The sequence below is a fragment of the Tachypleus tridentatus genome, chromosome 4 (assembly GCF_004210375.1).
Source record: "Tachypleus tridentatus isolate NWPU-2018 chromosome 4, ASM421037v1, whole genome shotgun sequence".
Classification (NCBI taxonomy): Eukaryota; Metazoa; Arthropoda; class Merostomata; order Xiphosura; family Limulidae; genus Tachypleus; species Tachypleus tridentatus.
In genome coordinates this window covers 56,600,281-56,744,459 of record NC_134828.1, presented here as the reverse complement: position 1 = coordinate 56,744,459, position 144,179 = coordinate 56,600,281, and the positions used below count along the sequence as shown (strand labels likewise).

Below are 144,179 nucleotides of genomic sequence, written 5' to 3'. Positions count from 1 at the left end.
TCTCAGAGGAGAAAGTAAAGGGCAATAGGTATTAGAGAGAAAATGTCTTTATTCTTGGTTAACACTGAAGCGGCGTTTCTAAAAGAGATGCAACTTTTGAAACAATCCTAAGTCGTGCCTCTTTTGATTCCGTGAAATAATTTGCTTTTAACCTGCAACAACTGCTGTTTTCTTTTCCCTGTTCTATAACTTACATATGAAAATGTACTACGTCTGGTGGTTAAGGAAAGGTCAGTTGTTAAAGTTCTAAGCAAGTGATATATAATAAATATACGTAGCAGATTTTATTTTATTCGGCAAGAACACTAGTATTTTTTGTTGAATTCGGAATGTGTTACAAATGGAAAGAGATGGCCACGTGATTAAACAAGAGTTGTATATACGTCTTTTATGTTTTTTGTTCATTATTTTGTTTATTTATAATGAATTCGTTGTCAGAAATAATAATTAAAAAAATATGAATTTCTTTGAGATCGGACTGTTGGAACGAACGCTTGAAAATCGTCGTCTTCTTAAACTATATGTACTACAATTCTTATGATGAAGAAAACTGCTGTCTTTCAAAATTTTACGTCAGTTTGTGAATAATTATTACTTTTTATAACTGCTTTTAGTACTAGTTAGAAGAGTTAATAAATAACCTTATTAGTCATTTGTTTATATACAAGTACTTTATTCAATTATTATGTTTATCATTTTAATAATGTTAAATTGAAAACGCAGCCTATAAATAGCTTGTTTATTTTGGAGACGAAATTAACTTGCCTAGATATAAGCCATGCGCTGAGGCGAAGTAGCGATACAATTTCTTTTGCTTAAAACACAGTTTAATTTCTAAACTCTTAATCTGAAGTAAATAAATTGGTTTCAGTTGTTTTCTTTAGTGCTAACCGTATAATTCCAAACAAACCAACATTACCAACCGTACAGAACTGGCCGTGTAGTAAGCGTTTTTTGTTTTTGTTTTCTTATAGTAAAGCCATATCGGTCTATCTGCTGAGCGCGTTGAGTGGAATCGAACCCCTGATTTTAGCGTTCTAAATCTGGAGACTTACCGCTGTACTAGCGAGGGGCGGCCGTATAGTAATTATTGTTTGACTTTCTACATTGGTGCATGAAAAACATCATAAATATGATATTTAATGAATATCTAATCACGATAAACGACTATTTTAGGTAATTTCTTTTAATTCTTAACTTTCATTGATTAACGTTCTTTAATTGTAGCAGCAGACTGAAATTGTTTGATATCTGTATGACACAAGGTCTTATAACCTAAATCACAGATGGAAAACTTTTTTACCAGAATAACGAAATTGGACGGATGAACCTAACAGATCTCAGATTATCGCTGTATTTGGCGCGTGACTCTAATACTAATGATGTTATAACTATAAACCGTTTCCACCCTACGCTATAAAGCTGAGAAGTTATTAAGTGCATTCTTCCCAAACTGTAAAGCACCATCATCTAATCGATACTTGTTATCGCTAGCTACTGACTGCCATTTACAATTGATGTGACAATTGCTATTACAAAACATTCACAGACATTTCCAAGTGAGTTAAGTGTCAGGGTAGATCCTGTACCAATGTAGTTTTCTTATAATACCAATTATCAGCTTCTGTTCATATAGTTTACGAAAAGAAGACATAATTAAATATAGCAGTCTTCTTTGTAATGAATCTTTTGGTTGAAGATTTTAGTTGTTTTATTTTTCATTTTCATAACCAAATAACCAGATTTTTATACCAATAAAGGTTGAGGAAAATATTAAGGTTTTGAAGAGTTTACGTAAGAATAGGGATTGCATATTTTCAGAATTAGTGTCGATGCATGTGTTAACAGTGATTAGGTTCAATAATTTAGTCTATACTTAGTTTCAAGAACAAAAAAGTAATATATACATATATATACAAGTTTATAAGTTTCCTTGTTTACATTACTTGTTTTCTATTGACCACATTTTTTTGAAATATCTGTCTATGTAATCAAACATCACCTCGTAATCTTAGTGTAAATATTTGTATAGTTTAAGTTTCTCACCTTTTCCTTTTAATTTTTAAGTTTCAAGTTTCATCTAATTACGAATAATAACTAAATCTTAACAATGATATAATACAATTCAAACATTAATAAATGTAGAAATGAATCGTGGTAATATACAATTGCAACTATAAATACACTCAGGTGGCTAAAGATAATAATGATGACCCGGCATGGCCAGGTGGGTTAAGACGTTCGACTCGTAATCTGAGGGTCGCGGATTCGAATCCCGGTCACACTAAACATACTCGCTCTTTCAGCCGTGGGGTCAATCCTACTCTTCTTTGGTAAAAAGTAGCCCAGTAGTTGGCGGTGGGTGGCGATGACTAGCTGCCTTCCCTCTAGTCTTACATGCTAAATTAGGGACGGCTAGCGCAGATAGACCTTGAGTAACTTTGCGAGAAATAAAAAAAAGATCATAATGAATTAATGAAACTACCATTTTTTTTTAGTTTAATAATGAAAAACAAAACTTCTCTACAATATGGGGCCATAAGTACGTTGTAAGAGTGACGGACAAACCCCACCACCTAATTACAGGGGACCGGCATGGCCAGGTGGTTAAGGCACTCGACTCGTAACCCAAGAGTCGCGGGTTCGAATGCCTTTCGCATCAGGCATACTCGCCCTTTCAGCCGTGGACTCGTTATAATGTGACGGTCAATCTCATTACGTTGGTAAAAGAGTTGCCTAAGAGTTGGCGGTGGGTGTAATGACTAGCTGCTTTCCCTCTTGTCTTACACTGCAAAATTAGGGACGGCTAGCTCTCGTGTAGCTTTGCGCGAAATTCAAAAACAGGCAAACAAACAAACCTAATTACAGTGGCTTACGAGTTGGGGGTGAGTGGTGTTGACAAGTTTATTCTTGTCTAATTGCTTGAAATGTAGGGAAGGCTAGAGAAGATAATCCCTTATCATCATTGCACGAAACACAAAAATGAATAAAATTAAATGTAATGAACGTGTTTGAAAACCTTCTGGTATTGTAGTAAGGCAGAAGATAGCTAAGAACTTTAGATTTAAGTCATTTCAAGGAAATAATTCAGAACACATTCATGTTACTGTATGAAACAAACTTATTTCACGACACATAACAATTTTATTCAAACAGATGTTGGTCCAGTCGATTGTTTTATACATTTATTCGATATGACTGTCATTTTACTGATACTTATTGTTTATATTTATGAAAAGATACTAAAGCTATCTACTGACTTTATAAATAAGGGGCTCATTATTTTTATTATGATACAGCCACAGTTTAAAGTTTCCTTAATATTTTGTAATATCGCACAGATACAATCCCGGCTCACTTGTTCTGAAATCCAGAGCTAAACACCGAGGAATGTTTGGTTGCTTGTTTGTTTTTGTTATTTTGTGCAAAGCTACACTAGAGCTACCTGCTCTAGCCGTCCTTAATTTAGCAGTGTAATACTTAAAGGAAGACAGCTAGTCATCACCATTCGACCGCCCACTCTTGGGCTACTTATTTACCAACAAATAGTAGGAGTAACAGTAACAGTTAACTTCTAATCTCCCCACGACTGAAAGGGCAAGCATATTTGATGAAACGAGTATTTGAACCTGCGATCCTCATATTGTGAGTCAAGTGCTCTAATCGTCTGGCTATGCCGGGCCTATATAGAGGGGAAATCTTCGTCCTTTGCTTTTAGAAATTTAAAACAAAACAAACTGAAATACACGCAAAATGCACTGCATTTTTTATTTTTATCTTCTTCTTTAATTTAAAAATTTGATATAATTTTTCTAATATTAATTATAGACCCATTGTAAATGTTTAATACAACTGCCGAAATCACAATCGTAAGGTGACTTTAGCAAAAAAATGTGATTTGCAATGTTCATAGCAAAATTAAATTTTCATTTAATAATTCGTGAGTCAAAGATATATTGTTTTATCAGTTGGCAACACAAGTATTTATATTTTTATCACAATAATTACAGTGATATTATAAATATATGACTATGCGTTTTTACCACTACTTTTATTGCTTTGTATAGAGAAGAAATAAATGTTGGTGATAATAATCTTCGAAAACGTTTGGCTTTTGTTTTCAAAATACTGTTTAAACATTAAAATATCTAAAAGTAACTAAAATTGAAACGATTACTTTCATATAGAAACATTTTAGAGATCGAACTATAATGAGACGAAACACTTTGGTCCATACAGTTCTTACAGTCATTGTAACTGAAAGGAGCAGCCAATGAGTCATTTTCGAAGTTTCAGCAGAAACCTGAAATCAAACATTAGATTTCCAAATAACTTAATCAACACTATAAAATAACCTTAAACAAACGTGGATCACGAATTATAGAATCTGAAGCTTCCGAAAAGTTAAATAAATTACACTGTCTTAGGAACAATATTAAATTTTCTAAAAGGAAAGGTTGATCTAAAAGCTTTGGAACAGAATCAAACATTTTACTAAAGTTAAAATTGTCTCGACAAACAGACTTTTGCACCCTTCTTGCTAAATTAAGTGAATGTACTAAAACCAGAAGATAATCTAAAAGCTATTAAATTGTCGTAAAACTAGAAAAAAAAAGTGAATTTAGAAATTTGACAGAACAATAATATCGTTATTCTATATAATATACAATAATATCGCTCTTCTATATAATATACAATAATATCGCTCTTCTATATATTATACAATAATATCGTTATTCTATATAATTTTCAACAATATCGTTACACATTGGAGATATTTATCTACATCTACCAACTTTCCTCTTGAAAACTCTTGAAAGTCCATCTACTATCAGACATTTTCAGTTCATTACTTTGTTAGCTGCTTACGCAGTTACTACCTTGGGCGCCCCCCGCTAGTACAGCGGCATGTCTCCGGATTTACAACGCTAAAATCAGGGGTTCGATTCCCCTCGGTGGGCTGAGCAGATAGCCCTTTGTGGCTTTGCTATATGAAAAACACACACTACCTTGGGCAATAAAAATACTTACAAGACACAAAAAATAAACAAACAACAGAGTCTCGAGAAAGTTCCCATTAAAATAATGTGTGTTGCACTAACCATTCACATAGAATGTAGGCGCATAAATGCACTAATTAATTTTTAATCTAAATGGGCTTATGTCCTTTTCTATTAGAAAAAATTATTCATCAGAAATGTCTATGAAAAAAGCCATAAGACAATACAAACTGTTACGAGATTACAAGCAATTACTTTAACTAATAGCACAATATAAATTTTAGTATCATTACTAAACGTTTTCTGTTATTTGAAAGGTTTCATGAAATCAGTAAATCGTTGTAACTTAAAACTGGTTTCGCAAACCTAAAAAAAACTTTTGAATATGTTTAGGAAGATAGCACCAGGATCACATTCAAAAGTTGTAATGATTTTTAAACTAAACCAAAAACTCGAGCGTTTTTGAATAGTTCACTGTTCTTATTCGGGAGAATAAAGTATCATCATTGTTAAAAAGTTTAAAAAACAAACAGTGAATGAATGCATTTCTTAGACTCCACTGGAGTTTCAAGTATGAAACGAAATGTCAGTGTAATGCACATCGAGCGTTTCGCACCTGAATAAGGAATGTCTAAAAGTTGGGACTGCTAATTCTATGCATTTTTGAGGGTCATGCCTGAATTTAGAACCCTTATGAAAAGCAGTATTAATTTCATATTGTTTTATAATAGGAAGAAGCTTTATATAAAACTTGTTAATGTTAATCAATTCGATGTTTTGTTTGTTTCTCGTTAAGCATAAAGTTACACAACGGACTCACTGTGTTGTGTCTACCTCGGGTATCGAAATCTGGTTGTTAACATTATAAGCCTTTAGACATACTGTTAAGCTATTCGGAGGGTGATGTTTTGGAAATATGGGCTGAGTGTGGCTAACGGCTAATTTAACAGTCTGTGAATTCGAGAGTTTATAGTTTAAGTCTCACAGATGATTTTATCACGCCTCACACTTTAGGGCCATGAGTACGTAATAAAAATATCATTAATAGATTAGAGTAGTCGAATAATTGATAGTGGATGTTATTGATTATCTATCTTCCTTCTAGTCTACTGAGGTATACGTCCAAAACTAGAGCAGAAAGCCAATACATAGTTTCTCGCGAATGTTTGTAAGAAACAAACATAGACATTTTCGTAAATTAAAGAACACTCATTTAAGAACAAAAGATTACAGCTGTGTAGTCACAACCTCAATGTTTAAAAAAAGCGCTGTTGAAAAAAAATAAGGTAGGTAGTTAAATGATCGATTCTTCATAATTTTTAACTGTCGTACATAACTACTTGAGAGACAACCACCTCCATCTCTTTGGTTATTCTTTACTGGTGGGATTGATCCTCAAATTATAACGATCCCACAACTGAACGAGCAAGCATGTCCGGGGCTGGGAGTTTAGTGCTTTGAACACCTGGAAGAAAGTCATTGGTCCCATTGAGAATTCAACAAAGAATATTTAACCATTGAGTTTCATTGATACATGTGCGTTTTTGTACGAATTTATATTGAACAATAACATGAGTTTCTATATTGTTTTCGAACTTAATGTACATGTATGTAGAAAATATTTATATCACGTACTTCTCAGACGTTTGAAGGAGAATCCGTAAATACTTATGTTTTATGACATTTGTTGCAGGCCATTTTGGAAATGATAATCTGAGTAATAGGTATTTGACATACGTTAATTACCTCTAAGCTGATCCTGTTTTGGATCAAATCTCTTCAACACCGAAAGAGTAAATTACTAAATAACTAATAATATAAATTTGTAAATAATACTTAAAAAAGGAATGCAATACTAGATTTCAGCATTGTTTAACTGTAAAGTTAATATTAGTCACATAATGGAAACACTTGAGCATTCTATGCGTAAGACCCTCACTAATAAGAAGATATACAATTTTAAAATTTAAAGAATTACTCATTCACCGCTGCCAAACCCAAAAATTACAAATTTCTTAAAAATTATTTGAATGAAGTATTGCTATAGTATTTGTCATAATGAAAATCATTTCATCAAAGAAACTTTCTCAGCAAAACATGACACAAGCATTAATCATAGTCAAATTTTAGCTCAAGTTTATGTTTACAAGCTTCATGGTTTTTGTATTTTATTAAAATTATACGAAACTAGTTTTTTTAAGAGTACCTATGGTATTCGTCTTTAATTTTAAGAATTTCACTTAAAGTATATGGATTGGTTTAAATGTCGTAACGTGTATGTTAACCTATAATACATAGTACAATGAGCTAAAAAATAGATAAATGATGAATGACAATGAGTAACTTTATTTCGACGATGAAAGTAACTAACTTACAACGCACAATACTGATCATGTAATGATTTTCAGTATAATTTTATCATTATCATTGGATAAGCTCACATACAACTTATCCTATTCTTTAAAGTTGCAGAGTGGTTATATAAAATAGTTGTGAAACGAATCAACATATTTTTATATGTTAAATATTTGGTACGTTTTCGAAGAATTCTAAATCAAAATGGTAATGTTCTGATGGAGGAAAAGATTTAAACTAATCTATGTGTTGATTTAATAATGTAATTATTTATGTGTATATATTATATTAGTAGATCACATGAAAATTAAAATATAGCTGCAGGTCTTTTAAATTTATTATTCATTATATATATTATATATATACCACACATACACATACACATCAGTCGTAAATGTTCTTTACGAAATACTTATTTTGAAATTATCTTTTTAAGAATAGTATTACTTCACCAGCATCTGTTTAATATGCTTGCATTGCACAATGTACAAGTGATAGTAGAAAAGATAGCTTTCCTACTCCCATGCCTTGAAAGTATAATTGATGAATGTAAGCCTTTCTTATCTCTATCATAAGGTAATTCAACCATAGCATAAACTTGATGTTCAGGACACTGAGCAGATGCTATACACTAAACATTTCAAGCTATAACAATGTAGCTAAGTAATTTGTTTTTCAGATAGTTTGGTAATTATAAGTTAGACAGTAGAATGTGTTTCCCATCCTTCATATTCCGTAAGTGGTCATGTATTTGTGTTCTCTTACCTATTCGGCAAAACATTTCAAAAACATTATCAAAACTAGTGATAATTCAACATGCATAGAATTGAGATAGGTATACATGGTTGATTAAATTTTATTAAAACTATTTTAAAGGAACAAATAAACAAGTAACGTAACAGTCTCAGTCAATATAAGACTGAGTCGGAATGGTAGATACCAGAACTATATTTAGATATCATTTGGATTTATGTACATGTGACGCCATCGGAACTTGATAATTTGATTTGGATAATAAAGATATGCTCAGGGCGGAAATTTAAATTTTCCAAGTTGGTAACATCCCTTGTAAATAATGTCAATGGAAAACAAAATAATAAGGACAGACTTGAGGCACCAGAGTTATCAATAAAGAGACTTAGAACAAGTCATGCTAGAGCTATAACAGGCAATTGGTGACGTCCTATAACAGGACGTATTAACTGTATTCACGAACACATAGGTCAAAGTTTGCAGGATAACTATAATGGATATCCGTCTTGGAACGAGGCCAACAGAGGACGGGTTCACCATAATACTATTTATAGATATACCTTTCATTAAATTGTCACATACATAAAACAATAGGAGATTAAATCAGGTATTCATGCTATTCAATATAGAGACGTACCGAGCAAGTCTCCAGACAGCGCCTGTGGATTTCTATGAGACTGATCTTTTTAAAACGTGCACGGAATAAACGAATACTGTAAAATACATGGATTATAGAAAACCTACAGAAAGAGATGGTGCGATTTGGGCATGACAACATTAAGAGAAAATTTTTGTAATGAAAAGTACACCATAGGGCTATTGTCAAGATGCATGATCATCAGAGTTATCATGAATAAACCTTATGACATGATTCTAAACGACGTGCAGAAACTCCTAAATCGTCTTAATATAACCTTCTGCAGAGGTAATTATATTTTGATACGTCTTCGATAGTCGTTTATGTAATTTAATAGATGTAAATTGACCTTAAAATTTTAAAATCTAATATATGTTAAACACATGGACAAGATGGATAGGAGAAATGATATTATCAAGGTAGCGAAGTATTTCGAAAAAAAAAACACATGAATTTTTATCTAGAGAAAAGACTAAGCAAGAGTGCAATTACTTGAGCACTTAAAATAAATTTAAACTAAGGTATAAAGAGTAAAACCATTTGTTATTAGTTTTCGATATGTACATAATTCTATATATTAATATCGGTTTCATATATAATTATAGTACTGGTAAAATTATTCAAAAATCATGTAATTCTTAAGCATTTTATCAATTCTCTAAAATATATATTTCTAATTAGTTTAAAGCTTAGATAAAGTTTTGTAGGACAAAAAAGTTTGTGTAAAATTTAATATTATCTGAGAATTGTGATGCATGATGTACGGACACCATTTTACTGCAGTTAAATGAAAATATTAAGCAAAATTAATTAAATAACTTTGAGATCAAATAGTATAGTTTCCTAAAATCAAAAATAAGAAAATACATTGAAAGGTTACAAAGAGACTCTCATTAGCGAAAACAGTCTATAGTATTCAGAATAGAAAATTTTATTTTTTAATCATATTTTAATAAGAATTCTTTTTCGTGAACAAATAGCCCCCAGTAGCTCAAAGGTAAATATTTGGACCAAGTTATAATTCTGTATTATTAAATTAATGCTTTAAGATAGTTTGATAATAGAGAAGACATATTTAGTAACATTTAAGTCCAATTGTAGATTAGACTTAGCAAGTTAATTTTAGATTTACTATATTTTATTGATGTTTGGATAATACATCCGTTTTCAGGTTTAGGTCAAATTAAAATATTTGAATAATTTACAGGTTTTTATATTTTTCCCAATTGTGTTTATAATTTCTTTTTGTCATGTTTTGCAAGTAGGATTTAAACTGTTAGAAGTAAGGCAATTTTTAAAAATTAAGGTTATAATCGATCTATGATTCATAGTTTTATAATGAAGCAACGTTGTTTCTTTTGATAAAACGTATTGAGGAAGACAGATGAAAAAATTTCTATCAAATCTTTAAACACCTCTCACAGACGTAAGAAGGCCGTACAAATCTCAATGCAATATTGTATGGTGTTTAAATAAATTTGTTATTTATTATGATGGATTATGGTGTAAAAAACTCGAAACAACTGAAAAAATAAGTTTAAACAGTATCTTCATTTTTAGCTCAAACAAATAACTTATTTAAGCTGCATTTGTCTTCAAAACAATACAAGTAATATGTCTCTATTTTCTGAACTATTTTCTTCAACTTTTGAAGGACATTTTTTTTGCTCTCTAATTTAAAATAGAGCATAGAATTACTATCATTACTAAGTTGTGAATATATGGTACGGAATTTTTCGTTAAACTTAAATGGATTCACCACCCATAACCAAAGTTTAGTTTACTCTTTTACCAACGAATTTTAGGAGTCACCGTGACTTTAAAGTGCCCTTCCGGTTGAAAGGGTGAGTGTGTTTGATGTAACAGGGATTTGATTTCGCGACCCTCATATTGCGAGTCGAGCGCCAAATCACGTGGCTGTATTGGACCTGATCACTTTTGAATAAACTTACTATCCGTTATAGTGGAGAAAAAAGTAGCCATTGAAATTTAGCCTAATAATTGCAAACATACATAATTTAAAAGAAATTTATCATAAAAGGACGAAAATCTATTAAACTGTAGTGGATATTATACGTTTGCTTATTATTTTTTGAAACAGTGGCTTCATGATGTGTATAGCTTGTATTGAACGCCATTGCTAAAATTGTTACAAAGACACCAAACTTTCATTTCTTGAAATAAATTAGAAACATTAAAATATAAAATGTTACTGATTATTATTGATATATCAACCACTTTATGACATATTTAATAGTTCTGAATAGTAAATTCATATGATCTAACTTTCTTCCTTAATATTTTGTGATTAATTTCACTGCAACAAAGAATATTAATTAGTCTACTCTTCCAATTGAAATTATATTGTTTATGCTGTTAAACATTTCAAAATCAAATACAACACTGAGTTGAACACGTTATTATTTCTCAGAACAGCTGATATTGGTATTAACATTTTTATTTATAAGGAGAGAACAACGTTTCAACCATCCTAGGTCATCTTCAGGTTGTTTTCTCTTCTAATGCTTTTTATGTTGAAATATTACATTGTCACAAACTTTGCTGTAACAAAAATAAAATGTCGAGAAATATTATGAAAGAAAAGTTGTAAATGCGATACTCCCTAACAACTAATATAGCTTCAATAGAAATGAAGAACTATATATTCTATTCTCTGTGTAAAGAACATTAAATATATCAATATATCAGAAACGTTTTGATATAATGTATTTTATAGGCTATTTGAGAAAATGAACCTTCCAGAAGTTTTTCTTCTTTAATTTGTCACACGAGAAAAGTTAAAGGTGGAAACTTGTGCAGTTTTTAACAAAATGAACATATGACATACCACAGCAACTTTTCTAGCAAATAATCAGTGATGACGAGAAAACCACTTGTTGAGAAAAAATATATATGTAAAAATGTAGTTATCTTTTTCTTTCTTTGTGAACCTGACGATGACCGAAGAAGGTTGAAACGTTGTTGGTTCCTCTACATAAATTTTATCTCAACCTAAACCAGCCGTTTTTACATATATATTTTTACACGCATATATAATATAAAGGTTGACATAAACTCTGTATCACTGAAAGTCAATGAAATGCAATTTATTTTCTCTATCTAAAAAGAGATGATGTTTACAATTTTAACGTAACCCATTTATTGATCTGGATTTATTTTCTTTCGTACGACACCCTAAATGCATAGACACAAACTACTTTATGATTAATATGGTTCTTGTATTTTTGTAGTTTAAAAATGTTTCATTTTGCTATCCAGATAATCTTTAAAACATTAGTTTTGTTGACTTCTTCTGATAATTTATGATTGTATTTCTGTATTTACATTAGTTGATTTATTCAGCCATAAACAATATAACTTTTGTTTTTTTTAACACTTGTCAAATTTGTTACTTCGTAGTTCCTCTTACGGTATATATTTTTTTAAAGATGTATGTGTACTTTCTGCAAACCATTAAGCATACCTCTTACAGTCTATAGTAAGTAGGTACGTTGGAATGAAATTAATTACAAGGATCAGTTGAGTAACGTAGTTTCCCAGAAAATATATACATTAACACTATTTAGGATAACTTGGTACAGGCTACATTTTATCGTTTATCATGTCAAGTCGACATAGATTGATTTCTTCCCTTTACTGATTACGCACAGAACAATGTTTCTGTCAAGGATCTGGCTCGACATTGGCTACAAGAGCACGACCTCTTAGACCGCCAGAGAAATGAGACGGCTCTCCGTTTGTCGCCACTGGCGATTTAAACTCTCGCTATTTCATAAGAAATCTATTTACTGATGACACTTCATGATGAATTAGTGAAACTCCTCTTGTATCTCAAGTGGTCTTCGTAAAGTAAAAAAAAAATGTTTGATTATTATCTACCACACCAGTATTCTTAACTATTGTTATTTAGTGGCCGTAATTGTTATATCAATTATTACTGCGTCGTTAAACCTTAATATAAAAAAAATTATTCCATTATATTTGTGTTATAAATAAGGTAAAACACTTACTTATAATTTAACTAGAATATTATTTTTATTTACAATAACAGGTTTCAGTAAGACATAATCAGTAATTCCTTTAATTTAACTGATTCTTGACTTATAAAACGTGAAAACAGTTCGAATGTTTGTGTTCCAATTAATTTGTTTTTTTCTTGATCTAAGGCAAGTAGATATTGCATAAAATTATAGAAAAATAAAGACTAGTGAAAACATAAACAAACATATAATATGCAAGGAAGAACCTGGAAACATAGTTGTCCTTTATAATTCATATGATGACTAATTAAAATTTCAAAATATGTTACATTCTTTTTTATTGTAATTTGCACAGATACTCGAAATAATAACACCTGCTTATAATTGTAAACGTTATTTAAACGATTAAACACAATGATACAGTTCGAACTAAAGGGCTAAAGAAGGTTATCTTAACTTTAACCAAGAATAATGAAGTGTTTCTGACCGTATAGTCAAGTGTAACTTTTTTTTTTTTTGCTATCCTGAAACCAAAATAAGTCTATGGTAGCGATTCATAACGGTCTTGTATGTATGTGTAAAAAAGACCTTCCACGACTTTCTTATAGAGACTACTTTACTGGTATCATGGTATTATTCTTGTAATTTTAGACAGGGATACTGTAAAAATGAACTCTGATTTATCTCAGTGCTTTTATGGTTGTCTCATGCAACCTGTTCTTTGGTCGAATAACTCTGACCAGCAACATCAATTAAACTGTTATCCAATTATGAACAAATAGTATCAAAACTGAAACGATTACTGAAGACAAAATGGAGGTAACGTTTTTCCAAGGCTAGCAGCAAGTGTAAGGAAAGCCAAAACAACATGGAGTGTTAAATTTACATTTAATTAACGACGTAATTAATTTTAAATTTGCACTCACGTGTAATTTTTTACGTCATTTTAAACACATTTCAGTTTTATTTTTGATATGTTATTTCAAGATTGTTGTGATATTATTGATTTTGTGTGTGTGTACCTCACCTTTTAACAACAAAATATCTAATTATGTCAGTTCGTATCTTACTGATTAAGATTATATTTACAATAGTTAACATCACGGCATTACAACTATAAATGAATAGGTAGCAGCATAGTGTTTACAATGTATTTTGCAATTCATGATACATCGTTATTTTTTTAATAATGCTTTCAAACTTTTAGCTTATTAAATTCAATATTATTATAAGTGTTAGGTAAATTCAATTATAATAGTGCTACTGAACAGTACTATTTTTCTTATAAAATAATTATGTGAATCTTCGTAATTTTTTGGAAATTCTTTCACCAGAACAAAAATTTAGTTTATTGGAAAAAGCAGCTGAATGAAATAAATTTTAACATGTAATCATCACGTGAAGAGAACATGAATACTAATTATCGGAGGCATATCAATAAAAGAAAACACACGAGAATAGTAGAATAGGCATAACCTTAAATATAGATAATTCCAGTAAGCCTAGGGAAAATTAGAAAAATGATAACTCGAAAGTACATATCTGAAACAATAATAAGAAATCTGAAAAAAAAAGAATAACCAGAGTAAATAATTAATCAAACTGTATAAAAACTGGGGAAATATTACTTTCACTAATATTTTATTATTATGCTTGAGTCTTACAAACGAAAAATCATCATCAGTAAAATATATCACAGTTTATTATTAACTCCTTAATACGAAAGGTTAATCATGTATCCAAGTTTTTTGGTATCTTTGACACAACAGTGTATTTTCTTAGTCATCAAGCGTAAACAATCTGCTGATCATATGGTGATCAATAACACTACAACTTTCACTGTGATAAGTCTCTGAATAGGGTGACAACGTGAGGATTTTATCAAAAACAAACATCAAAAAATTATAAAGTAACCAGAATATTTTTCACCCGTACGTAATGAATAAGAACAACTAAGTTATGATAAACAAATAACATATATTATGTTATTATTATCATTCTAACTCCGAGTTTGTGATTTAACCAGACCAAAACACCTAATATTTTGTAATGAATATTTATATAATCAAGCCAAAAGTATATATTTTTTTACTTTTGATTTTTGTATCGCTTATACTTGGGCTTAAAAATATCAAAAAAAATATTAAGATAAGTTTGATATGACTTCCAATCTGCTTCTCAAATTAACTTATTTTGTTATTAAATAAAAAAATGACAGTATACTAATTGTTTCTGAATATATACATAGGCAGCTTATAATATTTCAGGTTTACTAATACCTACTGTAAAATATATAAGTTAAGAATACATATTCACAGCTGTTGGTTAGAGATTAAATATTGTAAATATTGCAACCATGTCAGACCTCTTTGGTCAAAACTGTATATTTAAAATAGCAAATTTAAGTTAACAAACTCAACACTTATTACAATTAGTCTGAATATTATGATTGTCTATTTTCGAATCATGTCAGCTGGAGTATACATAGTTTTGATAAAAATTCTCATAGAACTTATGTTATTTTGCTGAAGCACGTGCAAAGTCTATCTTTTTGAAAATGACACATGGGATTATACCGTCTCAATGAAAGGAATATATATTTTGGACGTTTTTGGTGAAGTGCTGATATAGAAGTTTTGTCTTAAATGAGAAAGTTGTGAATACGAGTTATACATCTCACAGTTTAATAACGTTTAAAGAGAGTGTGTGTTTTTTTTTTAAATAGAAAAGCCACATTGGATTAAAGATTATGTTCATCAAAGGGACTTGTACCCATGATTTCTTCCAAGGAGAAACAAGAAACTACGTTGAGCATTTGTTTTATTTGGATGCCATATTACAGGCTTTTATTGTATGGTAAATGTGCTAAACTAGAAATGGAAGCTAGCTATTTAACAATACGTTTTACGTTAGATAATTTTCAATAGTTTTAAAGACGGGTATTTGTAACTAACGTAAGACATAATGACCAATCATGCATATATTTAAGAAAAAGAACAGTTTACTCATTTATTTAATTTAAAAGAGTGTGGTATAAACATTTTCTTAGACTTATTATCAATACTTCATATTTTTCTAGAAATCAATTTTTATTTTTTATTTGACATATTTTGATCACGTTTTATATTAACCTGTTACATAAGTAATAACCACCATCGAAAGATGAAAGGATTACGGATTTTATATTAAACTGCCAACATTGACGGATTATTTCTTAGACAGTGTGACAAGTAAAAGGTTTTTTTGATTATTTTAAGTCTCTAATTTGAGATAAAAAACCTCAAAAAGGTAAAGAAATAATTGTATGACCAATATTGCTTAAGAAATAATCAAATACTTTTCAAATGCAAACACTTGGCAACATGTACAACATTAATATGATATGAGGTATCGTTAATACTTAAAATCAACTTATATTTTAATTCATTTATGAATTATATGGTATTCTAAAGTTTAAAACAATTTTTTTAAGAGTATGTACCAAATTCATCTGGAATGAGAATTAGTCAGAGTTGTATTTGTATGTTGTAAAAGCTTTCATTGATTAAAACAGAATCTTGATGTTGGAAATTTCGAAACATAATACTTAATATGCACGCATCTAAGAAATATGCCTTTTATTTACTAGAAACCTCTTCAGTTACTTTAGGTTTCAGCGAGTAGAATGACTCCAGCTTCCATTTCTGATAAATAAGAGCGATTTTCTCTAAGATTTTGTTTCAATGACGTTATAAACATGATTAATTATATGCAAGTTATGCAATTAAAGAGAAAAAGATCATGCAACTTGTTTATTTTGAAAAATTCGGTACAGTTTTTAAAGCTAAATAGTTTACAGACAGATCTAGTTCACTACACGTGGCAAAGAAGAGTGAATCAACGCTAATCCAAAGGGTTCGTGTACGCGGTATCAGAAAGTGCATTATGCCAGAGAAAGTAATAGATCTCCCTTGAGTGAACACTTGCCTGACCCTAGTTTACAGGGAGTGAAATGGCGTTAAAATAAATAGTATGACAACCCTAAATCAACGTTACACTGTCGAAAGAAAATAAAATATCATCTTCGAGAATTGCTTGTTACATTTAAATCAATTTCATGATTAACATTTACGAATTTTGTTTTAATCTAAGATAGCGTTTAATTTTAACTCACTTATTTTAAGGCTATAAAACAGACTTGTAGGTGCATGCAATTAAGCTTATGCAACTAAGTTAATTTGTCATACAATCATTGGTTCGTCTTAATAATATACACTTAAAATATCTGAAATGTAACTAATTAGAACAGTACGATATAAGTACTATAATGATAAATATGTATAGTATAAATTATCCCAGTGTAAGTAGCTAGGAGGTAACGTATTAATCAAAACGATTATAAGCAAATCTGATATTTTTGTGAATTTATTGAATATCCAGCAAACATTGCTAGTATCTTACAATCCTGTAAAATGAGTGTATTTCAGACTTAGTGTATTGGCAAGTGACAGTCTTGTAAAATGATTACATGTGTAACTAAGTTTACTATTTTTTTTTAATTTTGTGAAATGAGTGCATGACAAACGCAGCTTAGTGTTAAATGGTAATCCAGTAAACCAATTTCGTGTTCACCAAAGTTTACTAGTAAAAACCCATTAAACTTATAGCATGTCAAACAAAATATACTGATATCGTACATGAGTACCTGACAGAATAATTCTACAAGTAACTGAAAATTTTGTTAAAAAGCTCATTTTAAACTAATATTATTGTTAATTGACAATCCTTCTACTGAACATGATTAGTTACTGAAAATCATTTGAACTAAAATTATAAGTATCTAAATATTATGTAAAAATATTGGATATTCAAATAATTTAATGGTGTTTTTCTAGATTGATAAATTATTGCATGTACAACTAAGTTTAATAATAACTGATAATCACATAATATTATTGCTTGTTCATCTAAGCTTCTTAACAAAAGATAATCCAAAAATGTTTGTACATGTCAAATTGATATTTCTGGTAACATACGATACTTGTAAAATAAATGAATGTTCAACTAAGCTTGCTTGTAGTTGACACTTCTGAGAAATCAATTCGTATCACACTAACTTTAACAGTTTCTGAGAATCCTGTTATATTGTGGCAACTCAAGTAAAATTTAATACTGTATTTTAAAACCCTGTGAAATTACCATATGTGTATTTGTGCCTTCTATTATTTTACATTATGTGGTATGAGTTCACATCAATCATATTTTATTATCAATCGACGGTCCTATCAAATGATTTTATGTGAAAACAAATTTAATAATAACTGACATTTCAGAAAAATGAAAGTATGCTAAGCTAATTCTATTGATATCTCAAAACCCTGTAAAACAAAGAAAACTCCAAATAAGCATGTGAATCGATTGCATTTTCAAATGAATTTTACAGGACTAACAACCCTGTTAGTGGATTATATATTCAATTACTTATGCTAGTATTTTACAATCTTGAAAAATGCGCGTAGTCAGACTAGGCTGTTAACAATTCACAATGACATGAAATGAGTGCATTACAAACTAAGTTTAGTAGTATCAACTGAAAAGCCTGTGAAACAATTTCATGCCTTTTTAATTAACAATTCATTAAAATAACGATACCCTGAACTAGGTTTACTAGTAACCGACAATCTATTCACAATGTTGCATATCAAAATAGGTTTACTATAAACTGACAAGTATTTTAAATTTTTCTTTGTACAACTAAATTATCTAGTAACTGACAGCCCTGTAAGCTAATTACATGTTCAACTAAGTTTATTAAAGTAACCGACTATCTGATGAAATGATTGCTTTGGTAATTGTGAATGCAATGAAAAGTTGTATGCTCAAATAAATTCACTAGAATCTTAAAAGACTATGAAAATGAGAATTCTCTAAAATAATTACACGAACAACGAGGTGTACTAGATACTGACATTCTTATGAAATTATTGCATTTCAAACTAATTTTACTATTAACTGGCAAACATGTATGTCGAATAAATGTTCCTCTAATTTTATGTAGTAACTGACAATCTTGTGGAATGAATACACTACCAAATGCCAAGCCTATTCAATGATTACATACATGTACAACTAAGTTTACTAGACTTCTTACATCATGTGAAATGAATACATGTCAAAATACTTTTGCTACTAAATGTCAAGCGTGTGAAATGATTACATGTGCAACTAAGCTTACTTATCTTTTTAGATGATGTGAAATCAGTTCATGTTAAAAAAACAAGTAAGGAAAAACTTTTCAAAAAGGAAATAAAGGTGGGGATGGCTAGTATCAAACCTTCAAAAACAATACAAACAAGATAGTAGGGATTGCACGACACAATCTCTACATAATAGCTTAGTGTCGTAAAATGTTAAAAAACAAATAGATAAATTAAACTCATTTGTGATTGAACAGTTATATATATTGTTATATGATGCAAATTGCACCCCTGTTATCTTGTTTGCATTGTTCTGTAAGGATTGATATCAGCCATCTCTACATTTAGTTCCTATTTTGAAAAGTTTTTCTTTAGTTGATTATATGTTTTCAATGCATTGTTTCAATAAATATAGGAAGGATATATTTGCATACATGTTCCATACACATTGAGATTCCAAGTGTAATATTTATTGTTTTTCTATTTTTTGGCTGGTAATTTCTGTTTCACCCTGTAATTAAGATTTTTTAAAAAAGAAACATCGAATTTTGTAGACATTTAACTTCACGGATTAATGATGATATCGTTTATACTGAATTAGGATTCTTTAAAGTTACTAAGTTGTATTCATCTCGGCAAACTGATTTGCCCCTGTTGTTTTGGTTTTTGAGTTTTCATGGAACAAAAAAGAACAAGAAATTCAAATTTGTTTTGTTACAGTATTGACGGACGTTCCCAGGACTTGTGACTCAGTTATTACATAGATATTGTTATAAAAGGAAACATTATATAGTACTGCAAAGTTCTGATGATCTATTAAAAATACTTAAAGTACAATTTAGATGAATAATCCGAGACGTCCCTATACAGGCAGAGCTACCGCCTGTCTGGTAATCTCAGTTGTAACAGACGATCCTATAAAATAACTGGAATTCCAACTAATTTGAATAATAACTGATATTCCTAAGATTTTACAACATTAATTAGAATAGAACGGAATGTTAACACCGAAAATTATTCGATAGGAAAATGTATAGTAAAAGTGTTTGCCATTTTTAATCTAGATAATATTAAATTTTGTATTTTATTGGATATTATACTTATTTGAATTAACCTTCATAGGATCAGTCAAAAATGTGCAAAACAAGAAAAAAAGGAAAATCGAAAATAGTGCTCTTTCTATTTTTTGAGTTAAGGAAAAAATTGCCCACTTCGTTACTAATTTCCTTTATTCCATCTCTTTTAGCCTTTAGCCATTAAATCTGCAAGGAGTCAATTAGTTAGAGGGGAAATAATCAAATTTAGTGTAATTGCTAACAAGCGTTTCTATGTTTACAATACGCCATGGTGTTTGTAAATGCTACTAGTAATTTAATGTAGAAAAAGAAAGAAACTCAGACAATAGCCACTCTTTCGTAGTCCTATATTATACAATTTTGCTTTATTTATTATTTTGTTATTGATATTCAGAAATATTCATTAACCTAAAGGAACAATGGAAAGTATTATATATCGTATAAAAGTAAATTTTGTCTAACATAAACGTAATAACATGATGCAGTGTCTTAAACACTTGTGGCAACTCAGAATGAAATAATCGTCGTTGAATTTATCCATAAACATTGATCGTTTGGATCAATAAGGCTATTGTGATTTCGAAATGCTTTGATTTATACTGACAAAATAAATCTGAATTTCAGTTTTGTATTATCTTAAACAACTAAAGTATCAAATAAAGTGTACATTCTTTCATTTTTTTTAAATATGATAATAAGCCAGTCGATAAAAACAAAGCAGGTTCAGCTAAGCTTGGGAGTATGATTAATAGCATTTAACAATTTTTTATAGTTTGAAAATATGCATTTAAGCTGTTAAGTTTGTGTTTATTAGTTTGCGATCTTTAATCTCCAAAATGTAGATGTCTTAATTTAAAGAAATGATTAATTATAAAGAAACATTTAATTATTATACCTGGTTTTGTGTTATAAATATTAACCCATCAAAGATTTTCAATACACATTACAAGCTAGCAAGGAGTTTGTTTTTGCTTAGAAATTTCGAGCAAAGCTACGGAATAAATATTTGAGTATAATCGTACTATATTTTAAATTAAAGTACCAAATAGACAAGCATAGCCGAAGGAATACGTGAAGAGGAACACAGCAAACACACAAAAACTCAGCTGTTAAAGTACTCAGTATCTACAGATAGAGATTCGCCCCTCACTCTCTTGGTACAGTTTTATGTCTACGGATTTATACTGCTGGAAACCGGGTTTCGATACCGTGGTGGGCAAATCATAAAGAGCCTTTTTTGTGACCTTGTGCAAAATACAACAAACAAACCGTTTCATTGGACTGGTAGACTTCAGTCAGCATATGTAATTTGTGATAACGAGAAACCTATTTGAAGAAAAATGTTTTCTGAAGACGGTTGGTATGAGTATTAAAACTTTAATTAAAATCAAGTACAGAACAACCTTTTGATCTTCTGAGATCATTTTCATACTTTCTTTGTTCACCTGAAAATGATCTAAGAAGGTCGAAACGTTGTTCTGTGCTAAATTTTAATTAAAGTTTTAATACCCATACCAGCTGTCTTGAGAATACAGGATATGTAATGTTCAGGAGATACGTGTGCTAAATATGTTTGGGAGTCTATAGAAGGAAAGAAAGCAACTAGTTAACAATCCCCATCGTAAGCTCTTGTCTAATTGATATCACCACTTGTTTATTACTATTTCACCATATCCGTGGTTACAAAATGCGCAGCACGTTTTTTGAAGCATTGGGACGCGATGAACTAAGTGACAGATTTACACTGCAATCATGCTAGTCATTAAGACACAGTTACATATCATGTATGTTTCGAATTTATGGTATACGATTTATATGTGATGTAACTGAATATCTTTTTGGCGAATTGTAAATTTAAGTGTTGAAGTAAACATTACTTTCTACATTACAATTGGCGGTTTTCGTTATAATTGTGTTTCTCAGTTTGGAAGATGCATTTCTAATTAGACCATGCAACTTTTGTGCCTTTTTGTAATAAAATATGTTTATTTGGATTATTAAATATTAACGTGAAAGTAGTTCTGGTAGGAGATATAAAGCATTGTGGTGGAAAAACTTCTCACATTCATGACATAACTGTCCTCAACAGAATTAAACAATTCTAGTAAAAGGAAATAAACAACAACAGTAAAACTTGTGTAATGAACGTGCCATTCAGTTTTAAATTATTTGTTAAAAGAAAATAGCATTACTAATGTTTAGTGTTCATCAAGATTTAGACATAGAACTAACTTTGAGTACAGTTTTGAAAGAGTGTTGAAATTCTTTAAGCTGGCTAGCTTATGTATATGTTTTAGCTGTTGCTATGTACCCATGAGACAAATAAAAAATTATAATATCTTATGAGTTTTGTCAGGTTTAGCTAAATCCTCAAATGCAATAACTGAACTTTTCTTACTGCAGGTGATAAAGCTCTAACGTGAAGTACAGCAAGAGAACCTATCATTAATTCAGTTTTTCAAGATTAAATTACTTGCTGCTTTATGCAACATTGTGAACTTTAATACTTTAACCTGTCGAATACATGCACGCTTCTAAAAAATACTTAGTACATTACCTTGATAATTCGATATTTTTTATATTGTTCAGTTTACATAAATAAACTATACTACAGTTATTATAAAATCAGAATTTTATCGCAATTTACTATTACTGTTTTACTAAACTACCTAGATAATTTATTTCTGTTTATTTATTTAGTTATAAAGTCAAATTTATCTTGGTTATCTATTAAGAATATTTTGATTTAATGTTTAAGCATTGCATAGTTTAATAACTTCACACGTTATGTACACATGTCTGTTTGTTACCAAATAAATTTCAAGGAGTTATTCTGTATTTAATGTTGCTGTCTTTTACCATGTGCTATTTACCGCGGCCACGTGACTTTTGTGTGCGATGACGTGGGGAAGCAGAGAACTCCGGTGATGCCCACCAACACTTCAACGAATCTGCTAGTTCGCGTGCAAGTGAAGAGATGAAACGCGTCTTGTTCTGGCTTTTTCGACGGTTCATGATATGACCGATAACTTCACTGTAAGCCACTTGTCAACGTGTTCGAAATGTTTATGCAAACATTTTTTACACTATTCTCAAAATATTCTCTTAACCAATTTTTTTATGAAAGTTTTGTGGTTGTACATTTTGACTGATACACAACGTACAGGATGGTGGAAGCTCGAGAGTATTCACATCTGCAAACAAAGAAGCTTTCATTGTTGGCCATACGGCGACTTCTAAGACTTATACTTCGGATTGTTATATTCTCAACACTTCTTCTTCTGGGTATGTATCCAACTTTCCTTCTTACAAACACTGATGTTTGTTTGTTTTTCTTATCGCCAACTACTCTTTTTATTTTTTAAATAAAATTTTACCAACTCTGTTTTACAGGTAATGTATGCTTTTATAAATTGAGATGTTATTTCCATGGCCATGTTAAATTTCAGCATAAAAAGTATATTTAAAATAATACTCTAACCTAACAGTTACTCCTTGTTAATTTTAATTATAATAAAATTGCAACTCATTTTTAAGCTACATCATAAAATATTTACTTGTTAAAGATTTGTAATATTAATTTTCAGTTATATGCAAGATGTGTTAGTAATGACATCGTAATATGTGCAGACAAGATTCTATTTTTAGTAGAGCATCAAAATTCATTTGCTGGTCGTCGTCGTTTGCACCTAAGCATAAAGCTACACGATGGGCTATCTGTGCAGTGCCACCAAGGTTATTAAAACCCGATTTCTAGCGTCCTAATTCAGCAGACATATCGTTCTTCCACTGGAGGCTAATTTACTTATTATAAGAAGTAATGCTTTTATTACGTATTTCTATAGAAATAATTGGCTAATTATAATTTTTATTTGCTTTATATGAATCAGGTTTAACGCTATTGACTGGTATTTTTCCTACTTATTTACTTAAGGTGTAGTCCCAGTGTAAAGCATATATTTATATATTATAATCATAAATTTCAACCCAGTATAATTAAGTTATCCAATTAAAGTACTTTTTTGTAGCTGTGGTTGTGCATTAACGTATAAGAACTATGTATATTTATCAATTAAGTTTTAACAAGTAAGTTTTTAAGAAACCCTCTAAGAATACATTAGATAAAAGAACTACTGCACTTTCTGTCATTATCTTATGCTATATAGTCACATTCTTCAGTAAAAGAGATATCTGTCAGAATGTTGCTCATTTTAATTTGTAATTTCTCTCAACAAATGTGTGTTTGAGCTGGTGATAAAAGAAAATGTACATCATGAGCTGTCTGCGTTGTATTCACTTCAATAATCGTACAGCAGTTTGTAGTTTTAAAGTTTACCAATGAACCATCAGAGAAACTATCTTGACCATAACAGCACAGGACAAATAAAAATATTTATTTATTTATTTTCAAAATAATTTTTTAAGAATGAAATATTCAACTCACAAGTGATGTGAATAAATTTATAGTGCTTAAAATACAACTTAAAGCAAGTTAAATGTGATCGAAAGTAATTATTAAGCAGAAAACTTAATGTTTTCTTTAATACAATCTAAAGAAAATTAAATATCATCAAAATAAATTAAGAAACAGAGTACTTACGTTGCTTAAAGTATAAATCCAAGAGAGCTAAGTGTGATCAAAAGTAACTGCTAAGAAAAGAATTTAACATATTTAAAATACAAGGTATAGAATACGAATTATTGAAAATGCTTATAATGCTTGAATTACAATTTAAAACAAGTGGGATCAAAGATAAATAAGATACATAATTACATTGTAATTTGGAGTTATTATGCTAAACTGCCGACATAATGAGTGCTATTTTATTTAGAAACAGTGAATTAACAAACCACAGACATATGAATATATATATTTTACAAGTTACGTATATAATTCGTGAAGAAAATAGGTCTCTATTTATTTCCCTTTATACACGCATGTTGCAACATTATTGATGAAAGTAAACTTTGAAATTTTAAAACTACATTTTAAGTTTGTAAGCCAAAGTTTTATATTTTCTTTTAATGTAAGCTTTGTGACTGCCGCTTGAAAATCGTTTATAAAAAAGTGGACGTCATGCTGTCCTTGTTATCCTTTTAGCAAAATACAGGTCTTGAACTTCCCGTTAGATTTAACGATGTGTTTGGTCAACTTACCATAAATTTCTGTTTATGATGTAGCTTGATACATTCCTTTCCAGAATAAAGAGGTATTTCTAATGTATTTCTTTTAAAAGGCTTTCTTCTTTCAAGTGTAATTCCACATGAAAGTACGAAAGAGAAAGCTATGCATCTATCATATATAAATATTTACGGGTTGGTAGAAATTCATCTCTTTCCGAATTTGATGGCCTTTCTGTGAACAAGCTTAAGAAGCTAGTTACTCTCAAAGATCTTTTAATTGTCTATCATGTCCATCACAACTTCACATAAATCGATATTATAATGATCCCATGGATGTGGCTTTAGTCCTAGACCACGACTACAGACTTTTCATTCTGGTACAATCGATATCCATGTTCGCCTTTGTGTTTCCTCTTCTCATTATAAGAAGCTTTCTTTTGCAAATCACACATTACATTTAAATGAGGTTATTGTTATTATATTAAAGTAGATAAAAATACGTATTATATTCAGATAAAATACGCGACGAAGTAGAGTATAATTTTAGCAGGTTATCAGAAAGAGTCATACAGTTTAAGCAGGACAAACACAATAATAACCAGTATACTTGAATTTAATGTAGTAACTACTAATTTGAATGTTTTTCCCTGACAAAATATGTATGATAAGTCAAACGAGTTCGAACACTTTCTTAAAGTGGTTTGATAAACACGTCTATAACATGATATTTTGGTAGCTTTAATTAGCAACTGCTAATCTTAAGACACTGTTTTGTTTGAGTGTATCATAGGTATGAATAATCGAATAAAAACTCAGTTTTTCTTAACATAATCTATTTATGGTTTTCAACTATTAAACTGTCATGTTTCTTGTAGTTTTGATACTGCAAGTGAGACATAGCATTTACTTTTACGATAACTATACATACTTCTCTGAGTTAACTGTTTCGTATAGAGTGTGCTGTGCAACTTTTTTCATTCTTATATATACAGGTTGCTTTAAAACATGTATAAATACACAAAAAATAACCTAACTAAACCACCTTTAACAGCAATTTAGCGAGAAAGCATTATCATCAATAAACAATGTTTTAGATCTATTTATATACTCATTTAATATTAAGTAACTTGCATATGTTTGTTAACCTTTCAACAATGTCCACTTTTGAAACGACTGCAATTATTAGCTTTAATACTCATTAATTTTACTATTAATTGATAAAAGCGTTAAGCATTAAATAGGACTCTCTTTTTAAACATAATACTATTATTTAGCTAAGCAAATTGAAACATTCAGCTAAATTTTACCTTGTACCAAAAACAATCCGCAAGTGTTTTTTTATTGAACTGGTCGCAAATATGAAAATTTAAACCTTAGGTATGTATGTATTTCGAAAATTGAACAGTTTATGCTACTACACAAGTTATAGGCATTACAATATCGCTACAAAGGCCTATTTATAATTTCCTGTGGAATAAGTTCTTTGTTTAACTTAATGAAACATCCACTTAAACTGTCACATCAAGAATTACCCACAGAGTACGATGATGTTTCAAAGCGAGCAAAATATCAAATATATATATGTATATGTAAATGCAGTCATGTTTAATAAATAACACGTTATATGTTTTACTTAAACCAAATCTTCAGCATCATTATCTTTATAAATTATTCACGCGTCAAAGATAAACCTTTTTCTTTCATTGACTTAAATATCTAGTGACGTCGGACTAATATGATGCGATTAAATCGATCTATTATCGATTTATTCATTTAGCAAGTAATTATTAACTGCTGACAAAATAAAATTTTAGAAATCTACACCATATTTTGATGTTTTTTATTGTTTAAAATTCTGCCTGCATACATTCACTGTTTTGGACAATCATACATATATAAGTTTGTCGTAATAAATTACATGCTAGTTAAACAGCTTAGAATTATACTTTTCGTTTGCTGTAGTTGTTATTTTTTTCAAGCTTTTGTATTATACACATTTTTTTAAGATTTTGATTGAAGTATTTTGTGTTTGTTTCTCGATATTTGTATAACATATCAACAGATACATTCGTAAGCGAATCCATATATCGTTTGCAAAAACTGGAGAATTCAACAAATTATAAAAAGTAACTTCTTAATTGATCCGTATTTGAAGAAGATAAGGGTTTCAACAGTCATTTATTGTGCAGAATCTTTTAAGCTGGATTTATTAAAATTCATATTTTTATGTAATCTAATACATAATATTGGATATGTTTCAGGATGTTACATAATAAAAATAGTAAGCAATTAATTTAATTATTCAAAACAGTCTTAATGTGTCGATAAAGGAGATTGGTTTGGAAGTGATATTTAAGAAAGGTAGGAAGTAATTGTATTAGATAAGTTTATTGGTATACATTTCGTGAATTAGGTGTAGAAAACTTCAGTTTTGTTCAGCAATAGATGGTTAAAAAAGAAAGTGATATACTCCTATTGAAGTTTATAATGTTCACTTTTTATAGTTATGGAAAATTAAATGAATAATTTAAAAAAAATCATATATCAGCTAGTGTGTAGAGTAGAGAATAAAATAAACATACTCTGAAGTTCTAAGAATATTTCAGTCATTTTTAAATCTTTGTAATTATTACTGAAAAGAAATCGACTCTACAATAGTAGGGTTACTTTTATAATTATGTTATAGTTGTTGTTTTTGTTTGAATTTGAAATTATAGGAAATTTGACATCGTTTCAATATAGTTTGCAATATTATAAATCTTTATACGTGCGCCTTTGCCTAGATTGAGCTATATAAAAATAATATGACAGATCTATATTTCTCAATATTTTCTTTCGTATAGATGTACATGCATACGTCAGGTTTACAAAAAATAGATAAGATTATTAAAATAAGAATTACAAATTTTTAACCCGCAGTGATGCGTTCTTCAACATTTAGGCAGCATAGATCATAGCAAAATGATACAAACTGGAAGTATGAGAGTATAACCATATATGATATATTGGGTAGTTTCTGTCTATTTACATTATCTCAAGTGTTGACAAATCTTCGTAAGAGATGAGATTGAAAGAGTGGAGGATTTAATTTTCAAAATAGGATTCCTCGATATACAGTTCTCATACATTATCATCAATAAATGACTTGCCACGAAGACGCCAAAATAGAAAGCTTATTAAAAGGAGTTCATTCACTTGGAAAGTTGCTTAACCCAATGAAAGTGTATTTCTTATACGGTGCTTGGTTCTTTAGTCGCATACGCATCATACTTTTAAGCAACTCATTAGGTAATACGGAGTTATTTGCCTTGCATCAACCAATTCCAGTGCTACGGTAACAAAGTAGGTTACACCCAACTGTAACTGGACAGTACTAGATGTGATATCTCACCGTTTTGAAACTATGAATATAAATGTGAATATCATATATGTTTTAAAGATAGGGTGTACATTTAGAGGCATTGGTATAGATTCTAATTTAGTATGTTTACCTATATGTTAACGTTACTCCAACTTTCTCTGTAATTTGTATATTTACAGTTGGAGATTAGAAGATTTCATAACTGCTGTGTTTCATGTTACATTTCAAAGATTGGAGAATAAACATACACTATATTTCTACCAACAAAAATTAAACATATGATCTACCAATAAAAATTAAACATATGAGACATACAGGACATAAATCTTGTACTACGTTTTCTTATAATAATTCCGAAGAGAAACATAAAGCTAATACAAGGCAAAAATATATGCATACTCGTTTGAAAACAAAATAAGTTCAAAGCGGAACTCATTTAGTCTTTCGTGAAAAATCTCATTTGCAATGTTTCATGATTTTCCTCTTGCTATTGGTGTGGTTAATAATAAGAAATAGAGAAGCATATTGCTGCTACGTCAAATGAGAATATTATTAGGCGTGTGTGGTTTTTATAGTAAAGCCACGTAAAATTTTCTGGTGTGTCCACTAAGGAGAATCAAAACCCCGATGTTAACGTTGGACATCCAAGCACTTACCGTTTTCCAACCGAAGACTATGACTAGGCACTTGCAAATATAAAATACGATCCTAGTTTCTTTTATTAGACAGTTGTATAACGTGTAAAAATTGAAATGATAGGCTAATACATTTCGTTTTACACGTATTGCATATTTATATACAAAATGGACAGATAATCACAATTGTATTAACTGATTATTTTAACTTTTGTTTTATACTTATGTATTAATTTTAGCTTTTATACAAGTGATTAAATTTCAATATTCTGTCTTGAAGGGAATGAAAAAGAGATGAAATTTGGTCAATTTTAGTTTTCTAACTTCCCTTTACAAATCATGAATTATATTATTTCAGTTAATGTAATGTCCATTTGAAGAAGTAGATATAACTTGTCCAGTTTTAGTATTTACGACAAAACAAAGTAGTTATTTGGTAACAGTTGGTTTGGTTTTGTAATTTCGTGAACAGCAACTCAAAAGCTATGTGTATTAGCTTTCCCTAATTTAAAAGTGATAAATTTGTGGGAAGGCAGCCAATCAATACCACCAACCGCAACCTCTTGAGATATTCTTCTACCAACAAATGGGATTGATCGTAACATCGTAATGCTCCCCACGAATGAAGGAGCGATCACATTTAGTGACGATATTCGAATTCCCACCCAGAAATAACGATCAGAGCGCTCTCACCACCAGGCCAGACCAGATTAAGAGACAGTTATACATCTTTCATTTGTAAAAGTATATTTCTATTATCTTTTATCAAGAATCTCTTATGTAGCTATAAAGACTGAAATCAAGAGAAATGACAATTGTACACTATACGTCGCTTACTCTTGTCGAAATTGGATGAAGCGTATATGTTAAAGGTGAATGTATTGATGTTTATGAAAGAATGCATTTCCTGGGTGGAAATATAAAAACTGGTTAATTCAAACTAAACACACTTTCGTCAGTAAAATGTTATTTTGCAAAATATAATATAGAACGTATTTTTTTCGTATGTAATAGCATAATCTTCCTCTAAACAATATTAAAGGAACTTACTATAATCAATATATCTTAAAAATCATGAAAAAAATTTTCATGTTGGAACGGAAACGCATTTTGTATGTCCCTCTAACAGAATATGTAGCATCATAGGTGCATAGTCAATAGAATATTTTCCAACTTGATTAGAGTTATGTGGAAGTTGGTTTAGTCCTGCGTAAAACTTATTTACATTATAGGAACAAAAAAGGGAGGTCTAACCTTGATTGAAACTAATTTACATTATAGGAACAAGTACAGTTCTGTCTCAAAATGACACAAGTTATAAGGATTGGCCTGTTGGTTAAAGCGTGCGACTCAAATCTGATGATCGCAGGTTCGAATTCCCGTCAACGCATACACTCGCCCTCTCAGAACATGGAGTGTTTTAATGCGACTGTCATTTCCATTGTTCGCTGGTAAAAGAGTAGTCCAAAATTTAACAGTTGGTAGTGCTGATTAACTACCTTCCCTGAGGTCTACTGTTGTTAAATTAAAAACAGCTGGCGCAAAAAGTTCGGATGTATTGTCGTGCCAAATTCAAAACAAAGTAGATACACGTTACAATAATGTTAATAATAATAAATGGCTAATCCTGTTTCTGATTGACGTACGATACAGAAAACAAATGTTTAGTTCTCCCTTAAACTAATGCTCGTTATAGAAAGACAAAAGAAAAATTAGTCGTTCATAAGACTGTCGCACATTCTGAATAAAGGGTTCTGGTTCAGTTTCAAACTGACGCTGTTACACAAGAAAAAGTTCTACTTCAACCTGATGTGTTTGCAGGGGAAAATATCTCGTACTGTTTCAAGCTGAAGGAATTTATAGGAAAAATTATAGTTTTGTTTCAAACTACTGCGTATCATAAGAAAAAAGGTCTAGTACTTTGGAAATTTATAGGAACTAGTATTCAGTTTCTGTTTCATACGGATGCGCATTTTAGGAAAATAAATATTTAGTCTTTCTTCAGTTGACGTATATTAAAGGATGAAAATGTCTGGTTTAGTTTTAAAATGACTCAAGTTGCACTAATACAGGTGAAGTCCTGCTTTAAATTAACTGAAACTGAAAAGGTCTAGCATTGTTTATCTTTTCATTTTCTCCAATTACTTTATTAAAAATAATTTCAAAATACTTAAGAATAATAAAATAGAACGAAAAGAATAATTTATCGTTGTTATATTTTTGTGATCTCAGGTTACATTAAAAAGATAATTAATTCAAAGATTCATTGCATTATTAGACAACTCAGTACTTCACTAAGTTGAATTATAAAAAATATGGGCTTCCACTGATAATTAGTAGCCACTAGCTATACGAATAGTAGCTTAGTATAGGGAGTACGTTTGCTTATAGTATCAACAAAAGAACAGAAATAATGCACAATAACAGAGGTATCCTGTTTGAAATTTTCATCAATTAAGTAAAACTAGCACGTATATTCATACGTTGTACTGTAAAAGTTTTATGAAAGTGAACAAATAATTTATATGACACAATTACTGACTTTATAAAGAAGGGTCTCTGTTTCGTTTTATCTAAGGCTACGTCTTTACTAGGGTTATGGGTATGTGTGCAAAAACCTTCTTATGTTGGGGTGAAGGTGCTCTATTGCTATTTACACAGAGGAATTATACTTATTTACGATAATGAAATTTGAAAACAAAATGCAGCTGTAGAATTAATATTTACCAATTATGAATATAAATTGTTTATGTTTGTTCCCTTAACATGCCAATAATGATTCTAAGCACGTAAAATGTATATATATACCCCATGTAATAAAACAGAAAACGAAAAATCCCATCAGTACCCGTGGTGCTACCCCACTGATTGTTCTATATTTAGCTGTCACTGGAGCTATGAAATATGTGCATTTTGAAAGAAAATATCTGTCTCTTGATAATCCCAAGTCATTTCAAGTTTATTAAGTCCTATTTGACAGGTTTTAATGCGTAAGCGTAGAAAGCATTAAATAACAAACAAACTTCTCTCAAATGATAGTAAGATTTTGTGTTTCTTGTGAATTTGAGAAACTCGTTTACAAAACTTGAATGTGGAAGTTAAGAATAAGATTACTAAAAATTGGTGTATTATGAATAATGTAAAGTGGTACGTTATCAATAATGTAAAGTGAAATGTGAAAAACGCACGTATGAAGAGTAATGTTACGTTTTACGAATAATACAAAGTGACTCTTGTTACTTTCAATTAAATTTAGTAATTTTCAAATAGTACTTATTGGTCTAGTAGCTTTTATTTGGTCCGTAAATAATGGTTTTAGACAGACGACTTACTATCATTCGTAATTGTCGATAATAAATTTCAGTGAGACGTTGTACTATATAGTAATTCAATGTGAAATAAAATTGTTTTGAAAATATCATGTCCTCTACTTCATGTTAATTTTGATAAATACTGCGAAAGTGTTATCATTTCTGTGAAAAATTGCAAATTTTAAAACATAGTGAGAGATTCGTTTATCTAAAATTAAGCAGAAAAACATTTCGATAAAACAGTACTGGCATGCTAAACATTACAACGGAGGATTTCTGTTTTCGCCACTCTCACTGACAGCTAATTAATTAAAAACTTAGTACATTTACAATATGTAATAAGTATTCTTTATAAAAAAAAGAGTATAGTTTGTCTAGTTGATGCTTACATGTGTTTTTTATTAAGGGTTTGAACTCAAATAAAACGTAGAACGCCGTTTCTCTTGTTACCACAAAGAAAAAAAAATGAGCTGAGACTCCAACTGTTAAATGGCTGATGTGTGAATATACATTTGTAAATGAATTTCAAGGTATACTTTTATTAACATTGTACAATTCAAGCGCTGTTCCTACCATAATTTTTGTTTTTTCGGGAACGCATAAGATCCTAAGTTGCATGTGATTATTTTTGACATCTCTGAATATTTTAAGAACACGGTTTTCTGAGTTATTCAAAAATTCCTTTAAGGAACAATTTTTAATTTACTTTTTACTGCAATTTGAAGAATAACATCGAGGCAAAACATTTGCTAAAAGGGATAGCCGTCCCTAGTAAGGCCCGACATGGCCAGGTGGGTTAAGACGTTCGACTTGTGATCCGAGAGTCGTGTGTTCGAATCCCCGTCACACCAAATATGCTCGCCTTTTCAGCCGTGGGTGCGTTATAATGTGACGGTTTTGCCATTATTCGTTGATAAAAGAGTAGCCCAAGGGTTGGCGGTGGTTGGTGATGACTAACTGCCTTACCTCAAGTATTACACTGCTAAATTAGGGACAGGTAGCCCAGATAGCCCTTGAGTGGCTTTGCGCGAAATTCAAAACAAACCAAAACCAAACTGTCCCTAATTAAGCAGTGTAAATCTAGAGGAAAGGCAGCTAGTCATCATCACCTACCGCCAACTCTTGGGCTACTCTTTTACCAAAGAATAGTAGGATTGACCCTCACATTATAACGTCCACACGGCTGAAAGGAATAGAGGAAGGAAGCTAGTTATAATCACTCCCCGCCAGCCTCTGTAACACTTTTTCACTAATAAATAATGGGATTGACTGTAACTTTATAACGGCCTTAAGGCTGAAAGGATGAGCATGTCCGATGTGACAGTGAATCGGATCCGTGAACCTCAGATTACGAGTCGGCCGCCCTAATCACCTGGTAATTCCATGCCTTTGCAATTTGTATTCATACCAAAGTTATTGATATTATGACTACTTTACCAAATTTGAACTACTGAGAAAAATGAAGAAACTAGTCAACATACTTTTATCATCAACACCAAGCGATTGGCTGTTATTCCCATAACTCTCCCTATAAAAGTTGAAGATATTTTGTAGAATTGAACGGATTCGAATTCGTCTCATCATCTCCGAAATTCAAAGTTTTACCATAGCGCCAGTGCCCACCCCTGAGTAATTAAAATATAAACTTGGAAAGTTTAATAATAATATAAGTAATATGTACCTAAATATATAATTGAGATAACACTAGCCAAACTAAAGACGTTTTTGACTATAGTACCTCTAATAGATATTATCGCAATTTGATGTACATTTCTTCTTCTTCTTCTTCATGTGTCAAATTTGCGGCAGACATCGACGACCATGGCATGCCAGATTTCTCTGTTGTCAATCCTCCTTATCAACTCGATGTTGCTCATTGAGTTCTTGGTGACATAGTTATTGAGGCTGTCGATATATTTAGTTCTTTGACACCCTCTGCTTTTCCTCCCTTCTATTTTTCCACATAGCATCTGTTTTTCTATCTCATTCTTCCTACAGATGTGTCCTAGAAATTCCATTTGTCTCTTTCTTATAGTTTTCATGAGGGACCTTTTGTATCCTGCCAGTTCCATGACTTCCACATTTGTTTTTCTTTCAGTCCATGATATTTTTAGCATCCTTCTAAGGAACCACATTTCAGCAGCTTCTAATCTCTTCTCTGTATCTTTGTTCAGTGTCCAGCTCTCACAGCCATATAAGAGAACAGACCATACATATGAATCAGTGATGACCCCATACATATGATTTCAAGGTGTTAATTTTAGTGACATTTGTTATGTTCCTGTTTGTGAATATGGACTTCATTTTATTGAAAGTATCCTTGGACATTGCAATTCTTTTCTTTATTTCTGTGTCACTCTTTGCATTTGATGTTATAGTATATCCAAGATATTTGAAGCTTTCGACTTGTTTTATTCTCACGTCCTTGCTGGTTATGCTACATGTGGGTGTAATTGATTGTTTTGAGATAACCATGCACTCTGTTTTCTTTGCGATTAACTGCAAGCCTTTTTCTTCACTCTCGTCTACTGTTGTTGTGAGGAGAGTCTGTAGATTTCGTTCGGAGTCCGCAATAAGGACTGTGTCATCAGCGTAGCGCAAGTTGTTGATATTGCATTCGCCTACTTTGACTCCCTGATGTTCATTGACGTTTCGTAGGATTATGTCGCTGTATAAGTTAAAAAGATCTGGTGAAAATACACAACCCTGCCTCACCCCTCTTTCAATTGGTCTATATTCACTCAATTCATTTTCAATTTTGATAGCTGCCATTTGCTGCCAGTAAAGGTTTCTAAGGATTCTTAGATCTTTAGCATGGATGTTCAGGTCTGACAACATGTCGAATAGGTCACCATGTCTCACTTTGTCAATGACTTTAGAATAATCGATAAAACATAGATATAAATCCTTTTGTACTTCCAGTGATCTTTCCATGAGCATGTTTAGAGCAAAAAATTGCATTTATAGTGCCTTTATCGGCTATAAATCCAAACTGAGTATCAGAAATCTCTGGTCTTATCTTATTCCCCATTCTAGACATGAGCACTCTTAAAAGAACCTTGGTAAGATGACTCATTAGACTAATTATCCTGTGCTGTTCACAGTCAGTTGTTCCGGACTTTTTCGGCAATGCAATAAAGACTGATTTTTTAAAGTCTTCCGGTATTTCACCCGTGTCACAAATAGTGTTCAGTAGTTTTGTCACTTCCTGGATTCCCACTTCTTTTAGGGCTAATAAAAGTTCAATGGATATGTCGTCTGGACCAGCTGCTTTGCCTTTATGTATCTTCTTCATTGCATGTTCCACTTCATCAGGCATAATTGGAAGGCCTTCTGTGTCTATTTCTATGTGTGAAGTTGGGCTTCTGTTGTCGTTATATAGTTCTCCAATATATTCTGATCATCTGTTAAGTATATCTTTTTTATCCATCAAGATTTCTCCATTCCTAGATTTTAAAAGGTTGTTAATACATACATATTTTTGAAGACTTTTATCATGTGCTGCTAAATCATGTATTTCCTATAAAATTTATAAAAACCAAATATAGTGCTTTATATCAAAACATATTTCTTCAAACATTGTTATAAAGAGCCTCTGATACATTTGTTTTCCAATTACACCTATTAATAATGTCTTCTGTAGTTTCTACATTTTACTCTATGATTGCATTGAGTAGGAACGCTTGAAAACATTTACATATTTATACTTCAATGTTAGATTTTGACAGTTCTCTTTTCTTACGTCGATTTTCAAATATTTCAGAGAATAGAAACGAAATAATAACTATGTATAAAAACCATAAATACTGAAAATAAAATAAAGATAATTTAGTCTTTTTCTAAGATTGCTATAAACATGCAGTAGTTACACAGCACAATTCTTAATTAATATAGAATGGTTTGTAACATGAATAAATTTTGGTTTGTTTGTAATTAAACATAAAGTTATACAATGGGTTACCTGTGTTCTGCTCACCATGAGTAAGGAAATAAGGTTTCTAGCGGTGGGAGTCTGGAGACATGCCGCTGTGCAACTGGGGAGGAACAAATTATGTGTGTTTTTTTTCTTATAGCAAAGCCACATCAGGCTATCTGCTGTGTCTAACGAGGGGAATCGAATCCCTGATTTTAGCGATGTAAATCCGTAGGCTTACCGCTGTCCCAGTGGGGAACTAAACAAATTTAAACAAACTTCAAAAAGCAATATATATATTTAAACTGTGGTATATTATAAGACGGATTTAATAACACTTAGAAAGTTAAAATTGTTATTAACACTAAATTTTCGAAAACGATAAAAATTGAAAATAGTATATTTATTATAAATAAAGGAAGGGGCTTGAAGTTTAACATACGTCATTGTTTTTCTGTTAACATTATGACTATTATTACTTTCAAATTAATTGCAATAAATACACTCAACGAATTTATAGTTTCTAAATGTTCTACTGTTTATTTATTTATTTCATTTTAATGTCGAGATGGTTACTAACGAAGAGTAAAGAATCTAATCAAATTCTAAGAAGTAATTATTTCAAACAGTTTAAATTGTAATTAATATGGTTTATTAATTTATGACGAAAGAATGGCTGAAAACTTTATTTGGGATTAAATCAATCAGAAAACATATATTGACCCTTTTATTTCATTGTATCGTTTTATTGAGTATTGTGTTTCTGCATGTGGCAGTGAGTATCGAACGTTCGCATAAATCTTGCTGTAGGAAATCAATAAACAATTGAGAAAATAACATTTTTTGGTCATTGAATAGTTAGGTAAAGAAAAAAATAATGAAGTGTTTCTCTACTTCTAAAACATAGTGACTGAATGTTTTTAATTTAATAGTTCATACGTGCTATATAGTATAAAATAATTTTACATGATAATAAAATAGAAAGTAATCGTCATTAGTGTTTATGTTTTTCGTTAAACACGAATTTGATCTATTCGTGTGACTCTTTACCAGTTTTTTTCTCTAAAATAAAGTACATATAATATAACTAATTTGACGAAAAGTATTCACAGAACGTTTTTACATTACAATGGTGCTTTGCATGAAAGTTTTTGTTTGAGTAACAATCAACTTCAAAATGTAACAACAAGATGATCTGTTACATATTATGTTATTTTATGCTTAGGTTAACATAATTATATACAAAATATCTGGACTTTTTTTTATAGAACAGTACATGACTTTCATTTATTAGTCTTCTCGGATTCTACAAATGCAATAGGTACAACAATATCATCTTCACAATAGATCAAAATATACGTTTTTCCAATAACAGGCTGCAAGATGATGGAGCTTTTGAGTTCAATAACTCAATAGCTCGGAAGGAAACTTATAATAACCCAGTAATGAGCTACAGATAATTTTCCCTATTCCGATTAATAACACTTACATTATTGTAGATTTGCTTCATTCTCTTTGTTGAATACACATTAATCAATTATTTCAGTTTATTTCATATTATTTTATGGTAAATATTAGTGTAAGTATTATTTCTTTATTCTATTTTACCAGTTAATAATCCTGTCCAACTTCCTCAAAGGAAAATTAACATTTTAAATGTTGATAAACCTCAAATTTTAATAAAACCATGCAATTTGATTATATTGTATTTTCTGAAATAGATATTTTCAAATATTTCATGTATTGATTTTATTCCTTTATATTTAGAAAGAAGTGTATCCAATCCGAATTGTGTAACATATCTTTTTCTGAAACTTTTCTCTACATTACATAGGGTAGTTTATTTGGAACTAATGCTACTAGAAATAAAAATATTTCTTCAAATTGTATGATTCTTTCCATCAATATATTTTTGATTAGTATGCATTAGTTATTCCCTGAGCTGTAGGTTAAAAATAAATCACAAACAGTTCAAAATGTTTATAACGATATAATAAACACCTTTAAAACAGGAAAGATAGTTCTGAGATGTGTGTTTGTGTGTTTTTGTTGTTTTTACTAAAGTAAACGAGAAAACATGTCTTATGTGTTCTTTTCTCAAGTTTTTTTTTGTAATAATTTCTTGGATAGAGAGTCATCCACAGATTTAACACACAGTTGCCATCAAATGACGATATTGCGTGATCCACTTCAACATTACAATAGGAAATTATTTCATTATAACAATGCGCATGCGCATTATTCCAACATTATTTGTAATTGAAGTCTTTCATTTGTAGGGTAGAAAGAAATTCCGCCATTTGATTGACTGAAAACGTTAAATCTAGTTTTCATTTTGGACAGAAAACTAAACACTTTAAGATCGATGACAGACCATTTAATAAATTCATAGTTATTTTGTAATCGGAAAATTAGGCTCACAAAAAATATAATAGTTTTATAATAAATAGGTGTAGCCATACTTGTATGTTATATATAAAAGGGTTTGCCTTTTAAATAGTTGATCTTTTTATATCATATTTTTGTAGCTTACTCTTTAATTATAACTTGACTGCTTTTATACATGAAAAAATATTTTGATTAGACACCATTACTCTTACATTAGTGTAAAAATTGTTAAGAAACACAAGAATAGTGGAATTTGAAAAAACTGTGGCAATATCCTAGATGAGACAGAAATTTAAGTTCTCTGTCTAGGGTCACGGTAGTGTAAACTCTATCCTTCTCACTTGACTTGGATCTCTACTTTCATTCTAAGTCTAATCAAGAGGGTTCTAAGACAAAAAAAAATTTCAAAGTGATATTTTACACCTATATAACAAATACTTTGCACTTTTATTTGTTCTTATTTCTCCATCCGTAACTCTGAAATAACATGATTATTTATGATGGTAAACATGGGAATTCGATAACTACGAAGGAGGTAACTCCGATAAAGTGATATTGTACATCACTATAGAACACGCGAAGATAAAAACATTCGAGTTCAAATAACTTGTTGGAATAAATAAATTCTTGAATAACAACTATTTTGCACAATACAGTGATACTTAAATATATTGTTTATAATTTTTATCCTTTTAATTCGCAATAACTGTACTCAGTTCACTAGATATTACGAACATATAAGTATAAATGCTTTTAGACGCATCTCCCATGCCAACAGATGTTCTATACGTATTGACGTTTCTCTTTAAATTCAACATTACGTTTACATAGTTACAGTCATGTGAAAAAATTAGGACACCCTATGAAAGCCTGCGTATTTTTGTAACATTTTGGGATATATAGATATTTAATCTCAATTTTAACAATACTGAGAGATTATAGGAATATAACTAAACAATTAAAACTTAAGAAAAGGTTTTTCAAAATCTTTTGTAAATGTCATGCTACAAAAATGCATAGGTAGTGTTACCCCCTTTGGCTGAAATAACTGCAGTGAGACGCTTCTTGTGACCATCTACCACTCTCTGACATCGGGCTGAAGAAAGTTTGCCCCACTCCTTAATGCAGAATTCTGTCAGCTGTTAGATGTTTTACATGGTTTCTTGCATGTACAACCCGTTTCAAGTCATCCCACAGCATCTCAATGAGATTAAGATCTGGGCTTTGACTCGGCCATTCCAGGACTCTCCATTTCTTAGTTTTCAGCCAGTCCTTGGTGGATTTACTGGTATGTTTTGGGTCATTGTCGTGTTGCGAGCTCCAGTTCCGCTTCAGCTTTAATTTTCTTACAGATGGTCTCACATTATCCTCAAGCACTCTCTGATACACAGTAGAATTTATAGTGGATTCTATGATTGTGAGCTGTCCAGGTCCTGCTACAGCAAAGCAGCCCCAAACCGTGACACTTCCACTTCCATGCTTTTTAGTTGGTATAAGGTTCTTTTCCTGGAATGCTGTATTTGGTTTACGCCCAACATTTCCTCTGTTCTGGTGTCTAAATAATTCAATTTTGGACTCATCTGTCCAAAGAACATTATTCCAGAAGTTCTGGTCTTTGTCTACATTCTCTCTGGCAAACTTCAGTCTGGCCTTGATGTTTCTCTTAGAGAGCAAAGGTTTCCTCATTGCACACCTCCCAAGCAAGTTACACTTGTGCAGTCTCTTTCTGATTGTAGAGGCATGCACTTTCACATCAACAGTAGCCAGAGTCTGCTGTAGGTCCCGTGATGACATTTTAGAGATTTTGGAGACCTCTTTTAACATCTTGCGGTCTACTATCGGGATGAACTTGCTTGGACGACCAGACCTGGGCATGTTGGCAGTTACTTTGAAAGCCCTCCACTTATAGGTTATTTTTCGAACAGTGGAATGGCTTATTTCAAAATCTCTTGGGATCTTTTTAAATCCCTTACCATACTCATAAGCTGCTAAAATTTTCTTTTTGAAGGTCTCAGACAGCTCTTTTGCTCTCACCATGGTGCTCACTCTGACTTCAATAGTCAGGAGCACACCAAACTAAATGTCTGAGGTTCAAATAAAGCAAACCTCATTCACAATGCTGAGTAACGATCTTCTAATCATGTGCACCTGGTGTGATACTCTTGCACTTGTGTGTGAGTTGAGCCATTATATGTGGGTATAGATGTGGGGGTGTCCTAACTATTTACTCAGTTAGAATGTGCATTTTTGTTGAATTACATTTTACAGAAGATCTTGAAAAGTCTTTTCTTCAGGTTTATTTGTTTATTTATATTATTTTAATCTTTCAGTATTGTTGCAATTGAGAATACATATCCATTTATCCAAAATTGTTACATATAAACACAGGCTTTCATTGTGTGTTCTAATTTCTTCACATGAGTGTATATCCTTATTCTTATTTTATTTTGTACAATAATCGTGTTGAAAATTTGTAATGTGGTTGCCTATGCTTCCTCGCAGCTGATACATTATTTCAATGTGCTGTCTGAATAAATCTAAACTTATAATTCATTTTAACTCAAATACTTTTTTGAAATACTCAAAAGTTCCATAAGTACCTCTTGTTGTTTATGTGTATACTTAGCTCTGTAAGGTATATTGAAATTCTTCATGGCACGAAGTATAACTAGGAATCAATGGCTTATGACTCACCTCAATCATTCTCTAATGACTTAGAATACTGTATTCGCCTAATCATTAGAGTCTAGCTAACGTCTGATGTTTGTAAACACTTTCTATTTCAACCAACGCTCTTGACCTTTAACTTCATAACAGAAAATCAGCCTGTTTAATGATGAAACACATTTATTAAAATGTAAATTTCTGGTCTTTAAGATTAAGTTTTACATATCGATTCAACAGAATATTATTTGATTTCTCAGGTTTAAGAGAATTGTAGAGTTTAAGTCTTATCAGAGGTTTTAAAATGCTCCAAATTGGTTGTCATTTTGAAATGAATCATGAAGACAAAAGCGCTCCAAGTTGTTAACGAACAAATCAAATCATCGTAACTCCCTCTGAAGGAATTGCGTATCTTATCTGTATTTAGATATCATAATTATTGTTCAAATGTAGAGTTCAAACTCTTCAACAAAATCCACATTTGCAACTTTGAAGTCATAAACTTTCCATTTTCAAATACGAATGTTGTAAAAAAAATTGTTATAACACTAACTACAGTCTACTTACAGCGTATTATATATAATATAATTTGTTTAACACTAGAAGATTTTAGGGACAAATCTCATAAATCCACTCAAGTTTTTCACAAAGGAGATTTTTTTCCTATTGCATTTCTGACTCAATGGCTTACGTTTAAGGTTAATGTTTTGAGCATCTTGTGTGCATATCGTGTACACATACACACCTGCTACATTTCTTACACCTGAGGTATCTTGCTACTTTACATCTGTAGGTTAGCTTTGTATCCAGCCTCATTTGCAACTCGACAAGATCAGACACCCAAAAACCTTGGTTCTTTGCCACAGGAGTTTCTCACGTGTTTCATAAAAATTTCGGAAATGGTGAACATTTGTGACTTGAACTTTGTCTGAGTTACATTTTGAAAAAGAAATCACTCAATTCTACTGGCAGAAACTTGTTTGAATATTGTTGAGTTATATATCGGTGTACACCTATGAATTCCTCATAAGGTCCTGCATATTGCTTTAGGTTTTCATGTAAAAATATTAAATGCAGGATATGGTTCTTAAAAGTGTCCTACCATTTGTAACTATTCATGAATTAGAACATTTTTGTGAAGTTATGCTATTTATTGTACTTGGAATATTTACCTTAATTTAAGTACTTTTCCTAAATATAATCACTATTAATGAACTTTCTCGAACCTTATCGTGTTTACTTTTCAACTGATACGGAAGATTTAACTATTTTTTCCCCCTGTTTTCTGGTCCATATTTTTTGTTAAAAGACACATGTTAAAGTCCGTTTAATTGTATTTGCCACAACCCAAAAGTATGTTTAATATATTATTTTAATTTTATTACACCTAATATAATTTTATGTCAATTAGAGTAGCAAATTTTAACTGTTGTTTATTTTTTGAACAATTCAGACATTCGTTTAATTCATTCGCTTGTGTGCTAATAAACCTTGACTTTTGGCTGAGCTGTTGGTACTGTCCTGCTACTTGACTCTACATCTAAAGATTTATATGAATTGGAGAGTTTTATCCCTGATGTCAGACTTTTGTTTAGTAACATGGCTCTGGTGGCTTGTTATCTGAGGGTCGCTGGCTCGAATCTCTGTCACACCAAATACGTTCGCCCCTTTCAGCTGTAGGGGCGTTATAAAGTGATGATCAAGCCAACTATTCATTTGTAAAAGAGTAGCACTAAAGCTGGCGGTGGGTGGTGATGACTATCTGTCTTCCCACTAGTCTTACACTGCTAATTAGGGACGACTAGTGCAGATATCCAGGACTGGCATGGCCAAGCGCGTAAGGCGTGCGACTCGTAATCCGAGGGTCGCGGGTTCGCGCCCGCGTAGCGCCAAACATGCTCGCCCTCCCAGCCGTAAGGGCGTTATAATGTGACAGTCAATCCCATTATTTGTTGCTAAAAGAGTAGCCCAAGAGTTGGCGGTGGGTGGTGATGACTAGCTGCCTTCCCTCTAGTCTTACACTGCTAAATTAGGGACGGCTCGGTGCAGTGGGCTAACAACAACCTACTCACTTAAATACTTGTCGAAGAATCCGCAAGCGATTGCGGCCCTATGTTCCTCGATGGAATCTAATGGTGATAACTAACTAAGTGCAGATATCCCTCGTGTGGCTTTGTTCAAAATTCAAAACAAACAACCTCTAGTTACACTGTCAGAGTCGCATAACGGGTTTGTATTGGCTATGAAACGTTTTTAGGAACGATTATGGAAAGCTTTACTTAAATACGTTGTTCAACAAACACTAACGCTACGGCAATACTTACAGGGAACAACCAGTTACCTATGTTCTGTAAGGTACACTCAATTCTTCTTCAGTATTACTTTCATTTACAGGTGTGAATAAAATGTTTAATATATTGAATTTTCGTATTTTAATTTTGAATTGTTATACTTTTGTTATAGAGATTGTTTAGCATCGTTAAGTATTAGTACTTGTGACTAAGATAAATCTCCCAAGCTGGCCAAATCTCGTGAAATATTATCAGTTTTTCAGTGAAATGGTCACGCAATTAGACAATTCAAGAAAGAGACAAAATCACATAAGGTTTCAAAAATTCTTCAATTTAATCCGTGGATCTAGAAACAATACACACAGTACAGCGCTCATGTTTGCTTTGGTTTGAATATCGTGTAACTCTATACGTGAGTTATCTGCGCTAGCAATCCCTAATTTAGTAGTAATAAACTACAGAGAAGATAACTAGTCAACATCACCCACACCAAACTCTTGGGCTACTCTTGATTGACATATTATAACGCTCTCGCGGCCTAAGGAGCGAGAATAATTTAAACCCTCTACCCGGAGGTTTTGAGTCGAGCGTCCACAATAACCAGGCCATATAATGTATCATGCCGAAAGTATTTAAGACATCAACAGAGTTTTTTATTATAAATTAAGTCAATCCAGGGCAACAAGTTATAGCAAGATAAAGAGTATAGTTACAAAATAAAATCCTCTGACCTAAATCGAATGCGGAGGTACGTTCTAGTGATGTTTTCAAAGTTGATAAAATATCAAAGGCTTTCGACAACACCTCAAACAAAACACAGTTTTTCATAAGAAAAATGGTAGAACAAACTAAAATCACACTAATCAGTTTCAACTACTAACCTGATGCACTCACCTGGAGGTAAATTGAAAGTACTTTTTGTTTTGGAAGTCACAGACCTAAGATATTAGATGTACGTCCTCAGAGTCCCAGAAAGCAATGTGTTGCAAAATTAAATTAAATCAAAATTAAGAATAACAAATGTTTTTTATTGCTTTTGAGGCTCATATTTCATGTGTTGTCGCTTACAGAATGCATAATATTTCTCGTGACTCGTGACGTACGCACGTTTTACTGACAATGCAAACTGCAACGATATGTATTCCTTTTGCTAAGTAATTTTAGTGTCTACTGTATATTGGTGCAAGTTGTTAAAAAAAGGCGACCCCTTCAGCCCCCCATTCGCGGTAATTATTTTACTTATGAAAACTACACATGAGTATAATAATCCTGAAATCATCTTTGCAAGATCATTGTTAAAGAGCAGGAAAAACATTGAGTAAGATCTACAAGAAAACTGTTAAGAAGCACGGGAGCAAATAGAGCATAATTGTTGAAGGAAATACAGTTTGCATCACTACAACATCGACGTGAAAAAATATTATCATTTTCCAAGAAATGTTACAGTCATTATATAATATACTTAATATTGTTTGTGCTTTCCTAATTCTCACTACAGCTTTATCTAAAACTATTCTGTCACGGAATACACATAAATTCTTAATATATCCTTACACACCTACAGCAACTCGAGCAAATAGCAAACGTTCTTATAATTTATAATCATAGCATTTCGTCCTGATATAATTATTTTCATTAACATTCGTCAGAAAACCTACATAACAAACATTTTCTTGATTTTGTCTCGATATGATATCTGTGATATACAAGTGGATTTAAGAATACATATATATATACATATAGTTTGTTTGTTTTTGAATTTCGCACAAAGCTACTCGAGAGCTATCTGTGCTAGCCGTCCCTAATTTAGCAGTGTAAGACTAGAGGGAAGGCAACTAGTCATCACCACCAACCGCGAACTCTTGGGCTACTGTTTTACCAACGAATAGTGGGATTGACCGACACATTATAACGCCCTCACGACTGAAAGGGCGCGACGGGGATGCGAACCCGTGACCCTCAGATTACGAGTCGCACGCCTTAACACGCTTGGCCATGCCCAGCCCATATAGATTTAGCAAGTTGGTATTGGTTGAACAAAAGTTTGTTTTTGAACTTTTCGCAAATCTACAAAAGTGTTGTCTTTTCTTGCCTTCCCTAATTTAGCAGTGAAAACTAGAGGGAAGGCAGCTACTCTTTCATCAACGAATAATAGGATTGACTGTCACTTATAACGTCTCCACGGCTGAAAGGGAGAGTATGTTTGGTCGGAAAAGGATTTGAACACGCTACCTTCGGATTGCAAGTCAAGCGCCTTAACGATCTGGCCATGATGGGACAACTGAATTATAAAATGATACATTTCAAAATTTTAAAAATGCTAGATTTTTCCTTGAAATGGCCTCAATTATACCATTAAAATTAATTTATACATTAAAACTTAATTTAAAAGTATTATATAAACACTTGTAGGATATTAAAGGTCAAAGCAATTAGAAAATAATAAATTAGTTTGCTTGTTTGTAATTAAGCACAAAGCTATACAATGGGCTGTCAGTGATTTGATCATTACAAGTATTGAAAGTTTCTAACATTGTAAGTCTGTAGACATATCGCTCTGTCACTGCGGGGCCAAATAAATTAGCAAAAATGAATTTGATTTATTCATGTATTCTTAGGTGTTGCAGTGTTGAGTACTCTTGAAATAGTTTGGAATTTTTTTAATGGAAAAGCATTATTAAAATTTACTGTGTTAGAATAATGAACTCAATATATAAAAACTGTTTTTATTTTTTTGTAAGTATAAGCGAATAGACTTCATTTTTTCTTAAAACGTAAAAATGCGTTAATTTTACAGTAGGTCTTTGCACAACGTTTACACGTTCTATGTGTGTGCTTAAGCGGTTCTTCAATAAGGAAATAATTTATATTCTACGTTAGTGTAACGTTGTATTCCGTCAAATACCCTTATGTGCAAGTTATATTCACAATTTAAAAAAATTCCATTTTATTTTGTTTTGGTGAATAAAACTGTCAGCGGAAGAATGGTTATTAAAAAGCTGCCGAAAACGTAAAACAAGTAAGTATAATAGTTGGTTCTTAGACTTTAGAACTCGAAGAACTCGAAAAATTGCCTATATTTTTAGCTGAATATGCTGACAACTGGCGAGAGAGCTTTAGCGAGAGGTGAACAAAACAAATAAAATATAAGTGCGTGTGCGAGACGAATAGGACGACGATTACACAAGTAATATTTTGGTTAAACTTTGGAAAGTTATTAAGCCAAAGAGAAAAAACAACAACACTGTAAATGTATTTGTGACATCAACACTTTATTGGCTAGGGATGGAAGATATGACAATATTGGAGCGTGCAAAGAATACTTGGCTTTTATTGAAGTGGTCTCCTATGGTAGTGTTACAGGAACAGAGAGGTTTATTTGTAGTAACTTGAATAATACAAAAAATAGTAAATATTAAATCTTACGTTCATGAATTGTTTGTAAGCATTTATATGCACATAATAACATTGTTACCGATTACTACAGTCAATTACTTATAAAGATTTTCATGATTTTCATACTGAAAGGTTTAAAGAAGTATTATTGTTATGATACAATGTTTTACTATTTGTAAACAAATATTGTTATTTTAGGCAAATTAAGATTACAATAAAAAAATATATATAAAATGTTCATTGAATATTCTTTGTTAAAACGTACGTGCCAAAGCAATTCTGTTTTATATAATATTTATTTTATAAAGCTTTTGAATATCGAATATTGTTGTTAATATAGAGTTATCAGTTGATTTCTTTTGAAAAGGAAAATCTAATTTCAAATTTTTTTTTATAAAATATGGTCCACGGTATGTTAACGTTAAATAGTGATTTATAACATTATAGTGATTATGAAAAACGGCAGGGCATACATTTCATACAAGTTGAAATTTTACTTTTGAATTTCGTGAGCAGTTTTTATGCGTTATTTAATATTGACCAAAGAAACATATTGTTTCCGATAAATCATGAATATGAAATCAAATAAAACCTCAGAAATAACGATAGAAAACTTAATAGAACAAGAGGCGGGTGTGGTTTAACAAGTACAGTTTCCAATCATGAGATAATTTTTGATATTGTATAACGCTTTACATACTATCGCAATAATCATATTTACTTAATCAGGGTGCATGGTCTGATGGTTAGTGCACTCCACTCGCAATCTGCGAGCTCGGACCCTGTTACCGAACAAACACGTACATTTAGCCATAGGAACGTTATAATTTTCGGTTAATTTCACTATTCTTTGGTAAAAAGTAGTTCGAGGACTGACGACAGATGGTGTTGAGTAGTCGCCTTAACTCTAGTCAGTTAAGTTCGAAACTAGAAACAGCTAGAACACATATCCCTCGGGTATTTTGCGCAAAAATCCACAAAGAAACTCAAGAAACTCACAGACTTCGAATAGCGTACTTTGTTTTGGTTTTTTTACTGTAATTAGCGATAGAAAAAATTACTGATTTAGCTAATAGAAGATGCATATGTATATAGTTGTTTGCAGTAATGATATGTCATTTAAACGGACACATACATTTTAGTAATATATCAAAAATCACAAAGTAGAAACTATATACATTTTCTATATCTAAGAGGGCAAACTAAGAAAAGATTTAATGTACATTGCACTCAAATACAAGGTGTACATCTTGAGGGGTGACAATAAAGCATTTTTTTTAAATTACGTTGTAATATTAAGCGATCTGGTGAAGTTGGAGAACTGAGTAGGAAAAACTGCTTAATACTATAAGGAGATATATTAACCTTTGCATTAAGTGCGTGATTCGGTAACGTATCAGAATAAATGATGTTTATATTCTTTACTTTTTCTAATGATTGTATTCTAAACTTGATTAAAATTGATTAAAAAAGAAATGTCCTTTGGTGTTTTATCTATATATTTATTTCTCAAGTTTTGCTCAGTAATCTCATAAATGTTGTCATAAAATGTATGTTAAAAGATATGAAAAACAATAGTATTTTGCTCGACCAATTTGTATTATACACTGATGGTAGTGCAGTAATTTCTTATATAAAAAGAAGTTGTTTTTTTTTCCTAATTCAGACGTCTAATGAGTAATGGAAAATCGAACCTTGTTAGCTTACGAGCACCGTTTAAATACAAAGGAGTTAAAAATGAACTTTAATTCGTAAGTTAAGTTTCATCTTAGGCATCAAATTTTAGGAAAAGATTGAAGTTTTCTATCGAATTTTCAAGAAACGCTAAAAAATTCAATTTCATTTTCCATCTGTGTTAACATGATACTGTTGTTTGCGGAAGACATGTTTATCTACATTTTAAGTAGGCTTTGAAATGCGTGTACGTTAATATCTTGCTACGATTATACGTATAAATACATACATACATACACACATATAATCACGCTATATATATTTCTGTGCAGATTTCCATTATACTTGACGTAAAGGTTTTTGAATTGCCACCAGGGGAAATATAACTTGAAATTTGGCGGAGACTCTGCCTCCATTATCTTCAGACTGCCTCAGTTTGCATGCATAAAATGGTATAGACAAGTAACTTCCAAAGTTTAATTAGGTAAAGCTCGCTTTGTAGCTCTAGTATCGTTATAAAACACAATTGGCAGGAAAAATATCCTCTCCAAAAAACACAAAAAACTCATATCCTCTTGACGAACGTCAGTCCTCAACCTTTAAAATTTTTATTGTGTTAATGAAAATATTTATAATGTCATTTATAATACTCTGTCATGAGTATTAAGAGTGATTCATATTATTTGTATTCACCTAATTTTGGCCAAATGAGTGTTTCAAGTCAGCAAACCGCAACCGAGATATCACAAGTAAGTATTTTTTTACAACTTAATCTTGACCTCCCCTTAGCACATTGGTGCGTCTGCGGACTTATAACGCTAGAAATCTGGTTTCGATACCCGCGGTTGGCAGATCACAGGTAGCCCTTTGTGATTAAGTACGAACAAACCTGCATATTTATAGTAGCCTTGATTATAAAATAGTTAATATGAACGATTTCTTTAATATGAAAAATCATAGGCTTATCCAATAGCTAAAACCTTTTATATAACATACTTTAAGACTATTTCATAATAAATAAATGTGTCAATAAATTAACAATAACAGTGTTAGCAGACATAACTATGTTTGTTAATGAAATTGTGAGATAGCTTACAAGAAACCACAGTAATTACAAAAACAAACTCTTGGCTGGAATTTAGTTTTTCAAGGAAAGATACACTTTACTAAACTTGGGTATTCAGGTACATTGATACTCAAGAACAATTAGCGTTGATCAACTAAAACAACTATTAGTATTAAAAAAGGATGGAAAAGACACTACTACAATCAATTTAACACATAAATAACTGTTTCTTTTATCAGAAACTACTCAAACTTATAACAGTCAAATCATCAAATGAAAGGTTCCAAAAATGAAATGAAATGCTAGCTTTAGAGATACAATGGTAGCACAGAGCATTTTTTGGACTGTATTAAAGATTCATTTTTTTAATTTCGTGCATAGCTATACGAAAAGTATATGTTCTAGCCGTCTATAATTTTGCAGTTTGAGATTAGAGGGAAGCCAACTAGTTATCACCACCTATCGCCAACTTTTGAGCTACTCTTTTACTAACGAATAGAAGGATTACCAGCTGCGTTATAACGACCTCACGGCTGAAAAGGCGATCATGTTTGGTATGACGGGGATTCGAACTCAAGACCCTTAAATTACGAGACCCTTGAAGGTTCATGTTCTGTTTAATAACAAAACAAATACCTAAGTTTGGTTATATGTAAATAGTGAAAAATCTGTTGCAATACTTACAAGTTCCTTATATCATAATGATCTGGATAGCTTAGAATAAACATGCAACCCCATATATTTGTACTTTAACCAGCCCTAAATGATAAATATTTTTTCAAGTAGTTTAGTATGGAAAACGTATTGCTCCAATTATCACTTTGTTCATCAACTTGTTAGTTTACGTATTTCATCTTTCTTCTAATCCTAACATTAAAGCACGTATACAATGGATATCCAAAAGATGCTATCTAGATGTGGTTCATTCTGCGGATGAGATATTAAATCATAGTACATTACTGTCACTAAGTCTGCGAATTAACTTGACAATAGTTGCTAAGCAATAAATTCATTCAGACAGCATTAAGCCCATATCAAAAGGCTTATAAATTTGTGTTGATTATGATTTGATAAGATGTACTGAGCTTAACAATACCGGAACTGCTGTTTTGAAAGTAAAATATCAATTTTGATTTTAATATAACTGCTCAGTGAACAGTCATTTTGTTTAAGATATCAAAAACCAAGTTTTGGTATCTATGGTGGGTACATCAAGGATAACCCATTGTGTACCTTCGTTTTTAACTACAAACAAACAAATACTATATCAAAATTTACTACTAGAATTTTTTGTTTTTGTTTTAGCATTGTAAGCACAAATATTATCATAGAATTTTATTTGATATTCAAATAAAACGTTCTTTTTTAGCATTATTTGTCTTTTGAAGATTACTTGGAGAACGTTATTACGTAATGCTGTTGTGGTAAGGGTTATACATTAATTAAGCAATGGAACCAGTATGCTTAGTATTAATTATTAAAGTCAACATTCCTTTAAGATCTACTTATCAGAATAGCTGGATCATATGTAGCTGGTGTTGACAGGTCAATAACATTTGTCGTCACATGGGTAGTTAAGGTTTTATTTATCTATAAATGCTTTGTTTGTTAACTTTCAAGCATAAAACTGCACAATGGACCATGTGTGCTCTGTCCATAGCAGGTACTCATTGCTTATATTTTTACCGTACTCTGGTATTGGATATTGCAACACGTAGTGAATAACCATAACGTCTGCAACAGCAACATTCTCTTTTGTTTGTAAAGTATAATATAAGCGGAATCTAAGTACATATGGTAATTTTATCAGACGATGTAATCAGCAGGAAATCAGATTTGCAACGACAAAACGAACGCAAGATTTGACAAGGTGGTTATGGATGCTCAAAATATATAATTTTTTTCTGATATCTAGCAATTAATTGCCCACGTTATTGACTAAGGTATCTATACTGTTGATATAAAAGATAGTCTTTTCTAATTACTATTCAAATCACATATGCTCAGACAGCTATTCAGTTTATAAAGTCCTGCTTATATTTTAGTTAGTTAGACTGATAACTTTCCTATTAATAAGGATCAAATTTAGTAATCCACTTAAAGTTAAAATAAATGAGAATGTTTTAATTTAATTCAGTTGATGAACATGTGTGTCATGCTATTTTGTTGTGAATCTTGTATAACACATTTATGTTGTGTACATAATGTTCTATTGTTGATTGTGAATAGCCATCCACACATTTTATTCCACATGAAATTTGTTTGTCTTTATATTTCTTCTAACGTACTAGTTTATACCAAATATTCGAGCTCCATCAACCCATTCAACTACAATCTGCTTTTAAAATCCTTTCAAGGGTCTCTGATGTATTAACATTAATTGGGCATGTTCCTCATTTCGCCTTTCGGCTAAAGAACAAGCGATGTTTGTTCCTGTAGAAACTGATGGTGAGGGTTCTCCAAAAGCTTCTCATTTCAGTTCCTGCACCCGTTTACTCAAACTTGAAAGGAACTCTGGAATTAGATACATACATGTATATTTGTGCTTTGAACTCAGACATGAGGTTAATAAGGCGTCACAGAGAAAAAAACATATTTGTGACAAATGATGCTTTTGTTTCAGAGTAATAGAAGAATTAGTTCTTAGAGTATTATTTAATTGTGTTTGATCCATGTTTATAGAGAATCATGTTAGTCTTCATTTTGCGAATAAACCAACACTGAAGATAATTATATAGATTGTAAAGTGTGTTGCTTGAAATTTTATGCAAAATAAATAAAGATATATACAGAACTTGATTATAATTGTTATTTTATGCAAAATAAGTAAATATATATATACAGAACTTGATTATAATTGTTATTTTATGTAAAATAAATAAAAATGTATGCAGAACTTGTTATCAATATGCAACGAATTCGCAATAACATCACAAAAGTTATGATAAAATATAGTATTTAAGGTCAATAAAAGCAAATATAGTTTTTAGTGTGGACATGGAACTTTTTTTTTTTTGGCGTTTGTTTTCAGTGTACTTAATTTTGCAGCCGTTTTACAATGCAGTGTCACAAAATTTTGTTGCTATTGAAGTAAACAGCATTCATTTGATGATCTCAAATAACAAATTAAGGACGTCAGAGAAGTAAACTGCGTTCGCTAGATGATCTCAAATAATAATCGAAGAACGACCGGGAAATAAAAAATGTTCATTAGATGATCTCAAGTATTGCTTTAAGGAAGAAAGGGAAGTAAACAACGTTCATTGGATGATCTCATGTATCACTTTAAGGACGACAGGAAAGCGAATAACGTTCATTAGCTTAGATCTCAAGCCGAATATTAAAAATAAAATAACTGCTAACGTCCATTTTGCTGAACTAAATATTGTTTAAGTGAGCTCTTCCGTACGTCCAGGAGGTCATATAAAGATACTTATACAAATCTACTATTTTAAAGAATGATGGCTGTCAGATATTTTTTAAAATCTTTTCCTATCGTTTTTAGGGACAATTTTTAACCACCTGTAAGTTACACAGGTCTTTAAAAAATTGCTCAGCGAAAGTACAAATATCTATGGTTAAAATATTTATAGATCTTTAGAAGATGCAATAAATTTAACTATAATTGTCATTTATAGACTTATTTCATCAGAATCTTGGTTTGAATTTCAAGCTAAGCTACACGAGGGCTATTTGTGCTAACCGTTATTAATTTTGCTTGATAAACTCTTAGTCCATTTTTCTACCAATTAATAGTGGGAGTTACTATCACTTTATAACGCACCTAAGGTGGAAAGAACAAGTATGCTCGTGACAGGGTTTCGAACTCGCGATTTTCAGATTGAAAGTTCAGCGCCTTGACCACAAACCCTTAGCTGATTGGAAAAGGCTTGATATAGCATACATCATTCTCTGTTTAGTCACAACTGATTTCTTCTAAATATTTCGTATCTTAAAAAGCGTTTTGAACATTTCTGTAGCGTAATGATATTAACAATGATTAGAAGCTCCTATATCTGTATTTATCAATTTCACGGAATCATATTTTCCCTGCTGTTGACATATGTGCTTAATTCTTAGAATCGTATAAGCGGTGGCTGTAGATGCCTTTTAACTAGTTAATTATAAGTTTCTTAAGGTCGTAATAAATAATGTGCTTATTCAAAAAACAAATATTTATATAAATAAAATAATATAGGTATTAAAGAGAAAAGATTTACATATTTTGGTGTATTGTAATACACAATAACGCTATACACGCACACACACACACACACATATAAGCAAGTTTTTGATACCTACGAGAAACTTTTAAAACTCGTCATTAAACTAAAAAGTCAATAGTACACAATTGGCTTCCCGGTGGGCCAACGGTAAACTTACTGGCTTAGGACGTGGTGAATAGAGTGGAAGTAGCACACTGTGTATAGCTTTGCGATAAAGTAAAAATAATACAGGTATCCTGTCTTTGCAAGATGGTTTGAAAAAGCCTTAAAAGAGACAAATTGTTTGTGTTTTAGTTATCATGAAATGGTTGAGTACCGCACCTTTTTCTTTACGTTACTAAATGTTTTCTTATAGCAAAGCCACATCAGGCTATCTGCTGAGTTCACTGAAGGTAAACGAACCCCTGATTTTAGTGTTATAAATTCGTTGACATACCGTTTGTTCCAGCGGTGGCTAAACGTGTGGTCTCTAAGAACAAGACAACCATTTCCTTATTTTATCGCCTTAATAACAGACGCAGAATTATCAAAAGAGTTTTTATAATTCTCACACACAGTGTAAAATTCCAAATAATATATAGTTTTTTTTTTATAATATACATTCATACAATATCTCAATGGATTCAACATAACTGATGTTCATCTATTGCTTTGTAAACTAATCCTTGTTTGAACTTTTATATTTGTCTCACGGGTTCCCTGCTTCTTACTATAATATATATATCTCGATTACAAGTAGACGCAACGGCGAGCAGTTCAGATATAAAGCCCCTTTGATTCAAAACCTTAAATTTCTAATAATAAACTTTTGGCTAATTTCGGATCCAGAATATAGGGAAAATGATATCTTTACTGTAACAGAAACTGATTTTATATTGCAAGAGAGTTGATAGATAATATTTATCTTAATTATGAAAATTAAGCTGCAGGGTATGAATTTAACAGTTTATTAGAGTGAAGTGAATAATATTTCGTTTGTATCATTAGAACAGGTAATGGAATGCATTTAGGTGAAAGATAAAAGTTATTTGAAAAATATTTAAATCGTGGTTCGTTGTTAGGAACAAGTGAAAAATTCAAAACTCTTAATTAATTAAGATCCAGTTCCTTGGTGGGACAGCGATAACTCTTCGGATTTAAAATGATAAAGCAAGGGTTCGATTCTCTTCTGTGAAAACAACATCTGACTCAATGTGACACTGCTGTAAGAAAATACACACATATCTAGAGAGTGCCAAAAGAAAGAACATTGTTCACATAAACGTTTTCTTTCAAAGTTTCCTTCAGAAGATAGTCACCAAAGTAACTTACTTTGGTTTTAAACATAACAATATATACCTTTCTCGTTAATTTTCTGATCTGATTTTAGATAATAAAGTTTGGTTTTATCAACATATTTCAGTAATATTTTGTGAGAATTGCTTTAAAATGTTTTAAGTGATAAAATTTTGATATATTTTAATTCAATGAAATATCTACTGCTTTGTTTACTACTTTTTAAATATTATACCGATAAGAAACCAGTTATAGCGCAGAAATATCGAAACAAGTAGTATAGTATAAGAAAGTTTTCTGTGGTGAGAAGTTAATATTAACTATGTTTATAGCTGTATTATACTTATCACAGTGAATCTATTAATACATATGTAGTATTTAACAAATATTCTAAAATTGATGTTACAATTTATTTTTCTAAATTATTCCACCGACAAACTTTTCAAGATACTAATAATAAATAATGTTGAACAGGATTAATAATAATAATTTGGAGAGACAAGTGGATAATCGAACAATAGATTTGGTTTCATATCTATTTTTAATCCCTAAAAGCTTCGATGTACGCCGTCTTGTAAAAAAAAAACTGTTTGTTTTTAAATAAAAATGCAACATAAAAGACTAACTGTGATATTCCCATCATAGGCATCGAACCACTATTTTTATATTATAAATTCCTAAGTTTACCCCTGAGCCACAGGAGATTTCACCTTGTAAAATTAGAGTTCTTTTTTAAAAAGTATCAGAGCAAATTGAGATAAGTGCATCTAGCTCCAATGTCTACTTCTTCATCCGACTTTGTTGTACTTTGATTTATTATTCACTATTCGATCTTTATCTAAGTCTTATGTTATTTATATTTTAATACATTTTAGAAATTTTAAAGTCGTGTTTCATGCCAAAAGATGGGTGATTAAAAATAAGTCGAAATATCAGAGACTATGTTCACAGGCACCTCTCTTAAGGAAATTAATATAATCTAATATTAAAGTTTGACATTTGTAAATGTTAAATACATGATACCTTGTGAACTATTTCAAACATTCTATGCCAAAATGTTAAATTAATCATGAAAAATGAAATATAAATGAAAAAAATAAAATATTAGTATGCATCTAATTAATAATTTATCCTTTTCTTACTGTTTTTGTGTTTAAAACATTATATCGTGAAATGTTGAAATTAATCCTCTTCTTAAATGGAAAAATAAATGTTTATGTTTAAAATGATATTCTTGTTGTTATGTAACACAACCTTGTGCTTGAACTACTTTATGTTATCACAACACAGTAATAGTAGACTAACAACTATACAATCTGTGTGTTGTATTTTGTAAAGTCTTTATATACATAATAAATATGTGACACCAGATCACAAAAAAATATGTTTAGAAACATTTTTTAATTCAATGTGCAACTGTGTGGTTTAACTCGTTACAGCAGCCAATTGGATAACACTTCACCGAAGTTTATCTCATGTTGTTATAGAATAATAATGCTTGTGTTAATTTACAAGAAAACGTTTTTATAACGTGAATATGTATGAGGAAACTCAAAACGATTGAGGTACTACTATATTACACATATGTTTCTTGAGCAAATATATTTTATGTTTTGATTTTGTTATTGCGCTGTGGTAAAATATTCCAATCTTTCAACCAATAAAGAGGATAGAATTCTAATAAATATTCACTAAATTTTCACGAAGGTGTGTTGAACTCAAAGATACAAGCAAATTTGGCAGTTACACAGTTTGTACTTTGTAGTTATATAATATGTGTGGACTTTTTTGTGTTTTTTTTCTTTTTTTCCACAATTACGTATAAGAGAAGCAACTATTCATATCCTAAGATAACATCTCATTAGTCACGAATTTACATAACTTCAGTCTAGAGAAGAGTAAAATAATCATGTAATACTATCATTTTTTTAAATAAATAGGGTGACGAGTCATTTAGGTGAATAGAAATATACTCCACTTTTGAGTCTTACAAGTTCATTATTTAATTAATAAGCAAGTAAAAATAAATCTGTTCTCATCAGCCGCCATATGAGCAAGAGAGAAAAGTTACATTTTGAAATATTACAAATCTAAACCTTACTATAATTTCAATAAACTGCAATACATAGCTTGTACATCTAGATACTTGTAATAATTGTGATGCCTTTGAACATATTTGTCCCGTGTAATGAAACAGAGAAAATTTCTAAAATGTATATATATATGTGTATGTACATATTGCTTTCCCAGCGTGATAAGATAATAAGAATTATCCACTGTTGATAGAGTTTTGCTCATGCACATCATCACAAATACGCATTTACAAAGTTATCCGCGGCTGATGAAGTTCTATTTACGCATATCATCACAACTTTATGTATGTAATCAAACGATTAATGCAGGTAGTTTGAAAGTAGAACTTTTGTCGTTAATTCAAGTTCTTAGTTCGTTGCTCCGCACTAGAGACTTAGCATAATTAGTAAACAGTAAAGAACATATGTTTGTATTGTAGCATAATACCATTATTGTCTTTATTAAATAATTTAAACAACACAGGAAATTAGCATATATTACAGTCAGCTTACAAGCATTTATGTTATTAGTAATATTTCTACATGAATAACAGTGGTATTTTAGAGTTTGAAGTTTTCTGTTCACTAGACCAAAAAAAAAATGGAGATAAAAACTAGAGTTGTGAAAGACTACGTTAATTATTATGATTTGATGAGAAAAAATAAATTAACTCAACATACTTTCATTACACTTATTATAAATTAATTTAATATATAACGTTTCGGCCATAGGGTTACTTCAGGTGCACCTGAATGCTAAGAGAGACAATTACTGCTTGAACTAATAAAACATAAATTATAAAAACTTCACGTTATTAAAACAAACACTGGTAGTTAATATGAAATGCAGATGGAGAAAATATAAACGAAACTACTTAGCAGTATTGAGAAACAGTTTACATAAGCTGAAAAACTCAGTTTAATTGACTAAATGATAAAGTTATATATCCGTGCATAACTTATACAGGTCAAATTTACACACTCACAAACATCGATAAAATAATACAAATATACGCTACACACAAACACATATATATACACAAAACTTCACTAATAAAATTATTATGCTATTCAGACATCCAAGTTATTTTAACACATCAAAGGGTATGGTTTTTGTTTCCTCTTTAGAAGAGGTTTTTGGTTGTTGATGGGATTACCTTCTGCATTTAATCTATTTCTGGATTTTTTGACCGTGTAGATTGTTCCATAGATAAATGAGAGATTGCACATTATTTCTCCTCTATGTTTAATTCTTGCTTTCGGTCGTAAAGTCGTGTTAGAATCCATATTTTTACACTTTCTAAAATGTTTGCGAATTTTGTCACGAACACATTCGTAAAAGGTCATCAATAAAACTTCGCTGGCAGATCTTACAGTTTGTTTGGATACTACTTTATGTTGTGTAACAATTTTTAGACCACTAAAATAAGATTTACAGTTACTTGCGGTTCAGGACATGGCCGGCAGTAGTTCCAGACAAGATTTTTTTTCAGTCTAAATTTTCGAGAAATTTTACGTTTAGACCATTCTTTCCCATGAATGTTTGACGCCTGATATTAGCTGAGAGAAAAGACAAAACTGAATGTTGGTTTTTGCGACTTATTATTTTTATATGTTTGCTTTTTAAAATCTTTTTGAGGGTTTTTTGACAGGGCATTTTAGGACAGCCATTACACGAAAATAAAGAACTGATTTTATCAATACCTTGACATCTCATTTGTTGGTCTGGTGATAAGCTAAATGCTCTCAACTGCTGTAAAAAAGACTATTGATTCTTTTATCTGAAGTTAATGTCATGAATTAATACAAACAAAAAATACACTGCGCTTTTTTCATATGCATTTCACGAGATATTTTATCATTGGACTATTAATAAAAATGGACCTCTCAGGAATAAAAAAAAATTAAACGTTTCCAATGAATATGATTAAATAAAAATATTTTACCAATAATATATATGTCTAGAAATTTTGTTCGTATTGTCCACTTAAAAATGCATTGTTCGTTGGAAATGTTTCTTTATTGTTTTGGTGAACATTCTTGAAAAATAAGAACAAACAAGATAAAAAATCGCTTTCTACGTTACTTTGATATACGCCACAGTCAGTGATAAAGGTGTATTGCTACATAAACGAATCTACATAAATAATTTTGTTTGATTTCACATAATTTAATAAAGGGGTCTAGCATTTGTTGTTTTATGATGACAGTGGTTTAATTTCTCTTCGTTTATATGATAGGTCGAAAACGACATAGTTTCAGTTAACTCATTCTAATGGATTACAGTTCACAGTTTGTTTATTTTAATGCAAGACTGAGCAATAAATATCTGTTCTCTATTTATGAGAAACCTATAGTCCGGGATGTTAATGATGTAATTCCTAAAACTTATCGCTAATCCACTGGGAGTATAGCGATGGAACCTTCTTAGTTGAATAATTGTAGCAGTATTTTTGAATAGATAGTAGATACATCAAACACATTATATCCTTCACCTATTACTTTGATTGAGGCTTATATTCGATTAATATGGATGAGGCATGCATTGTCATGATTACTAGTCTATGTGTTCATCAAAGTCGAATTATTAATTACTTGCTCTTTTCTCATTAAATACTAAGTACTAATTAAACTAAATCCTAGTTTCAGCTGTTAATTTGTTGCTATCTTCAGTAAGCTGTAGTAAGAGCTGGATTTGATACTGAATCCTGTTGTTAGAAAGGCAGGTGTGCTGATGATACCCAATCTTCACAATCTTACTGTTAGTATGGTAATGAATGGAATGTCTTTGGTGAGATTAGTGAGACTGTGTATCACGTTGTATGAGATACAAAGAAAAAATAGTTCAATTATTTTTTACATTTTTACATTTACGCTAGAACTTTGCACCAGAAGAAATCACCAAGGTCCTATGTAATTTGAAAAGAAATTAAATTAAATATCGGATATTTGTTGCTAAAGTTATATTGTAACGACAAGGACGATAATTCCTATTCGTAAGTTTGTTGTGAATAAAACCTTAAATAAAAAATTACAAAAAATTCAAGAAAACTTCGAAGAATTTTCAGACTATGTGTTTAAAATACTATGTAGTTAGAACATTCGAATGTGTATTTTCAAAGTAATAATAATTTATTATAGGTTAGAATATCAGCAGAAATGAAACATGACTAAACCGACTTAAAGGATTAGTTCTAAATACAGCAATATAAAGAAAAATACAACATTAGCTAATGAAACTTATATTGTATGAATCTAAACGCTACAATTAACTTCGATGCTTGCAGTAAGAAGTTCGCTTGATTTCCATTTGCAAAGCCACATCGAACTGACTCCTTTGTCCACCGATGGGAATTGAACCCCCTATTTTAGCGTTGTAAATCTATAGACTTACCTGTGTCATAGCGAGGAACTTCAATAAGTCAAAATTACAACACAGTAATTTCATATCAGCTTTGTTTTAGATTAGAGAGAATGCAACTACTCATAGCCACTCACCGCCAAATCTTGGACTACTGTTTTACCGACGAATAGCGGGAATGACCGTCACGTTATAACGCTCCCACAGCTGAAAGGGTGAACATGTTTGGTGTAACGCGGATTCGAACCCTCGGATTACAAGTCGATGCCTTAACAACCTAGTCATTCAAGGCCTTCATAATTATAGAACTTTTAAGTTATAGAACTTTATTATCAATTTTGGCTTATTAAACTTCTACATCTATAATTCATTATCCAGGATATGGAACTGTAAATTCGGTGATCTTACCAGGTTCAATGTTTTAAATTGTTTTGAGTATCCATAAGAGTACGTCGGTTAGAAATGCAGAAAATACTTTGTTAACGATTTCAAAAAAACAACAATAATGTGTAATACTTATACCAGTAAGATGTACTGAGAGTTGATTTGAGCAATAAAGATACAGAATGTACAATTATATTTGAAATGACCGCTCTGATAATTGCATATAAAATGCATTTATAAACTTCGTACAATAGATACAGATAACCTCTTTGTCAGTTTAGGTGCAAAATTAGATTTACCTTCTAATCTGTAAGAAAGTACACGAGGATTTGTAGTAATTATTTTAGTAATAAAAAGAAGGCTTTCAAAAAGCGTAATGTAAAACAAACAACCATCGCATACTATGATGAATTTGTGGTATACTCAAATCTTAGTGATGTAATTATCTTCCACTGGAGGAGATTTGTGATAAAGGTTTGCGTTAAATTTATGAGATATCATAATCGTTTCACAGTTCACTCATTTTGGTAGAAAGTGTTTCATATTCAGTAAATTAACACTTTATACACTGAAATATTAGAATAGATTAAGTAGCATATGAAAATAATCAGTAAGTTAAACATTGAAAAGAGAATATATGTATATTATAAGCTTGCTATACACTATAGTTGACCCAATTTACTTAAATAGATTGAAACTGAATTTCACTTTTAAGAATTGTTATTATATATTTCAAACTTTGTTCACTTAATAATCGTTATGGTAGTGGCAAGTTTCGTTTATAGCTTTAAGTGAAAATCATGTTGATGCTGCGAATCAACTTTTAAAGAAGTAAATTAGAAAAAAATATCTGAAACTAGTATATATTGACGAATATAAAAGAGCAAATTATGATGATTATTGAAGAGTTAATTATATATTTATACCAGTCTACACATTAGAAATATAAAATTATGCTTTATCTACAAATGTTAGTATGTAAATCAAATGCAAATTAGAAGCACAAAAACGTTGCACAAGAAAGAACGATTTCAACAACAATTTCTAGGTCTAGCGAACTGCTAGACACTTTCAGATACAATATTTACGTTACATTAATTTTACGTATTTCGGATAATATCTGATACGTTTTTCAGTCACATTTTAAATGGACTAAAGGTATATCACCAGACGTTTTCAGTTTTGTTTCTAGGGTGTTTAGACACAATACTTTATACGTTAACTAAACAAACCAAACTTCACTTCACAACTTCAACACTAGTAAATAATTGAATATTCTTCCATAAAACATTGAATATTGTATGAATCAAAATTACTTCTCTACGTATATGCACACACACAAACATTATTTATTTTAGAATAATCTACGCTGTTGTTGTTTTTCGCTTAAAAATAATTCCATTATTTTCTTTAGTAAATGCAACTCTTGGCCCATTTTGGACTTTGTTTACATGTTTTTGATTGTTGAGACGTATGGAAGTAAGTCCATTTTGATGAAATGAAAAACCTCATACAATAAGAGACAGTAAAGATCTCTTCTACAATTTTTATGAAACTTTGAGAAATATCGCTTGTAAAAACTTGAGTAAGAGGATTAAGCCACAGGAATATGCAAATAATTTGAGGACTGTTTGCCAACTATGACATCTAATGTTTCTTTTGCAGAATTTGCATACCGAATATTTTTATGCTTACTATTACAACTGTAATTAACTTATAACTGCATATAATGTAGGCTATAATGTCCTCCAGTGGTACTGTTATTTGTTTGGGGACTCATCACTAGAATCCAGGTTTTGATACCTGTGGTGGACACAGCACACACAGTCCATTGTGTAGTTTTATGCTTAATTACAGTCAAACAGACTGTAGTGTAATATAATTTTATATATATAGTACTTACTAAAATAAATCGAAATTTCTGTTACAAATCAAATTTGTAACACCTAGATTACAATGCGCTAACTTCATGAGACTCCTTGCTTATAAAAATTCTCGAATGAATAATGTATGTCTTTCCAAAATGTGGAATCCAGTGTATTATTACATTTATAAATTTTCTTTTTAACTATTTCGATTTCAAAATATGCATTTTACTGACAATTTAGCGACAACGCATCATCTCATGATTATAATGATCGTTTGAAGTAATGATAATTTCTGCGAAAATGCTATCACCACTTAAACAGTCACAGCAATTAATCTTTTTAATGTTCATGCTCTTACACTTGTGAAACATCTCATTAAACTTAATTTTATGTCGTGTTTAAATGACATGATTACAAAACACTATTGTTTCTTATTATTTTAAATATGATTGTCATAAGAAACTTAATTCAATTAATTAATGGCGTGACAAAACTTCTAATGTGTTTTATCACATAATAATATTTTAAGAAATTTAATTTGTTCAAATTATTCAAATGAAATAATTTGCTGATTGGCGATAAATCTAATAAGTACAAAACTATATCTATTTAAGCAGATAGATAGAGGATATCTCAGAACGGCTGGTATGAGTATTAATACTTTTACTAATAAAGCAGAGAACAGCGTTTCGACCTTCCTAGGTCATTTTCAGGTTAAGAAAGACATGTGTTTGGCAACTATCAGTTGCAAACTCTCTCTTTGTTAACCTGAAGATGACTTAGGTAGATAGAAACGTTGTTTTCTGCTTTATTAGTAAAAGTATTAATGCTCATACCTGCCGTTCTGAGATACATTTTTCATCAAGAGATAGATAGACTGAGAGGTATGTAATACTTTAAAAACTTCAGATTTTTATGTAAATTTACATGGAGTTGAGTACATTTTAATAGGACCTGAAGACGAAAGCAAGAAGCCTTTTGAAACGTCATCCTCTACATTTGTGAATTTTTGACAGGTAGTTACTGCCTATTCCAGAGGACTTGTAATGAATAATTTATCTAAACAATTTGTTAAAGAATTAATTAATTTTTGTTGGAAAAAAGAGTGCACAGGTGAGTTTAATTCCGCAAAAACAATAGGTTAAGAATAATTAGGTTATGATATACAATGTTGTAAGAATAAAAAGATGCATAGGATATTTTATTAGAGTAAAATAGAAACTTCGTATCTTCTAACACAAAAAAAGCTATAAATGAAACGTAAGATAAAATATAATAAAATCAAGATAAAGTGCGAAATACTTAGACACAAAGAAATGTAGAAGTGAAGATATACCTTTGGGTTGTGCTAATTTGGAACTATTCGACTGCATCTAATTTCTAATATGTAATATATTTAGAAGGAGATGTCACATATTAACTGAGTCAATCGGAATAAAGCCAAGAATGTTTGTATTTATGGCAAAACTGCTGACGAGAAAAAAGACAGCCAGTCCGAAATACCTTGTCACCCAGTATCGCTTTATGAGATTAACTGTCATACTAATAATGCCTCCACAAGCTTAAATATGATGAATATTTTGGTATATCGTGCGGATTCTAATCCGGCTTGCCAAATACAAAATCTAGAGTTCTACTACGGGGTCGATCCGCGCCAACTGGTGAAAAGCAGCCGTAGTGTTGATTCCTTCACAAAGTTTGATTGTTGGTCACCAAGGTTTAACTGGTGAATGAATAACCAAAGGAGTCTAGATTGTTAACAATGCCTCATACAGGCTCTGCAGTGTGTCTGCAGGCTTAAAACACTAAACCCTGGCTTTGATACACGTAGTGTAAGCAACACAGATAGCTCATTGTGAAAATGTGTGCTTACAGACAAACAAAAATTAGAGAACTGGTATATTTGTGTTCATGTTTTCTGAAAGCCAGTATTGGATTTCATTTTCCAAATCTCAATGAGAAAAAAAATGGAAAAATTCTAGTTTTATAATACAGAGAGTAGTGTGTTTTTCTTAAAGCAAAGACACATCGGGCTATCTGCCGTTTCCACCGTGGGGAATCTAGTCCCTGATTTTAGAATTGTAGATTCGTAGAGTTAACACCGTCCCAGGAGGGGGACTTATAGTATAGAACATAAAGTGATTTACCAAAGTATTCAACCTCTACCAATAATGTCATATTTTGGGAAAATAAGAAAAACATAAACAATTTTTAATGAACTTGTTTTAATTCAAAACTGTAATGACCAGACTTAACACTGATATGTTTGAAGGAGGTTGAATATCAGTAAATCCTTCAAAGAAAATATGTAAATTGAAATTTGCTGATTGCATAACTATTCAGTAATCTAAGTCAGCACTTCGTAAAATTACCTTTGACAGAAATTACTTATATGTGTGCAACAGCTTTCCACAATTCTTTCTGGCAAAATTACTCCAGTTATGAAAAGTTCGTTGGAGATCATTGACGGCTGCAATATTCAATCCTCACCATTAATTTTTTTATTGAATTTAAGTCAAATCTTTCACTGAACCACTCCGGGACAGTCACTTTCTTCTTTTATGGCTTTGTGCTTTGGGTCATTGTCCTGATGAAATGTAAATTTTCGACCCAGTTTCAGATTGTTGGTGACTCAAGCAAGTTTTCCTCAAAGATTCATCTTTACTTTGCACCATCCATTTTATTCCTTAATCCATACAAGCTTTCCAGTCCCTGCTGATGTAAACATTTCCGTAATATGATACCGATTGTTGTGGTGGTGTTAACTGGATGATGTGCTGCGCTGGGCTTGCGCCAGGTCTACTTTGAATTTGGACCACAAAGCTTAACATCTGTTGTCTCGTCTGATTAAAAAGTCTTCTGCCACATGACTGCAATATCATTTATATGCTTTAACGCAAACTCCATACGAGATTTAAGATGATTCTTTTTTCAGTAATGGTTTCTTCATTGCCACTTGTCCATACTAACCAGCTTTGTGTATAGACCAAGATATAATTGACTCATTAGCATCAACTTCCATCCGACATATGGAACTTTACAGTGACATCCCTAACAAGTTTCCTGCATACCACGCTGCTTAGATTTAAATGACAGTCTGATCTGTGTAGTGGTTGGGTGGTATGAATTACATTGAGTTCTTAATGGTAAACTTCCTGTATTCAAAGAGATAGTTAGCGACTTTGTCATTTTATTGTAACCTTCTCCTCATGTCTGCTTCTATACCACTTCTAACTTGTTTCCAAAACTTTTTGGTCTTCATGGTTGGTTTATCATTCGCTACGTGAGTTGTGGCCTGAACAGATGTATTTGCGCTGAATTCAAGTTAACCCATTTTGATTAAACACAGACAGAGACTATTACACTAACTTCGTGACTTTTCAAATTAATATTTTGCAATTTAACTGACTGAGGGTTAGCAAAGAGTTTGAATACTTATACAATTTAAAATATTATTACTTTTTTTTGAAAATCTAGCCTACTTGCATAATATCAGCGTTTTTAGCTTTTTCAATTTGAAGTACATTCTAAAAATATAGTCCCATTTTAAAGTTTCGCGATTGCAAGTTCAGTTGGCAAGGCAAAAAAAAACGTAACTTTGTAATGGTTAAATACTTTTGCAAGGCGCTATATATTTTATGATATGAAAATGCCACACATGTCTAAAATTTAAGAAGATTTTTGTTCCTAGAATGGTTTAGTGTAGTGGTTAGGCTGCTGTTCGATAGGTCCAAGACCTGAGTCACAATATACTGCTGAAAACAATTCCCATTTTTGCTTGAAGGTTGCAACAGTAAGTCTAAGTCCTGGCCCTGCTATTCGACTGTGTCGTCTGCCGATAAGCCATTCTTTCTCTGGTTAGCAGTTCTAAATTAAGAGTAGTTCTATTTGAGCCTAGGAGTCTCTGTCATCGACACTCATTCAGTCCATGTGACACATAAGTTACTGTTCAGTATAACTTGTACTATTTATAAACATTTCTATTGTTTTAAAAACAATGCAAAAGCAAAGAGACTTTTGCCTGGAAATATGCAAATATAACCTCTAATAGTTTTAAAGTACATAAAAATTATCAAGGCGATTATGCAATCATTCGAATAAAATATCTCTATATGTTATGTAGAGTTTAGTATCGATTTACACAGAATTTTTATTTGCATGTAATCTTGAGGTAAAATTATTAATATGTTTGAAAGCTGTCATTATAGTTTTTAACGGCGTATAAAACGTCCTTTTTTATAATTTCAGTGAAATATAATTAATTTTTATTTTTGTATTGTGAATGATATTTTATTCAACGCAAACCGTATATTCATGCATGTTATTAGAATAAGTAATTATACCCTGTTGCAAATCTAATTCTTGTGTAGGTTCTTCACTAACATAGAAAGTTTGAATTTCCTGTCGTATTCTTTTAGTTACCAAAATTCCCTCACTGAATATAGTTAAAAACATCAATGTGTGTGTTTTTTTTTAATTGTGTGGAAAAAGCGCTCACTTCATCCCTCCAGAGAAATAGTGTTGCTTTTTGTTCAAGAATGAAATATTTCACGTGAAGCGGTATTGGGTAAACCAAATATTTTTTTCTTCTGTTTGAAGCAGTCTAAGTGCTCACTTTACTAAGTTTCTAGAGAAGAGTTTCAATTTTTATTGTATCTAGTTTTCAGCTCCGACTTCTGTGAATTACTAATAACGAAATAATATAATAAACAATAAAGAGGTTTGATGATTGTTTGTTTGTTTGTTTTGAATTTTCGCACAAAGCTACTCGAGGGCTATCTGTGCTAGCCGTCACTAATTTTGCAGTGTAAGACTAGAGGGAAGGCAGCTAGTCATCACCACCCACCACCAACTCTTGGTCTACTCTTTTACCAACGAAAAGTGGGATTGACCGTCACATTATAACGCTCCCACGGTTGGGAGGGCGAGCATGTTTAGCGCGACTCGGTTGCGAATCCGCGACCCTCAGATTACAAGCTCATGCCTTAACGCGCTCGGCCATGCCGGGCCAAGGTATGATGAACTTCAAAATGTGGAATATTTGCAATTGAGACGCTCGCTTCTCCTTCGTTTCAGAATGACAGTCCTGAGCGTCATTTTTGTGAACAAAGTGAAACACTCTTCAGTTTGAAAAGTTTGACATGTGACATGTAGCAATGAAGTATAGGAAAACCAACGTAACGTAAAGAACATTCCTAAACTCGGGTGAAGTAATTTGTCAAGAAACTGAGATCCTGTTTAAAAATAGTTATGGTAATAAATGTGTTTTTCAATTACACCGAATAATGTAGCATTTATAATTTATTAACACTTCAGAATTATTGTGAGTGTGTGTGTGTTTTCTTATAACAAAGCCACATCGGGCTATCTGCTGAGTCCACCGAGGAGAATAAAACCACTAATTTTAGCGACGTAAATCAGTAGACCGGTGTACCAGCGGTGGACATTATTGTGAGAAGCATCACGCCAAACAGGTTTTGACTCAGTTGAATTGGACAGTCAGTGTCCAATACTAAAATCTGTAGCTACAGTAATACTTACTGTATTAAACTCACGTCCTGTATACTTAATCGTGACAAAAATACTGCAGTGTTATGATTTAAATATATGTGATGAAGTATTGTTTCATAGGAACACATTTATTTTTCTAATTGGTTTATATATTTATTAAAAATGAGATTAATAATTTTACTGTTATTTCATGAAATATAACAAAACATAATTTTAAAGTATTATTTTCACTTGATCCCACAGCAGTGCAATGTTTCGGTTAATAAATACTCCAAATAAGTACAGATAAGCACAAACACGCTTGTAAAGTTCAAAGCACAGAACTAAACATTATTTTCTAAAAATATTTATGAGAGAACCAATGTGATATATTGGTATTATAGGAAATAAGGTCAGGGTGATATACTGCTGTTGTTAACAAGTGGAAATCTTTAATAGACCCAGCATTTGAAATCCTTTCAGGCGGGATTATAGTAAATTAATTATAAGACATGTTTTTCCCATTTTTATTAGATCTAATAGCGCACTGTCTATTAAAAATGATAAGACAAGTACTACTATCCCCACATGATAATATAGCCTAGCCTTACATTTCTTAGCTGACTTAAATAAATACAATTTACAAGATCAAGTTTGATCAACAAAGAGGTAGAAAAGTATGGTCGATGCAATCAAATGTTGATAAATTCCTTTGTGAGCAGATCAATATTAAAGTCATTCATAGAATATTGATAAAAAATCAGTTAGATTAACAACATCTAAAATATATAGAAAATCCAGTGCGTTTTGGTAACGCAACGATCCAACAACCAAAATCTCTACCACCTTACCCTCAAATTGAAAATCTTTTAGACAGGATTAGAGTAAATTAATCTATGAGATTTTGAGCATGGTCAAATACATCAGTCGAAAAGATTTGAGCTTTTGTGTTCCAAACTTTAATTAGATATTAAATCAGCCAATAGAATGACGAAGCTACGAGTTAAAAATTAGAGCCATTTTGGGAGCCAATATGTCACGGCTTAAAGTAAGATCAAAGTAATATACTGGAATTACAAGAAATGAGATGATGTTCATATTCTGGTTTTCTAATAAAAATATTATGTAATTATACTGGTATGAGGGAAACGTCATAGTAATATACTGGTATTATAAGAAATACGCCATGATATTAAACTGCGTTATGTATTACAATTTCAAATAGCCTGACACTGAGTTAAATTGCGATATAGATTTAAATGTTTTCACCTTCGTAATTTTAAATTTCTTTAAAAAATAAGAAAACATGCTTTATGGTTTATATTTCACATCTTGAAATTAGGAAGAAGACAAGCATCTTGCATTTTGAACATTTATATTTTGACTGATATTTTGTAGTTGAATAAAACAAGGTCTATAAAATGTAATGGAGTGCTGTTACCTAAAATAATTAAAACAGTTAAGTGAGTGTCTAGACGTTTGATGCTAAGGATGAAGTCTTAGAAACGATTTTGATGGCCGTATGTGGCATCTTAATGACTGTGAGGTTAAACCTAAGTTAATGAAACCCATTTCACAACACACGATACCCACAAAACATTTCTAGTACAGAATAACCTTCGAATTAAATGGTCGAATCAAAAATGGCAAACTAATCAACTTATCTAAAAAAAGGAAACACAAGATCTCGACACGCTCTCAAAACCTGGGTACAGGAATCAAATATTAAAGGTAAAAGTAGTCTAAGTGTTGTGACGGATCTATTATCATATACTTTAATACCGATGCTTGTTTGAGTAAAATTTATATTTAAAAAAAATATATAAAATTTATACTGTTAAATCTGTATTGCAAAATTTAACCTATTCTTTAAAGTTGTAGATGATTCTCGAGTGTAAAAATCAACAATATATGTGCGTACGTAAACAATAGTATATCGTTTACAATGTTCTACAGACTGCAATATGTAGAAACTCTCCTCACGCCCATAAATGTGACCAAAGCGAAAAGCCACGAGACAACAGTATATATTAGTGGTTTGCTATAGTTGGTGTACTAAAAAACATTGAAAGCTATAACTATAATTAATGCTTATTAATCGGAGGCTTCAGATATTTGAGAAGGAGTATTTATAAAGCTCAACCATTACAAACCATTTGACTGCAGTAGATTCACATCGGACATTAGTATTTTTACGAAAACATTTTGCTCACCGTTAACCTAATTGTACTTATATCGACTCAGAATTAATTCGCACATTGTGAACTCTTGATTAGGTTTTCAGTTCCAGACCAGATGGAAGAATCAATATTATTTATAAGTTTCTAAAACTTTTGTATATAGATAATTATTTGTAATAACCGTTATTATAAATTGTATTTTGTTTATATTAAAATATATTTGTACATCAAAGTTTTTGGCAAATATCATAAATTAGTTATACATTGACATTTACTTCACTTCTAAATATATATTACAATTTAACTCAGTTTCAACTTATTTGAAACTGTAATACGTAACAGTGCTCATATGCAAATTAAATTTACCTACAAAGCCTTAACATATAAACACTGTTGGCTGAAATTAGTCTCTGAGAGATGAAATATCCACTTCCAAAACAGTTGTATCTGTGCAATGCTAGTTATATATTCATCATTCTTGATGACATGATCAATAATTAGTTACTCCAAATTTCATTTTTGCATAGTGTAATGAAGTTTACAAAGATTCCCCCGAATATATGAATTAAACAATTCTATTTTAGGTAAAATTATGGAAAGATAGAAGTTAATGAAAGTATGCGCATAAGAGTTTTCATAGTTTTACATGTTAATTATTTAATTGTTTCTAATATTTGTTATGTGCAGTTAGATATGTAACAGTTAATAAAATGTTACTTATATTTGTAAAACTGTTCTAAGCATTTAGATCAAATTTCAATAAGTTACTAATCTCCATATATTCATAGGCACTGTATTCTTTGTGATCTAAAATAACGTCGACATTTTAATTAAGATTATTTCGTATATTTAGGTATTGCTACATTTGAAATGACACATTTTAATCATTTGAAATGATATTATAATATATATTACAGAAAGCGGTACACTAACATTCATGAACAAATTCTGTTAGGTAGATGAGAATGTATATTATTTATCGCACTTCTTTTTTAGTATGATTATCCTAATGCAGTAGTGTGTCGATGCACAGACAAAGCATTACTCAACGGGCGACACGTTTAGTTCCTTTATATGTGTGTACTGGAGATCGCACATCTTTCAAGTTATTCGATGTAGCTCTAATGGAATGCTTTCTATTATCAATTTGATGAAATGTGTTAAGACTGGCCTGACTGTCCTTTGGAAAATTTAGTCTTGCGCAATTGGGCAAGAATGCCTAACCGTATGTTGGTCAGAATGAATACGATTGTCAAGAAAAAAACTGGTTTACGAGTTATTCGAGAACTAAAACATCATTTTTATTAAAAACTTATATTCTCCAGTATTAGTAATTCTAAGAAAAAGTGAGTTTGTTTGATACTTTAATGCTTTATTCTGCAACACTCAGTAAAAGGGAATCACATTTGTGATTCATGTCTCAAACATGTATGAAACACTGCAACGAACATAATGAGATGTTATAGACAAAGCCATTTATAGCTAAATGTACGACTTAGTCTTCAAGTTAATAAGCCTTAGTAAATAATAAAAAAAATTGAGCTGATTGTCAACAGAATTGTTAAAATAAGCTACTATTTGCCTTAATGTATTAATGTATTTGATTTCTAAATGATCTATGTTATATAATTATGTATGTATATATAAAATTTATACATGTTGTGATTAAAATAACATAATAATACTGCAATTGAAACGCTATTGTATATTCACGGAAACGATTTCTAAAATAATTTTAATACACCCCACCATAATGAAAGTATTATTCAATAAAAAATGTTTGTAATACCAATTAGTTCAGACGAAAATCCTTAAACCCATTAAAGTTTTAAATGACAAAATTATTATTCTACATAATTATTTTCCTATATTTATTTCAAAATTATATCAATATAAGAACAATTTTATTCTCAAAATTAGTTGCTATAGTAAAAGTCAAATAAAATGATAAGTAAGAGAAATCTTAAAAATTTTGCTGGAAAAATATAGTAATATTTAAGTACCGTCTTAATTTTTAAAAAATCAAGCTTCGTTTGAATGATTAATATAGTTTCAACAGAAATGCTCTTTAATGAACCAAAACTAGCGTAGATTGCAGAGATTTATGCACAAGACATAGTTCAATGTTACGGTGATAAGTGGACAATATTTATACTATAAAATGATATTGGGAAACATAAATCTACTTTGTTCATTAAGTTTCCTTATCAACGACTGATTTATGAAACATTGCAGATTGTGCATTACTTGATAATTGTATTTAACAGTTTGTCATGGCAGTTGTTCCAGATTACATGTTTTCGTATGATTAATGATAAAAATACACCTATGATTTATTTTGATAAATAAGAAACTACTGAGTCGATAAACGATTGTAATGAAATCATTACTGGTATGTGCTTCAACATGACTAATGTTTCTTGAATGTATTTCTATATATATAGTGAAAAGGAGAAGTATGTTTGTTTTAAAGACTTCAAAACTTTAAAAACGCAAGTGACACTTATCAGTAATATGTTTGTGCGTAAAAATTTGAAAACTTTTGCTGATGATTGCTTAGACTCCATTTTTGTCATGATAGTTTTATTCCTAACTTTTTAATCAACAGCTCTATTCAATTTTAATCAAATTTGATATTCGATCGTATGATAACATTTTCTTATAACGCAGAATTTCTAAATATTCATTCCATCATCAACTTAATTAAAATTGCGTGAGAGCAAATTTCTAAATGATTATAACAGACAAGCAATTTATTCAATATTCACAAACAAAGCATATTATACAGTTTGACTTTTTCTAGTGAAAAAAGCGTTGGGTTAGAATAACGCTCTTAAAATTATATGCCAATCGAAAAGAGATTAAAAACTTTATAAATTAATATGTTTGTGAATGACTATTATATTTTTTATATACTGATCATTATTAAGAAATAATTGTTTCCTTAAAAATAATTGAATCTGGAAGAGCAGTGAATTGTTAATTTACTCAAAGATTCATATCCTTAAAGTTTTAGCTTTTTCTCAGATCTACTCTGTTCTTTTATTTCAGACGTTGTTTGTTTCTGTGTAATATAATTTTAAATTGTTGCTGGCCGAAGTTTCAAGAATTAAAACAAACTATCTCTTGGATTGCATTATGTATAATAAATAGAAGGTCTATTTTTCTCATATTAAGTACTTCAACATGTTTATTCGTAGTATGATTTCATCTTCAGGGAAAGTAAAGAAAAATCATATTTCCCAAGTTTCATCAATAGTTTGAGAACTCAACTTATGTTTCTCTTTTTTTATCCGTGAGGACATTTTATCAGTACTATATTGATTTACTTGAATATATGCAAAATTGTTAGCATAACATATTTGACCAAATCTTCTTACATAGTATAAAATAACTTTAAGGTTATAAAACCATTATATTTTTTTATTTTTACATAGCGTATGGCTTAGAAAACTAAAGCGAATTAAATAAAAAGTAATATTCTTAAGATTAAGTTACTTTACTTGGTAGGGTCCGTGCAGTTAGTAGATTTTGAGAAAAAGCAAAATCATTCTGGATATATAATTAGGTAATACATTTCAGGAAACAAGCCACATTGGGCTATCTGCTGAGCCCACCGAGGGGAATCGAACCCCTGATTTTAGCATTGTATATCCGTAGACATACCGCTGTACTAGCGGGGGGCAGAACATACATTCATTTAGTTGCTAATATATATATCAGTTAATCCCTATCTCTCTCAGAACTTGGTTATGCTTGGAAGAAGAAAACGAAGTAAATCATTTTAAGGAATTTTTAGCACGACTTTACATATCTTCTGATATAAAAATTATAAAATATAGTATTATATTCAAAGCTTTTACACGAAGGTCTATTTTATAATGAAATATATATGAAATGAAATAGGGTTCATCAAAAACTTGTTAGTATCAATCTAATTATGCTAATAATGCATAAAAAATAAACTAACTTTTAATTTGTAACGATTTGTTGAAGTGTTTCTGTATTGATCAATAGTGTTTTTAGAATGCTGTACTTAGAAAGTAGCTATTATTAAAATTAAATGTTTTTTTTCTCTGAAGTTTTTGTTATAATAAAATGGTGAAGTTTTATATTTTATATTCTGTGCATGTTTTTTCTAAGGAACTATATGTATGTCCTGAAAAATAAGTTGAAATTTAATCTTATTTTATCGCGTATCAGTATATAACGTTATGAATTATGGTGCTCTTTTAATGGTTCGGCATGGCCAAACCTGTTAAGGCGTGCGACTCGTAATCTGAGGGTCGCGAGTTCGCATCCACGTCGCGCCAAACTTGCTCGCCCTTTTAGCCGTGGGGGCGTTATAATGTGACGATCAATTCCAGTCTTCGGTGGTAGAAGAGTAGCCCATCTAGTCTTACACTGCTAAATTAGGGACGGCTAGCACAGATAGCCCTCGAGAAGCTTTGTGCGAAATTCAAAAAACAAACAGAGAAACTCTTTTAATAAATGAACTTTTTCTTACTTGCAACCAAATATATTAATTTACTTTCTAAGTACAAGATTAACAACTTAACATTTAGATAAAATGTACCATATCATTTAAAGTTGACGTATTGAAGTAATGTTGTGTACAGAAATCTCGCTTGTTTTCATAAATGGATAAACGCTACATTTGAGATACGTGCCTCAAGTAGCACTTTTTGACGCACTTACTTCCTCATAGTAAAGTTTGCCCAAGTCGTATATATTTTGAACTTCCTTTAGAAGACAAAGTGAGAATATTTTTATCGTTACTGTGAGCTAAACCATTTTAGTTTCGCCTAAAAGAAAGATTAAGATAAGACCTCAAAATGTCATTTATAGCATAAATGAAACTTTTCCCAACTCATTGACTTTATGAATTAGCTATTTGCTTGTGATGTCATAAATTCTACCTTGTCTTATGGAAGTAAACTTCATCTTCATTTTCATCGGTGGATAACTAAAACTTGGAAAACTTTATATTTGTCAACCATACAGAGAAAACAAATAATAATAAATGGTTCTTCATTAATCACCTTTTGATACTCTGTTTTAACGTTAGATTTCTTACATTGGTAAACAAGGAATCGTCTGTTGTTTTGCAAGTTAATGTAAAAGACAGTAAGGAGAAGAACCATAAAAGCAAACTGTAGCTTTTTGCCTTACTGTAAGCAATTGCAAAACATTTTTATCATAATCTTGCAGATAATTGATACTAACTTATGTATATTTAAGATTTTAAGGATGCGATACAAATAACTAACACCTACAATTAACACGTTTATTGATGTTTTAATTTTAAGAAATGGCATCAGTTTTAACCAATTTCAGACTTTCGAGTTTTGTTTTTCACAGTAGTGAAAATGGAAAATTACTTTGTAAGAAAAAATTCAAAATTAATAAATAGGAGCTCCATTTTGAAAAATTAAATGCAAGATAAATAGGTAGGTACGTCAACTCTTAATCCTTAGAATATTTATAATACAAATAACGAGTTTTGACAGAAACTACAGAGGTTGAAACGTCTACTGTTCTTGAAATTCTTTATGTATTATAGCAGTGGCCCGGCATGGTTAAGTGAGTTAAGGCGTTCGACTTGTAATCTGGGGGTCTCGAGTTCGAATCCCCGTCGCGCCAAACATTCTCGCCCTTTCAGCTGTGGGGGCGTTATAAAGTTACGGTGACTCCCACTATTCGTTGGTAAGAGAGTAGCCTAAGAGTTGGCGGTGGGTGGTGATGACTAGCTGCCTTCCCTCTAGTATTACATTGTTAAATTAGGGATGGCTAGCGCAGATAGCCCTCTTGTAGTTTTGCGCGAAATTTAAAAACAAAAACAAATATATTATAGCGTAACGAATGAGTTTACAAATATGATTGACTTTCCTATGTAACATATCATTAATGCTGCAAGAAAGTAAATGAAAACTCTGTGTTTGTTTCGGGTGGAACTTTTATTTTCATTAAACTATTTATTATGAAGCTCTTGAGAATGAGTTTCTTACTTTTTGACTTAATTTCTAACTAATTTTCTCAAAGTTATTATTCTGTTTTCCGTTTTTAACTACTATCACCCCTCTAAACAGCGGGATATCGTAAAATATTTTACATTTGTAAGTTTCGAAATTTTAATACCACGATTCTCCAAGATATACGTAATTCTCTGTTAATTTTTATATTTTTGTAATGCATTACTTTACTGTTTTCTGTCCAGCTTATTTATTCACTCACGTTTTCGTGTTTAATAAGCTATCCGTGCTCTGCCCTCAACAAGTGTTGAAACTGGGTTTCTGGCAGTATATGTCCTCAGACGTACCACTGTGCCAATTAATGGGAGGTTGCTGATAATAAACACTTAACAAATGTATGTTCCTCAGAACGGCTGGTATAGGAATTAATACTTTATTGATAAGCATAGATCAACGTTTCGACCTTCCTAGGTCATCTTCAAGTTAACATGTGACCTAGGAAGATTGAAACGTTGTTCTCTTCTTATAAATAAAAGTGTCCATACCCATATCAGCCGTTTTAAGATACATTTTTATTTCAAGTGGGTTTCTCATCATCAAGAAATGTATGTTCCGTATCTATGCATAACATGTTATTTTACGAGCAGTTGATATTTATTTAATGACAAGATTAGGCATATGCTATACATTTGTATTTTTAAAGACTTCGAGTAAACATCTTCTTTTTTTCTAGAGCGAGGGTTAATACTTTCTTAAAAAGTTTTTAATGGTGAAGAAGTAAATTATATAGTGAATATTGATCATTTATCGCCACTACTTGAATCATTTTCATTCACTGAATATTATAATCGTATTTCATATTATATTATCCATAAAAATGTATATGTTAATATTATTTATAGTACTACAATAGATGTTAATTAGTATATTCTTTGCTTAAAAAAGCAAATGCAATTTTCACAAAAGGATTAACATTATATTAAAATATCGTAATTATATTCCACAACATTTCTATATTTACAAGACAAATGTGTAGTTATAAAACGATATCTATAAATCTATTTATTTTTAGTGTGTGATATTATTTGAAATTTAAAGCTATATACTTAAATTTTAAATTCATACTCTTGATATACACCACTGAGTGTCAAATGTTTAAAATAATATTCTTATACAAACGTAGGAGATTGTACACTGTATATTTATTCGTTTAGTCATGACCTTAATTAAATAAAAATATCGTATTGTTTCTTAATGTTTTTGCTATTGGTCTTTATTTAATAAAATATCAATTAATAAGTTAGTAAATAATAATTATACCATGTGGTGTACAGAATATTTATAGTTTGAGAGATATGATGTGCGAAAGTTAAGTGTATAATAGTATATAAAGCAAACAAGTGTTTCTGTGATCCTTAGATAAGGTATACTTTATATTTGTGTAATTACTTTCAATAACAATATTCCATAGAAATTTTTGATATACCCACATTTTATTTGATAGTCTTTTATCTTCGTTATAAAGATTATTTTGTACTGTTATTTCAGTATGTGGATAAATCTAGTAAAACAAATTTCTTAAAATAGCTTAACCTTGTGAGATATTATGGGAATTACGTTCGAAAACATTATTGAAATCAAGAATACCTCGCTGTTGAAATACCTCATTCTACTCGACATAAATAAGAACGCAGTGACAGTAAATCTAATTAACTTTATTCTTTACTGAGTAGATTGTTAGTTAAGATCGGTGTAGGTAGTATAGATTAGATGTTAACATTGAAAGAAACAACGAAATATTTTTTCTTAATTTATAATAGAAATAGTGATCAAGATACAACGTTGAATAAGGCTTACTCGTATCACTGTCCTATTTGTTTGTAAGATATATGTTTGTGTTTCAACAGGCACCACAAGAACTCAGAACAACGACACTTTAACTAATACCTCAATGCCTGACAAACGATCTTTAAGAGAGGAAGACAATGACAGAGAATACTGGGTTGCAGAGCCATACAACTTTCCTTCTTTTGATAATAACACAGCTAAAAATGTGTCAACTCAACTTGGACAAACGGCTTTTCTTCACTGTATCGTTGAAAACTTGGGAGATAAAACAGTAAGCATGTTTCAGTTATCAAATATCAACCTGTATTTTTAAATATCATAGTTAGTGTACTGTTTTTTGCAATACAATATCTTTAAAACATTATGTAAAAAGAGTCTTAGGAATATATTGGGTTTTATTAATTTTCTCTACTAAGAAAAACACTTTTGTAGGGTTACTAGGCTTTATAGCGCACCTTTGAATATATCTCAAAATTAAAACTGAAGTTGGTATGGTGAGAGACAATTCACGATGACGAATGTGGTCTCATTCAATATAGTTTTTGCATGTCGTGAATTTAGGCATGGTATATAAATGTTGTTTCTGTTTATTATTAAGCTATCTGTGGTTTGCCTACCACGTGTATCAAAACTAGGTTTCTAGCTGTATAAGTCCACAGACATATCATTGTGCCACTAGGGGCCAGGGGCTAGTATATAGAAGTCATGTCCTTGATATTACATAGTAAACTTATATGTTGACTTATGAGAATAAATTAAACAGTATCATTTTTTTTTTTTACTGATTAAGTATTTTTTTCCTGTAAACGAATATCGTAACTCTCACTGACACAGAGACACGTCTGCGAACTTACAACGCTACAAACCTTCTTTCGATTCTCGTGGTGGGCAGAGCACAGATAGCTCGTTGTGTAGCTTTATGTTTAACTTCAAATAAACACATATCATAAATCTGAATTGACTGAAGAATGAAACCTTCTCCCAATATTTAGTAAATTAAAAGAAAGTAACACGAATATATTACCTATTCTTCTTTTGTTTACGTTTATTAAGTTCATATATTATACACTTCAAATATTCCATTAATACGTTGAATATTTTTGACATTACAAATCCACCCATGCATATAACTTACTGATGAATCTTCCAAGAGATAATAAAGTAACTTCTAATTATGGTATAAACAGTAATCTCACAGCCCCATGAATGCTTGTTTTATACAAAAGGTTTTAAAATAAAGTAATGTCATAAATAGATGAACCTTAAATATAAAATATGTAAGCAAATGTTTTTGTTTATTCAATTACTTAGATTATGTACATTTTTTACAAGCAAATAATGTTAAACATTGTTCTAAAATCTTTGATAAATTTATTCCAGGTGTCAATTTATGTTGTTTAAAATTAAGGTTGCAGTCATTGTGACTTTGATGAAAAGCAATCTCATTAGTCGTTGTGTATAAACTCTTCTCTGTTTTAAGAGGGGTTTAGAAAACATTAACAGTATTTACATAGATACTTCCAGATTGATACTTGGGCGTACTAACAACAAACAGGTTATATTGCTAGCCAACTTAATAATTGAATCATTATTACATTTCCTTTAAATAGGGCGTACTAACAGCAAGCAGGTTATATTGCTAGTCAACTTAATAATTGAATAATTATTACATTTCCTTTAAATAACACGTGAACTTTACTTTGGAAAAATGCACATGAAATAAATGTAGAGTATAAATATGAAATTTACGAAAGTTTCGTTCTTCGAAAATTCAAAGTTTATTTACTTGACATTTGGATAAAAATTACGACAACTAATTTATTTTAGTACTTCAGAGTACTACAGATGCTTGTTGTAGTATTAAAGGCCATTATACATCTTCCAAACTAAATGCTGGACACACAAGACAATGGGCATTAATTTGATCAAAGTCTGCAATATGTAGTTTGTCCAGGCTAAGAGAGGAAATCGGGTAAATAATACAGATCTAATGCAAATTAGGTACATTTCAAGTTTAAATTGAATAAGATATATGTTAGGCTAAGAATTATTTTTCTTTCGGTGATAATAAATGTATGAAAAAAGAAACACACTTAGAAATATTGCGAATATCTTTAGGTGACAATAATAGCTAGATAAAAGGAAAAGTTTTACTCATGGTGAAACATTCTTCATGTTTCGATAGAACATTGGTCATATCTCACTGATATCTTCCACCATCGCTAAAGCTTTTTTTATTGTGCTTTTTTTCTCAAGTATCATAATAAGAATGTTTGAAAAGATTAAAAACAACATGCAATAGTAGAATTGTTAAAAGCTTAATTGAAGTAAACATAAGAAACACACACAAACTGAAATTACTCAACACTTTTGAACTACTATTTTCAATCACTATATTTTTTATTGAAAAAATCATCAGATAATGGTGTTGTGAAATCACACGTGATTTATTGTATACATTCCTCTGATCGAATATGTTTGATTAAGAATGTGTTAATACTTATTATCAGATATAGTACACATGCACATACTGATAAACTGACATACTGACGTTCTACTATAAGACTCCATAATTAGAGTGAGGTAAACCTTTGCTTTGACAAGTACTCAGAATATCTTTAGCGTGTAACATTAATTACTACACATAAATCAAATGAAAGCATATATAAAATTAATTTAACTCAATTTAATAGTATTAAAATTGACCCTTGTTTGACGTAAAGAAGCACGACATCTGACATTATGGGCTAGAAAACGCCTTATAATCGTTGATCTGGAGAATGGTAATGTTTTAAGTAATTAAAGTAAGAAGTTGTGGATAAGAAGTCCTATTTTACCGTGAACACAAACTATAAGTTTGTCGATTAATAAACTGCATCCATCAAAGAAACCATTTGGAAAAATCTGAACTATAAAGCATTGTGTTCCCGAATTCCCAGCTTCTTTGAAATTGTAAGAAACAAATAGGTTATATTGCTTTTAACTTAATGGCTGTGAATCATTATCACATTTGCGTTTAATCAGGCCCCGGAAAACAACAAAACAGGTCATGAAGATGTTTAACACGACACGAGATTCAAACAAATTCAGTTAAATTTGCATAAACATATAAGAACAAGCATAAAAATGTACCTCAGTCACTCTTTTACCTTAAAATGTTTTATTATTATATAAGTGGATTTTGAACACGTAAATCACTGATTAATTACATTTTTATTTCATAGTAGTTGTTATTAATATAGACTGTAAAAAATCAGAATTATCGTTTTGCGTGAAGTTTCGTTTTCCTATTACATCATCCAAGTATACGTGAAAACCGTAAATATAGTATAGGTGCTACTTTTCATTCCTGTTCAATTACTAAGCTGATATTTTCTTCAGCAACTTTCAACCCAAACAAGTAAAAATAAATTATTATTGTCTTAAACATTTCGTGTGGTAGCACTCCGGTGTTTCTACTCTTAACTGTGGATTTCTTAACCATCAGAATATTATTATGGGTACATTACGTTCGTGTCTTCATTATAAGACATGTTATACTAACATAGGCACATCTTAGCTCAGAAAGCTATGATAAATAGATAAAAATACTCGTTAATAGCTTATTCTACTGGCATATTAGTTTAAAATATTGGAAATAATGAGGAAACTATGGCGTTTCATAAGATACAACTTATAATCCATTGTGTTTATCGTTTACCAGTCTCAAGTATATTACATTAAGTACAAAGTATTTACCAAAAAAGTCCTAACAGAAGACTAATTACTTTATTTGAAATCAGTGTTTTTCATTGATAACAAATTCCCGTACGTTAAGACAAGAAGACAACTGACTTAACAATGAACTCTATCCTTCATGCCCCCAGTGTCTCAGCGGTATGTCTGCAGACTTACAACGCTAAAAACCGGATTTTGATGCATGCCCGTGGTGGGCAGAGCATAGATAGCCCATTATGTAACTTTGTGCTTAATTCAACAAACAACTATCCTTCGTTAACAGAATAAATAAAATATGAATTATTAAAAAATAGACAAAGAATTATGAATTTATATTAAAAGTGTTTATTATCACTATAGTTTTGTAATTCTTGTATTATCATTTTAGGATTCCTTAGAACAAACCTAGAAAAATATTGTACAAAATTATGTACAATAATTGTTCGTTGTTCTGGGTCACTGGTTACAACTAGAATTTTATACATAGATTTGATCTCCCAGCGTTACATATACTCAGGAAATACTGTTTGATATTTCGAATTTAATATGTTGAAGTCTGTTAAAATCATCTTGAGATGTTATTCGATAAGTTAGTCAGGGTTTCTTAAAAATCGAAAGAATGTGAAGGTAACTTATGACATTAGAAAGTAAAAAATATTAATAGCCCAGAGTGTGTCATTCAAGTAAGATACTTTTTTTTTAGTGTACTCATAAAATATTTCAGAAGAGAATGCACCAAAATATAAATCATGGATAACACCAGAGTGGTAAATGACAAATTTCCTGTCAGACTAGTCCTTGACTTCCATGAGACAGTTTGAGAGATGCTCAGAATGTTGTAATTACGTTGTTGGAAACATAGATGGAAAACGTTTGTCAGTTAGAGGGGCTATAACATAATACCGAAAAAACGCGCATAGATAAGGAATTGGGTTGGATCCAGAATATATATTAGTGATTTTTTTTACTAGATGTGATTTCTACATGGTGTTATGTTTCGTGAATTCCTAATTGATATTATGGAAATAAAAAAAACAAACACACATTCGGCACAATTCACACTACTGAAACCTCATCTCTTTGTCTTGTTACTCTACTGACGAGGTAAATTTTTTGATGACGGGAAGTCCATTTGAAATAAAAATGTATCTCAGAATGGCAGGTATGGGTATTAACATTTTTACTAATAACAAATATTAACCTGAAGATGACCTAGAACGGTAGAAACGTTGTTCTCTGCTTTATTAGTAAAAGAGATAAATTTCTTACGTGTTAAACTAAAATTTCTGTGAGAATGTTTTTCTATAAACTGGTTGTAGACCAAAATTAACATAATTTTCTTACTACTAACAAAAACACTTGAACTTATATGTTTTTCAGGGTTCGAGCCCATATAATATTTTCTTTATTTCTACATATTCACATTGCATAACTACAAAAGAATAATCATACATTTCTGTAAATTAAACGAATTAGTTTAAATAAAAACACGGTAAATTTCGCAATTTTCTGGAGAGCGAAGTAATATTTTTGTTTGTTTCTGAAACTAAGCACAAAGATACACAACAGGCTATCTATGTTCTGCCCACCACGGGTATCGAAAATCGGTTTCTACTGCTGTCCGCAAACATACCGCTCAGCCACTGGAGGGCTCAAAATACTGCCCAGCATAATTTATACTAGTTATACATATACGATATTGAAGTGTGTGTATATATATATATATACACATATGAAGAGAGAGTGAGACTAATTTCCATTAATTTAATAATTATTAATAACACATGAATTTATTTGCATTTAAAATATTTTTAATTTAACACTAGAAATTGGAGTTGATCTTGTAACGTACCTTTCTACAATAATTTAGTATAAAAATGTTGAAAAAGACAAATTTGGTGCTCATCGCTTCAGCTGTTGTAGAAAAATCTCTATTTCAAAATTAATTCTTCCCACTTCCCTGCAGAAGATTTGGTTACTAAACGAATCAATATGTTCTGAAAAATGTCCGAAAGTCTTGTTTGCTCTAGTATAACTTGCATGTACATGATTATAAGATGTGATGTATCCTTGAGAGGCAAAGGTTCTGAAAGCAATCAGGATGTTGAAGTTAAAGCGATCAGATAGAGAAATCGCTTAGAAATGTTAGAATCTAATGAAAGGGAGCAAAACCTGTGAAGCAGTAGAAAAAACAAGAGTAACGTATTTGCTCTTCTCTTTGTAACCGCTTTGATTGTCTTCAGTAGTTCAGGGATTCACAGACATGGATATGATAGATTACACTTCAACTAATGATAGCCCTAAGACTAACTGAAGAACATTTATTGTTGTTACTACTAAGTATGCAGTGTGTCCTAGATGTCCCGGGCATGACGAAAACCATTCTTAAATTGTAAATCAAAAAGTCAAGATTGGATTGCAACTAAGCAAAATTATCCTTTGTTTGTGAAGTTTTTTTCAACGCAAAAGCATTTTTGGAAATTAAATGGTTGTTTACTTTTTCTGTAGGCTTACGGCGCTAAAAGTTGGGTTAAGATAGCAAGAGTGAACAAAACACAGCACATTGTGATTAACAACAATCTATTACATCAAAACAGTTTTTAGATATAATTAAGAATTATTATATATGTGTTTTATGCTTAACATTAGTGATAATCATTGCTAGAGATTATTTTGTACATAACTTGTAGATATATAAATTACTGACTCAGTTAGTTATGCACATATTATCCGCCTTCCGCAACAGCACAGATAGCCTATTTGATAAGCTTTGCAGATTCTCATAAACAATGATAATAAAGATGTGTAAATAATTCTAATACTTTAGAAGTGATCAAAGTTGTAATTGAATAAAAGTGACTATATAAATCATTAACTGCGTTAAATGTTTACATGGTTATGCTAATATAGTATCAATACATACTTTTATTTATGGTTAGTTGTAGTTGCGCACAAAGTTACATATGGATCATTTCTAATGTGCCCACCGTGGGTATCTAAACCCATTTTTTGCTTTTTAGTTTTATAATTCTTCAGACCTGCTCCTGGGACACTGGGGCGTTTTGTAAATAAAGTAAAAAAGAATTTAAAAGTATTTCTCTTTGTAAAGGCTTGGCATGGCCAGGTGGTTAAGGCACTCGACTCGTAATCTGAGAGTCGAGAGTTCGAATACCTGTCACACCAGACATGCTCGACCTTTCAGCTGTGGGGGCGTTATAATGTTACGCTCAATCTTTGGTAAAAAAGTAGCCCAAGAGTTGGCGGTGGGTGGTGATGACTACCTGCTTTCCCTCAAGTATTATACTGTTAATTAGGACGGCTAACGCAGATAGCCCTCATGTAGCTTTTCGCAAAATTCAAAACTAATCAACAAATCTATTTGTAAAACACTAATGACGTTAGTTTTCAATTGAAATTCATTAATTGTACTACACCAACACACACATATATATATAATTTTTTATTTATTTTATGAAAAACTATAAGTATTCGAATATCTGCATTAAGAAATACTTTAGAAGTTTTATTAACACATTCATAAATTATTTATAGTGTTTTCGGTCCGTTATACTTCACCATCATAAGAAACTTAATGATATTTCTTTGGTTTGCTGACTCAAGCTATGCTGATGAGTTATTTTTAAAGAGAAACTGCAGTCCACAACAAAGGATAGAGCCAATAAAAGAAATATTTAGGCCTATATGTCACAGATTCTCTTTTCACTTTCACTTCTAGTGAAAAGGAAAAAAATTAACATATTGAATAATATGTTGTTGTTTTTTTGAAAAAACTAGCAATGGCGATTGAATTAGTTTTCTAAATCATCGAAACTATTACTGTTGCACATTTTTCACAAACACATATTTACTTATAGCGTCATGCTGTGAAATAAATATAAGAAATAAGTATTTAATAAAGAAAGAAACCTGTAAAATTATTTTACAAAAACGATATATCATGACTTTATATTTGAAATAAGCGTGAGAAAATATCTCAGTCTTTGTGACCTGAACTTCAGGTTATAATATGTTAATAATACTTTCTATGAGTATAAAAATTTACTTTAACAATAAAAACGTATTTTTGTGAATGTTTTAAACCTGAGTTTTTGAAGTTCCACGTTTCAATAATACGGAAATAAATGAGAATATCTTAAAAACTACCTCTAATAACAAAATTCGAAAATTAACAGAAGAGACCAATCTGTAATATGATATATTGTAGAAAGAATGTTAAGACAGAAGACTAGTTCGTAATGTGATGTACATTAATAAGTGTGTTAAGAAGAAAGACATTTCGTAATATGATATACTGTTAGAAGGTTTTTAAAGAGAAGATACAATCCGAAAGACAACATTCTGTGATGATAATTATCAGATAAAAGACATATACGTTACAACGAGTATGTTTTATTTCTCACCATCGAAATATAAATACTTTTATCTTATACGAATTAAGAGTATTTTTAGATAACGTTGTTATAATTTTTTCTTGAACCACAGCCACAAGATATGTTTTATTTCATAGTTTATATTTGTTATATAAATTCTGTTATAAGCTGCTTAATTCTAAATAACACAATGCTTATATCATGAGCCATAAGAATGGTTTATAATAAAAATTGCACAAAAAATGTTCAGATCTGTAATAGAACACATAGGAAATACTACCTTACAAATGTAGAGGTGTAGTTTTAAGAATACCTCTTATGAAACAATAAGAAGAAGAATTGAGCAAATTTTAATATTGTTTAACAATCATGAAATAACTTATTTTACTCATTATCATTGCTCAACCAGCCTACAGAAAACTCGACTTTTATCAATGCTAACCTCAGAAATAGTGTAGGCACTGTTTCCAGCCCTGATTGTTTACTCTTTTTCAATCGTTGGTTGTACTATAAAAATGAAATCTATGCATTTTAATTTTTTAATTAAACTTTCTGTACTTTGAAATCAAGCGTAATGATATCATAAGAGGTTCTCTATGTTCTGCCTACCAAGTGTATGGAGACCCGGTTTCTAGCGTTAAGTCTGCAGGCGCACCACTGTGCCACTGAAGTGGCTACTAACCTTACATATATACATAATTTGGTATCGTTGGAAAGAGGCACACAATTTGTTATAATGTAACGTTTGCGATAGTTATTTCTAATTCATTTTGCGTTGTATGTTTTACCCTTCCTAACACTCACAGGTTCATTGATGATTTTACCTTTGAATTATCAAATTTTAGTCGTCGGAAAACTGTTCGAGCCTTTTTAACACTCTAAAAAATCTTACAAAGAATGAATGAAAAAATAACCAAATAGACATAACATTTGTAGCATTACTCTGTGGATTTAATGTAAAGTATTTCAAAATATCTATAAATTAAGAAAAAAACACTAGTGGTCGACTAGGTGTTAGGGTAGAATTCTTTATATCCTGAAAAAAAACAACACAAAAAAACATGCAACTTTACGAAACAGTAAACAAGGTTTATAGACTTTTTCTACTCATTGTATATATGCATCATTTATTATATATTTATTATATATTAATTATATATTATATATTTATTATATATATATATATTATATATATCGACTTTAGATTTTCAACGTTGATAGTCATATGTGAGTCCAAATATAAACAAGAAAAGACAATGCATATATATATTAGTGAAAATAATTACATTTTAATGAAGTTAACGAGTAAAATAAAAATCATAAGGAAGGACTACGTTAAAAACAACAAATCTAAACATATGACTAATTATAATCCCATATTGTAGCTTGTACACTGAGATATTTTCAGTTGATGCAGTATTTTTTGTTTTATTTTGGCTTGTTTTTGAGTTAAAATAACTAATAATATGTACATATATTACAATAACGTTTAATATTGTTTACTTTTTAAAACATGTTCAAGGATATAGATATACACAATAAATGAGAAACAAAGAATATATTTTTCCTAAATTTAAAATACAGGACAACAGTTTGAAAGTTCAATTACTACTAATAACTCACATGAGACAAAAACCATGAAGTGCTGGTCACGGAAAGCCCGAAAATTATACAGTTGATGAAAATACTGTCTTTTTTAAATTAGTAATTCCTCACTATTTTATGAAAAGGATCATAGATCCTTATCTGCAACTTATCAACAGCGCAAAAGAAATAATAAATTTAGTACCATAGCTAAGGTTTGAACTATTCACTTGTGTTACTGTGTCTTTTTCGAGATTTGGCCCTTCTTTGATTTTAGTGATATGTGAAAATAAAATAAATGACTATACAGATACTATATGTGATAAAATTCACAAAGCCCAGTCTGGTATGAATTCATATTGAAAGTAATCAAAATGAACTGTGCAATTCATTCTAATGTCATATGTGGTGTTGAGACAGCTTTGATATTTATTAGCCGAAGATATTTACTACTGTTCCCTCTTTTTAACAAGAATTTGAAATGTATTTATATTGCAGCATAAAATCATTTTTACTGATTTAAAACAAGCCTAAACATATTCATAATAAAGCCGACAATAGATAATCCTGTTATATTTACTGCCATTTAGATCATAATTTTTTTTTCAAAATTCTGGTAAAATTTTGGATTTTTTTATTGAGTTGCTTTAAGAAGAACAAGATCAGCTCAGGACCAGTGTATGAAGAATCGGTAATTTTATTTCGTAATTATATATGTGTGAGTTATTCACTGAAATTATGGGTTTTATATTAATTATTTAATAGAAAAACTACAAATTCAATATTTATAAATATAAAAATAATTCAGATGTACTCTAATGTTACATTATTTGTGTTATAATTGAATGACATCATTACTTTAAATTCATTATATCTGAGCTTTTATCTTAAAAGATTGATGAATAAGTATTGCAACTGAAAATTAATCACAACATACCATAATAATACTACTATTTACAAACATTCACTCGAAATACATTTGCTATTGTCAGATGAAAATTTCAAAATGTACACAAAAATAATTTGATTATAGTATATCTTTTTATTTTATGTGATTTGTCTCTATTGATTATTTATTAATAAAACCTTGATTTTTATATCATTCTGGTATATTTCTGTAACTTAATAAAATCCTAATGCTACTTTGCAATATGTTTAATTTAAATATTTATTTTTTCTCTTACTGTGATCTTCATAATATTGAGGCGAAAAAATCTTTTAGCTGTCTCTATTTATATTTGTATTTATGAACTAAAACCTGAAACAGAAACATACCGCTATTTTTTGTAAGGTGTAATGTGTTTCCAGTTTATACATTTGATATTTTGATGTTGAGTATATAGGGTAGTTATTTAGCCACTTTTCTTTAAGATCCACAACTTTAATATATAGATTTAAATTAATGAGACATGATAATTTTCCACGTATTTATTTTATGTGTTAAAAATTCTTATCAGTTGAATACACGTGGTGTTGTAAATTAAAACTATATATGTCAATTGATTCTGTTTCTAATCCATGAGCAACTCACGAACATTTCATTAAAATGTTACCTGACTGGTTCATTATGTCGTAAATAAACCTGCACAGAATGTGTGGATAAGGTGTTTTTAAATATATTCTATACTGTAAACATTATTCTCGAATATAATGTAATCTTAATAATTAAACAACTGAACACATGTTTATTTATACCAACACAATAATTATGGGGAAGAATAAATCAATACAGATGCAAGCTTGAATACGTATAAAGCTTATGCAAGTACAATTCTTTTAATAATTCTCATAAGTTGGTTAAGAGCAACAAATCAGGCACAAGAAGAAGAAGAAAAAACATTAAATAAACGTTTCTGTTTTTGTTTTCCTTCGTTTGTTAGTTGTATGATTAAACGCTAGATATTATTCTAAACTTTCTCGTTGTTTTCTGCACCTCAACCCTCAAGTGATTCATTTGTTAATAATTTACTTCTACACGAATTGAAATTTTAAGACTGATTTTCGAGTTTCAAAACATGTTTATAGGATATAAGATTCTCATGATTTGTATTTGAAGTGTGAATAGGTATTTCGTGAAACTTTTTATATGTATTTAAGGTGAAAATTAAAAAAGAAGAAACTAGAATTCCACCTTCAAAATACTATATATATAATAAATATTTTCTTCAAAAGATTTCCATATTATTGCAAGCTATAAGTTATAGAATCGACTGAGTATTTACAATATTTTAATTCTTCATTTCAGGATAGCGTAAAAAAATAAATACCAGTAGTAGGACGAATACATAGTCAGATACATTTTAACAACAAATTTTCACATACAACAAAATATTTTATTTACTTCTCTTGCAATACAATAGTTAGAATTTTTGTAAATTGGAACTGTCAAAAAGCATTAGACACGAGAAAAATATTTTATTTTTAGGGTTTTAAATCTGTTGACTACGGTAAAATTAGAATTACTAACGTAGAAAGGAAAACAGTTCCTGTTTTTTAAGTACTTCATATTTAAATTTACGAGTTTCAATCGCTTAATATTAAAAGTATTTTCTTTGGTTGGTAGCGTTCGACTCGTAATCCGAGGGTCGCTGGTTCTAATCCCCGTCGCACCAAACATGCTCGCCCTTTCAGCCCTGGGGGCATTATAATGTGACGGTCAATCCCACTATTCTTTGGTAAAAGAGTAGCCCAAGTGACTAGCTACCTTCCCTCTAGTCTTACACTGCTAAATTAGGGACGGCTAGCGCAGATAGCTCTTGAGAGGCTTTGCGCGAAATTCAAAAACAAAACAAAATTAAACGCAATAGAATGTTTTAACCAATACACAGCGTTTTTAATAAGATCAGACTAAATGATATCGCTCTCTGCTACAGGATCTACAGATTTACAACGCTAAAATCAGGGGTTCGATTCCCCTCAGTGGGGTCGGCAGATAGCCCAATATAGCTGAGCTATAAGAAAACACACATATGCTAAACGATATTATTTAAAAAAATATATTTCATTTTTCTCTTTTCCATTTATGCACTTTTAATCATTAAATCTTTTCTTATGTTTAATCCTAAGAAATGATACATGTATGTTGGATGATGAATCTGTGGTCCGATGAACTTTACTCCTCTGTGGTGAAACGCATTAACATTTCACGGAGTATTTCTTTAATGAAAAATGTAATTCTTATTTTAACAGGACGCGCCATAAGCTGAGTAACATAAGCTAAATATCATTATTATAATCTAGATTGTCATTATTGTAGGAACGGAAGAAATGCTCTTTTAGCTTATATAATTTTGTATAAGATTTTTGATATACAATTGAAGTTCGAAAAATTTTTGTTATTTCAAATGCTATTCATCATATAATGGCCAATAAATTTAATCAGATTTTTAAAAAGTCACACCATAACTCCAGATAAAAAATGAGTTTATCTTATTTAAATTTATATTTTGAAAACTAAGAAATATAAAATGAGTATATCAGCATAAATTAATTTTTATGCAAAACTGAAAGTAAATAATACACTATTAGATTGGAATAAAAGTCACTAAGAGTAAACATTGTCAAAATAATTGGAGAGCTGACGATAACAAGGAGAGGTATAAAAATGATTATTCCGTGAATATTGACATCTCAGTCAACGTTTAATACATTTTGGTGCAATAGAAAGTAAAACAAACTACCTATTAAATAAACATCACTACTATTTATAAAAAATATTTCTGCTGAAAAATAGTTTTGTTAAATTATTATTATTCTATTATATACAATCAAAGAAACACAACATTAAAATAACTGCACAATAAAGAACTTATTAAACACAGGGACCAACTCTTAAAAGTCTCTATATGTTTCGGTGTTCTTATGCTACCATCTTCAGTAAAAAAAGACCACCCAGACTTCTCATAACTCTTGGCTAATATGCGTTACCATCATATGAATTGTATAAATGAATGGAGCAGTTTCCGGAAACCCAACGGCGTATGTAGCACCTCCAAGACACAAATAGTGGATTTCCTTGTTCTTTGCCTTGCCATCCAAAATATATTTCTTCGAGTCTGGTTGAGGGAGAGATTCTGTGTTAAAATATTTATTGCTAAAGAGGTTATTTATTGGTGTTCGTTATATAGTTCCTAAATAAAAGTATTCTATAATGACTCTTGACATATTACTATGCAACAGAAAAAAATAAAATTAAAACTAATGGATAAATAATGAGCTAGTAGATAAATAAATAATTCGATTCTTTCTTTCTTCCATGGCTGACTAAGACAGTCTGTAACCGTTTTTAAACTTGAACATCCGACCAAAGGAGATGCGACTGACTAACAACCAAAATCGCCAACTATTAGTCCACTGAATTGTAAGATAGACGGTCAATTCTACTATTCGTTGTTAAAAGAGTAGCTCAAGAGTTCTCGGTTGGTTCTAGTCTTTCACTAATAAATTAGGGATGATTAGCGCAGATAGCTCTCGTGTAGCTTTGCGCGAAATCCAACCAACATTAATTTAAACAAAGTATTTTGTCCAAATACTCTAACTCATTTACTTTGTCTTTAAAAGTGGTTTACCCTTTTACTTTACATAACAATGTGAATGTTGGACCGCCCACTTTCTGTAAATGTAGACTGTTTAAACCATTGCTATACATGACATAATAAATTACCAAATTCCATTTCATGTTCCTATATGACGTTTATTGTATCGTTTAAATGTTGAAATAAATGTACCACAGCCCATTTTCTGTATATTCATAATGTTAAATCTTTTATTATACAGAATAAATAGTACCATAGCCCAATCTATGTATATATATATATACATAATATTTTTCGTATCGTTATAAATAAGATAACATAGTTAATTTTTTGTACTTATATGAAGTTTAATTTGCTGATACAAATAAAAAATTAATAAACTTTGACTAATTTCTTGCTTTTATATGATACTTATGTATTAAACGATAAGATTATTGTGTCGTAACTCGTGTTTTTGTATACAAGATGAACAAACCACAACATATTTATTGTATCTATATCTACTCCCCTTTTTAATCTTTTTTTCTCTTTATCAGAAGAATTCCCATCATATTCTATGTTTTGAACAGTTTTACAATCTCAAAATAGTCCTTGAAGGCTGCTATCTTCTGTTCATTCCAATCATTTAGAAAGTTGTCCATATATTTTGTTGCTTTCTATTGATACGTTCTCATGAGGCATATAATAAAAGTTTATGCTTGATTCGCTAGCTCTGAAAAGCCGCATTGTCACATCATTGGAAAAAAACACCCAAATATTGCAGTTTCGTAGGGTTGAAAACATTGGTTTCACAATGATTTTTCAAATGAAATAAAAACAGGCTTTAAAAGAAATTACTAATCCAGTATCATATTTTATTACTTAATAACTCCTATATCCTTACAGTAATGTGTAGAAGTTTATAAAATTCTGTTCCTGTATTCATTGAGAATGTTACTATTATAAATATAATATTGTTTATATCTTAAAAATATTTTCTCACCAGTATTACATATAAAATAGCTGAATTCAAAGAAAAGAAAAACAAATTGCATAGTTTTGGATACGTTGATAACAAAGTTTCTTATTAATATTAGGTTAAACTCATTTTTATCTTAGTTTTCACAAAATGAATATTAGTTCCTTTCATTCTTTTGGATATTCGCAGAAATTTTCTAAGGATCAATTTGCACTAAGTTTTTAAATGATATGGTAAAGGAAAAGCAGAAAGTAGTGGGATTTGAACGTCACACTTACAAGTATCAAGTGTGAAGCGTAATTTATTTTGTCGGTAAGGGAACACGAAAGATTAACCCGCAGATTCATAGTTCAGTACTTTAATCACTAGGCCATACGTGGCTCTTGAAAATCCATTTAAATACAGAATTAAAAGTTAAACCGGTTCAGTAACAAAGTAGTTATATTTTGTATAAAATGACTTCAAAAGTTATTTACTTTAAAGCAACTGTCGGTTTCATTTTTGTGCCTTATAACAATAAAAGAGGTTTAAAGTAAAAAATCAGCCACTAGCTGCGAGATCGAATATACATTATAAGCATATTAATTGAGCTTGGAAAAGAGAATTTATAAAAAGAAAACAGAAACAGCATTATATCAAGTACTTAATCACAATAAATATCGTATATGTATGAAGTGAAATAGTTTTTTATACACTGAAAACAAGTATCGTTTTTAGTTTTTTCCTAATATGCATTTTAAACTAATCTGATTTTAGTTACAATTTTACTCAAAAGTAAGGTTTCAAAGTTTCAGGCTAAATATGTTAATCAAAACGAATTTTAAATTATACTGTTTTTTCGGCACTTCAATAATATAGATAGGTGGACTGGGTAATAAAAATAATAGTTTTTATTGTACTGTAAGTTATTTTTAGCAGTAAATTAAAAATGTCTGAACATAAACCATTATCAAAATCGACTGAATGATTTATATCAGATGTTTAAAACAATAAGAATTAATTGAGAAATTTCATAGTTATAACTTATATATACGTGCGTGTACAAATAGAATAATTTACATGATGTGCATATAGTAAAATTTTAAAACCGGAAAGCTTTAGACCTACAGTTTAAACTACATTGCTTGAATGATAACAAATATAAAGTACCATGATAGAAAAATATTTCAAAACTTTTAAATGTTTATAGATAATATATACAAAATTAGCAATATGCGTGTTTTGTATCTGATTTGTCCATCGAGGGAATCGAATTCCTTCTTTTAGAGGTTAAAATCCGAAAACTTGCCTGTGCCCCAGCGGGAGACATATTAGAAATAACTTGGATAAATAATTAACATTACGGAAAATAAAATCAAGGTATCAATATCTCTAAGTCACAACCGTGAAATGTCCAGTAAAACAAACGAAATTATGAAGAATATAATCTGAAGATATATATATATATATATATATGGTTTATTGTTAGAAGTTGAAAAAAAACTTTCTCAAAACCGAAACACAAAATTGATAACTAGTCAACAGCTCTGATAAATCAATATAAACAAACTATTATCATTATTACATGCAATAATTTAGAATCATCAAAATGTAAAAAACTATGAAAGGAAAATAAATCCGATTTTATCTTTATCTCTATATACTTTTCTGAAAGAAAAAAGTTAGTCGATAATTTTTAAGAAAATAATACCGTAGCTCATAGCCTTGTTGTGACGATATTTTAATCTTATGCGTAAAGTTATTAAAAATACCCCTTCAATCATCATTAAACATAATAAAATGCTTGCTCTTTAAGCGTACTTTCCTTTTTCAATATTTAATATTTTGGATAAAAACATAGATACCATTTCTGGTATTCTAATAGCTATAATAAATGAATATATAGATTACATTAATAACACAACTGAGCTATCACTGAAGCATCTATTAATTTATATTTGTAGATTAATTTATAGTCAAATTCAGCCGATATGAATAACTGTCAAACATTTTCATAACTGTTGAGATAAGATGTAAACCTTCTATATTTCTTACTAATCCAGTATTAATTATTGTAAATCAATTTTTAAAAGAAGCATCATAGTTTGTTTTAATACCTTTTTGCAACTTAATCAAAGGTTTGTTTGTTTTGAATTTTGCACAAAGATACTCGAGAGCTATCTGTGCTAGCCGTCTCTAATCGAGCAGTGTAAGATTAGAAGGAAGGCAGCTAGTCATTACCACCCACCGCCAATTCTTGGGCTACTCCTTTACCAACGAATAGGAGGATTGATGGTTACAGCTGAAAAGTGCGACCGGGAGTAGAACGCCTTAACACATTTGGCCATACCGGGCCTAATTCAAAGAATATTAAGTAATAGTCATTTATTTACAACATTAATATGACCGTCATTAAAATTATAACTACAAGTTAAAAGTGCTATCAATATTAGCTGACAACGTTTTAAATCTGGGAAACAACTAATATCAGGCAATAAAAACTTCAAGTAGAAAGAAACGTTTCGAAATTTCAATACTTTTCAGGTGATAAAAATCATACATATTTATTTGCTTACTTAAATTTCCAGGTAAGTGTAATTATGCAAGAACAAGACATTTGACTACAATTGTGTAAAGTACGCAGTTTTCTTATAACCAGTATAACTTATATTATTGTTACATATACTATATTAAACAATGTGCTGGAGGCGCTCGAGAGAAAATATATTGAAATATATCGTCGAAAAAAGAAAAATAGATGAATATCTTATCACAGGTTCTGACATGTCTGAGACATGACCTGAGATGTTAGATATACACTGATAAAAAGTACTGTTTATCTTAAATAAAATGCAATATATTTACTCCCACTTTTCTTGAACGACAAAAAGTTATATAGAAAAAATCAATCTAGTTTTAATTATAATAAAAATAACTGTCAATCACTAATACATTTTAAAACAGTATGATAAAACAGCAATCTGAAGGTTACATTAGCAGAAACTTCATTTACTTATTTTATGCACTCACTTTTGTATACCATAAATACTGCAAATGTTTCTACTATCTTTTACATCATCAAATAAATTTAATTAAATAAAGAAGTTTCTAGTTAAGACTTATTAAATAAAATAAAAATTATTACCGGGAAAGAAACAAAACAGTTGAAAAGAAGCACGTAAGTGTATTAAAAGTCCAAGCGAATAAAAATTGGTCCTAGATGTTTTGGATTACTAAAGTGATAATTACATACTGTTTTTCTAAGAGGAAACACATAGAAACAGTTTTCATACATTTTGAGATTTTTGATCATTTTCTAACGTTGTTTTTATTTATATCTCATACCTTTTCAGAGGAAGTTTATAACATTTTGCGATTTTAAGATTTATATTTGTTTCAAAGAAACCATCTGCGTTTGAAGATGCATGAAATATATAAAAGAAATTTAACTTTGAGAATATCTTTATTCGTACACTTCATTTCTTTTGTTTCAGGTATCTTGGATCCGAAGGAAAGATTTTCATGTACTTACTGTAGGGACAGACAAATACATCAGTGATGACCGTTTCCAAACCGTCCGTACAGGGAACGATAATGATTGGGTTTTGCAGATAAAGTTCACTCAGTTAAAGGATCAAGGGATCTATGAATGCCAAGTGAGCACTGACCCAAAAATCAGTGTTTTCGTAAACTTGTCAGTCCTGGGTAAGTATATGATACCTTCTAAGATCTGTAGTAATATTGGATCGTAAATTCAGAGCATTATATCAGATGATACTGGTAAAATGTGAAGTAGATATAACCTTTATGGGCTACACATGGCTGATTGGTTATCACAACAGATCATGGATAGAAAGGTCCATGGTTTACGCCTAGATGCCTCAGAACACGCTCCACACTTTAAACTATAAAGGCATTATAAGAGTAGCAGGCAACCATTTGTTACAAAAGTACAGCTGTCATGGGTCCTTAACCCATTTATAGTTTAAAATAAATGTTGTAACAGTAAAACCTGAATTCTATATTTCTCTGTGTCGTTCATTTGGCTCATGCACCACACAAAAGCCTTTCATATTAGAAATACAATACTACAACCTTTATATCAGTGCATGACTGATTGTTGCTATGCAGAAAATAGAACACACGAGAATCGCGAACAGCATATGTTCTACATGTTAACAAAACTATGAACATTTTGTTTCAACTCATGATGTAGTTAGCCAATAAATGCATATCTTTTAAACAAATCAAATAAGCTTTTGTTGTATCTTCTCAGCACTATTATAGCTTTATGTTATACCAGACTCAAATAAATAGCGTAACTCTTATAATTCCAAACCATGAGTCTTATATACACTGCTAACCAAAATCTTAAGGCCAATGAACATAAAAAAATATGCATTTTGAGTTGTTAGACTCAACCACTTATTTGAGTAGAGCTTCGAAAGATAAAAATAAGAAAATGGAAAATAAAAATAAAAACCTGTTTAGCAATTAATAGGGAAAATGTGAACACTATGAAATTAGCCTAAATACTAGCTTGTCAAAAGTTGGCCCGGCATGGCCAAGCGCGTAAGGTGTGCGACTCGTAATCCGAGGGTCGCGGGTTCGCGCCCGCGTCGCGCTAAACACGCTCGCCCTCCCAGCCGTGGAGGCGTTATAATGTGACGGTCAATCCCACTATTCGTTGGTAAAAGAGTAGCCCAAGAGTTGGCGGTGGGTGGTGATGACTAGCTACCTTCACTCTAGTCTTACACTGCTAAATTAGGGACGGCTAGCACAGATAGCCCTCGCGTAGCTTTGTGCGAAATTCCAAAACAAACAAACAAATTGTCAAAAGTTTAAGACCATACTGATAACAAAGCGTTAATCTGTAAACACGTAAAGAAATTTAGTCATTTGTGTTCAAGCATAAGCATTGTCTACATCTCCCACTGGCAAAGCATGGCAAAGGCTTAAAGTTGACGTGGCAGAATTGTCGAGGTTCAAAAGTAAGGTCTTTCTCAACATGCCATCACTGGTGAGATTGAACGTAGTGAAACTGCTGTTGCAAATTTCTTAAAAGACCCTGAGGGATACGGAACGAGAATTTCACGTAGTTGGCCCAAGAAAATTTCGCCGACGTTGAGCAGAAGGATTCGATGGGTTGTCCAGCGAGACACCAGCCGATCGTCGAACCAGATTAAGGCCCTATGAACGTTGAATATAGCTCCAAAACAATAAGACGGCATCTACGAGAGGAAGGCTTTAAAAACCGTAAACGTTTTCAAAGGCTAGGCCTCCTTCCACACCATGATTTGTTTTTTTGTTGTTGTTTTTTAATTTCGCACAAAGCTACTCGAGGGCTATCTGTACTAGCCGTCCCTAATTTAATAGTGTAAGACAAGAGGGAAGGCAGCCAGTCAGCACCGCCAACTCTTGGGCTACTCTTTTGGCAACGAATAGTGGGATTGACCGTCACATTACAACACCTCCACGGCTGAAAGAGCGAGCATTTTTGGCGCGACGGGGATGCGAATCCACGACCCTCAGATTACGAGTTGCACGCCTTAACACGCTTGGCTATGCCGGGCCCTCCACACCATGAAACAGCTCGGTTAAACTTTGCTGAGAAGTACCAAACATGGAATGTAGAAAAACGGAAGAAAGTTTTGTTCTCTTATGAGAAACCATTTAACCTGGATGGTCCAGATGGCCACAACATTACTCGCACGAGAAGGATTTTCCACCGGAGACATTTTCTACACGCCACAGTAGAGGAAGTTCCATCATGATCTGGGGTGCTTTCTCCTTCCATAGAACAATGGAGCTTCAGGTTATAATGGGGCGTCAAACAGCAACTGGCTACAGTCGCATGTTGGAGAGAGCATCCTTATTGACTCAAGGTCCTCACTTGTGTAGAAATGACTGGATTTTTCAGCAGGACAACGCTGCAATTCACAATACCCGCAGGACAAAGGACTTTTTCACGGCACAATACGTGATTCTTTTGGACCATCCAGCATTTTCGCCCAAACTGAACCCCTTTGAAAATGTTTGGGGGTGGATGGAAAAGGAAGTCTATAGAAATGGACGTCAATTCCAAACAATACATGATTTTCGTGAAGCCATTTTCATCACTTGGAATAACATTCCAGCCAGCCTTCTGCAAACGCTTATATCAACTATGCCAAAGCGAATATTTGAAGTTATTCGCAATGACGGCCGTGCAACTCACTACTGAGAACTCTTGTTGGGCAATTTCTAGCCTGTTTAGGACTTTTTTTGACCAGTTAGTATTTAGGCTAATTTCATAGTGTTCACATTTTCCCTATTAAATGCCAGAAAGGTGTTTTTATTTTTATTTTCTTTTTTTCTTATTTTCATCTTTTAAAGCTCTACTTAAATAAGTGGTTGATTGTAACAATGCAAACTGCATATTTTTTCTTTATGTTCATTGGCTTTAAGGTTTTGTCCAGCAGTATATATCTTCCGTTCTAGTTTTCTTCATCCTACTGCTAACAGGTGCAAAACAATCTGTTCCTCGTTAGTACAGCGGTAAGTCTACGGATTTACAACGCTAAAATTAGAGGGTCGATTCCCCTCGGTGGGCTCAGCAGATAGCCCGCTGTGGCTTTGCTATAAGAAACCACACAAACACGCAAAACAATCTAAAATATGAAATATTCTTAGTACAGCACTAAAATTTTGTGTTGAATACAAACTTAATGCTGAATGATTGTATACTATACATATATATTTAATTATATTATATTCATGGAACTGAGGAAAATCAAGACAATTGTATGTTTCAGAAAAACATCATTTATTACGACTGTGGTTTCGCTAAAAAACACATGACACTTTCTCTCTTTGTTTGTGTTATTGAAATTCACTTGATTATTTCTTCACTGAGAATTTCCTGTGATGAATATTAAGTCACTAGTGTAGAGATCTAAAATTATCATAGCTCGTTAGCAAGACAACGAATAAAAGAATAATATCTCTGATTTTCATAGGGAATAATAGTGTATGTCTACCTAGCAAAATAACAAACCTTTAAAACGACTATTTCTTGATGACGAGAAACTCACTTGAAATAAAAATATATCTTAGAACGGCTGGTATGGGTATTAACACTTTTATTGATAAGCAGAGAACAACGTTTCGACCTTCCTAGGTCATCTTCATGTTAACAAAAAAAATGCTCTAGGAAGATCGAAACGTTGTTTTCTGCCTATTAATAAAATTGTTATAACCCATGCCAGCCGTGATGACCATTTCTCTCAGCAGCTTTTCAAATGCTTCTGTTATCAGAGAAGATCAGTAATAGAAGTAAAAGGATAATATTTTTACCTTTAAGAATAACTGAGTTCACAAGCTTATGTTGGTGGTTGATACATATAAAAAATGATATCCAACACTATCAGATTTAGTTAAAACACCACACATTGTATGTTTAAAAACAGTTGGTATGGATAGAGAAAGCACTAATAGAGGAGCGAATAACGGTGTTCTCTACCCATACCAGCCGTTTTTAAATATATAGTTTTTTCTACAAATGGGTTTTCTCGTCATCACGGAAATCACCACGCAGACTGGGATATATCAGCTCACAGGCAATCCTGAAAGGTTATATCTGAAACAAAAACGAGAAAACATAGTTTTATCTGCATTTAGAGATAGGTATGCGTAATAAATGAATAAAAGCAGGCCATGTGTTTTGAGTAGTTTAGCTTCACTCTTTTCTGTACTATGAATATAATTAAAATATAGAGACAATTACACAAGAAACATTACCTTTCTTCTGGTATTCCAACCGTATGAGGTGTAAAAGGTATCGTAATGGTCTATGTAATATTTTTGTGGTTGAGTTTGTATCCTAAAATGGACGAAAGGTTCCTTATCAATCTAATGTATACCACAGTGTCATATCTTCATAATGATAAATAAAGACTTTTGTAAGACGGACAATAATACAACAATTCATCGTGCTCCTAATGTCCACAATAGGACACCGCTTAGTAATTAGCATGTTGGTCTTCTAAAACCAAAACTTTTATGAAATATTAACTATAGAAGCCAATTTTAAATGAGGATCTTTTGTCCAGAATTGTTAAATATTTTGTTATATAAAACGCAATAATCTTGTACAACGAGAACGTTTTTTAAAGTTATACGCTTCATTGTACTTAGTCATGATACTTTGGTCATTACTCATCTATTTCAATATATACTTAAAAGTATTTTATGAATAATAAATGTATTTCATCTTCATTTGTTTCTGACTTAAACATAGGGGTATCAGGTTTTATATGCTGGACCAATTGTGTCTCTATATTTACGGATCTTTGTCGATTTGCATGAGTTCTCTTTACACCCTAGAGAACAGATGACATAATTTCGCTTACGTATCACGTACAAGAAAGTTATAGAAAAAGAGATCCATAACTTTTTATCGTTTTACACAAATTATTTTATTTCGGTTCTCTTTTTGAATTATGTTTAGCCTATATTTAATTCCTAGAAATAAGACAAAAGTAATTTTATATTCATTTCATAGTCATAACTATGATCACATAGTAAACGAAATAGTGAAAAATTTATAACAGATTAAATTGACGAAATTTAAAATTAGCTTTCATTTTTTAAATTCTATTTACTTTACTAAAAAATTTCAAATAATAGTTATTTACATTAGAATTTCAAGTTTATTTATATCTGTCACAATCTACTGCTCAAATAATGTTGTAGTTTGTAGTTTCACCACGATGAAGACAAACTTCATGTTCAACAACCACAACAATATACAAACAAATGGCCTAAGTATGAGCAACCCAGTATCACCAGTTCTAGCCAATATTTTTATGACACAAGTTGAAACACAAGCAATTCACACAGCATTACATCCACCACTATACTGATACAGATATGTAGATGATACGGTTGTGGGATTCAGATCTACAGAACACACACTTAATTTTTTTCAATCACATTAACTCTATATATCCCAACATTAGCTTCACATGTGAATAGGAAGAAAGCAATCAAATATCATTTCTTAACCTCAAAATTACGAGAACCGACACACAATTCAAAACAGAAATCCACCGAAAAATCACTTATACTGGACTATACATTCCTTGGGACTCAGCACATGAAACAAAACAAAAACTCAACATACTAAGAAACCAAATAAACACAGCCATAAAACTTTGCTCACCAGATAAAATTAACGATGAATTAGACAAAATAAAACAATACTTTATCAACATCAACAAGTTTCCTCCACAAACCGTAGAAAACATTATACACACACACCTATACAGAAAACAAAATCAACCAACAGAAGTAAATATATCTCACGAATCAAAAAATCACGAAACCATATACCGCTGCATATCATATATTCCCGACATCAGCAGAAAAATAGCCAACATTTGGCCAAAACTGGTAACAAAATATGACATTTCAGTTAATACCAAATGTATTCAAAAACCAGGCACAAAACTGAGGTATATACTATGTAAAAACTACACTGACAAACACCACACCAACATTATTTATAAAATACAATGTGATAACTGCCACATCTTCTATATTGGAGAAACAAGTAGAAAAATGGAAACCAGATTCAAAGAACATAAAATGTCACCTTCACACGTTTTCGAACACTGCAGGTCGAATAAACACAACATAATTATAGAAAACATAGATAAAGAAACAAACATAAACAAACGCAAAATTAAAGAAGCCTTACTTATACAACAACTTAAACCCAAAATAAACCAATAAAAAGGAACAACTTTATACCTATATTAAATATAATAAAATAAATAATATAAAATTATATATTCAAACATCTAACATCGCCCTCTACATTCCAACACTCAGTTACACAACCCCTTTCAAACATGTGGTCACCTTTTGGTCAGTTACCTCTTTCTTTGTGAACCTGACGATGACCGACGAAGGTCAAAACGTTGTTCGCTCCTCTACGTAAAATATTTTCTCAACCCAAACGAGCCGTTTTTACATATATATAATATTGTAGTTTAATGTGTAAACTCACTGTCTAAAGAAACCTATGAACATAGAAACAGGAAACTTATATTTCACTATAAATCTAAGAAATCAAATAAATGTTTAATTACATTTAAAAATCCTAAAACATTTATTTCTTATAACTTGAAATCAATTTAATTGGACGTGACTTGATTTTGCAGAGTAAAAAAAGCAACAGCAATTCGACAAAATCTAGTTGTAAGTAATTAACTTGTTTTCAAATTGAATTAAACTTTGAAACTAAGTTGCTTTCCTTAAACATTATATATGGTTCAGTTATCTAAGTACTGTTTCTGGGCTCTATAGAACTAACTTGTTCTTTTCAGTGCTTATAAGATTTTTTCAGTCGTACGGTGAAAGCATGATGACTACTCTCTACTGTCAACAACTTGAAAATACAGTTGTGAAACTCAGCACATAAGTAAGAAGCTGTATATATATATAAAGAAAAAAGAACTGCCTTATCTCCGATTTTTATTTGTTATCATTATATAAAGCTTATTCTTTTGGTGACATCCAGAGATCATCTATAAAAGTTTCTATCTTATCTAACCCGAAAGTATCTGGATTTCAATTGCTATTCGTTGAACATATTAAACTTGGACAATCCAATAGCACTGAAGAAGCGGTTAGAAGTTTTCGTTTTCTCACAAATATTAGTTTGAAAATACGTCTAGGGCATTTGCGCGAGTAATGAAAAGCTCTGAAAAATTATTATCCACTTCATACGAACAAAAACTACTCTTTAATTCAGGACAAATTGTATTTTTCTAAAAATACTCATACCTTCCGGTCACAATAAACAACGAACATAGAGAGAAATGAAAAACTAGCGTGGCCATCAGTATAATTAATCGAACTTCTTTTCTTACGTACCTGTTTAAAGAAGTCAAAATACGTTGTTTCTTCAGGTAGGTACCTCGCTGTTAACGATATTATTGGTCAAAACCCATATAACGTATTACAAGTTTAAGCTAGTTTCGGAAATTTAAGATAGTCCTGGATACAAATTTTAAGTTATCAATGTAAAATCAATCTTTGTAACAGAAGTTTATAATAAAAAAAACAATCAAAACTCTTTGATATTTATTATGCAGTAATTTACTTGTGTATATTTATAGAGCAAAACACACAAAATTTTCTCCTTGATGTGAAGTGTCAATTTCGGAAAGTTGTCTTGTGAATACAAACAACAATATGGGCCAAAAGTTCATCTCTCTAGCCACATGTAATGTGTGTGTGTTTCTTATAGCAAAGTCACGTCGAGCTATCTGCTGAGGCCACTGAGGGGGGTCGAATCCCTCATTTTAGCCTTGTAAATCAGTAGACTTACCGCTGCTCACCGCGTCTAATCAGTTGAAACTGGGATGTGTATAAATATTTATTTCAAAACTCAGCTGTTGTTTTACTGAAATAACGTATAAAAGAGCATTTAACGTCATCAGATACAAAACAATGCTTAAAATATGATATTATTCGAAATATTTAGTAAAATATCAGGCCATTCCTTAAGTAATGTCCGATTTTAGGTTCAGAAAAAGAGGAAGTATTTCAAACACGTTTAATATTATTTAGTCAATAATGTATGTTCCATTATTATTAACTACTTCTTGTCAACGATTCACAAGCTTCTGAATCCTACTTCTATAAAATATTTGGGGTTTGGAAGAAAACAATGTAGAGAGGGTAGTTTGACATCTTCAAGTGTTCCAAGCTCTTTTCCATCAAGATAGTTCTGCAAACTTCGGAATAGATGGTAATCAGACGGAGCAAGGTCTGGAGAATAAGGAGAATGTGGAAGTTTTCCCAGTCTAGCTCTTCAGTCTTTGCAGATGTGATCCTTGCTGTATGGGGCGGTGCATTATCCTGGTGTAACACAATACCTTTACGATTGATCAAAGCAGGGCTCTTTTCTTTCAGTGCAGCATTCAAGCGCCGTAATTGCTGACAGTAGAAGTCTTAAGTAATCGTTACGTTGAATGGCAGCAACTCAAGGTGGATCACACCAACATATCCCACCAAACGCTTAACAAGACTTTTCTAGGGTGGAAGTCCATTTTCGTCTGTGCTTTAGCCAGTTTACCTGCGCTGAGCCTTTTCCTGTTCCTTGGATATTTCATGTAGTTTCTGCTACACTATTGCCTTTTTTAAACTCATAAAGCAATCTATGCCTAGTGTGCTCTTCAGACACATCCATCTTTAAGGGTTTACTTGATTAATGATCTGAAAAGATAGAGTTGAGTTAGTTTCTTTGATTTGTCTGGACATTTTTATACACGTCCTACTACAAAGTTTAGTCATTAAAGCCTTCTACAACGACAGAAATGATGATGCACTTTCTGTATTAAATTTTCGGACATTACTTATGGGATGACCCGACAAATGTTTTTTTCAGGTACAAAAGTATATCATACAAATATTAGCAACATTAAAAGTGGTTATTTTTATAAAAAACTATGTTTGAATGATTTATTATAAGCCATTCTACGGTCGTGAAAGATAATGATTAGTTATTTTTAAAGCCCTAAGGATATTTTACAATTTCCATCATTTTTCAAACGAATGAATGTTTTTCAATTTTATATGCCAAATCGTATTTCTATATTACATTATGTTCAAAGTGTATTCATAATGCCTTATGTGAAATAATATTTTTTCAGTTGTTTATGACTTTAAAAGAAAAATGTGTGGATGGATACTATGATAAATAAAGTTGTGACACAATTTATTTACAACATAACATTTCATTATAGTTTTCATTATTAACTCATCAAATCATCAAATATTTTGTACAAGCTTTAATAACTCAATATGTATGTACTTAAAACACTGTATACGTTGTGTGATGGCCAGATTTACTTTGTAGCAGCTAAAGTAGTAGCGGTAAAGGTACTTTCTGTTACTTGATTTCAATACTCACCCCTTGATGTCCTATAATAGTGTTTCATGTGAATGAATTAATAGATTATCATTGACCGTAGAAGTACTTTAAGTAGAAAGGTCATGATTCAAAGTAGAAAGCTGGTATAATTCAAAAACACTTTTTTATATCAGCATTATGGATGCTGTTGGAGAAAAAACTTCATCTCCGTTCAAATAGAATTGAAAAATTGGGGGCCATTTTTCACTTGCATTCTCCAAAAAGCCTACTATCGGATTCTCTTAAATATATAAGACGATCGTGTGCCTTTTTCACACTGTGTGCATGTTGTTAACATAATATTTAATGTATTTTCTTGGTTTAAGAACTTAGCGTCATCTATAAATTTAGTTAACATAGCTTACATGAAAAATAAATAATGCTCAACAACAGATATAATGAGGATGGAGAGGACTGAACAATCATTAACAAGCCTCTTGTTCCAAGCTACCATCAAAAAATGTTTAGTCCACATTGTTCTAACGACCTAGTCGTAGTTAGAGAACGGATACACAAACAAACAAACACACCATACTTTTGTACTTCATATAAATATAGATGAAGGCTAGTGTTGTAAGTTATGTAGCTTTAGCTTGGTAATTTTTGGGGAGTAACAAGAATGATATTACCCTAATTTGAGATTGATAATAATTTCAATTACATTAATGTTTATTGGCCTGATATGATACATTATATTATGATTTTTTATGTCATGAGTATTCGTTATTTATCTTAATTAATTAGTATTAAACTCAAACTGATTTTTTATATATTTAAAAACGGCTGGTATGGGTAGAGAAAGCTCCTCTATTAGTGCTTTCTCTACCAATACCAGCCGTTTTTAAATATATAATTTTCTCTACAACTGGGTTTTCTCATAATCACAGAAATTGATCATTTAATCACATTTCCTTAGAATTATATTGCATTAGAAAGTTTGTACTTTAAAAACTCTCAGGGATGGTAAGTTGTAACTACAAAAATGTAAAACAAAAACAGATTACTTGTTTACTTATTTGTTGGCACATGATTACACAATAGGATCTTCGTGCTCTGTTCTTTGCGAATATCAAAATTCGAATTTATAAGTCCTCGGACTTGCCATTGAGTCACGGGTTGGTAAACAGATGTAAAACCTTCAGCTAAAACAATACAAATGTTAACTCTCTTAATTGGTATCGTAATTTTTACGTTGCTTAATAAATTACGTAAAATATTTAATCAAGATAACTTTAATATATAAGTTATAAATTATAATGACCTAAAATTTAAAATATTTCAAATGTAGACGATAATTTTGATATATTTAGCACAAAAAGTGTAAGATATATAAGCATTTAGTTTTATGTAAAAGCACTATAAAGCAGTCAAATTGACATAAATGATAGTTTTTGGCATAATCTGGATGTTATTTAGTGACGTCATTTTATAACAAATATTACAAATACATCATCTACTCTGTTTCTTTCAAGTTGATAAAATTACAACACATTTTAAGACATTTTAATGATGATTAAGAATGATTATTAGCTGATGTTTAAATAATGTAGCTAAACTACCATTAAATCACTATGAATATTTCTCCGAGGAGCTATTTCAGAACTAATTTTACTATATGTGAATCGTATTGTTTAAAAAACATCATAAAATTTTAAGCTGTAACGATTTTTTGAACCATACTTAATTTAAACAATATATTTTTCTCAAATGCAAAACATGTTAAACTTTACAAAAATTAGTTTCCTTGAAAATGTTAAAAAAAACTTTAAAAGTATTTATTTGAAGATAAAGAACATTAAAGGCACAAACATCTAATATGATTTGGAAAGAGTGTATGCCAATTCATTTCAAAAAATAAAAGTAGTAATAGTTATTTATTTAAGCGTTTCACTTGTTATTTTTGTAAAAATGATTGTCCATTTCGACTTCATGTATCCCGGTGAGATAGTAGTAAATCTGCAGATTTACAACGCTAAAATCAAGCCTTCAATTCCTTCTAATAAACAAATCAGGTAACCCGATTAGACTTTGCTATGCAACAACATACAATTTAAGTTTGTCTTATCATTATATGAGTTTCAAATTTATTATATTCGAGTTAACAAACGTTTCTGGTCAAATAGTTTACCAATTAGTAAGCATTTATTACAATTACAATTTTCTGATTTATAGTATACTAATTGCAGTATATCAAAAATATTAAATTGTCTCTCAGCGCCGATTCAAAACTTTAAGGAGAGGCTCTTGAAAGTTCAGTTGAAAATAATGTAAAACATATATTGTTGATTTATATATTCGTGAATCTTCTACATACTTAGAGAGCAGGCGGAACTTTTGCAATTCACATTTAAAAAAGATAAGAAAATGCATTGCTAAATATATATGTTACTAAAACAAACGTAGATATTAAAATAAATATATAGTATTAAATTCATTCACTCTTTACAGATTATGGTGTTTCGTGTCTGATAAATAGGGTACACAAAATTATAAGTACATTCGTCAGTTAACGGGAAATACTTCCTGTAAATATGCGGTTTTCTTCGTTTTCTCAAACTTAACTCTTATAAACCACCTAATCCAATAAATTACGAACTCTAACGACTATGGATTTTAAAGCACTCATCCTATCTAGATAATAACTGGAACTAAATTGTAGATCAAACTAATGCATTAACTAAATTGAATAAATTAAAACTACTCCTAAAATATTCTCAAATTTTAACTATATTATTCTTTGATAGATTGCTTAGGCAGAGTATTTACGAAGAAACTTTGTAGAATGGAAGGCAACTGCTTATTGTAGAGACACAAGTGTAGAGGACGACGTTTAGAAAATCTTCCACCTTTCATCTTTAGGTCAGTGTGTGTACGAATGAAACCTTGGCATGGGTTTAGCTTTGAGAGAGAGAAGTCTGAGGAATTCTCTACCCAACAAGGGTGTTCAGGAACGTTGTAGTTCCTCTTCGTCTCTGATCATGGAAGATTATTTATCAGTACGTGGGTGTTTTCCTATATTTGAATATGGCTATTCTGATGCAATGAAGTGATTCTAGTTTTCTCCCAGTTGGAGAAACGGGAAGAAAACTCGCATCAAGAATAAAAGAACATAAAGATAGTACAAGACTCATGAAAACACAAAATTCAACCATTGCAGAGTACGCCGCTTCCAAGTGGCTCAGCGGTATGTCTGCAAACTTACAACTCTGAAAACCTGGTTTCAATGCCCATAGTGGGCAGAGCACAGATAGCTCATTGTGTAGCTTTGTGCTTAATTCAAAACAACAACAGAGCACCCCACTTCAACTGGACACAGAATAAACTGAGGGAAAACTAGAATAATCGACACAGACAAATTCTGGAAGACAAGAAAAATCTAAGAATCATTTTATATTAACACTATTAAACCTTTACTAAACAGAGATTTTGGATTAGAGGTGAGTGAGTAACCTGTGGCTGCCATTGGCTGATTCTACAGGAAATCTAATCAGAAACAGTGATAATCTAACCAATCATAACACGCTCTCACAATCCACCAGGACACTATAAAAGACCGAAAACATCTAAACACACACTGATCTGAAGACGAAAAGCGAAAGACTTTCGAAACGTCGTTCTCTACACTTGTGTCTCCACAACAGGCAGTTGCCGTCCATTCTACAAAGTTTCATCTAACTCTATTAGTTTTCTAATTTAAATGAAAAACATTTTAACTTTTAAATCGCGTCACCTTACCATTCATGGTAATAACAGACCTGCAAATTTAAATTTCATAGAAGATGTTTTTGGTTTAAGTAACGGATTTTCCATAATTCATCTACACAGCTTTCGATACTAATATTCTTTTTTTATCACGTAAGGAGTTTTTACAGGAAGAAAAACTTATTGAGATCCAATTATTATTTTATTTTCCACAGTGAACAGTTTTTATTATTATGTTTGGATTCTAGAACTATCGATAAGACTCTCACGTCGCAATTGGTATACAAAAATCTATATCTAGTGGTTGTAAACATTTTAAGCATAACAAAATGTGATTCGATTTCAATGAAAATGGTTCACTTATTGAATATATATATATATATGTTGTTTTGTAAAAAAACTCTGTACGTGAAAAAAAAGAATAGATATCAGTTTTGGAATCAGTGTACAGGACTTCCCGAAAAACATGTAAAAATTCAAAGGCAATAAAGCCATTCCAGGCCTCTATAATTATTTACAGTTTATCAGAAGGCAGCAATTGTCGTACGTAAATGTAGCTACAATAATGAAAAAAAAAGAGATTTAAAGTATGAGTATTATTATTTTTATCGTTCGTTAAATGACATTCGATTGAATTAAATAAATTTTGAAAGAAAATTGTATGTTTTGGATTATTTTATTGATTGTTATTCACCACAATAACATTTTTGAGTATTGAAATATTCAGGTATTGGCGGAAGTTTAGAAAATGTTAGTAGGGATTTCTACAATTAATAAATTTATGATATACACATTTTAGTGTAATACATGTATATATCGATAGAATCAAAATGAAAGTTAGTAATTACATAAGGCACTTATGTGAAAATACTTACCACTTTGTTCATAAGAAACAATGAGAAAAATCGATACATTGCACCAGTTTTCACAAACACATCTTCATTGAATTCTAGAGGGAGTTGTCCGTTTGTATGCAACATATTGTAGTTATCACGGCTCATCTTTCAAAAAGAAAGAAAAGGCCACTTTTCTATGTGTATGGATCTGCAAGATTCTCACATGTCAACAAGGATTTTATAAGTATTTTGATCCATTCGTGTGTATATAAATATATAAATTTGTTATTACCTAAAACAAGCCGAAACAAAAATAAATTTAAAAAATAATAAAATAAGCTGAACTAATTAAACAGATCTCAGGGTACAAGTTATAATTTACGATATAAAAATGTATTCTAGGTTTTGGAGGTGACTGAAAGTAGGACGAACATTGCAGTGGGGATACACTATATATCAGTCTTAACCTCCGTTCGTAAATCTTTTTTTTTTTTCAAAACACTCTCCTTAGTGAAAGTGTAATAGAAGGTTCTTAAAAATATAAATTTTGATATATTTATTAATTTTTATTGTAGAGTACTAACTATTAGCACTGGAAAGGTCAAATTCAAATAGCGATGCTTAATTTCCTCTACCTGAGATATACTTCGTTTTACTTTTTACAGGAATAACGATTTCTTGTTTCTATTGAAGGTAGTTTTAGTATAATTATTATTAGTTTTACGATTGTAGAGTGAATATTGTTGAGTATGGAGTTATACCAGAAGAAACATTGTTCTAATTTTTTGTTGTGTACGTTTTATTTTTACTTCAGGAGTAACTAACTACAGTCCCACAGGTAATAGAATATAGGACTTTGTGGGTTCAAGCACCTCTACTTCTTCCCTTTATTATCAAATTCATGATTTATAAGTATCAATATTAAATTTTATTGCTCTTCCATATTAACAGTTCGAAGATTTTTTTTTACAAATTTGCAATTTTGTGATGTTTATTTTTGACACAATTACGGTTTGCTAACAATTAATTATATTAGTGTTTTAATGTTCATTTAAATGAACTAACTATAAATAAAAATATTTATAGTTATTGACTGTTACGAGGTGTACAAATTTTGACCTTATAGATATGTTGCATTACATTACTATTATTATTATTCACGTTATTCAGGTAATATTTTTAGTTATAAATTGGCTCCCCGCTAGTACAGCGGTAAGTCTACGGATTTACAACACTAAAAGCAACGGTTCAATTCCCCTCGGTGAGCACAGCAGATAGCCCGACGTGACTTTGCCATAAGAAAAACACAAACACACAGTTATAAATTGGAAGGAAAAAAACATGTAGACAGAATATTCTCTTAAATCTACTTTGTGCATATATACAGTTTGAATATGTTATAACAGTTAAGATTATTCGTATTAAGGTGGAATACAAGCACACTTAGTGATGCCAAATTGACATATATACATCACAGAAAACATCTACTTATTTACTTTTTTATAATGAGACAGATCCTGTGAACTTCTTAAACGATTTATAAGAACAGGAAATAGTTTTTCAGACGCCTGTAGAAAAAAATATTTATAACAGCGTTTTACCTATTAGAACGAAAATTTATCAGCACGTATAAAATGACAAAATATGATATAAAATTATTATAGATAGAGTCTTGAATCATATATCAAATCATGATTGTTTTTTTTTCCAATTTCGCACAAAGCTACTGGAGGGCTATCTGTGCTAGCCGTCCCTAATTTAGCAGTGTAAGACTAGAGGGAAGGCAGCTAGTCATCACCACCCACCGCCAACTCTTGAGCTACTTTTTTACTAACGAATAGGGGATTGAACGTCACATTATAACGTCCCCACGGTTGAAAGGGCGAGCATGTTTGGCGCGACAGGGATGCGAACCCGCAAGCCTCAGATTACGAGTCTCACGCCTTAACACGCTTGGCCATGCCGGGCCACAAATCATGATAAACACTTAGTACTTGGTTGATCCTCCTCGTACTCAAATAATCTCCGATGTTACTACTTATGTAATTTACTGTGATTTAGTCCAACATTGCTACTCGAAAACGCTGAAAATCAGCATCTGTAGATTGCTTAGGGTCGTAGTTAGCGGTTTTCTGCCTTAATTCTGCCAAACAGTTCTCAATGAGATTATAATCTGGATAGTTTTTTCGCTAGTAACATTCGTAACATCTTTTTGATTAAGATAATCTTGTACAATAGATGCATTTTGAACAATGGTGTTATCATCTTAGAACAAAAACCTGTTGCCAAACTTTTACTTAGCATATTAGATAAATATTATCTTTATGTAAAGATTGTAGGAGGCACAATTGACGTTTCTTTAGAGGTTATGAAGAGCAGTTTTCCACAGTGATGAATAGCTGCTCAAACACGTACTGGGCCACCTCCTGTATGTTCCCTGTGGAAAAGATAGTCTTCCATCATCTGATGCCCAGGCAAATGACGATTATGAATCATACCATTAACTTTAACAAACCGAAACAGGATTCATGTACTTTACATGCTGTCTTGCTAAAGTAACTTGGTGACAACAGTGAATTCTGTTTAATATCTGGTTATTAATAAATAGTCATTGTTGCAAATTAACCTTGTTTTGTTAGTTTCCAATCCAGTGTTTTTCTGAATATTATGGAATTAATGTGTTCATGCCATTTATGTTGTAACGTGTTGCAATATTTGATCTTAACGTGTTAACAAGAGCGGAATTTCTCGAGTACTCCAATTATCTCCAAAACCTAATTTCAAGGGTTTGGATTTGTATATCGCAGCCATGAAATTTGGATTTATAAATCCGTACCACACACTATTCAAATTGCTTATTCAAATACTTCTACTATTCTCGGCGTTTTCGATTCCTAGGACATATCTTGCCTTTACTTATCCAGCCTTCATCTGTTTGTCTTTCTCGGCCTTCTCCCTTGCCCAACTCAATAGTCACGTAGCATAACATGTATTAAAAGCAATAATCTAGTAATAATATAATAAATTTTATAATACAATAAAAACCGCTACGTTAAATACTGAATAGTAAAGGAGGATTAAACAGTCTTTGACCAATCCGAATGTTTAAAAGGTAAAGATGTTTTACAACTCAAAACACTTTTTCATTCAAGACTTGCTCAATTTGTTTGCTTTTGTTAATCTGATCAAAAATACAGTCATCTTGGGCAGCAGTATTTCAGCGTCTGCCAGTACTCTTTCTTGAAACAACGTTTCCTGTAATCTGATGTTGTTTTAGGATTTTGGATACAGTACACTGTACCTTACTGTTCTGACATTGTTCGTTTGGTTTATACTATTTCTATGCAGTCGAATAATTTTACGCTATAAAACTTCTGGCACGTAAGAAGGCATGACTCTACACTAATATAGAGATGTTGTGTGAACACTGTGTTCATCCATTTTGAAAAAGATTGTTCTAAAAACACACCATTTTCTACAAATAGGTGTTTAAGTATGCTTTGACGAACAAATGTCCAAAACAACATATACATACTAGAATAACTCGTTCATAATTATCCGATCATACACTACCTTTGCTCTACCATACGGGCTTTTACTCAGTAAATACTCCATGAATGTACATAATAAAAATCATATAGAACTGTGTGGAAATATACATATATAGTTTTTATTGTTATAAGCTAAAATGTACAACATGTATCATAGTTAGGTTTTCTTTAGAATAGATTTACTTATTTTTGTACTATTTATTAGTTATCAACTGTTAAATAGAATACACTTACAAAAGATATTTCTACGTGTCCTAATTCATTCATGTAGTCAATACTTTACATTTATTATATAATGGTAAACAGAATACAGTTGAAATTTGCATATAATATTCAAACCTTTAATATATAAAATACGCAAATAAAAGCAACACAAGTTCCAGAAACAAGAATCTGCTATAATAAAGTAATTACGTTAGTGATCCGTATATAGTTTTCTAAAAGAAAGTACCAATAAAGAAGTGAAAGCGATTCTTTAAACTTTCGAGATAAGCTTTGATCATGTGTTTAAATTTTTCAGTTAGTTTTTGTTCATTGGTTTCGGAATAAGTACATTCCACGCCATTGTGCATCTACAAAACTATTCACAGCCGACCTCGAATGATAAGTTGTAATACAGTAAATGTATTCTATATTCATAGTGTTGACGTTAAAAATAACAATGTAGACAATTATTATAAATACTAAAATACTAATAGACGTTTGTAAAAAGGAAATATTTCACGTGTTTAATAATTCTCACCAAACAACACTGATGGTTTATATTGCAGGATGTCTATAATCGGAGGTTAAAATAGAGTAGGAGATTTTATTATTTATTAATAGAAAAGTTTCTGACAATTACAAAAGCACTTTTATTGGATATGAATATAAATTATTGTTACCCATTTGTAATAATTAAACCCAATTTATTTGTTAAACTATATTTATGGAAGATTATATAATGAAAGAGTTTTACCTAAGAATAAAATTATAGAGAAGTATTACATAACAAAATCTGGAAAATCTAAGGTCAAGAATTTCTTGGTTTTCTAATTTAAAAGTTGTCGTAACTAACTCAAAATGTTGTCTTCTTTATTCTAATCGTATGTATCGTATCATTCATTATGTAGTTACAATTTATATTAGAAAAATGGTAGCATTAAAATGACAGTTACTTTAACTTCGACGAAGGAAAAGAATGACTGTCATTAAGAGCATAGAGCGGTCCATAATTTCAAAGAAGAAACAAAAATTCGGTGAAATTTTATTTCCCACGATCGTGAGTAATCTTCATGTTACCTAACAGAAACAGTAAAGAAATGTCATTTTGTGTACGCCTAACTGATGATAATATATTACAAATTTGTACTTTGTCATTAAAACAAATGAACACTATATAATTGGAACTTTCCCTTCCCTTGTGAAATACGAAATTGACATTTGCGGAAAGTGTTATGTATATGGTGATATTAGTTTGTAATAAACTGTAATTATTACTACACGGCATACTTAGTATCTCGAAAATTGGAAGGTATAAAACGTGTTGGTAAACGATGAGAAATGGTAGCGAATAGCCAACATTAATTGCATCTAGAAAAGAGCAAAGACTTGCGCAGAAATGTTTGTGATTTTGATATAAATTAAGGATCTAAAATAAATACCTGGGCAAAAAAGAATCTAGCATAGCAGTATGTTACGTTGCTACATCCATTGTGCCCATTGACTCACTTTCCTTTTTTCCCAAGGACAGCACTTAAGATCAATATCTTATAGCTCCATAATATAATATATAAAATAAAATGATGAGACACACAACGGACCTATTGGTCCATATCGGCTGTCTTATCTTCTAATCTAAACTAAAACTATGAAATAAATAAACACATTTAAAAAAATCTTAAAACCAGCCCATATGACTTATATACTAATCGAGCTCTTTCTTTAACTCACTTAAATTTACTGTCTCTACAAAATCCGAAGGGAAAATGTTCCACAGGACAGCCCCCCAGTGGCTCAGCGATATAACTGCGGACTTACAAAGCTAAAAACCGGGTTTCAATACTCATGGTGGGCAGAGCTCAGATAGCCCATTTTGTAGCTTTGTGCTTAATTAAAAACAACAACAACAGTCCACAGGACAACTATCACGTTAGGAAACCTAAAGATGACTTCCACCTTCCCAAAATTTATATTTGTGTACTATATTCCAATTATTCTCGCCATTAATTATGGAAAAAAAATATGTCTTAACACTGTCAGTTCTATTTATAATCTTAAACGTCTTAATCAGAGCTTCTCATATTCTTATTTTTTGAAGAGAAAACAATTTTATTTTCTTATCATATGACAACACCTCCATCCCAAGCACCATTCATATAATAATCTTCTGAACCATTTGCAACAACTAAATGTCTTTCCTAAGGTAAGGAGCCTAACGCTGACCATAAAACTTCAAATGTGACTTCTAAATTAAATTGTAATCTATTTAGACTCGTATTCAATATTTCTGTAAATACAACTTAAAATCCTATTTGCCTTAACGCTAGGAATAGCACATTGCTTGGATGGATTAATAGATTGATTAATCATTATACCAAGATCCCTGAATTATAAACATTATTTGGAAGTGTTATGAAAACCCCATACATTATCTTGCATTTATTATGATTAAAACTCATCTACCATTTATTTATCCAACTCATTAAATGATGTAATTTCTTTTGTAAAGCCATAGTTAATAACATTCAAGATCTTATATATGTAAAAACGGTTCGTTTGGGTTGAGAAAATATTTTACGTAGAGGAGCGAACAACGTTTCGACCTTCTTCGGTCGTCGTCAGGTCGAAACGTTGTTCGCTCCTCTACGTAAAATATTTTCTCAACCCAAACGAGCCATTTTCATATATATATTTCTCTACAAGTAAGTTTTCTCACTTGAATCACTGATTCAAGATCTTAATATCATAAACAAATTAAAGCACCTTAATGAAAAGTTCTTCATTTATTTCATTGATACTCTGAAAAAGAACAAAATTCCTAACTGTTTGACATTAATCTGATTTGACTAAACTCCATTAATAGTAGCTCTATGCTTTCTTCCATCCAGCCATTCTACTATTCAATTAGCTTACTTATCCTTTCACACATATATAGAGATAAATTGATCAACTTAAAATCATGTTTAAAAAAAGATCGAATGCATTACGTAAGTACGAAAATAACACATAATAACATAATATTTGACAAATGAACAACAGTGATTAAATTTTATCATATGTAGAGTACAAATGTTAATGTATCTTACTTTATATGTAAATATGTAAAATGGCATGGCCAGGTGGGATAAGGCGTTCGACTCGTAATCCGAGGGTCGCGAGTTCGCGCCCGCGTCGCGCTAAACATGCTCGCCCTCCCAGCCGTGGGGGCGTATAATGTGACGGTCAATCCCACTTTTCGTTGGTAAAAGAGTAGCCCAAGAGTTGGCGGTGGATGGTGATGACTAGCTGCCTTCCCTTTAGTCTTACACTGCTAAATTAGGGACGGCTAGCACAGATAGCCCTCGAGTAGATTTGTGCGAAATTCCAAACAAACAAACAAACTTGTCCAATGCTTCCTTAAAATCAAGATATCCATATTCTATATAAGCATTAACCTTTACAAAGAATGTTAAAAATATTTGTAAGGTAAGATTTTCTCTTGTTGAAACCATTTTGATTATCCTAATAAATTATAAACTTTTTAAAATGATTTTGGAAAGCATCTTTTATTAGACTTTCCAAAACTTTTACCACAACTGATGTACGACTAATAGGCCTATAATTACTGAGACAACTTTTATTAATTCCCCTAAAAACAGAAGTGACATTAACTAATTTTCGATATTTGTGATGAACACAATCTCACATGAAATAAAAGTGAATTCTCAAGACGGGTGGTATGGGAATTAAAACTTTAATTAAAATACTGTACAGAATAACGTTTCGACCATCTTAGATCATCTTCAGATCTTGAGAATACATTCTTTATAATTTTCAGTATTTTAATTGTCTACTACACAAGACGTACAAAAATAGCAACAAGTGATTCACATATCCCTTCCTTAACCTTCGTCAAAACACTTGGGAAAATATTATCTGACCCAAGAGTCTTACCATTCTTTAAACTCTCTATTGTTTGTAACAGTATCAAAATTAATACAAACATCCAGTTCGACCACTTTACATCCATAAACTATTCAAAATGACTACTGCTTATATCTTCATTAACAAAAACTAAAGAAAAAACAGAAGTTAATGACTCAGCCATCTCATAACTATCAGATATAAGCCTTTATTTATTATCTCTTAAGGGTCTTACACTATTCTAACATTTTGCTCACTCTTAATGTATTTAAAGAAATCCCTCTGGTAGTTAAACAATTATAAACATAAGACTATACTAAGAATCAAATTTCAATTGGTATCTAACATTTACCACAAATGGGTGAAACACCTTAACTCGGGTACCTCATATGTTTGATACATTTCAACTGTCATCTAGAAGAAGGAATAATGGTACGTTAGGTTAAAATCAATACATTTCATCCCAGGGAGTTTCTTAGGTGCATTTCTTCCACTTCTAACAACAAAATAGTAGCATTTACCTACGCGTACGTGATCTTATAGTGTGCTAAAGCCAAAGAAAGTTGATGCAAAACTTAGTCAAATCACATTTTTTAGCAATAGAAGATGTGAGGCACCAATAAAGTACTGCTGGATTTGTGTATGATTCGTTTAATGTTTATTTATCAGGTCCTTTACCTTATCTTATATATTTTCTCAATGTTACTTTTAATTATAACAGCGCAACAGAGTTTATTAATAAAGTTATCCTTGAATTACCCACGACACACCCATTTCAAATTATGGTTTTGGCCATTAAAAATTGTTTTTAAGGTTGACGTTAATATAAGTTGACCCTAACACTATTGATAGATCTGTTTAAATTGTATTCCTCATAAGTAAATGGCCTACCTTTAAACCACGTTACAAGAAACTTGCAATATTATTGTTGCAAGGTATGATCGTAGAAACTTCATTTGTTCAGACAACAGTTATATTGTTTGTTTCAAATAAACACAGTTAACAAAATCCCAAATCCCAACTGGCAATATTATCAAGTTTGAAAATGAGCTTGATACTCAATTAACTGATAACAGTTTGCGAAACTTTATTTTTATCTGTGAATACAATCCTTAAACAACACTTATCAACCCTACCAATTTTAACACTTCTATCTTCTACCGATTTTAGAAGATAATCAGATCATTATGTAAACTATTATTTGAAGATTATGTACATATCTATGTATTACAAATAATAGTGTAACATTCGTTGGAAGGGCCGCTTAAACCTTGTTTGAAGTAATTTTGTACCCTAGAATGCAGAAAATTACATTATTTTATCCTGGGTTGCTTTGAAAATCATGAACGCTTTTGTTGTTTAAATATTGAAGATTGCGATATCCAAAAGTATTGATTATTCTGACATTTTTCTAAATATTCACATATGCTAAGTTTGTTGGATGGATCATTCTTCTCATACAACTGTATGCAAATCAACTATAGACAAATGTATCCATACCTGTAAACAATATTAATGAGAAATTTTGTAACTTTAAGTTATTTTTCTTTAATATAGTATCATCTTTCTGGGTTCAATCCCATGCAATGAATATAGTAGATACCTCAATGTGGCTTTGCTCTAAAACAAATAAATAATATAGAAATCCATTTTATAAGATTGAAATGAGGGTATACAAGTTTTTGTTATAGAAGTAGCTATCACATTATACCATAAGTAGACAGAGATACTCTTCTGTCGTCTTATATATAGCTAAATTATAAAACTGTAATTATGTGTAAGGCAGGATATTGTTATGTGGGTAACTATTTTACAATACTCTAATAGCAACACTGATACAAATAATAAAAGGATGGTTGGGTACGTTACACTGAAACGTTTTTGAAATTTAAAATAAAAAAGTCACGATAAACACAGTCAATATACACTTGTGCTGAAATGGCGTTATAAGAACTACATTTTGACATTGCTTGGCGTTATCAGATAGAGTGTTGCCACTGAAAATCGTCTACAATTCAAAATATAATCTAATAGCTTTTCTGACCTCTCAGTGACACAACGGTATGTCTGCTAAAAACAAGGTTTCGATACCCGTGGTAGGTAGAACTCATATAGCTCATTGTTTATCTTTGTGCTTAATTGAAAAAAAAAGTGCTTTCTGACACAAGATATTCATATATTCAGATCATAAAGTTATATTGTGATCAGAGAGTTAGTATTTACCAGATGGTAATATTACTCGTAAATAATAGTATTGGAAAACAAAAGGAATATTGATCATTTTGGGACACCAGGACAGTCGGAAAAGAGACAGATAGCAAGTTATGTCCCAAAAATTGTAAGTAAAATGCGGCGTGATACAATGAAAATTAATGAATATAAAGGTCTGTGGTAAAAATAGTCCCCGTGATCCATGCAACGCTACAAATAAAATTAGCAACAATTTTCTCTGTAAAAGCACTGCAAGTGACCTATACACAACTTGCTTCCACGACACGTCAGTTTAACGGTTACAAACCTTAAATAGCTTGAAAATGAAAATGGTTCATTGTATCTCATAGTAAAATGCATAGGTTAAGTTAATGGATGTAGAAGTAATAATGTATGCGCGAGGAGACTGTTGAAATGAGTGCTGTGAAACTTTCGTCCTCGTACAGTAGATGCATTACGGAAAGATTTGAGGAAGAAGGGTGTGCTTTGAATATGACACCATAACTGAACGTAAACACAAGAGCTTTAACCACGTGATTATGCCTCACATTGATTTTAATATAATGTGCTTAATGTTTGTACCATTTTCTTTACATTGTTGATCACTCCTTACTCCTACTAGTTGGAACTCTTTGTTATTTTTTTTACCACTGGAATTTGTCCTTAAAATTTTAATGTTATTGTTTTAGTTGGCACTAATATTAGTACTTTATCTACAGCTTGAAACTTTTTCATTAGGTACCTTCTTAATGACGTAATGTTGTTTTGTTTTGATAAAAAAATGAGACAATTTGTCATTTATTAATATCAGTATACTTCATAATCTATGCTATGTCCAAGTAATTATAACAATAATTTGAACAATTTTGAATTTTCTAATTGAGTTTGCCTAAGTAAATTGGTTCTTTTGCATTTTTTCCAAAGAAAAACAACTCAAAAAGTGACTCTCGGGGAAAATTAAATGATATCCTAAAATGTACATAAAACACATGTTGATTGTTTATTCCACTCGTCTGAGTAGTCAATACTTCTTACGGCCACAAAAAAACCTTTAAGGTGCTTACTTTCTGCAAGCTTCTATAATTCGAGTATTAAGGAAAGTAAACATTGACTATTAAAAATCTGAACAAATTTATTTGAAAAAGAATTAATATGCATGAACATAACGATAACATTATTTGTTACAGTAATGTATTCAGCCGTGAGTCAGAAATAATATCTAGATATCATAAGTTTAGTAACATGTGATTAAAATATCCTATTATCATTTTATGATAGATATAAGTGGTATAAAAGGTCAACAACCACTGATTTTTAAAGATTCACCAACTAGGTGTTGAGAAACGCTCACTATATTTTTTCTCTTCTGCTAATTGTGACCTAAGACATATCTTGCAACGTCCGTCAAGAAGTTTTATCAAAAAAATATTTTTAGTAACACTTTCTATGTTTTTCATATTCCCAAACTATATCACAGTAGTTGCCTATGTGTTCAATGAATAAAGATTCTCAACACCCATCTGGAATAACTACTTGATTAATTCATTTTTATTAAAATATTTATCTTAGGCTTCATTCATGCTAAAGAATAACCTTTAAAAGTAGCGTTTCTCATTTTTCCTGAAACTCAAGACAACTAACTTATGATGTGAAAGTCTTTTTTTTCATGATTCGTATTTAATTATTAACAACCTCATTTCTCAGGTTAGTCACTTCGTACTGCACGCTTTAAGAACTCTTGGAATTTGTGTAGTCATAAGACTGGTTGTGACTTTACAAATAATGTGAACTTTATCTTTATTTCACCAACAACAGTGATCTAAAAGTATTTGGTTTCAAGATAAGCCTGTGATAGGGGATTTCAGGTTTTCTACAGTGAAATTCCAAAATAATTTCTTATTTTGGAATTTCACTGTACTCGCGTCTTTTCTAAACAAGGAATCACATGGCACAAGAGTAGGCTAATTAAAGTCACTGCACGTCCATTGTTATTTAATAATTTTACTTCACGTATGTGTGTATGTATTTTTCTTATAGCAAAACAACATCAGGCTATTTGTTATGTCCACCGAGGGGAACGAACATCTCATTTTAGCGTTGCAAATCCGTAAATTTATCGATGACTCAGCAGCGGATTTTACTTCTTGGAGCTAACATTAACTGAAAGTAATCTGATTCTTCTTATGTGTGTGTGTTTTCTTACAGGAAGGCTACATCGAGCTATCTCCTGGATCCATCGAAGGAAATCGAACCCCTGATTTTAGCTTTGTAAATCCGTAGAATTACTGCTGTTACGGAGGACTTTTTTGGCAAATTTCAATTTTGTTACTTATTGACGTGTGTGTATGTGGTTTTCTTATAGTAAAGCCATATCGGGCTGAATTTACCGAGGGGAATCGAACCCCTGATTTTAACGTTGTAACTCCGTAGACGTAACGCAATACCAGAGGGGAACGTTTCTTCTTATAATAAAACTTTGTGAAGTGACATAACGATATGCCAGTGGTACAGCGGTATGTCTGCCGACTTAGAGCGCTAGAAGCCGGGTTTTGCCCGTAGTAGGCAAAACACAGGTAACCTATTGTGTAGCTTTGTATTTAATTACAAAGAAGATCTGACTATAAAATATTTTATTGCACTAGTAGACTTAAGTCATAAGTTTCTATTAAAACTGTTACCGTTAGATTTTCTGTTTTTAAGTTTATTCTTTCCTTGTTTTTACTTAAGTTTTCATATGTCCCACCACTAAGTAATAGGTACCTAATTTAGCAGTTTTCTTAATACACTCAACAACGCTTTTAATTCATTACACACCAAACATAAATGGTTTGGTTTTGGAATTTCGCACAAAGATACTCGAGGGCTATCTGTGCTAGCCGTCCCTAATTTAGCAGTTTTCTTAATACACTCAACAACGCTTTTAATTCATTACACACCAAACATAAATGGTTTGGTTTTGGAATTTCGCACAAAGATACTCGAGGGCTATCTATGCTAGCCGTCCCTAATTTAGCAGTGTAAGACTAGAGGAAAAGCAGCTAGTCATCTCTACCAACCGCCAACTCTTGGGCTGCTCTTTTACCAACGAATAGTGGGATTGACCGTCACATTATACACCCCCACGGCTGGGAGGGCGAGCATGTTTAGCACGACGCGGGCGCGAACCCGCGACCCTCAGATTACGAGTCGCACACCTTACGCACTTGGCCATGCCGGGCCCCAAACATAAATGTTATTTTAGATATATTAGCTTTCTAATATTCTTTCGGAAGTATTCAGCTTTCTAGATCTTTTCAAAATTCTTATAAACATAACTGAGGTACATTACTTGCTGTTTATATTTCTTCCTTTGCCCTTTCTGCGTGATTCTGAACTTAACACTTTAATTATCTTATGTTTAGATTTTAGACATACAAAATACTAGATTTTATCTTATTGTAACATTATAAAATGTTGTCAATGCCCTTCATGATGAAAAGAGAGTCAAACCACTAAAATCAGCTTTAGATTGGTCATAAATCTGTCTTTTCTTCTTCAAACTTTAGAAAAAGGATCTAACACTTTATAGACCAGTAATAGCACATATGATTATCTGCTTTTCAACTACTTTGTGCTTTTGTATTTCTTCATTTCAAAAATTATTTGTTTCTATTTCTCAATGATGTACAGTTTTTAAGTTTACAAATTATTCCTTATCCTCATTTCTATCTTTCAGTTTCATCTACATATTTTCACGCCATCACAATTTTACTCTCTACTTTAAAAACTTACAAGGTTTTATTTCCTCTACCAATTCAATCTAGTGAATATTTCATCTCGTTTATACATACTTGTAGTATTTATGAATTATTCGTATACATACTTTGACTATATTCTAGTTGATCCAGTTAGCCTTACAGACCTTTTCGAAAGTTGACTTTCCTTTTTTACATAACCAGCTACGATTCCACACTATGATACTTTTTAAAATAACATTAATAATTCCAGTTCATATAACCAACCTTCAGTGACTGTTGTCTAACCCACCAATACAGTCTTTCACATTCCTTCTAATACTGATATGCATTCATTTAGCTTCCCTATACTTAACATGTTATTTAAAAGGTACGTAGAATGTTACACACTTACCTTCCGAAATGTCGTGGGAGAGTTTTTTGTTATATTTCAACATGGGTTTAACTTTGACTAAGAAGACATCTGAAGGTACATGTATCGTTTCAGACCATATACGAGTACTGTACTTCATTTTCTTCAGTCTGCAATTGGTTAGACGTTATGAAAGAGGTCAGAAGTCACGAATTTCGTATATGTTAACACTATCTCAAAAGGAGGAAAATTTCTATTAAAACTGATGTAACATGCGTAGAACAGTTGAAAAATAATGTTATAGGCAGGAGTATGACTTCTAATATTTCATATTTCTATTGAAAAATTCGATGACAGTTCCATAAATGGCAATTTAACACAGCGGTTATGATATTTCTCTAAGTGATCTTCATGTTTTACTACCACAAAAAGTGTCCTCTCTAAAACGTCTGTACTATATAAGTTTAAGTTTAACAAAGAAATAATTTTAGTCAATGCGTTTAAATGAAAAAAAAACACACAAAAAAACATTGACGAATACAGAGAATAACGAGAACGAATAGCTACAAATTTGAATACCTAATTTTTAACAATGGTCCAAATGTAAAGCATATTTTTCATAAGCTATTAAGGACGGGTACAGGATAATCTAATTTTGTGTTAAACGTAACTTATATTATTAAACTGATGGCAAAGCTTTGGGATCCACTGAGTTCTCATATTAACTGACGTTTTATTTTATGAAAGCCATTGGCTAGAATCATGTCCTATTGAATTTAAACCTACATATTGCATAAGTTATATGGATGACAGTTTTAGAGTTGTAATATACTTTTATACAGAAACGAAATCGTTCAGTAAAAGACTGAAGAATAAGCCTCTAATATTAAACCAACAAATAACAAACTACATCTAGCTTTTCTCTTCTCTGTCATTCTTAAAATTATATTTTTAAGTAGATACACTAGGTGTTTTTAATTAAAACCTTCACATGTATGCTCATTAGGCGTTAAAATAACAGAATGAAAATTTAACAATTTATGATGGTCACACTAATTAGAAAAAATAACTTACAAAAGCAATAAATGAAGAAGTAAAACACTTATTAAGACAAATAAATTATTTAATTAAACTGGCAATATTTTTTTAGAATTGTATTTCTATTTCATACTAATATAATACATGACATTTCTAATGCCAAACAAAGAAAAGATACTCTTAGCTTTCAAAGCCATTACAAACAGCCCAGACGTTCTGCCAAGTACTTTAGTTAATATTTAATTAAGTAAAAATGAGGCTTTACATATTTAAAAATCAGTAGCTTACTTGATTATAGAATCTATCCTGATAGTATTGTCATTCTTTGAAACAACGGCTACTTCTTCAGATAAATTCTAGTTTCAAAAGATGGCATACCCCACCACAAACACACAGCTCTATATCTTATTAGAAGCAACATCACTAAAAACATGTATCTCAGGTTAGTATGATTTATGTGCTTTATGAATACTTTAAAATACTCAAAATATTGTCTAAAATAAACAAATAAAATTACTTTTGCTCTATACAAATTCCTAAGGCTTATAACCTTTAATATCATGTCATTTAAGTATGATTTTCTAATGCAGTTACATATACTAATTAATTATATTTCCAGTGGCAGAAGCTACTATCAGTGGTGGTCCGAAAATCATAGTTGAAAAGGGCAGCTCAATCGAGCTAACTTGTGTAATCAGCAATAGCTCAGCACCCCCAATATTCGTCTTCTGGTACCACAATAATCGGATGATCAATTACGACTCTACAAGAGGAGATATTTCTGTTGAAAAGGCAGCATCTAAGACAGTCATTAGTAAGCTGTATATCAAAGATATTGGAGAAGAGGAAAGCGGAAATTATACTTGTGGTCCCTCAAATGCTGGACCCACAAGTGTCTCCGTTGTCATATCAAATGGTGAGTGTAATGTCTATTAAAACAACCCATTTAGATTTCAACTACAAATACTAATAAACATATATTAGGTCGCTCAAAAGTGTATCATGTTTTTTGTAGATACTTGCCTAGTTATAGTAATCGTGCTTGTTATGGCAAGACTACATTTATATACAGATAGACGAGAAAAATTTAAGCAGTTGATTTTCTTGACCTCGTTAGAACTATATTTAAGTTAAACATGTACGATACTCTGATGTATATAAGCAGAAAGTGAACTGAACATGCTAACATATTTGATTATATTATAAGTCTTAAAATACAGATATAATAACCGCTATATTTTGGCGTTTCGATAATACCAATGGAACTTTCATAGTTGCATGCCTATAAACGTAAAATACGTCTTTTGTCAACAAATCATTTTACAATAGGCTGTTGCAACCCATTCCAGTTTGCTCACCATGAATACTCTACCTGAAGAATCTATCAAAGAAAAACGTATTCCATTAAATTTTCCAAAACAAGTATTTTAGTCATTATTTACCGTGTTCTCCAGATCTGCTTTACATATTCATTAGTTGTAATTTCACAAGGGTATGCTAAAGAAATCCAAAATAGACTCGTAAAATGACTATTGAAATATTTTTATAAGCAACAGATTTGTCCACAAAGTCATACTATTTATACTAAAACAATAAATATGACATTTTCTCTCTGTTTTTGCCAGTAAAGGTTGAGCTTTTCTAAATATTGTCGACAAGTAATGCCATTTTTCTTGTCTACTTTAAATATAATGAATGTTACACAAATACGTTGCAAATAGTAATATACTAAAAGAAAGGTTGTTTAGTAGCAACGTCAAAGCTTCTTCCGAATATAAACAATATAACAATAATCACTACAGATCTTTAACACCTATGTGTGTTCTGCTCCGATAATTTCAATCTCTTTCTTGATCAAACGTTATAAAATAAAGCACTTTCTTCTCTTTTTCTATGCGTTTAATTTTCTGAATAAGATGAGGCTAGATAAATAAATATAGGTTTGTTTCTCTGAATTTGTTTAAAACTATGTATATACAACAAAGTTCTATACACGTAAAAGAGGTGAAACAATCACAATTTGTAACGTAAAACACCTATTCAAATATCCTGAAACGACTAATTTATTATCAACCGCTCTTAGTAAGGTGAATCATAGAAGTTCTCTTGCAATAGTTTAGGTATTTCACACCGCCTTCAATTTACAACTTTTCATTTTTCATTGTAAAAAATACGTTAATGGTAATACACCCAGTGTGTGCGCAAAGTTCATTAGTTACAAAGAAAAACAATGTAGCATTTCAATATTCTATTTTTCTATTTATTAAAGGCCCTAAAAAGCAAGTTCTAGTTCGGGAACACTAAATAACGTGCTTGTCTTGAGACGTTTTGGAACTTTAAACAAGGTAAAAACTGGTTTTCGGTTTTTGAAATGTCTTTGTTTTTCTTTTCTTGATTTTTCACATTTTTTCTTGTGTTTCACTTTTAGGAGAAAACCCAGCAGCAATGCAACATGATGGGAATAGTGCACCGTTAAATGGAGTCCAGACAAGAACATCCTGGTTGTGGAATTTACTTTTATATCTTTCACTAATCAACTACGTGACCAGATGATCGACGAGAAACTTCAGAATTCTGAATGTTATCATATGCTGCTCAACCAGCCCGATCATTGAAATGTGTGTTTACTTCATACCAACCTAAATTCAACTGCTTTGTGTGTTTGGCAGATTTATAATTTTCGAGACATTCTAATCAGAACGTAGATGTGCCAAGCACTTTTGTCTTTTTATACTTCATCCGAAAAAATGTCTACACTAATTATATTATAAATAAAACACAAGCATGCCTTCAATCAAATAGACAATTTTTTCTTTTTTACTTTATAGAATTAAAAACAATTCATTTTCACAGTTTTAAAGATTGCAAAATATGATTTTTTGTCACAGAACCCTGTTGGTAAAAAAACAGCAACAACTGTATATACAATTGTATTTGCGTACATAACTCCTTATATAGTTATTTGTGCTTGCATATAACATGTTTAAGTATCATATATTGACATGTTGGTGGGTTATTCGAAAAATATGTTTTTTTTTTTTAAATTCACTTAGGAAATGTAATTAAATATTATATTATCGCTTTCTTAAGTGTTTAAGATGTATCCGCAAACAGCTACAAACTATCCAAAATTATATCAAATACCTGGCTGGTTTTGAAATTTCAGTTGTTTCTTCTGTAGTTGCATTACATTACATTAAATTATAAAAAAGTGTATTCATAAATCTATATACATTTCTATATAATAAACAGACTCACTGAAAGAAAACGATGGCATTATATAAAATACTACACATAAAATATGGTATTTGAACCCGGTAAAATAGTATGAAATAGACATACGTTTTACTGTAGAACTCCTACTTTTTGTGTTATCCTAAGTGTTGCTTAAAAAAATTCGTCGAAAATTACTGGTTTAGATATTTTATAAAGTATATGTATATTAATCCAATCTTTACCTCACTGAAATCCAATTTTGGTGTTGTGTCTGTTCCAGAAATATATTTGGGCATCATATTTAAATTTTCTTCTCAGTCAAACAATTTAGGGAAAACAATTGATGAAAAGATATTTTAATATAAATTCGAAGTGAATACAATACGTACAGAACTAAGGCAAAAATGAAGAGAATATGTGTAACCGAGTAGTATATACTAAAAAGATATAAAAGTTAGGATCCTAGAGAATTTCAAACTCTATTCAATAAACAACCTTTTTGATTTGAATGGAAATTAATTAACATACATTCCTCTTCTAACGTTTTACTAACATGTAAAACTGTTTCTTCTAACATCTATTTATATTTGTCTGTTCCACATATGAAAAAAAATCGATTTTAATTAATAAATACCTTTTCAGAAAACATACAAATAACCCAATTTTATTAAGTTTTGAAGGCTTTAGAAAAATGGTTATGAAATTTTATAAAGTTTTAATTTTTTTAGAACTATTAAATAGAAGACGGAAATTTTCAAACGTTTCGAAGTAAAGATATAAAATTAGGGCTTTTCGAACAAGAAAATATCTCCCAAATTGTGAATTACCAGAAGATAGCTCTTTCACAAACATTCAAGAACATTCTATGATTTTACTCTGGTTTACTTCTGCTGGTTTAAAATTATTACATCCAAAGAGAAGCTTTTCTATAAAAAAGAAACAGCTATTTATAACGTATCTTAGTCAATTTAAATTTATAAAAATAATATTGTGAATCAATGTAAAACACTTGAGAGATTTCAAATACTCATTATAATTCATTGTTGTAATTGTAAAGGCAGAGAGCATGAGTTGAAGAAATTAACAAGATATCATTTAGAACATTAATCTCAAACCGTTTATCTCTCAACTAATATTGAATGTTGTTTAAATATATACATCTTATTATTTATAAGCAATAAAGCAATATGTTAATAGAGGATGTAATTAAAAATGTCCTAATTACACTGAGTTCCACAATTTTAAGTTGGTTTTGTTAATTGGTTCTTCAAAGATAGATCATGTAAAATACTTGGTAAAGTGAAAGTAGGTAAATAAATATATTAAAAATTTTGTAAATGGAGCTCAATGCCTTTTTCCAAAGTCAACCAATCTTCAGACTAATAAGTGAAATATTCTAAAGTTCTTACATTAATTATGTGACATATATATATATTAAACCTTAACTGCTTAAAGCAACAATTACTGTAGTAAATGTATTCATCTTTTGAAATCAAGGTAGATAATTCATTAACAAATAACACAAAACAATTAAAGACCAATACAGCTTATGTAAAATGAACATTATCTTAGTGAAAACACAAGTTTGCTAATAATCACGAAATGGGTATTCATAAAACTTAGTTGTATGTCATTAATTTAGTAATCAGAAAATGTCTTTAAATCAGATGAAGTAAACTCCAGTAGAGTTCTAGAGTGACAATTTGTAGCGAAGTTCTTTCTGTATTTTACAAATGATTTTTAAGATTAATATTTAATTACTTGTTCCCTTTTCTATTGGTATATTTTAGACTTCTTTGTATATATATATATATTTTTAACTGAACTACTATAACTTAGCTAGGCTTTGCAATTCTTTTACTGTTACTATAAACACACCTCTTCTCCCCTCTCCTACTGATTCAACCGTACGTTTCAAGGCTTATGATAAAAATATCCGATCCACGGAGGTATCAGCATAGCTAGCCTATTTTGTAGATTTGCTTAATCTAGCTGGTGTTTAATCAGTGATGACGAGAAAACCCATTTGTAGAGAAAAAAATATATGAGGAAATGTTTTATGTAATGGAGCGAACAACGTTTTGAACTTCTTCGGTCATCGTCAGGTTAACAAAAAAAGAAGAGGTAACTGACAGATAGCTGACCACATGTTTGAAGGGTGTTGTGTTACTGAGTGTAGGAATGTAGAGGGCGTGCTTAGATGTTTGATTATATTTATTAATATAGATATAAAGGTGTTCCTTCATATTGGTTTATTTTGGGCTTTGGTTGTATGAGTAAGGCTTTTTTAATTTTGCGTTTGTTTATGTTTGTTTCATTATTTAGTATTTGAGTGTTTTCTATGGTTTTGATGTGTTTATTTGATTTGCAGTGTTCTTTGAATCTGATTTCCATTTTTCTACTTGTTTCTTCATTATAGAAGTCGTGGCAATTATCACATTGTATTTTATAAATAATGTTGGTGTGGTGTTTGTCAGTGTAGTTTTTACACAGAATAGACCTTAGTTTTGTACCTGGTTTTCGAATAAATTTGATATTAACTGGAATATCATATTTTGTTACTAGTTCTTGCCAAATGTTGGTTATTTTTCTGTTGTTGTTGGGAATATATGGTATGCTGCAGTATATGGTTTCGTGATTTTTTACTTCGTGGGATATATTTACTTTTGTTTGTTGATTTTGCTTTTTCTTCAGGTGTGTGCGTATAATTTTTTCTACGGTTTGTGGAGAAAGTATTGTTTTACTTTGTCTAATTCGTCGTTAATTGTATCTGGTGAGCATAGTTTTATGACTGTGTTAATTTGGTTTCTTAGTATGTTGAGTTTTTGTTTTGTTTCATGTGCTGAGCCCCAAGGAATGTATACTTCAGTATGGATGATTTTTCGGTGGATTTCTGTTTTAAATTGTGTAACGGTTCTTGTATTTTTTGAGATTAAAAATGATATTTGATTGGTTTCTTCATATTCACATCCCAACATTAACTTCACATAGAAAACACCCAAATACTAAATAAAGAAACAACATAAACAAACGCAAAATTACAGAAGCCTTACTTATACAACAACTCAAGCCCAACTTAAATCAATACAAAGGAACACCTTTAATTCTATATTTAAAAAATGTATTCAAACATCTTAGCACGCCCTCTACATTTCTACACTCAGTTACACAACACCCTTCAAACCTCTTTCTTTCTTTGTGAACCTGACGATGACCAAACAAGGTCGAAACGTTGTTCGCTCCTCGACATAAAAAATTTTCTCAACCCAAACCAGCCGTTTTTACATATATATTCTGGCTGGTATTTGTCTGTTACCACAGTTTTAACGTTCTAAGAGGATTAATATCCTTTAAGCTTTTCTTTAAGTTCAATGTGAACATGATCGTAATTAAGACAATTAAGTCTTAGATTAAATGCTGTTTATATTTATTATTCAGAAGATAAATTATTATGAATATGTGCTTATCATTATAATTAACATTTTAGACTAGATTGACGAAGAATACTGTGTTAAGCCTCGAAGAACGTGTTGGAAAATCGTAAATAAAATAAATTGCAAAATAAACTTCAGAGTAAGTTCTTTTACACTGGGTATTTTTTACTTCAGTCTGGGCATTTTCTACAATCTAAATTCAGGTGTGAAACTCAGATGTATAACTATTATGAATAACAGACTTAACAATTAGCCATTATTTATTACATGTTGTTTTTTTCGGAAGTGTAAGTACAAAAAATAAATGTAAGAAATAAAAAGGAATATTATGACTCAAAAGCATTATGTTTATTTGTAGTAATTATTATCCTCTGCATTTTATCATTATTAACTCCTGAAGTAACAATTTCGTGTAGTGTATTTTATTTATGCAGTATCATTAAAATCTGCATAGTAGTTCACGACATCTTTATTAAGATTATTTCGAATTTTATACTTTTAGGTTTCTAAGCATATTCTTACCATAGAGATAGATGGGTCCAAAGTCATAACACTATACTTATAACTACACGTATATACTTCCATACTTCTAGCTCAAGCTTTCCTGTACGATAGTTACTTTAACAAATAAATCTATTTAAAATGCATATATGTTTGATATATAATACTTATATTATTATTTAATATAATATTACTAAAACATTCGCCTGGCATGGCCTAGCGCGTAAGGCGTGCGACTCGTAATCCGACGGTCGCTGGTTCGTGCCCGCGTCGCGCCAAACATAATCGCCCTTCCAGCCGTGGGGGCGTTATAATGTTACGGTCAATCCCAGTATTCGTTGGTAAAAGAGTAGCCCAAGAGTTGGCGGTGGGTTGTGATGACTAGCTGCCTTCCCTCTAGTCTTACACTGCTAAATTAGGGACGGCTCGGTGCAGTGAGCTAACAACCTACTCACTTAAATATTTGTTGAAGAATCCGGAAGCGATTGCGGCCCTATGTTCCTAGATGGAATCTAATGGTGATAACTAACCAACTAAAACATTTATGAATAGCATATAATATATCGAGCCTCATTAAATCTACAATACATAGTGTTTAATGTACAACGCAACACGTTGTATAGAAAAGGCAAGAAATTTCGCGCAGCAAATTTCTCTTGTTCGAAACGTGAAAAGAACAGATGCTACTTCCATCAGGGAAAAGTAGACATTAATACCACAAGAACTTTGAAGACGCTGTTGGATGGTAAAGGTCTGAGCCAAGGCTACGTGCAAAACTTAGTAGTAGAATTAATAATATTAAGATTATCTTATATAAATTGGGCACGTTATATTAAAAAGATACAGTGATATATAATAATAGTAAAGTATAAAATAATAATAATTCACGTAAGCTGGTTGCTACTCTGTGGTCGGCAGTTTGGTATTACGAAAGGCACTATGCTACATGGACTATCCATTGACTAACGTACTGATGTGATTTATAAATGATAGGCTATTCAGCCTTAATTTGTAAATGAAAACTTAATGGTGGTGTCTTTATATCTTTTTCGTTCGAAACATTTCATTTTTAATATGTCATAAGGTTATCTTCAGTAGTCAGAACAGCCTAGCACAGATGTTGCATGCTTAAGAACAGAGTGTTGTTAAGGTACCTGTGACCAATTCTCTAAACTAACAGACTCATTGTTGAGGAGTGGAATTCTCCGAAAGTAATATAACCTAATGGACTTCCCTTGAATTTAGATTCGATATTAAACAATTTTCGAAACACTAAGTTTGTTTATGAGAATTCCAAAGAAGTTGGTTATCTTCTATGTATTTTGGAAGACTATGATGCGCTCGCAATAATATGTGGAAGTGGTATCACATGGTAAGACGTAAAAATCGATAAACTAACCAATATTTATTCCTCTTTGCATAACACTTCCACCACAACAACATGTATCACATTACTTTACGAAACTGTGGTTGGAACAGGTTTGAGAATATATATATACATTTACTGCCCGTCTATTATATAGGTGCAGGAAGAAATATGTCATCCATTTATAAACATATTATTGCATCAAGTATTGTTGATACACTGTTACAAACGTTAAAGTGATATCAAATCGATAGATAGTAAGCGACTTATAATGTTATGGCTAATTATTTGGCTTGTCCAGATATTAGAGTAACTGTATCATTGGTTTGAAGCAATTTCACACTCTGATAGCAACATTTTGAGATAGTTGTAAGCAGTTCTTAAGAGTTCAATAAAAGTATTAATAGCCATATCACCCGTTCTAAGATACATTTTTTATTTTAAGTAGGTTTCTCGTTCTCAAGAGCTCTTAAAAGCCTTTTGTAGTTGAACTTTTAAACCTCTTTTTAAGATTTCACTTTGAAACATTTGGAGTCTTTCAAACACCCACACACACTTTATTCATTTTAAAGTGACAAATAGGGCATCATTTGTAAGACCATTTTGTATAACGTAGGATAATCACAAATCACTCTGCGGTGGGTCAGTGGTACGTCTATAGACATACAACACCAAAAGTCAAGTTTCGATAACCGTGTTGGAAAAGTATAGATAGTGTACTGCGTAGAATTTTGCTTACCAACTGCCAAACCAATCACAAGTCGTTTAATTTCAGATTACATGACTGGTCCTCAAATATCTGATTAACATAACAATGAACTATGTGATTAAATTAATTTTAGCAGTTCTATATTTATTACCTCTTTTATCATATATACTTGTACCAATATTGAGAATTGGAATTGTAGTATAATGTAAACATTTTCTTTCAGTCTATAAATTTTCAAACTGATTCATTATTTGAAATTGTGAGATTAAAAATATATTAGGAAACATATCTATCGTAAACAATTCCTTCTGATCAGAGAGTGCAGGTGAAACAGTAATCTCAGGACATAGAATTCCCCTAAAACGTTCAAAATCTATTGAATCTTTGGATTTTGTATAATGTAAGTGTATGTTTAAATAGGATTTAATCTAATAAGTATTCCTAAACCTAACTATTTTGTCTAATTTTGCTAACTTTTGCAAGATAGTGTTTTCCTTATATGTTTCAAAACATATTTCTTCTGTTGTATTATGTTGATCTAGATTTTCATCGCCATAAGTAAAGAGGATCTATGCTTAACTCACCCTGCTCTGAATTCGGGTAGGTTTAATGTTATATCTAAAGGAGTGTCATGGAAATATCTTCTGTCACAATTATGTAACATGGACGCCTGTTATAACCTTGTCTCTAGGGGCGTTTAACTCTCAACAAGCAGGTAATGGATTTAAACCTCATTTCCAAATGTGCTCGTTCTTTCAACCGTGGTGGGCATTATTATTTTAAGATCAATCACAATATTCAATTAGAGTAACCCAAAAGTTGTCAGTGAGAGATGTTGACCACTACCTTCCTCTTAGCCTATCGCTAGGAACGGTAAGAGTGAATAATCTTCAGGTAACTTTATGCAAAATTCAACAAATAGATTGTAAAACAATAAATAGCTGAACTTCAGATAACTTTTAAGTACCCTTAGCATTTATAAGATTACAAATATCATTTAAAGTATCATTGAAAGTTTAAAAGAAAACCTAGTAAACGCTACACAATGGTTCAACAGTAAGTTTGTAATATTATAAAGCTAAATTACATGGATTGATCACTTGATAAACACAGTGTAGCTATTTTGTTAACAGTAAATTGTATCAAGTATACTGTTTCAATATTGTATTTTTCAAGGTATCTACTTCAAGGAGAACAACACCTAGAAACATTAACAAAACACATGACATCACCAGTACGAAAATTTGAACTACTTTATTTTAAGTAATTAAAACAGCAGTTATTATACTGATCAATATTTAAGCACTTCACGAACAACTGTGTCTTTAATCGATTTTCTTCTCATCTTTCAATAATTTTACAACTCTTAAGAGATCCAATAAATAATTCGTTACGTGATTTTGATAATTTGCCCCAAGAAAGTTTTAAGTGTGAATAACAAATAACATTAACAGTTTGAAAAGTGTAAAATTATTACTTTGTCAATAAAATATAATTTTTATTTTTCACCCATTTTAATCCATTTTGTACTAAAATTGATAATTCTGAAACTTTGATGCTTGGGTTCGTTTAATAATGGATTAATTTCACGTATTTCAGGTCTGCTAAATACATCATTAATGTTATCTATTTTCATATGATATTAACAGTTCTTGACATGAATACAATAATGATTTTTAGTGAGAAGCATATAAACAAATTGACTCGACACGTGAAGTGTTGGAATATTTTAATTAAGATGGAAACAAATCAACAAAGAGAAAACAACGTTAGAAAACGTTTAAAATTCCTTTCCATTCAGTTCTCATGAATATAAGTCAGTAAATCAAAAGTTTCCTCAATATCTTCTCCAAATATTTATATATATCATCATAACTTTTAATCTAACCAAAATTAGAAAATAAAGTTAAACTAACACTAAACAACTGAAAAAGGTGTTTCTGCAACGTTAATGCAAAACAAAGTGTTTTAAATTCACTTTTCCTTAAGTAACTATAATTATTTTCCAGTAACCTATCATTAAAACATTAATTTATTTTGAATGGTTACCTACTTATTGCTATATATCCTAATACAATATTTGACATGTTAATTGCTAATATAACATAATCTCAAAACAAATAAAGAATAAATATGTGAAAAAACTAATTGTAAAAGCGTTATGTCGAACTGAAATACAGATACAGTTACAGTTACAGGCTGGAAACATGTTATTGTTAAAAGAAAATGAATAAAAGGGTTCTGAATACATATTATACATTCCTTTCCAAATTTCTTCTTTTTATAATGCACTTGACAGCTAAAAATATTGGTAGAATAACGTGACACTTAAACATTGATTAACATTGAATTTACTAATTTCCTGTCTAATTATGAATATGTATAGATAGATCTCAGACATAGATTAACATTCAATGTCCAAATTATATTGTAGACAACATGTATAATAGAAGAAAGCAACAACTTTATTCCTTCTGTTACGTAATTTATTGATCAAGAAATACCCTGCAAATAGACCACTTATAATCTGCATCATCTTTATTGAATCTAAATAAATTTACCCTTTTTTGTTGTTGTTTAACGATACGTAAAGTATACTTGACTTGAGAGCTATATGATATAAGAATGGATGCATTATTTTTATTTTACGCAGTAATATTATTTTTTCTTCGCGTAATTCTCGCACATCAGTAATGCACAACTGTAACATTTACTCTTACAGTTTATAATGTTAAAAAAATAAGTGCATTTTTTATTCTTTTGTATTAGATTATCTCCTACGTAACGTGAATTTGAACCCACTTATCAGTTCAAGCATTTCTATCATCAATCTATAAAAAAAAATCTAATAGCCAAAATATGTAAAAAATTAGTCACAAAATTGCCTAAATTTTTCTACTGTATTACTATTTGACAGTGTGCTCTAGGTTTTTATATACTACTAAAATAGCAATTTAGAAAATTTATCTTATGACATAATTCCCTAGTGTACTATGATAATTCTTTATTATGGTTGTTCTATATCACATTTCCTATGAAGCTAATCTGTAGTAAATAACATCATAACCTAATCATGAAACATCAACAGAAAGCAGGACCTCCATTTTGTTTGTCTTGTTCATACACCATAAGAGCGGAAACATTTAATTTTTTTTACGTTATATATTTGCACATAGCTTCTTGACAATCAGTAGTATAATAATAGAAAACTAAAAATGCTCATAGTTTTGACTGCACGTCTATCGTTAATTAACTTCTTTCACTTGTTTTTAAAGGTTCTTCTGGCATTACCTTAACATTGCCTTGACTATTGTGCCCTCAAAGGTTGTCGTAAATAAACCCACATTTCTATGGATATAAACACAGGTGGTTTCTCATGTAAAGAAAATAAACCATGTACGGTGCTCAAATGTCATGTGATAATGAAGCTAAATTATGACACAGTTTTACGTTAAAAGTTGTGTATACGAAGTATTAACGTAAGGTAAATGAACTGCATATTTGATACGTGCCAGTTTTATAAGAAAATATTATTTGGAAATTAATCATCATTACACAAAAAGCAAAGTTAAATTTGAAGCTAGTTGACAAACAAAAAACAGTCGTTTTATAAGTTAGTCCAGATTCTGGACACAATGTTTTATATCTTGTGCAGATATTAATATGTACGACAAAGTGAAACTTGTCTTTCTTTTTGTACAATAACACATAAAATTGTTTTCATTGTAAAATTATATGATAACTCCTAAATAATTGAGTTGTAAGTGTTTGTGATTACTTATAGTGTTGTTTCGATTATGTTTAATTAGGAAGAAATTTTTTTTCTTGAATACAATTTCTTTATTGTCTTTTCCGTAACATAAATTTTGGAACTCTAAGAAATATATAAGTAAAAAAAATGTGTTTATTCATTTATAAAGTTAGCAAAACAGGAATAGAATTTTGAGAAACCTTGTTTTTCATTTCAAAAGGAAAAAATAACAGTTCACAAGAGAGGATTTTTTTTAAAACTGGATATCAATGCTGATGCGGTTTCGTGAAATATATTATATATATACCTTTTCTTATATTTCAGATAATACTCCAATCCTTTGTTACATAATTTCATCTAGATGTCTTATATTACGGCATTACTTTTACTTCGTTGATGTTGAGCAGTTTGTCACTTTCCAATGTCAGATTTCGAAATTTCTAAAGAAAAAGATCGTTATCTTTGAATTACCCCGTCTCGACTGATATTTCACTTTTCTACAGACATTGAACAGACAAAATCTGGACGTTCCGGTTCTTAATCAAAATACTTTCTATCGTCTTTAGTTTGGTAAAACTCCTAAGAAGCTTTACTATTTCCACGCTAAGGAATTGTTCAACTTTTATAATCAAAGTGGACTATGAACTCTTTATCTTCATTTTTTTAGATTTCAATTGAAATAGATAAACTGTCTTTAACGTAAAGGATCATTGTTAATGAACTTACAATATTAAGACAAAATTCCAGTTATTTTTCACATCCTTTTTTTTTGTTATTTACTAAAATACTACGTAAATGCTGACAACAATTTCAAGATTTTTAACATCTTGTTTAAAAGTTTTTCAGCAAAATCATATTCAGCGTCTCTTAGCTTGTCAGTAAACGCAGTTCAATCAATATTACCTTGAATAAAAATATCTGTATATCCCGTATACACATCTTGTCTGTACATCTTGCACTACATTTCTCGTCATGTCCATCTTGAGGTAGTACCGGCTTCGTGCCCGGCCAAGATTGAAGGACAGCTTTTATCTTATCAAGTTGAACAATCTCTGACAGACAAACTCGCATCTGTGTATTTTCTATAAAAGAGAAGATCGCCAACTGAGTTTTTTCTGTTCCAGAACCCAAATAAGCGAAAAAGAAATTATGGAAGAAGTTTGTCTTATTAAATGACAAGTTACGATGAAAGTTACCAACCGAGATGTAACACTCTTAAAAATGTATTTTATTTTTTATACTAGCAATGCAATCAAGGAAATAATGAAGCTAAAGTAACTTAATCAGAATAATATTTTTTTTCAAGAATCGAACCCTTAATTTTAGCGTTTTAATTCAGTAGACTTACCACTGTACCAGCAGGGGCCTCTTACCAAAATAGATTTATAAAGAGTATGTGTCATTTTTTAAAAAAAACTTAAGAAACAACAGAATATTCTACAATTATATTTGTTTATTTGTGTGTTCATCCAAAAACAAAAATAATTAAAATGGTTAAGTTTTGTTGGTTTCGTTATGCACAAAGCTACTACACAAGGGGTCATCTGTTCTCCGCCCATCACGGGTATTGAAACGCAGTTTGTGGTACTATAAATCCTCAGTCATACCACTGTACCACTGGAGGACTTTATTTTAAAATTAAACACTAAGCTATAAAATGTACTATCTGTGCTCTGCCCACCATGAATAACGAAACCCAGTTTCTAGCCCTGTTTCTTTAATTACAAGTTACAATTTTAAACGAAACGTATGTAGTAATCGTAGAAATAATTAATTTGATTATTTTTCATCTTCCTGAATTTTACGATACAATTAGCTACTTATTATTCATTTGTATTCCTTTATTATTTTTTAAAGTATTTTTAACATTGTTTTATCAGAACTAAGAATAAACTGAACGTCCACCAATTTGCTCTCAGCAGATGATTTCAGCAAAAAATTACAAGGGTTGTATAACATTGTTTCCACTTTGGTGCACCTATATATCAGATCATTCCATAAATAATGTTTGAAAATTTAATACAGAGAGTGCACCATCAGTTTTATCTTTGTAGAAGACTTTAATGACTAAACTATGTAGTAGGACGTGTATAAAAATGTTCAGACAAATAATTAAACTTACCCAACTTCACGTTTTCAGTTCATTAATCAAATAAACTCTTAATGAAGATGGATGTGTCTGAGGAACATATTAAACATATAATGCTTTATGAGTTTAAAAAAGGCAATAGTGCAGCAGAAACTACATGAAATATTCAAGGTGTTTATAGTGCAGAGTCTCTCAATGAATGACAATTTCGAAGGTAGTTTCAGAAGTTCAGATCAGGTGACTACAGCTTAAGTAATGCGCCACGTTCAGGTTGTCCTGTTGAGCTTAATGATGACTTGCTGGTGGTTGCAACTAATAAAGATTGTGTTGTAACAGTTGAAGAACAAGCACAAAAGCATAATTCAACCCATTCAACAGTTCACCGTCATCTGCAACTTCTCTGCCGTCTCGTGAACGTAACTAGCCTTTTTTGGATAGATTAATGACTAGAGATGAAGAATGGATATGTTATAAAAATGTTACGTGTCGCAGAAAATGGCTCAGTGCAGGTAAACTGGTTAAAGCACAACCCAAAATGGACTTACACCCTAGGAAAGTCTTGTTAAGCGTTTGGTGGGATATTCAGTTGCTGCCGCCCAAGTTAACGATTACATCAGATTTCTAGTGTCAACAGCTAGAGCGTTTGAATGCTGAAATGAAAGAAAAGAAACGTAATTTGATCATTTGTAAAGGTGTTGTGTTACACCAGGATAATGCACGGTCCCATACAGCAAGGATCACATCTGCAAAGACTGAAGAGCTAGACAGGGAAAAAAACTTTCACATCCTCCTTACTCTCCAGATCTTTCACCATCTGATTATCATCTATTCTGAAGTTTGCAGAACTATCCTGACGAAAAAGAGCTTGGAACACATAAAGATGTCAAAACTACTCTCTCTACATTCTTTACACAACATTTACAACATACAAAATGAATACGAAAATAAAGTAAACAGAAAAATAAATCGTAAAAAGCATACCATACATAGAGAAGAGAGAAAACAGCTTCAAATAATTTGTAACAAACTCATAAAATTATATAAACAATCTACAAAATTCAACATAAATATAGACTGCAAATAAAATATTTGTTGAATAAACCTAATTGTAATAAAGACTATATGAATGGATCTGTTTACGAAATCTGCAAAATTTATTAACCTATCTATGTCGGTGAAATTAGTAGAAACCTAAAAACATGACGTAATGACTAATTGAGGATATCACAAGTAAATTGAAACATTAACAAAAATACTTGTAAGATACAGTACGAATACATATAAAACTTTTGTTGAGACAAGTTATACATACACAACAAAAAAAAAAAAAACAATGAAACAATATTAATAAAAATAAACAAACTCACTATAAATATTTGTAAGTGAAGTCGTAGGTTATACCCAAAATCGTTTTGAAGGGCAGGCCGCCCAAGTACACATCACAAAGTAACACAAGAGCGTTACTTTTCTGTTTTTTTTTAAATTATAGTTATATTTATAAATATAACTAAAAGTAAACGTACACTATATTCTTATTCTTCTACTAACAGTGCAAACTTCGCTAAATGCGTGTAACGTATTTTGTAGGATTTATTTTCAGTTATATCATACAATGGGACTGAAGGCTTTTTGGTTTTTTCAGAAAATTTCTGGTTCCCTTATAAATTGCATTTATCTGATTTGATCTTATTTACTCTATTTACTCAAGTATCCAGTTACATAAAAATTTTAGGGTTTGCCTTTAAGGTATACAATTTATTTAACATGTTTATGATAAATATTGCAATACAAATAATTCGATTAAGAATATAACAAATAGAAAAACAATCTATTTATAACATTTTTAGCATCAACTTGTAATGTTTGAATGTGTTAAGATTAGCCTGAAACGTTACTTAAAAATATAATACAATTATTTTTCTTAATATGAACAGGTTAAAGTTGTTTTGAAATGTAGGTGGTGTGTTACATAGATATATGTAGTCACAGAATAAGATTGTTATTACGTTCACTGCATACAGTATATATCTACTTTTACGTGTTATGTTTCTCAATATTTTGACTGCATACACTAATGAAGTGAATTGTTGTTAAGAATAAATGACACATGACTAAATTTGATCCTAGCACGGTAAACAGAAGCAATAAGTAAACACAAATATTCCATTTAATGCATTTTGTACTTAACAAAGCCTTGAAATTCTAGAATGTAAACTAGACTTGCATCAATTTTATAATAATTAGTGCAAGTTAACAATGGTTTAGTTGTGAATTGCCATCTATCAGGAAAATGTCTGCTTTTAAGCATTACTTTTAATCTGTATTGTTTGTAAATTTACATCATTAATTATTTGAATATTACCATTTAACTAAGTGCTACACTAGCCACTATAATATAAAACTTCTATTTTAAAGAATTGCTCAATCCAAGTTTCAAATACATTTATTAATTTTACAACTGTTGAAATAAAATGTACAAATTAATCAACTTGAAAATCAACTAAGAATTTACTTTTAAATTTAAACACTAGAGCATGTGTGGTATGTAACAACGAGTCGGTTTTTGCAAATTTTAACTACAAATCCATATATCATAGTATAAATTCCTATGCCCATGATTACTTAAAATCTCGATGTAGGATAAGTTAAACTGAAATACCTTCATCCTATACCTTAGAAATTGTGATTTGCTAAACCTAATTCTACGTACTTTAAAAATAAAGCAGATATATAAAAAAAACATTTATAGGCAGTTACAAATATAGGATGTACCCACATCCGGTCCCTGGAAAATAATTATTTTATACAAATATAAATGTTTTAATTATGTGTTTTTTTAAATTATAAAAAAATATATTACATTTTTAGTATAGAGAATCATAAAATATTTTGATCTACTTAAAGACTTAGGTTTCAGGTCTAAGTGTTCAATTAAAAAAATGTCCTTTATGAACTACGCA

The 144,179-nt window shown here is 30.9% G+C and overlaps 1 protein-coding gene across 1 annotated transcript; it reads left to right on the top strand.

Moving 5' to 3' along the window:
• The first annotated feature begins 22,968 nt into the window (after positions 1-22,968).
• Positions 22,969-129,961, top strand: LOC143249183 (zwei Ig domain protein zig-8-like). The gene is made up of 5 exons (XM_076498642.1): positions 22,969-23,283; positions 78,557-78,768; positions 97,156-97,366; positions 126,773-127,069; positions 128,582-129,961. Exons 1-5 carry the CDS (start codon positions 23,166-23,168, stop codon positions 128,704-128,706), a joined length of 963 nt encoding a protein of 320 aa, XP_076354757.1. The 5' UTR covers positions 22,969-23,165; the 3' UTR covers positions 128,707-129,961.
• The last annotated feature ends 14,218 nt before the right edge of the window (positions 129,962-144,179 follow it).

Coding starts and splice junctions, on each gene's coding strand:
- LOC143249183 (XM_076498642.1), top strand. CDS start 23,166: ATGGTGGAAGCTCGAGAGTATTCACATCTGCAAACAAAGAAGCTTTCA. Junction 97,367..126,772: donor CGTAAACTTGTCAGTCCTGG/GTAAGTATATGA, acceptor TTATATTTCCAG/TGGCAGAAGCTACTATCAGT. Junction 127,070..128,581: donor CTCCGTTGTCATATCAAATG/GTGAGTGTAATG, acceptor TTTCACTTTTAG/GAGAAAACCCAGCAGCAATG.